The sequence below is a fragment of the Microcaecilia unicolor genome, chromosome 4, assembly GCF_901765095.1.
Source record: "Microcaecilia unicolor chromosome 4, aMicUni1.1, whole genome shotgun sequence".
Classification (NCBI taxonomy): domain Eukaryota; kingdom Metazoa; phylum Chordata; class Amphibia; order Gymnophiona; family Siphonopidae; genus Microcaecilia; species Microcaecilia unicolor.
In genome coordinates, this window is record NC_044034.1 from 155,336,518 (window position 1) to 155,480,696 (window position 144,179).

At 43.9% G+C, this 144,179-nt stretch overlaps 1 protein-coding gene and 1 long non-coding RNA gene across 4 annotated transcripts; one reads left to right on the forward strand and one right to left on the reverse strand.

The window, feature by feature from the left end:
* Positions 1-6,763: 6,763 nt before the first annotated feature.
* On the reverse strand, positions 6,764-95,023 carry PAMR1 (peptidase domain containing associated with muscle regeneration 1). 3 transcript variants are annotated; one of them, XM_030200794.1, is made up of 11 exons: positions 94,909-95,023; positions 79,916-80,092; positions 73,448-73,576; positions 70,611-70,725; positions 57,049-57,266; positions 55,452-55,559; positions 23,230-23,442; positions 19,509-19,575; positions 17,507-17,739; positions 13,542-13,834; positions 6,764-9,569 (listed from the first exon to the last, which is right to left on the reverse strand). In XM_030200794.1, exons 1-11 carry the CDS (start codon positions 95,006-95,008, stop codon positions 9,033-9,035), a joined length of 2,190 nt encoding a protein of 729 aa, XP_030056654.1. In that variant the 5' UTR covers positions 95,009-95,023; the 3' UTR covers positions 6,764-9,032. The 3 variants fall into 3 exon arrangements, with proteins under 3 accessions (XP_030056654.1, XP_030056655.1, XP_030056656.1); XM_030200795.1 differs by having other exon boundaries at positions 94,904-95,023; XM_030200796.1 differs by lacking the exon at positions 94,909-95,023 and adding an exon at positions 94,251-94,385.
* LOC115468796 lies at positions 68,672-83,228 on the forward strand. Its single transcript, XR_003941919.1, has 3 exons — positions 68,672-68,681; positions 72,836-72,841; positions 83,145-83,228. It is a non-coding gene; the product is annotated as an uncharacterized LOC115468796 (long non-coding RNA).
* Positions 95,024-144,179: the final 49,156 nt, after the last annotated feature.

Genomic DNA, 144,179 nt, shown 5'->3' on the forward strand with positions numbered 1-144,179 from the left:
TGGAAGGTGTAATTAGATAATGGTAGCCTTCTAGAAGAGCACGTGCCATTTTTTCTTAATTATAAGATTAGAAAGCTAAGATTTACGAGAGAGGGCTCTGAACAGGGGGGGGGGGGGGGGAAATGCAGCTGCTGAGTTCATTTGTAGGGGTGGGAGGATGGATCTTTCTCCAGCTCCTGCACAAGGGGGTCCAGCCCGTGGACCATGCCCACTGGTTACATCCCTAAGCAAGAAAAGAGTAATATAAGCTTCTATGAATGCCTGGATAATTCACCTTGCTTTAAATATTCATCTGTAGGCAATAGTCGTATGTTTTAATAACAAAGGACTTCGAAAATTAAGGTAGCTACTGCCCCAATTCCTCTTACCCTTATTACAAATGTGTCTCGTTCATATTGCCTCCCTCCTGCCTTCACCCCTCCCCCAGACACCCCGGGGGAAAAAGAAGGCTTCAGCTGGCGGAAACTAAGTGGGGTAAAGGCTTATGTCTTCCTTTTTCGTTTTCATTATTCGAATTAAAAATAGTCTTGGAAGACCTGATATTCTCCATCAAATTGTCCTGGGGAGAGGGGAGGGGGGAAGCTGGGACAGGAGGTGATGAACGAAATTACATTGTTGAATTCAAGGAACTAGAAATCGAACCACACGTGGAAATAGGCAGTTAATCTATGAGAGATACTGATTAAGGGAATGATATAGATTGGTGCTGTAAGGTACATGATAGATGCTCTAGGTGATCGGGAGCAGGAAAGATTTATTTTTAATGTGGTATTTTAAAATGAGTGATTGCTTACAGTAGATGAGCAGTGAAGTGAAGCTTTTGCATGCAGACAGCCCAAAAATGAGGTTTTGCTGACATCTGCTGGTGAGATGACTGCATAGTCTGTAGTTGAGCAGTCTGGAGGAACAAAGATGGATGTCCAGATGGAAGCTGTGTGGCTGCCTGAGCCAGGCCTCTGTGATCACTGTGGTTTTTCTTCAGTCTAGACCACGGGTTCTCAACCCAGTCCGGAGACACACCAAGCCAGTCTGGTTGACAGGATATCCACAATGAATATGCATGAGATAGGTTTTCATACAAAAGAGGAGATGCATGCAAATTTATTGCATGCATATTCATTGAGGGTTTTCTGAAAACCTGACTGGCTAGGTGTGTCCTGAGGAATGGGTTGAGAACCCTAGTCTAGACTATTGGATTCTTAGGTATACAGTCATAGTAGGGTTAAAAGTATAAGAGGAGAAAAAACAACAAAATAGCCTTGTTTCATTTTGTTTTGGCAACAGTGCGCACTATTCCACCTCCCCCCCCCCCCCCCCAATAAAAAAGAAATTAAAACCCTAAAATGAAAGAAATTAAACACAAAGAAATTAAACACAAATACATCCATGCAAATATATGCGTAAAAAGACTAATAAAATTGGCCCTCATGTAAGTGTATGAGGTATGATATGCTGGTATATGCACGCACACAGGGCAAGATTAACCCTTTGTTGAGCTCTTGGCAAACAAGTGTGTTGGACCCCCCATCATAATATAAATCCATCCAAATTTCCACAAAAGGGTCTCTATATGGTTCTTCTGACTGTACAGAAAAATTGACAGAGGAAGAAGCAGCAGGTAAACAGAACTGTTTCCTGACTACTCCTGCTGACTGGAGGACAGTGAACAGGTGGTGAGAAGAACAGAGAGATCTCTGAGGGGTAGATGCACTAACAAAAACGTTAAAGCCCTTCCCTTACCGATTCCTTAGCGAATCGGTAAGAAACGGGCATGCATCAAGGAAATCGCATGTAAATGAGCTGCTAGCACATTTGCATGCGATTTCCTTCCAAGCCAGTCGGCCAGCTGAGCATGCACAGAGCAGCCAAGCGTTATGCCGGCTGCTCTGCGCATGCCAAGGATGTCCTTTATGGACGTCCTTCACTCAAAAAACAACAACAACAAATAAAAGGATGTCCCTGACGAGCAGCCTGGGCTTTTCTTCAAACTCAAGGATGCCCGAAAGGTAGAGACAAAAAGAATCCAAAATGCTCACACTTCCGATGTTCTCACTGCTTATCTTCTGTTGTGGAGAGTGGGAAGCCCTCCTTAGGCACAGCTCCCTGCACCAATGCTGATATTGGCACTATCAGAGTAGAAAGCAGAGTCCTGCGAGCAGCACCTCGTGCAGCCCGCACAGGACCGGCACACGCTCCTCTCTCATGGCTTCCGCTGTTCTCTCCCTGCCGGCGACGCACAAAGCTCTAGCCGGCTGTAGGACCACCTGAGGGAAAGGAAAAGTGCTCTAGTGGGTCGTGTCTCTTCATCCTCCTGTCCTTGCTCCATTCGCTTCCCTGTTAATTGCCTTCTCTCACCGTACTTGCAGGGTTTCTCTTTCTCTCTTCCCCCCCCCCCCCCCCCTCAGTTAACCTCTTTTTTTTCATCTGATTCCCTTACAGCAGCCCCAACGAGAGGTGCAGACCTCCCGTTAGGTTTTCCACGGTAAGGGGATCGGAAAACGGTAGTGCATCTCATTATAATACTAATTATACACATTATAATACTAATTTGCTCATCTGCATTCCGTTTTCATTAGCTGTTACCGTAACAGGACAATGCCCTTTTGTGCATGTTCTGGTTTACTACTTACGCGTTAAACTGGCTAGAACCAGTTTAAAAACCATGTTGCTGGCTCGTTAAGTTTAGCGCATCTAGCCCTGAGGCCTGCACCCTTTCTAACCCCTTGCTCTTCTTTCTACCAGCAGCTGGCTGACCAAAGCAAACATCTACATTGGGAGTCATTGAATTAGCACATCTGAGAATTTTAAACAAATACTTCTCTTCGGTGTTCACGGAAGAAAATCCTGGAGAAGGACCATGGTCAGCTGCCAAGGGCACATCTGGGAATGGAGTGGATACTGCGCTGTTTATGGAAGAAAGAGTTTATAAACACCTTGAGAATCTGAAGGTGAACAAAGCTATGGGGCTAGATGGAATACATCCCAAGATACTGAGGGACCTCACAGAGGTCCTGGCGGGACCTCTTAAAGATTTATTTAATAGATCTTTAGAGATGGGAGAGGTTCTGCAAGATTGGAGACAAGCGGATGTTGTCCCTCTTCCCAAAAGAGGAGGAAGGAAAGAAGTGAGAAACTACAGACCAGTAAGTCTCACGTTGGTGGTAGAAAAAATAATGGAGTCACTGCTGAAAGAAAGGATAGTTAACTTTCTAGAAGCCAACAGGCTACAGGACCCGAGGCAACATGGCTTTACCAAAGGAAAATCCTGCCAAATGAATCTCATTGACTTCTTTAACTGGGTGACCAAAGAACTGGATGAAGGATGTGTGCTAGATGTAATCTACTTGGATTTCAGCAAAGCCTTTGATACGGTCCCCCACAGAACACTCATGAATAAGCTAAAAGGGCTGAACTTAGGACCAAAAGTGGTGAACTAGATAGGAAACTGGTTGACTGACAGGTGGCAGAGGGTGGTGGTAAATGGAATCCGCTCGGAGGAAAGGAAGGTGAGCAGTAGTCGGTGCTGAGGCTGATTTTGTTTAATATATTTGTGGGAGATATTGCTGAAGGGTTGGAAGAAAAGGTTTGTCTTTTTGCAGAGGACACGAAGATAGCCAATAGAGTGGATACCCTGGAGGGAGTAGACACAATGAGAAGGGATTTCCAAAAGATAGAATGGTCGAGGGTCTGGCAGGTAAAATCTAATCAAACAAGGAGTAGAGGCTGATTCAAAGACGTATCCACCACCGGAGATGCTTATGAAGAAAACACTTTATTGATGCACCTGGTAAAATCTAATGCCAAGAAATGCTGAGTGATGCACTTGGGGTGCGGAAACCCAAAAGAGAGATACCGAATAGAAGGGAAGAGATTAGTAAGCTCATCTCAGAAGAAAGACCTTGGGGTGTTGGTGTCCAAGGATCTGAAGGCGAAGAAACAATGTGACAAGGCGACGGCCATGGCCAGAAGGATGCTAGGCTGCATAGAGAGGGGTATAACCAGCAGAAAAAAGGAAGTGTTGATGCCCCTCTACAAGTCGTTGGTGAGGCCTCACTTGGAGTATTGTGTTCAGTTTTGGAGGCCGTATCTTGTTAAAGATGTAAAAAGACTGGAAGCAGTACAAAGAAAAGCTACAAAAATGGAATGGGATTTGCATACCCTACAAGGAGAGACTTGCCGACCTGAATATGTATACCTTGGAGGAAAGGAGAAACAGAGGTGACATGATACAGACATTCAAATATTTGAAAGGTATTTATCCGCAAACAAACCTTTTCCAGAAACAGGAAGGCGGTAGAACTAGAGGACATGAATTGAGGTTGAAGCAGACTCAGGACTAATGTCAGCAAGTATTTTTTCACGGAAAGGGTGGTGCAGTGGTGTAACCAAGGGTGAGCCTGGGTGGGCCCAGGTCCACCCATGTTGGGGTCAGGCCCATCCAGTAGCAGCACATCTATGATGTGGCTGGCAGGAATCCCCAAGCCCCACCAGCCAAAAACTCCCAACCACTGTCCCTCCTGCATACCTTGTAAATAGCAGATCTTTGCCTTCAGCGACTGATACATTTTCGCACTGGCCCCACAGCCTTCCCTCTGATGTATTCCCACCTATGCGGAAACAGGATGTTGCATCAGAAGGGAGGCTGTGGGACCAACATGAGCAGTGTGTATTAGTTGCTACTCGTTGCTGGTGAAAATCTGTTATTTAAAATGTATGCGGGGGAGGGGCATGTTTGAGAGACCATATGGCATGCAGGCAAGAGAGGGAGAGATCAAATCACTTGTGGGACAGGGCAGAGTTCTTCTGCCCACCCATCTTGGGCCCAGGCCCATCCAAAATTGGGTGTCTGGCTACGCCCCTGGGGTGGTGGATACATGGTGGAGATGAAAACGGTAATTGAATTCAAACATGTGTGGGATAAACACAAAGGAATCCTGTTTAGAATGAATGGATCCACAGAATCTTAGTGGAGATTGGGTGGCAACACCGGTAATTGGGAAGCAAAACCAGTGCTGGGCAGACCAGGCAGACTTCTACGGTCTATGCCCTGATCATGACTGAATAGATATGGATGAACTGGAGTGTAAATTTTAAGGGGCTTCAACATTAGCTTCAGAACTTTTAGTACAAGAACAGTGCTGGGCAGACTTCTATGGTCTGTGCCCTGAGAATGGCAAGGACAAATCAAACTCGGGTATACATATAAAGTATAACATACCATGAAAAATGAGTTTATCTTGTTAGGCAGACTAGATGGACCATACAGGTCTTTATCCTCTGTCATGTACTATATTACTATGCCCCTCCTAAATGTTTGGGCCCTAGGCATGTGCCTAGTGCACCTAAGCCTTAATCCTGCCCTGCTTTCACATAACCCAGTGTAGGCATGTTCCAGGGAGGAGGTGGCCCAGAAAACATCAAGGCAAACGATCCGGGGAGGAGGTGGGGCAGTGTCTAGGCAGGATTAGGAAATACAGAGCTACATGAATAGCACAGCCACCAAACGAATGCAAAGTTTCATTTTTTTATTGTTTAAATGGAGCCACATTGTAGTCACTATTTCAGCAGGGACTGTGCTGGTAATTTTGTTAAAATTTGTGGGTGATAAGATTCTGTATTAACTTAAATGTATCTTATAAAGGTACATAAGTATCTATGTGTCTTTATAAAATAACTCCACAATCGGCACCTACTTAGCCTCCGCACCTAGATGTCCTGGAATGTGGTAAAAGCAGTTAGCTTAACAGAGTTTTAAAAAGGTTTGGATAATTTCATAAAAGAAGAGTCCAAAAATGGAGGCGGTAAGTGCTCCCTCGTTAATTCTATACAGGTACCACACACTAATGACAACATTAGCACAAGACCTGCAATGAAATATTTTTTTTTTAAATCCCCCAAAATGTGCAGCATTAAATCTGGACTTAGCATGTGATTAAAAAAAAAAACATGTTACCACGTGGTACACCCAGATTCTAGTGCTTTTTAGTAAAAGGGTCCCCATAATTGTAAAAATAAAACGTTTTAAAAACTGGATCATCAGTGTTACTGGTCTATCACCCTCCATAAGTATCAACCTCTAGAGAAACAAATATAACCAGCCATTGCTCAGTCCATATTATGTTTAATCATTTATTGAAATGTACAAGGCATAAAAAGATGATAAATCCATTTGTTGGTAATATGAGGAAAACGCACCATGTATGTCCCTCCAGGTGCTTAAGGCATAATCCGTTCTGCATGTTGCTTGAAGCATGCTAATGGATCCATTGTTCATGTACCATGTTCAGTCCAGGCTCTGCTGTCACAGGCTGAAACCCATTATCCCACCAGGGGAGAACAGAGTTGACATATGGAGTACCCAGTACAGTAAAAGATCTGTTGACTCAGGGAGCTAGTCCTGCCACGTGCTGAGTTAGTCAGTTTTGGTTGATTGTCAGTCAGCTTTTAATCTCAATGAAAGGAGGAAGTTATCAAACTGCATTAGATCACTTATTACCTGTTAAAGGATTCTAACTCTGGTTGCAGTGCACTAACACAGTGATAATTAGGTCACCCTGCATTACATATTAATGAGATGCAAAACATGCAGATGCATGTAAAGCAGCAAATTATTATGTAAATACTATACTGTGGTTTGCGGTATGCACCGGGCAGGGTCGCTGACACAGCTGGGCCCGGGGCAGGACTGCTGCCTACCGCCACTGCTCCCCACCAACTGGGCCTCCGCACCATGCCCCCCCCCCCTCTCCCACTCAGGCTGCCTCCCTCCACACATATTTGGGCCCTCACCCATCCTCTTACCTTCCTGTGTCTGATTTCTCCTCCCTCAGTCTCTTTCTCTGCTCCTGGGAGCCAGGAGGTCCCTGATGGTTGCGTTAACGCTATAACCCAGGACACACAGGAGCAGAGAGGCAGACTCGGAAGCAAGCAGGCAGGAAGAGTTTTGCCTGCACCGGGGATCCCTTTGAAGGTTGGGCCTGGCAAATTTTGCCTCTCCTCCCTCCCCTTCGTGGCCCTGGCCCTGGCACTGGGTGCATGCCACATACCTCATTATAGTTGGTATAATAACTGCAGCTAAAAGCTGGGGGGGGGGGGGGGGTTCACTGCCCTGGAGCATCAGGCCACCAAGCCATGGCTCTATGCTTCCAGGCCAGCCCTTAAAGGGGTCAGTACCCTGCCTCAATAGCAATAGCCATGCCCGTCCCCCAAGGCTGAAATCCACTCTTGGGATCCCTCCAATTCAAGAACCCCTCTTGTGCTGCCCCAATCATATCTCTCCAACCCAATGAACCCCCTAGTGATCAACCCCCACCCATGTTTCCCCAAAATGAAGTCCCCCCAATACAGTAACCCCTTCCCTTGTCCCCCCCCCCAAATTCCCCCTCAGGCTTACCTTACTCTAAATCCAGGGTGTCTACTGCACCAGTGACCCTTAGTAATAGCCTTGCAGTACTACTGCTAGGGATCTTGTTTCTGTATAATGGCAATAGATATAGAAACATGATCCCTGGTGGTAGTACTGTGAAACTACCATTAGGGGTAACCCGCACCATTTTGGAAGAAAGCACCAGTAAGGGCAGGAGTGACTGGGGATTGCTCCTGTCCATATCACTAGATACCAGGGATTTAGAGTAAACTAGGCCTGGAGGGGACCTTTGAGTTGAGGGCCTAGGGGAAGATTTACCGCGAAGGAGGAACTTTGTTTGGAGGGAGGAGACACTTGGAAGTGGGGGGCTGACCAGTAGGAGATCCTTTGGGTTGGGGGAGTCTGATTGAGGTGATACCAGGTGAGCCCTTGATTTGGGGGGAACCCAAGAGAGACTTTCAGCCTGGAAGGGTGCCCTGGCCACTGCTATTGAGTAAAGGTGCCAGCCCCATTAAGAGATGGTTTGATGCTCCTGGGTGGTACTTCAAGGTGGCTCACAAGCAGTGTTATTCTTTTAACACGGGAGTCATCAACCTGCGGTACTGAGATACTGCAGGTTGGTGATTCTTGTGGTACAGCAAAGTGTGATAAAAGCCTGCCTTTTACCACTCCTTGATAACTTCTCTGTTTCTTGCAATTGATAGTTTAGTGACCCAAATCCACAGAATGAGCGTGACCACTAATTGACCCAATTTCTCTAGACCAGCAACACTCAACTAGTCACTCCAGAGCTGCACTTCACTCTGCAGGATGATTCACTCGTACAGAATTTTTAAGAAGAAACAGAACTCAAATGGAGCTAACAGCTGGATTAGATGGTTGAAAACATATTAGTATGATGATGGAAGCATCCAACAAAAAAATGCTACCAGTTATCTAAAATCTCTGTATTAACATTTGTTGTTTTGCAAATATATTGAGTAATGTTGGAAAGTATATTGTATGGCAAATTTCTGTATAGATAAGAAAGAAAACTACTGTTCTAAAAATAAGAAAGCACTGGAAAGTGCCCTATGAGATCCAGCTTACGGAGTGCTAGAGATTGTCTATCGCTGGTCTGCTGAGGTACAGAAAAACCATTGCAAAGGATGTGTGTAAGCACATTTTTTCACTTGAAATATTTCACAAGAGATACTTTCCAACATTATTCCATGGAGCTTAGTGAAGAAGTTTTCACATGCACGGTGAAACGTGCCAATTCCTTGTGAAACCAATGGCAGCTTTGAGCAAAAATTAAAAGATAGTAACATAGTAATATCATTAGTAAATAACAACAGAGAAGGGCCAAATTGACCCATCTAGTCCGCCTTTATGGATGTGACAAATGTAACACTTCTAGTTTGTAACTAATTCATAAAAGTGAAAAGACAAATGTTCTTTTCACAATTTCTCTTTAGGTGCAAACATTTTTGTTATCCATTTCTACTCCTGGAAACTATTGATGACTCTAGAGTGGCACACAAGAAACCCTATGTCCATCCAGAAGTCAGTAGGATGTTACCAGCCACAGAGAAATCTGGAGCAATGAAAGGGGAGAAGACCATTGGACAAGAAATAGGTCATGACTGAAAGCAAAAAACATGAAACCCTTCCAGCTAGGGTAGAGCTACTTCATATTCTTTTGAAGCCAGTCTGTAAAAAGAATTACTTTCGTGTAACCAGTATAGAGTTCTCTGCTGCACGTTTTATCATAGCCCCAGCTCACCAGTCCCATTAGATGCCATCTGAGCTCAGATGTCTCTTTCCCTGGCAGTGGGACCACTGCAATTCCACCAGTCTCTGCTGGGCAGATAGTGGATTTTACACTCGGGTTCTGCTTTGCACAGAACATGCTTTCAGTGACACTGACCGAGATCCCCTTCTCCTCATACTGTTGCTCACACAGAAGCGAGTCCGTCACCTCGATGGCACCTGCCCGCAGGCTGTCATTCTTGTAGCCAGAGTCCTTGGCATCAGTCAGTATTTTCCATCCGGTGATGATGATCCTGAAATCCTCTGTGGCTGTGTTCAAATCCTGTGCCGTGGCAAGGCAAACAGGCTGGACCCGGTTACTGATCTTGGCCTTGTCCAAGAGTTTAATGACAGCTATATCAGAGTCCAGCAAGATCGGGTCATAGTTAGGATGTGCAATGATAGCTGAAATCTAAAGAGAAAGAAAGGGAGAGAAACCAATTCAGCAATAGTAAGTTACAATCTATGAAAGTCATTTTAGAAGGGCTGAGCATTATTTGCATATGAAAATGACCAAACCTGTGTAAGACTTTATAGAAATATTACTGCAAAACAGTATTGGCGCATTAAGATATAGGTGTACCCAAGAAGGTCTGATGAACAGGAGACAGTGTGACATCACAAGCTGAAGCCAGTCTAACCGATTAGGTTTTCATTCTCCCCAGTGCAGCCGCCACCATCTTGGTACACCCAAAACAATGTAATTGATAGGGTGACAAGTTCCGCCCAGTGGCTTCAGCCCAGATAATGGCCCAAGCATGCTCCTGCCATCTCCTGTTCATCAAACCTCCTTGGGTGTACCCACTTTCGACAGGTCAATGGTTAGTGTAAACTGGTGCACCTTTGTGTGCTATGCAATGCACACAACTGATAGTATTCTATAAGTTGTGTACATTGCTGAGCAATACACTCATGGCTCACCCATGCTCCATGGACAAACACAGAAGAAAACAAACCTCCGCCATAGGCGTAGTTTGACTGTTTCATTTGGGGGGGCAAAGAATGGGCGGAGCATATTAGCATATCATTTGCATATATAAATATGCAAATGAATATGCTAATATGGAGGAAGGAAATGAAATTTACAGGCAAAATATCACAGATGCACATCTCAAAAAGCTGACACATTTCAATTAATAAATTATGAATAAAATACTTTTATTTACCTTTGTTGTCTGATCATTTAGTTTTTCTATTCGCTTTGATCCCAGTGTCTTCTGTTTTATGCAGTGTCTTCTTTCCAGTAGGCTTCCCTCTGCTCCCCACCCTCCCAGTCCCATCCATCTCTTGCTCCTTCCCTCTGCTCCCCAACCCTCCCAGTTCCATCCATCTTCTGTTCCTTCCCTCTGCTCACCATCCCTCCGTCCCATCCATCTTCTGCTCCTTCCCTCTGCTGTGCCTGACCTCTCCCAATCCCATCCATCTCCTGGTCCATCCCTCTGCTCACCACCCCTCGCAGTCCCATCCATCTCTTGCTCCTTCCCTCTGCTTCCCACCCCTCCCAGTCCCATTCATCTCCTGCTCCTTCCCTCTGCTTCCCACCCCTCCCAGTCCCATTCATCTCCTGCTCCTTTCCTCTGCTTCCCACCCCTCCCAGTCCCATTCATTTCCTGCTCCTTCCCTCTGCTTCCCACCCCTCCCAGTCCCATTCATCTCCTGCTCCTTTCCTCTGCTTCCCACCCCTCCCAGTCCCATTCATTTCCTGCTCCTTCCCTCTGCTTCCCACCCCTCCCAGTCCCATTCATCTCCTGCTCCTTCCCACCCCTCCCAGTCCCATCCATCTCCTGCTCTTCCCTCTGCTTCCCACCCCTCCCAGTCCCATCCATCTCTTGCTCCTTCCCTCTGCTTCCCACCCCTCCCAGTCCCATCCATCTCTTGCTCCTTCCCTCTGCTTCCCACCCCTCCCAGTCCCATCCCTCCCAGTCCCATTCATTTCTTGCTCCTTCCCTCTGCTTCCCACCCCTCCCAGTCCCATTCATCTCCTGCTCCTTCCCTCTGCTTCCCACCCCTCCGTCCCATTCATCTCCTGCTCCTTCCCTCTGCTTCCCACCCCTCCCAGTCCCATCCATCTCTTGCTCCTTCCCTCTGCTTCCCACCCCTCCCAGTCCCATTCATTTCCTGCTCCTTCCCTCTGCTTCCCACCCCTCCCAGTCCCATTCATCTCCTGCTCCTTTCCTCTGCTTCCCACCCCTCCCAGTCCCATTCATTTCCTGCTCCTTCCCTCTGCTTCCCACCCCTCCCAGTCCCATTCATTTCCTGCTCCTTCCCTCTGCTTCCCACCCCTCCCAGTCCCATTCATCTCCTGCTCCTTTCCTCTGCTTCCCACCCCTCCCAGTCCCATTCATCTCCTGCTCCTTTCCTCTGCTTCCCACCCCTCCCAGTCCCATTCATTTCCTGCTCCTTCCCTCTGCTTCCCACCCCTCCCAGTCCCATACATCTCCTGCTCCTTCCCACCCCTCCAGTCCCATCCATCTCCTGCTCCTTTCCTCTGCTTCCCACCCCTCCCAGTCCCATTCATTTCTTGCTCCTTCCCTCTGCTTCCCACCCCTCCCAGTCCCATCCATCTTCCCTCTGCTCCCCCCCCCCCCGAGGTCCAAGATGGTGACTCCGTTTACCCCCTCTCTTCCTCCCTCCCTCCGGTGCAGGCAACAGTCTTCAGCTTTTTCAGCGTTCCTGGCAGCGGTAGCGTTGTACACGCTGCCTTCGATCTGCCCCGGAAGCCTTCTCTTCAAGTTCCTGTTCCCACCTATGCGGGAACAGGAACTTGAAGAGAAGGCTTCGGGGCAGAGCCAAAGGCAGCGTGTACAATGCTACCGCTGCCAGGAAAGCTGGAAGACTGCTGCCTGCGCCGGAGGGAGGGAGGAAGAGAGAGAGGTAGACGGACACGCTCCTCTCGGTCCGCTTGGCTTCCCTGCCCTCTCTGTCTGCGTCCCGCCCGAAAGGAAATGACGTCAGAGGAAGGCGGGAGCAGACAGAGAGGGCAGGGAAGCCAAGCGGACCGAGAGGAGCGCGTGCCTGCATGTGGTTTTTTTTTTTTTTTTTTTTTAAACTAATGGCGCGGCGGCGCCTCGCGTCGTTTGGGGGGGCATTGCCCCCCCTCGCCCCCCCCAGTCTACGCCTATGACCTCCGCACTGGTAAAACCAAAGGAAAAGACACAGCGAAGGTGACAAGATGGATGATGTAAAAAAAAAAACTTCTACTGGACTCAAAAAAGTTCACAGCAAAAGTTTATTAATAAAACCTGGACTCGACACGAGTCGTGTTTCGGCCTCTCTGGCCTGCCTCAGTAGTCCCTGTATGTTATTGTTCTGATAATTCCTGGAAGAAGAAAGGATCTCAAAATGTAGAGCTGAAAAAAGCTATGAAAAAGCAGTCGCTTCGTCTTGAGGGTGCGTCGTCACGTTAAGACAAACATCATCCCACTAAGAGTGGCCTAGTGGTTAGGGTGGTGGACTTTGGTCCTGGGGAACTGAGTTCAATTCCCACTTCAGGCACAGGCAGCTCCTTGTGACTCTGGGCAAGTCACTCAGCCCTCCAAAGCCACATTGAGCCTGCCATGAGTGGGAAAGCATGGGGTACAAATGTAAAAAAAATAAAATATTCCATATACCATGCCTAAATCTAGGTGCCACTTATAGAATATGCTTAGCCTGAAATATTTACCATGTGATTTTTTAGGCACCTTATATAGAATCTGGCCCTAAGTGATAGAATTGCCCTTTTAAATTTTTCATACAGTAATTTGTGCTAATTCATATGGGATTTTTCCCCCTTTTTAGCTATTCTGGCTTTAATGTATTCCTGATACTTTTTGAGTATTATGGGCTATTTTTATTTGTGTCCCTTTGTTTTCATTAAGGTATTGGTGAATCTGTATCCCTGAGAAAGGTGTTTTCACTGAATTATATTTAATTGCTTTATATATTTTTTTTATTATTTGATTTTATTCATTTTATTTATAATTTATTATTCATTCTTATTTAATCCATTATGGGTTCTACACTTTTCCCTTTGCTCCTGTTTGTTGTATCCTGCTGTGTAGTAGAGATGCCTTTCCATGTTTTCTTCTTCCATTACTTAACCATGAATTGCCATCCCACTGCTTAAAAAAGCAGTGAGCTTTGGAATCTGGATACTTTCTTCCATATCCCTTCACCAATTTCCCTGCATGATCTTCAGCAAGTATCATGTGTTAAACATCTCCTGCTCCCGCCTTCATCTTGTTCCCCTCTGCTGATGCACATTTTGTTCCGTCTCTCATTCTCATTCCAAAGCATTTTCCCAGATAAGCATGCATTGCAAATCAGAGAGCATGACATTAAGGATCCTCACCCCAGCTGTTAGGAATGCAAAAGGGTGAGGGAGGGGGCAGCACTTACTTACCCGCAAGCTCTGAATGCTTTTGTCATCTCGGGTGTCATCCCTGTAGAATTTGCCAAGCACCACTTTCAGTTCTGCCGTTTTGATGACTGTCGTCCTTCCTAGGTCTGTCACACAGTGTGCAGCCACCACCACGGTGCGCTCATTGAGAAGAGCTCCACTACAAATCAGGAACCAGACCCCTTTCCTGAGGTTCTCATCCTTCACCCCATTTGCTTTGCGATAGATGGCAGCCTGCCAGGGCCACCTTGTCTCTGACAGATTAGCCAGAATGAAGTTTTCAATCTTTCCACAAACTATAGATGCACAAAAAGAATAAGAGATGACATTTTATTTAACTTGTATGTATAAGACCTAGATACCAACAGAGTAGAATGCAAAGACACAGAGAGGATTTCACAGAGCCCAAGAGTTTTTAAATGTGCAGAAGAGCATGATGACCCCAGCTTGAGATCCCTATCTGTCATTTTTAGTCTGAGACCTTGAGTAAATATCTAAAATTTAGAATTCTGGACAATTTTCAAAGCCATTTATGTGGGTAAATAGCAATTTAAATGGTAAGCAAACTCTCTGAAGACCCCTCCCACCTTCAATATATCTAAAGTTACCTATTCATTGTTGCACATTCTTTTAAAGAAGGTGGTCAATGGGCCATGTTCTGGATGGCGCTGGGAAATAACACTTGAGTTGGGCTGTTTGAAGTCTATAGAAAACAGCAAGGCAAACGATCTGCGAAATCCAACATGGAAAATGAGCAAACAGATCAGTATATTATCCAAAATATTTTATTGAAGATACCGTATTTAAGACAGTTGCCCGACACAGGCCGTGTTTCGCCCACAAAAGGGCTGCATCAGGGGCTATAATAAACAAACATAGAGGGGATAATTGAACGAAAACGTCTATCTCCATGGGCGTTTATCTCCGAGAACGGGTCCGTGAAGGGGCGGACCGAACCGTATTTTCGAAAAAAATAGACGTCCATGTTTTATTTGACAATTTGTGAGCTGGGCGTTTTTGTTTTTCAGTGATAATGGAAAATGAAAGCGCCCAGCTCAAAAACAAATAAATCCAAGGCATTTGTTCGTGGGAGGGGCCAGGATTCGTAGTGCACTGGTCCCCCTCACATGCCAGGACACCAACCGGGCACCCTAGGGGGCACTTTTACAAAAACAAAAAAAGAGGTAAAAGAGCTCCCAGGTGCATAGCACCCTTCCCTTGTGTGTTGAGTCCCCCAAATCCCCCTCAAAACCCACTGCCCACAAGTCTACACCATTACTATAGCCCTAAGGGGTGAAGGGGGGCACCTACATGTGGGTACAGTGGGTTTGGGGGGGTTGGACGACTAAGCATTAAGCAGCACAATTGTAACAGGTAGGGGGGGGTGGGCCTGGGTCCACCTGCCTGAAGTCCACTGCACCCCCTAACAATTGCTCCAGGGACCTGCATACTGCTGCCAGGGAGGTGGGTATGACATTTGAGGGTGAAAATAAAAAGTTGTGAAACATCATTTTTTGTGGTGGGAGGGGGTTAGTGACCACTGGGGGAGTCAGGGGAGGTCATCCCAGATTCCCTCTGGGGGTAATCTGGTCATTTAGGGCACTTTTTGGGGCCTTATTCGTGAAAAAATAGGGTCCAGGAAAAGTGCCCTAAATTCTAGCTACAAACGCATACTTTTTTTCCATTATCGGCGAAAGGCGCCCATCTCTCCTCGGCCGATAACCACGCCCCAGTTCCACCTTCGCCACGCCTCCGACATGCCCCCGTCAACTTTGTACGCTTCCGCGATGGAGTGCAGTTGAAAACGTCCAAAATCGGCTTTACATTATACCGATTTATTCGGTTTTTTTGAGATAAACATCTATCTCCCGATTTGGGTCGAAATCTAGGCGTTTTTCTCTTTCAATTATAAGCTGGATAGTAAACTATAGAATCTAAACATTATAGAAACAAATCAATGATATTTAATATTAAAAATTACAAATTAAAACAAACATAAAATATAAAATATGTAAAACCTGAATTATAAAATGTACACGTAAAACATAGACATGAATTGTTAACAATGAGAGTCACTTTCAATTTACAAAATGGATAAAAACTTATAAAATATTTATAAATATATAATTATAATAATCAAATGAATAAGACATTAACATAGGAAAATATAACATAAAATATAACATAAAATTCATGTCTATGTTTTACGTGTACATTTTATAATTCAGGTTTTACATATTTTATATTTTATGTTTGTTTTAATTTGTAATTTTTAATATTAAATATCATTGATTTGTTTCTACAATGTTTAGATTCTATAATTTAATATGTTTGTTTATTATAGCCCCTGATGCAGCCCTTTTGTGGGCGAAACATGGCCTGTGTCAGGCAACTGTCTTAAATACGGTATCTTCAATAAAATATTTTGGATAATATACTGATCTGTTTGCTCATTTTCCATGTTTGAAGTCTGTATACACTATTTTCCTATGAGAATCTACCTGCACAAAACTCATTCAAATTTTGCAAGTGAAAAGTACCCGCAGTCCTTGTCCCACTAGGGACAGTTTGAAAACTGACCCCATTAATGGACAAGGTATGCAGAGATCAGTGGCGTACTGAGGGCGGGGCGGTGGGGGTGGTCCGCCCTGGGTGCAGAAAGCAGCCGCGTGGCTGTCGGCTCCGCTGGTTCCCTGCTCCCTCTGCCCCGGAACAGGTTACTTCCTGTTCCAGGGCAGAGGGAGCAAGGAACCTGCGGAACCAACAGCCGCGCGGCTGCTCCCTGCAGGTAAGAATGCACCGGGGGGGGGGGGGGTGTTGATGCGCTGGGGGTGTCGTGCTGCACCGGGAGGGGGAATTCTGCTGCACCCGGTGGGCCATTCATACAACCTTCTCTCTGCTTTTGGCAAAAGCATAATGATCACTCCTGAACTAATAAGGTCATGTCCCTCTTAGGATACCATTTCAGCAGTGTGCTAATATGGGAAATGTGCTTCAGAAATAGACAGGTTGTTCTGGAGGCCGGGTAAAACAGAGTTAGGAAGAGGAGAAGGCATAAAGCAGTAACTCACCTATGTACAGGGGGTATATCAAGTACTCAAGAAACAGAAGCATACTTTTTGCCCCGCTATGCTGGTCTCTTTTTAATTATCTCCTCCAGATCAAAGATGTGAGGCATCCATAGGTGCCAACATTTCAAAATGATCATGGGTGCTAAACTGAAACACAAATTACCCTTCTCTGGACACAGTGAAGGAGTTTACTGAATACTGGGGGTGCTCCAGTGACCCACTGGAAAAGAGGCATCACTGTATAAAGGACAAACTAAATGCTTCACACAAGCACATGCTGGGTCTGACTCTTACTGTTCTGGATCTCCTCCCCATAATGTTCTAGAAGCAGGATTTTCACACTCTGGTATCCATCTGCATGTCACAAATTGTTCCCAATGTCATAGACAATCTGAACTGATTCCCCCACTGGCCCTTACTGTTAACACAGTGGTTCCAAAACCTGGTCCTGGAGGTACCCCAGCCAGTCAGGTTTTCAGGATATCCACAATGAATATTCATGAGAGAAATTTGCATACCAAGGAGGTAGTGCATGCAAATCTCTTTCATGAATATTCATTGTGGATATCCTGAAAACCTGACTGGCTGGGGTGCCTCCAGGACCAGGTTTGGGAACCACTGTGTTAACCTGACCTTTGCCATAGGATTTACCTGTGTTTTAACAGTCCAAAGTGTTTGTTAAATAGGAAATTAATATTATCAAGAGGCAGATGAGACAATATCAGCCTGTCTATTTCTACAAAGGATAAAAGGTAACAGAGGATATAACATTTATTATAGTCATTATGTCAGTCACCAGTGTTAACTAATTTGAGGACCTTAGGACCTGTAAAAAGCCATTACTCCTGCCAGTAAAACCAATACATAAAATAGTTCCTAAGAGAGTCACCAGCATACTTGGCATGCACGTGGGAGCCCGCCCACTCCATTTCCCTGTCTTCAAACAGGTCCTCCTGCTGCTTCCGAAGCGGCGGTAGAACGGAGAAATGCAGTCGTACTGAAGTTGGGTGTGCAGGTGTTGGTAGCCTGATGGAAGCTCCCCAAACGGCAGCAGTGGCCTCTTAGTAGGAAAGATTTCAGTCTCTTTCTTACCAATTGCAGCTGAGTAAAACTGGTGAAGAGGTGTCTCCCTGAAACACAGGAACAGAATAACAATTTATTCAGAATAGCCATTCTAAAGACAGAAGCGCTTTGTAAAGTGGCTGAATACACATAACTGCAAAGCCTAACCAACTCCCCCCCCCCCCCCCTCCAAATCACCATCCCTAGAGAAAACTGGAATCTACGTAGGTTCCACGTTAGGAGTTACGGACCAAGAAAGGGATCTGGGTGTCGTCACTGATAATACACTGAAACCTTCTGCTCAGTGTGCTGCTGCGGCTAGGAGAGCGAATAGAATGTTGGGTATTATTAGGAAAGTATGGAGAACAGATGTGAGGATGTTATAATGCCATTGTAGCGCTCCATGGTGCGACCGCACCTTGAGTATTGTGTTCAATTCTGGTCGCCGCATCTCAAGAAAGATATAGTGGAATTGGAAAGGGTGCAGCGAAGGGCAACGAAAATGATAGCGAGGATGGGACAACTTCCCTATGAAGAAAGACTAAGGAGGCTAGGGCTTTTCAGCTTGGAGAAGAGACGGCTGAGGGGAGACATGATAGAGGTATATAAAATAATGAGTGGAGTGGAACAGGTGGATGTGAAGAGTCTGCTCACGCTTTCCAAAAATAGTAGGACTAGGGGGCATGCGATGAATCTACAGTGTAGTATATTTAAAACAAATATCTTCACCCAACGCATAATTAAACTCTGGAATTCATTGCCGGAGAATGTGGTGAAGGCGGTTAGCTTGGCAGAGTTTAAAAAGGGTTTGGACTGTTTCCTAAAGGACAAGTCCATAGACCGCTACTAAATGGACTTGGAAAAATCCACAATTTGGGGAATAACATGTATAGAATGTTTGTACGTTTGGGAAGCTGCCAAGTGCCCTTGACCTGGATTGGCCGCTGTTGGGGACAGGATGCTGGGCTTGATGGGCCTTTGGTCTTTTCCCAGTATGGTATTACTTATGTACTTATGTACAAAGAACCAGCAAAAGAGATGCAGAGCTTGAGGTTCTGAGATCATACAACTATTTTCTTCAGGTGTAACTCAATCATGCTATTTTAGTATCCTTTCTTATTAAAATTATTTTGAGTAACCACCTTCTAGACTAACTACATCCTGTTTACATCTTTTTGAAGGTCTCCAGAATTGTACACAATATTCTAAATGAGGTCTTACCAGAGTCTTATACAGAGGCATCATCACTTCCTTTTTCCTGCTGGATAATGCTCTCCCTATGCACCTAAGCATCCTTCTAAGCTTTCGTCATCACCTTTTCTACCTGTTTGGGCACCTTGAGATTATCACATATGATCAAACCCAGCTCCTCTCTTGTTCTCAGAAGTAATTCACTTCCTAAAATGTACCGCTCACTCGGGTTCTTGCAGCCCAAATTCATAGCCTTGCATTTGTTTAACTGTCAAGGCTATGGTTCTTCAGCTGGCAGACTGCTCGGAGAGGTCAGGAATCAGGAGGTTCCTACTGCAGAATTAGTACTTGGGTGAAAAGTGAACGGTGGAGGTTGGAGATATGTAAATGGATTTCAGGGGAAAGTACTAGAGGAAGAGAGGTCAGGCAGGCTGGCCAAGAGAAGATGTGAGAAAGTGCAAAGCCCAGAAAATGAAGTCCCAGTGCTCTGCTTTGGAAATCAGGGAAGTTCCTCCTGAGAAAGAGGCCACAGTTGATTAGTGATGTGCTCCAAGCAGCTAACTTCACTGCCTGAAAACACTCCTAGAAGTATTTTACAAAAATCAAAACATCTTTTGAAATGACACTTTAGACATTCCATTCTCACCTCGACTGAACTTGCACAGGGAGAACTTTCTGTCGCACCAGGTCAGAGATCTTGGGTTCTTTGCAGGCTAGAAAATAAAACAATGTTATCCAACCTTGTTCCATATTCACACTCTTTATCAACAAGAACTGACTGGATTACAAGTCACAAAGGGGCCCTTTGACTAGGCCACAGTAAGCACTAAATGTGATTACTGCAGCAAAAGATAGCATCCTATGATAATTTTTGGATGTGAACACACTACCCACATGCTTAAAAATAACATTTATTTTTAGCACTGGGGTGGGTCTAGGGGTGGCGAGTGGGCGTGTTCTGTGCTAATCGGTTAACACAGCTACGTTGCAGCATGCTAAATCATTAGCACGTTTTACATGTGAGCCCTTATTGTCTACGTAATTCAGACCCTTGCTGAATTCTTTCACGACAAGGTTCAAAAGATAAACCTTGCATTCTCTACCTCGCCACCTCTCCCTCCACTAGTCCGTTCCCCTCTCTCTCCTTCCCCTCATTCCCTTTCCTCCTTTCCTGAAGTTACTATTGAGGAAACTACACTTCTCCTTTCTTCCTCAAAATGTACCACCTGTTCCTCTGATCCCATTCCCACCCACCTTCTTAATGCCATCTCTCCTGCTCTTATTCCTTTTATCTGTCACATTCTCAACCTCTCACTTTCCACTGCGACTGTCCCTGCTGCCTTTAAACATGCTGTGGTCACACCTCTCCTTAAGAAGCTTTCACTCAACCCTACTTGTCCCTCTAATTACCAACCCATCTCCCTCCTTCCCTTTCTCTCCAAATTACTTGAGCGTGCTGTTCACTGCCGCTGCCTTGATTTTCTCTCCTCACATGCTATTCTTGACCCACTACAATCTGGTTTTCGCCCTCTCCACTCAACCAAAACTGCGCTTACTAAAGTCTCCAATGACCTATTACTGGCTAAATCCAGAGGTCAATATTCCATCCTCATTCTTCTTGATCTTTCCGCTGCTTTTGACACTGTCGATCACAGCATACTTCTCGATATCCTGTCCTCACTTGGATTCCAGGGCTCTGTCCTTTCCTGGTTCTCTTCCTACCTCTCCCTCTGCACCTTTAGTGTTCACTCTGGTGGATCCTCTTCTACTATCCCTCTGCCTGTCGGCGTACCTCAGGATTCTGTTCTTGGTCCCCTCCTCTTTTCTATCTACACTTCTTCCCTTGGTTCATTAATCTCATCCCATGGCTTTTCCTACCATCTCTATGCTGATGACTCCCAAATCTACCTTTCTACCCCTAATATCTCACCTTGCATCCAAACCAAAGTTTCAGCGTGCTTGTCTGACATTGCTGTCTGGATGTCTCAACGCCACCTGAAATTAAATATGACCAAAACCAAGCTTCTCATTTTCCTCCCCAAACCCACCTCCCCGCTCCCCCATTTTCTATTTCTGTTGATGGCTCTCTCATTCTCCCTGTCTCCTCAGCTCGAAACCTTGGGGTTATCGTTGACTCTTCTCTCTCCTTCTCTGCTCATATCCAGCAGATCGCCAAGACCTGTTGTTTCTTTCTTTACAACATCCGTAAAATCCGCCCCTTTCTTTCTGAGCACTCTACCAAAACCCTCATCCACACCCTTGTCACCTCTCGTTTAGACTACTGCAATCTGCTTCTTGCTGGTCTCCCACTTAGTCACCTCTCCCCTCTCCAGTCAGTTCAAAACTCTGCTGCCCGTCTCGTCTTCCGCCAGGGTCGCTTTACTCATACTACCCCTCTCCTCAAGTCGCTTCACTGGCTCCCTATCCGTTTTTGCATCCTGTTCAAACTTCTTCTACTAACCTATAAATGTACTCATTCTGCTGCTCCCCAGTATCTCTCCACACTCGTCCTTCCCTATACCCCTTCCCGTGCACTCCGTTCCATGGATAAATCCTTCTTACCTGTTCCCTTCTCCGCTACTGCCAACTCCAGACTTCGCTCCTCCTGTCTTGCTGCGCCCTATGCCTGGAATAGACTTCCTGAGCCCCTACGTCTTGCCCCATCCTTGACAATCTTTAAATCTAGATTGAAAGCCCACCTCTTTAACATTGCTTTTGACTCGTAACCACTTGTAACCACTCGCCTCCACCTACCCTCCTCTCCTCTTTCCTCTACACATTAATTGATTTGTTTGCTTTATTTTTTGTCTACTAGATTGTAAGCTCTTTGAGCAGGGACTGTCTTTCTTCTATGTTTGTGCAGCGCTGCGTACGCTTTGTAGCGCTATAGAAATGCTAAATAGTAGTAGTAGTAGTAGTAATGGGTGGCATAATGGATTGAAAAAGGAATATAACGCTGAAGATTATGGCTTTTTGGAACAGGGCTGTTCTCCTGACGCAGCTATGGTGAAACATGGCCATGTTGACGCAGGTCCTGATGACAAAATTGTTATGTGAAATAAGCAAGATCTTCTACACAATTATTCAATCAATGAATTTGAATGATGGGACAGTGTACCTGTGATATATGTTGAAGATTTTGAGCGCTGGGATCGAGTTTATTTATATTGGAAGCCCCCACTGGTTTAAGAAATTAGACTTATTTGATATTTTGATACATAATGGGTGGCGGTAGGGGATCATATGCTAATGGCCACATGCTAATGGGAAAATTAGTGCATGGCCATTAATAGGGACAATGGAAAAAATCGGCCATTTTGCCCCAGTAGTAAAAATACCTTAGCACACAAGGATGACCCTAAGAACACTTTTTACTACAATTTGGTAAAAGGGCCCCCAAGTAACTAGAAATGTTCAGCATTCTTGTAAGACCACATCACCACAGATGCATCTTAAAGGTTACCCTCTCTAACTAGATTCTACAGTTAGGGTAGGACCGTTGGCATGGGGAGGTCACTGTTCTGAAAGGCTTTAAGTGTCCATCTATGGCAGTTAGTGATCTAAATTGTAGATTGAACCCTTGGAAAACTATTTTTGGAGTCAAACATCTAAGTTGCCTTTCCAAACATTATCTAAAAATTGTATACTTACTGCATGTGGAAGATAATAGATTAATATTCATGGATTGCTTCTGGGAAATATTTTTAATGTACAATATATATATAAGGATGGCATGACATGCATTCTAAGGATCAGAAAGTTGGAGACATGTTGTGAGGGTCGTCCTGGTAGGTCACTGACAGTGCTATGCCCTGCCATGCAGCAAGACTTGGGTCCCCTTCATTCCGAGCTGCGAATGCTGAAAAGGCAGTTCCTGGGGAGAGAGAGCCATGATCATTGTGCAACGCCTATATCTGTGGCTGCATTTAGGGTCCAAGATTGCAGGGCTTCAGAAAGGGCTATGCTGCATAGTTCCTGGCCAAGGACTGTCACTGCAGCAACTGGGCAAAGTAAGGGAAAATAATGTATATTTATTTGGGGGTAATAATAAATAGTGAATATTCAGCCAGCAGAGGTCAGTGTTTTGTTTTGTTTTTTTGTCTTTTTTGTTTTGGCCATACCCTTGCCCTGAAGATATTCTTCAGGGCAAGGGAATGGCACCCAGAGTTCTCCAACAATTCATGCAAAAATGAAAAATGGCAAAATATTCCTTGAAAAGAACTGACAAGTATTTCATTTTCACCAATTTCATCACATTTCTTTCTTAAAACTGAAAAAGAGACCATAAGAAAATTGATTTTGTTGTATCCTATAGACCATTGTGTCATAAGACACTGATAAAAAAAACACGAATAGATCAAATTTACCTTTAATGCAGATTGGCTGCTTCCCAGACCATGTTCCATCTGATAGACATGTTCTCTGCTTACTGCCACTGAGAACATACGAGTTGTTACAGTTGAAGGCTATGACAGTTCCAATATTGGCATACTGGCCATACTTAAGTCCAGGACCTTCCACAATTGTTCTGTGGCCATTCACTGGGCCCCCTGGATCTGTGCAGTTTTTTTCTTCTATAACTAATGCGAAAAGAAAAAGTAAGATTTTTACTAATACAATCAAAAAATGATACACATAGCCAGGACTGTCATTCTACTATATGTTAATAAACAGGAATCATGCTTGACTAGGGTTCTTTGAATAATCATTTCTGTAGGCATACAATTGCCAGCTTTGTTTGGCCTAACTGCCATTAAAATAATTCATGCCAGAGCAATGATTATTTTGTCCTTGATATAATAAACATTTCATAACAGCAGTAGCACAGGAGTGGCCTAATGGTTAGTGCAGCAGGTTGCGGTTCGATTCTCACTGCTGCTTAACAGTCAGCAGTGGGTTAAGATCCTGAGGAACCAGGTTCAATTCCCTCTGCAGCTCTGTGCAGCCCTGGGTAAGTCACTTAGCCCTCCATTGCCCCAGGTACAATATACTTTTTATTGTGAGCCCATCAGGGACAGTGCAAGTACCTGCCTTGATTTGTGCTTCGAAAGAGGCGGTATATGAAATTGATAAACTTAAACTTAATTCCCACTGCAGCTCCTTGTGACTTTGGTCAAGTCACTTAACTCCCCATTGCCCCAGGTACAAAATAAGTACCTGCATATAATATGTGAACTGCTTTGATGTAACCACAGAAAGACACTAAATCAAGTCCCATCCACCACATCTAAGGCAAGTCTATAACTTTGGTGCCTTAATTTAAATGCTACAATGGAGCACGCATACCACCAATTCCATGACAGCATCTTGGCACCAGTGACATAGCCATGGGGGGCCTGACCCCCCCACCTTGGGCTCGGACCGTCTCCAGACCTACAGCACCCCTTTAAATGACTAGCAGGAATGCTGAAGCCCCACTAGCTAAAGCAGTGGTTCCCAAACTGCACAGCGGCACCCTGGTGTGCCACAGTGAAATCTCAGGGGTGCCGTGGCATATCGCTCCCTACTTTCCCCTCTTGCAGGTCTGGCATCTGCCGCTTCACACTTCTTCCCCCACCGCCGCTGCAGTGTTTGCAGCTTACATTTTCGGGCCATCCGCGATTCACACTGGCACTCCAGGGACTTCCCTCTGCTGCGTCCGGCCCTTGCAACAAGTTGCATCATAGAGGGCTGATGCGGCAGACTGAGAAGGCCCCGGAGTGCCTGGGTGAATCGCGGACGGCCTGAAAATGTCAAGTGGAAGAACTGCAGTGGCAGCGAGGGAAGGAGAAAGAAGCGGCAGTGATCCTGGACCTGCAGGAAGGAAGGTAGCAAGCAATGCAGAATTTAGGGAAGGCAGAGTGTGCTGGTGTGAGAGGAGGGAGCTGCAGAGAGGCAGAGGTGTTCTGGTGTGAGAGGAGGGGGCTGCAGATAGGCAGAGGTGTGCTGATGTGAGGAGGGAGCTGCAGGGAGGAAGAGGTGTTCTGGTGTGAGAGAAGAGGGCTGCAGGGAAGCAGAGGTGGGCTGGTGTGAGAGAAGGGGGCTGCAGGTAGGCAGAGGTGTGCTGGTGTGAGATGAGGGGGCTGCAGGGAAAGGGAAACCCATGTGGGGAGGGGGTGCGGAGACCCATGTGACCAGGGGGTGGTGCGGAGATCCATGTGGCCAGGGTGGAGGGTGCCACGAACCGAAAAAGTTTGGGAATCCCTGAGCTAAAGAAAATAGTTCCTGAGACACTCCCTTCCTCCTTGCACTGCTTCTTTAACGCAGAAGTCGGCAACGTGCCTCTGACGCTGATGCCGGGACTTCTTGTGCATGCTACATAATGAATGACGAAATGGGTCACAGTCTAGGGGTGCTTAACATGGCAGGAGTTGTGATGAGTCCTCAGAGTTTGTCTGCTGAATTGCTGGGTGAGAAGCAATACCCTCTGAAGGCCAAGTTGTTAAATCTTATGAGCCCTAACTGACAAAGGAGAAGATCTGCTTTACAGGAGGTTTCTCATGACTCTGGTAGCCACTTGCATTAATCAGAGTAAATATTGTATATCGGTTAAAATGTTGATGCTGTTTCCTGAAAGTTTAGCAGGTGGCAGCATAACATACATATTCAGTGTGCACAGAATAGCAACATAACACATAATTATTTTAAGAATGAGACACATGGTTTTTCTTCTCTTCAATCCCCAAGAATTAGATTTAAGCAGGAACAAAACTGGAGCTACTGTAAATCATTTTAATTTCCATAAAACCATGGGTCTCTGCCAACTCAGTTCACCAAACGAAATTATCAGGAGGACAACGAGCCTCTTCAGGGAACTGACCCAAATTCTAATATCTCTCCTCTCCATGCCTTCCAACCCCATGGACCAACCCTTGGAAACATCTTTTCAGACTTTGGATCAGGTTAAAAGGCAACAGACTCTGCTTAGACCTGAGACCAAACTGAAAGAAATTCACCCAGCCCTGGCAAGTTCAGACCCAACTCAAACCAAATCCTGCTCCCTTGGGTGTAAGGTTTTGCATCTGAGGAAGAGCTGCATGGTATGCCCCAGTACATCACAGTCTCTGACTGCTTCTTGGCACTAACATTGGAGAAATAATGAGATGCCCTATTTTCTTCCTACATGTCAAGCCATCTGGATTCCATTTGTGTGCTTCTGAAAGGCTAGTTCGACACAGGGATCTCTGTTTGGAGTGCAACTCTGCAGTGCCTGCTTTTTGTAAACACACATTTGTCTCTTCAGCAGTAGAACCATAGAAACAATCTTATTTTTCTATAATATTGTACATCCCATGTCTCTTTCACCTCTGAATCTCCCTTTCCGAGTCTCGATCTCTGCTCTGTGCCTGACGTTCACAAGTCTAGGTAACCAAAGCATGTTTGTGATGTCTACCTTAAAACAAGTTCAGAGAGTTGAACTTTATCGTTTTAAGAGAGAATGAAAGAGCTAAAATGTAGAAACTATCCAAGGGCACAAAAAGGATTCTGAATAAGCACAAAGGAGCCTATCAAAAATCTATCATTCTATGCATTAGATGGAGACATGAACTTTCAGACATATGCAGCTTCCACAGGAGACAGGGCTTGCTTGGGGCAGGTGCTAGGGGATGAGAACTGAGAAGCAACTCAAAATGCATGAGAAGAAGGTACTTTGGTGTGTGAACATGAGAGCTGAGCCAAATCCTTGTGTCACACACCTAATGCATGTGACTTGGTATGTATGGAACGGAAGACACTGGGGAATGGCAGGCAGAGGCAGACAAAATGTAGGCTCAGGGCTGAGCTAGGCCAAGAACCAGAGCTTCAGGAAGAAAGTCTTCAATGAAGAAAACCAGCAGTAAGAAACTGGTTCCAGAAGTAGCTTCAGAGGACTGTTGTGCTAGCAAAAGTTAGGCTCCACTGTTTTCTACAGGGTCCACCACCACCACTACCACTTACTAAATCAATGGGCCCCCCATTAAGGTGTGTCTACCTTCTTAGCAACTGGAGGGTAAAAGTCCTCTGATTTCTCTTTCTCTATGCCTCCAGTCTCTCCTCTGAAATTTCCTGGCCTTTCTCTTTTAGTGTTGATACTTCAAAGCCCCATCAGCCCTAACATGCAATCTTCAGAATTTATTTTTCAGACAAATGTAACCACCCCATCAGTATAGTTCATTTTGCACTGCTTTGGAGAAACACTGAAAGATCTCCAGCCTCTTGCTTTAGAAGAGGTTTTGGACTCCATAAGATCACAAAGTTATGTAATCTGCATGTTCACAGTGTTCCCATTCATTAAACTCTATATAGACATCAAGACATAACTTGCACCTTGGCTTTAATAAGAATGTGGGGTCTTTTAGAAGCAGGGAAATCCTTGATTCTCTACAGGGGAAACTGTTCCAGCAGTTGGTAATGGAACCCACGTGGGATGGGGCCATACTGGACTTAGTATTTACTAATGGGGAGAGTGTTTCTGATGTTATAGTAGGTGATCATCTAGCATCCAGTGATCACAGATGGTGTGGTTTAATATTAAGATAGGTGTGGAAAGGCTTCATTCAAAAGTGAAGGTTCTAGACTTCAAAAAAACTAACTTTATTCAGATGGAGGATTACCTCAATGAGGCACACAGAAAGAATGTGCCTATTTCTATACAATCTGAACAAATGCATTCCTGTGGGCATACTTTTGGCAGAGCAGGGGCAAAACTGTGACGTACATGTGTATTTGATAACATTCACAGATTCACATTCATACCTTTAAGAATGACCCCGCGCAAAGTACACATGCATATGTATACCTGTACTCAGTATGCATAAATTGTTTTTCTTGAAAACTTACACACATTTTGGAAAATCAAAAGTTAGGTGCGTAGGTCCCAGTTCACCCCAGCTTCAGCCCTGGGAACTCCTCCCATCGTGGATACCAAATGTGCTTGAAATAGCATTACACACACCTTGTACCAGCTTAAACATCTGTTTTATGTGCTTTTAAAATCATCTCTAAAATAAGAGAAAGTTAGCGGCAAAATTTATTATGAGGCCCCTTAAATTCAGATTAAAGCTTGGATAAAATGCAGATACAGAACCAGGTTAAGTCAGAAACTGACCTGTCTATGTGAAGAGATCTTTGCTTAGCAGGATCATTTACAAACCTTGCATGGAAATTCTGGTATTTACATATGCAGATTGTGAACATGTAAATGCTGATTTTAGAATGGGACAATTTACTCGCTGAATTGCCACAAGCTGCACAGATTCAAAACGGGTATGATTTGGGCAGCCCAAAAAATAGAGGCATATTTACCATTTTATAATAGGAAAACATATGTACTTTTAAAAATTCCCTCATCAGCATTTTCACCTGCTCAGATATATGTATAACTGTCAGTTACTAACTCATTTGGACCTGGGGTCTCCAGCAGTGATTGAGGGGATACCTCTGTGGTGTCTAATATCACCTCAAAAATTCCAAAACTGTTCTTTCAAGTGAGAGAGAGAGAGAGAGAGAGAGAGAGAGAGAGAGAAGGCAGAAGGAAGGGAAGGGGAGAAAGTAAGACAGGGGGATAAGGGGAATAAGAGGAAAGAGAGGGGAAGGAGAGAGAAAAGAGAATAGAATGTATGACAACCTCTACTCCCCTAGGGGGCAGAGGCAGTAGTGGTGGGGGGGGGGGGGAGACCAGGGTATAGAGTAATCTACATCCCTGGGAATCCCTCTCCCCATCTCCCACTTCCTCAACATGTAAAATCACTGACAAAGCCAGACAGACATTGCCCCCTCAAACGACCATCCCACTCAGCAAACTCTTTTCTGATGGGTCTGATGGGGATCCCACCCCAGTCTGGCCTCTTGGTGCTTTGCAATGACTTCTGTGGCCCTTCTCATGAAAAGCTTGGGGATACTGGACCTACAGGAAATCAGAGAGTGGACTGCTGAAAACTACAGTTATTTAACATCACCTACAAATTTGCCCTTGAGAGCATATTTTTTACTATCACTAGTTCCTTGAGAAATATCTGATTGCTGTGATCTGGAAAGAGTGATTACATTGCAGTGTTGGGACAAGGTCTTCATTGGTACATGGTAATCTATATGGAATGAATTCTTCTGTAGCAAGATGGAAAACTGATAGGAATGATGAGGCCTTGGAAAACATGCGTAGAATCCATTAATTATTCTAGGGTGTTTTCTTGATGGAAACCTTTCTAAATTAATATGTGTGTATGTGCTTATCCATCAAAGTGTATGTCTAGCTGTTGCCATGTATCTGTTTTTTTTTTTTAAATTTAGTTTAGTTTCATTGTTTGATGTGGAGGGGCATTTTCGAAAGGGATGTCCAAGTTGCGATTTGGACAGCCTTGCAAAATAGCGAAATCCAGGGGCGGGGAAACCCGTATTTTCAAAACAAGATGGATGTCCATCATTCGTTTTGAAAATACCGTCAGGGACGTCCAAATCCTTAAATTTCACCATCCCTAGATTTGGACGTCCCTAGACATGGATGTTTCTGATTTTCGGCGATTTTCGAAACCAAAGACGTCCATGTCAAAAACGACCAAATGCAAGCCATTTGGTCGTGGGAGGAGCCAGCATTTATAGTGCACTGCCCCCCCCCCCCCGATATGCCAGGACACTGTTATGATTGGGGTCAGAACCCCTCTCAAACTTACCTCTTTCCTGGGGGTCAGCTTCTTAGCTGGCTTCTGTTTCTTTTCTCTGTCCTTTCTAAGCTGGCTCTGTCTCTCTGTGCTGGCAGCTTCCAGCAGCATGGGGTTAATTGTTTTACTTTACTACAGCTGTGTGGGTGGACTGAGTTAGCTCTACCTCTCTTTGGGTGTACTGGCTTCAAGTGCTTCACGGTGTTGCATTGGTGTGGGTTGGGCCTCTCTGGGTCAGTGTGCTTTTGCCTAGGTCTAGGGAGTGTGACATCATCAGGGAGGGCCTTGATAAGGAAGTGGGGTTGTTTCCTTCAGAGCCTTTGCAACAGTGGTGTTTGCTTTAGGTAGGGTGGTTCCGTGTGCACTTCTGACTTTGTGTCTAGTTTCCCTGCTTGCTTTTGCTAAGGGCCAGGTTAGTGTTAGTGCAGTGTGCACTGGTGTCTGTGTGTTTAGCTTTCCTGCTTTTCCCTTTGGTTCCCCTGCTTTTCCCTCTTGGTTTTGGAAACATTGCTGTGTGTAGGGCTTTGGAAGCTCTGTTGCTGACAGAAGTACTTCAGGGTTTGGTGTTGTTAGGAACACTGCAGAGTTTGCTGTTAGAAGTACTTCTGGTGTTTGTGCTATTGGGAGCATTGCAGTCTTTGCTGTTGGTGTTTGGTGCTTTAGAAGCATGTTTGGCTTATGTGTTTGCTTCCCTGCTTTTTCCTTGTGGCTCCCCTGTCTTCCCTTTTAGTGCTAGGAGCTCTTCTGGTTGCTTGCCAGAGTAGTGCTTAGGAAGCACCGTGTTAGTTTTGTTTCTAGCTTGCTAGAGCAGTGCTTAGGTAGCTTGTTAGTTTTGTGTTTAGCTTGTTAGTGTAGAGCTCTGCTTGTAGCTTGGTGCTTAGTAGCACCTGTGTTAGCTTTGTGTTTAGTTCCCTGCTCTGTTAGTTTAGGGCTTAGGAAGTCCCTTTCTTGAGCAGGGCTTAGGAGCTCCTGTTTAGTATAGGGCTTAGGAAGTCCTTTTGTCAGTTTACTGTTAGGAACACTCCTGCTGGTTTAGGGCTTGGGAGCACGTAGATCAGTTTAGGTTTAGGAACACTTCTGTTTCCAGTCCTGGTCCCTGTGTCATCCGGTATCCAGTAAGTCCTGCCGGCTACTCGAACCCAGGAGCTCAACTCCTGGGGGGCTTAGTAGCTAAGCGCAGGTGAAGCTGTGTGGACCAGTCCAGTGTGTTCCGGTCCGGTGTGTGTTCCAGTCCTGTGTCCTCCAGTCCGGGGGATTGCAGTCCAGTGTTCCACTTCTGTGTCCTCCAGTCCGGGGGATTCCAGTCCAAGTGTTCTGGTTCACTGGGCAGTGCCTGCAGTCCCTGCCGGTGTGCTTACCCAGTGTTGGTTGGTGGGTTTTGCCTGCTGCTGTCGCTCCTCGGCAGCAGCCCAAGGGCTCACGTTTGCTCCAGAGCCTGGCCCCGCGGGCTCTGAACCTGAGACCCTGACAGACACCAACCAGGCACCCTAGGGGGCACTGCAGTTTACTTCATAAATTGCTCCCAGGTACATAGCTCCCTTACCTTGTGTGCTGAGCCCCCCAAAACCCACTACCCACAACTGCACACCACTACCATAGCCCTTACGGGTGAAGGGGGGCACCTAGATATGGGTACAGTGGGTTTGTGGTGGGTTTTGGAGAGCTAGCTGTTTCCTCCACAAATGTAACAGGTGGGGAGGGATGGGGCTGGGTCCACCTGTCTGCAGTGTACTGCACCCACTAAAACTGCTCCTGGGACCTGCATACTGCTGTGACAGACCTGAGTATGACATCTGAGGCTGGCACAAAATATTTGTAAAAATGTTTTTTGAGGGTGGGAGGGGGTTGATGTCCAGTGGGGGAGTAACGGGAGGTCATCCCTGATTCCCTCCGGTGGTCACCTGGCCATTTCGGGCACCTTTTGTGCCTTAGTCATAAGAAAAACAGGTCTGGATGAAAACATCCAAGTGCTTGTCAGGGACGTCCTTGTTTTTTTGATTATGGGTCAAGGACGTCTAAGTGTTAGGCATGCCCAAGTCCCGCCTTCGCTATGCCTCTGACACACCCCCTTGAACTTTGGCCGTCCTTGCGACGGAGTGCAGTTGAAGACGTCCTAAATCGAGCTTTGATTGTACCGATTTGGACGTCCCTGGGAGAAGGACGTCCATCTTCCGATTTATGTCAAAAGATAGATGCCCTTCTCTTTTGAAAATGAGACCGATACTGTCTTTCAAGCTAAACAGGACAAAGAAAGGGATTTCCTCTAGTTTAGTCAATATATTGCAGCTTTTACAAAATAATGCTACTAGGTTGATTTTTTGAGCTGGAAGGTATGAGAGAGTGACCCCTTTGATGAAGAAATTGCATTGGTTATCAATCCAAGCTTGAGTTTCATTTAAGGTGGTCTGTATAATTTATAATAAGTTACCAAGCATTACCCCAGTATAGGTTTTGAATTCTTTTACGAGTGCTGGCTTCTAAAGAGCCTACTAGGGGACAGAATCACTGTATACTTGCATTCTCCTTAATCGGAAAAATAAGGTTGAAACAGGGCAGGCTTTTGTTTCATCTTTTAAGTTTCAGGTGACTAAACTGGAATGGTCTTCCTCTAGAAATTAGGTAGGTTCCTACATATTCAATTTTTTGACGTTAGTTATTTAGGGGCTATTTTACTAAGCTGCGTAAGCGCCTATATGCGCCCAATGCACGCCAGTTCCTAGTTACCACCCAGCTACCACATAGCCCTTGCAGGAATTTCATTTTTGGCGCGTGTCTGCTATGCGCGTCTAAAAAAATATTTTAAAAATTTCTGGCGGGTGTCAGCTACGCATGTAGGTCATCACCGCCCAGTTACCATGTGAGACTTACCGCTAGGTCAATGGCTGACGGTAAGGTCTCAGACCCAAAATAGACGCACAGTCATTTTCATTTTGCCGCACATCCATTTTCAGCAAAAATTTTAAAAAGGCATTTTTTACAGGTGTGCTAAAAAACTGATTCTGTGTGCGCCCAAAACACGTCTACACTACCACAGGTCATTTTTCAGCACACCTCAGTAAAAGGACCCCTCAGCTAGTTAGGTAGCCCAACACGGGCTTACCACTTGCTAAACCGGAAGTACCACCAAGCTACCGCAGCAGCCCTGTGGTAGTTCCCACCCCCAGCATGCACCATTTCCAGTGCTACAAAAATAATTTTTTAGTTAGTTAGTTATTGCACTTATTTACCACCTTGTCTCCAAAAATTTGAACCCAAAGTGGTTTACAAAAGAAAATAATCAGAGAAGAAAAAAAGATTTCAAGGTACCGACAAGCCTTTTAAGAAATAACATGTCTTCAAAAATTGGTGAAATATCATATAAGATTGGGACTGATGAATAGAAACAGGAAGAGAATTCCAGAGCACAGCAACCTGGTAAGAAAAGGACTACTCCCAGGGCCGTGCCTAGGGTCTCTGGCGCCCCCCTGCAGACTATCAGTTGGCGCCCCCCCCCCATGAAAATGATCACGCCCCCCCCCCCCCCCGGTGAAAATGATCGCTCACCACTTGCCACACTGACAGGAACTGTCAGCAATATTCTTAGAAACAAATTGCTATACATTGCAAAATAAGATAGCAGATGTAAATTCTCAAAGTGGACATATTCCAAACGCTAAAATGAAAATAAAATGATTTTTTTTTTACCTTTGTTGTCTGGTGACTTTCTTTTTCCGATCATGCTGGCCCAGTATCTGAGTCTGCTGCTATCTGTCCTCTTAACTCCATTTCCAGGGCTTCCTTTCCATTTATTTCTTTACTTTCCTCCTTTCTTCTTCATTTCTTGCTCTATATCCATTTCCAGCAATTTCTTCTCTCTCCCTGGGTCCTGCCCTCCCATCCATGTCCATTCTTGTCCCTCTCTGCCCTTCCCTCCTCCATCCATAGCCAGCAATCCTCCTCTCTCCCCTCCCCTCCATTTCCAGCAATTTGTCCTCTCCCTGGGCCCCCATGTCCATCCTTGTCCCTCTCTGCCCTTCCCTTCTCCATCCATAGCCAGCAATCCTCCTCTCTCCCCTCCCCTCCATTTCCAGCAATTTGTCCTCTCCCTGGTCCCCCATGTCCATCCTTGTCCCTCTCTGCGCTTCCCTCCTCCTCCATCCATAGCCAGCAATCCGTCCTCTCCCTGGGCCCCCATGTCCATCCTTGTCCCTCTCTGCCCTTCCCTCCTCCATCCATAGCCAGCAATCCTCCTCTCTCCCCTCCCCTCCATTTCCAGCAATTTGTCCTCTCCCTGGGCCCCCATGTCCATCCTTGTCCCTCTCTGCCCTTCCCTCCTCCATCCATAGCCAGCAATCCTCCTCTCTCCCCTCCCCTCCATTTCCAGCAATTTGTCCTCTCCCTGGGCCCCCATGTCCATCCTTGTCCCTCTCTGCGCTTCCCTCCTCCTCCATCCATAGCCAGCAATCCGTCCTCTCCCTGGGCCCCCATGTCCATCCTTGTCCCTCTCTGCCCTTCCCTCCTCCATCCATAGCCAGCAATCCTCCTCTCTCCCCTCCCCTCCATTTCCAGCAAATTGTCCTCTCCCTGGGCCCCCATGTCCATCCTTGTCCCTCTCTGCGCTTCCCTCCTCCTCCATCCATAGGCAGCAATCCTCCTCCCCTCCATTTCCAGCAATCTGTCCTCTCCCTGGGCCCCCATGTCCATCCTTGTCCCTCTCTGCCCTTCCCTCCTCCATCCATAACCAGCAATCCTCCTCTCTCCCCTCCCCTCCATGTCCAGCAATTTGTCCTCTCCCTGGGCCCCCATGTCCATCCTTGTCCCTCTCTGCCCTTCCCTGCTGCATCCATAGCTAGCAATCCTCCTCTCTCCCCTCCCCTTCCAGCAATTTGTCCTCTCCCTGGGCCCTGCTGCTGCCCTCCCATCCATGCCTCTCTGCCCTCCCATCCATGCCTCTCTGCCCTCCCATCCATGCCCTCCCATCCATGCCTCTCTGCCCTCCCATCCATGCCCTCCCATCCATGCCTGTCAGCAATTCTCTCCCCTGCTCTGCCCTCTCCCCTTCTGTCCAGTGATTTCTTCTCTCTCCCTGCCCTGCATCCATACATGGCCAACAATTCTCCTCTCCCCTGCCCTCCCCCCTACATGTGGCAGGCTGCAGCGTTTTTGCGAGGCAGCTCTGGCTCTCCCTCCTTCCTTCCTTAGTTCCCGCTCTGGCTCCCCGATCAGCAGCCCCCCCCCCCCCCCCCGCGTGTTTTAACCTTTACGCGATGTCAATCAATGAAGAACGCACACCAGACTCGTTTCCAGCTTCTCTCTTCACACAGTGTCCCGCCCTCGCGGGAACAGGAAATGCATCATCGCTGACGCTGAAGGCGGGACACTGTGTGAAGAGAGAAGCTGGAAACGAATCTGGTGTGCGTTCTTCATTGATTGACATCGCGTAAAGGTTAAAACACGCGGGGGGGGGCTGCTGATCGGGGAGCCAGAGCGGGAACTAAGGAAGGAAGGAGGGAGAGCCCGAGCTGCCTCGCAAAAGCGCTACGCTTGTGAGGGCAGCAGGGACATCCGAAGTCGACGATTGGGCTGGGGCGCCGGGGTGAGGGTAAGCACCGCGGCGGCGCCCTCCAGAGGTGGGCGCCCCCCTGCGGCGCTTACCTCGCTTACCGCATCGGCACGGCCCTGACTACTCCAATAGCTTTTTGAAGCAAATTGCCTTGAAGGAAGGGAAAACCAACATGTTGAAGGTGGAACTTCGTCGAGCCACAACACCAGAGGGAAAGCAGACTAATGAAAGGAACTTTTCTGGGATCAATCTGTTAAAAGTTTCAAAGCAAAACATCATATCTTACAAGTAATTCTCTCCCACACTGGAAGTCAGTGAAGATCGAAGAAGAGAGGACTTACATGATCAAATTTTGAATGTTTAAAAATTAAACGAGCCTCCATGTTCTGAATCAATTATAACCTTTTTAATAAACCTACTGCAATGCCATCTTAACAGCCATAATTTAAAAAAAACAGTTCTTCGTTAATTCACTCACTTGGAGACGGAATATTAGAATCAAATCTAGAATAATAACTACAATTTTGGAGGAGATATCTATCGAGAGAACAGTATCACTGTTAAAGGAAAAAAGTGTATTGCGGTCCTAGCCAGAGTACCTTGGTTTTAGCAGGGTTTAATTTCAAACAATTGCCAAGAGTCCAGCATTCTATTTTAGAAATACAATTAGACAATCTGGCAAAAGAAGCCTTAGTGTCAGGAAATATCTCCTGAAAGACAAAGATGTCAGCATAATAGCACTAGATGTAATGAGCACATAAAGATGTTAATAATAGGAGAAAGGGGTGAGCCCTGAGGGATCTGTTTTTGAAGGTCGAACGTACCTCCAAAGTATTGGGCTTTATCTTAGACACCAGTTAATCATATTGTTCAGACTGTGTTTTCTAAACTACATCAATTATGTAATTTTTGTCATTATTTTGATGAAAAACACTTTTAATTTTGGTTATGGTTTCTACTCATCTAGTACTAGGATACACACCAAGCTTCAGATCATTCAGAACACTGCTACTAAACTTATATTCCATTTTAAAAAGTTTGATAAAGTCACGCCTGTATTGATTTCTCTTCACTGGCTCCTTGTACAGGCCCACATTCTCTTTAAATTGGCCTGTATAGTATTTGTTTGATGAGTCTATTCCAGAATATCCTCCTGGACTGTTTTTATTTCCCTCTAATCACAGGACCTCCGGGGCTAGAGACCCATATCTTTTAATTTTTCCATCTTTTTCAGGTGTTAAGTATAAGAAAATCCTAGAAGATTATTTCCGTTATCAGGCAGTACATTGCTGATTTTCTTTACCTCCTGATCTACGAGCCTCTCCTTCTACTATTCTTTCCGTAAAACCTGAAAACGTATTTATTTAAAAAAAATTCTTGTTTAACCGCTTGTTGGAATTGCTTTTTTTCCTTTTTTTTTCTTTTTTTATTCCCAGCTTGTTGTTATCCACTTTGAACCACTGTTTTGTGGGAGTTAGTGGGATACAAGAACCATATTATATTACATTAATGTTAATGTCAGTGTCAATATGGTACTTTTAAACTGCTAATTTCCCAAAATTTGGGTTCAACACAGTATACAACAAAGAAAAAAAATGAATAAAAGTTACAAAATCAATACCAAACAGTAATTATACAGTATAAAATATCTTGAGTGGTCAGGTAAGTTGCTATCTTATTAACCACTGTTTCCCTGAAAACAAGGATTCAACAGGGTGTACAATATAAAAGTATCTCGTAGCTACAGTTAAGCACGTCATACACAAGATAACAACATATAAAGATACCTAACAGCATACAAAGAAAAAAGGTTTTCAGCAAGTTACAAAATTTTAAATAATTCCGCTCTAACCAAATAATTGCAGGGAGAGAATTCCAGGCAGGAATAACAATGACAGAAAAAACTGTGTTTATTATTCTCAGGAGGCACAAAGAATAAGTTGTTCACTTTACCTGGAAGAATAACCAAACAAGGTTTTAGAGATCATGTTTATTAATAATTGTGAACTAGAGCCATACAAGATTGGAAACAGTAAGCAATGTGCCTTAAAGATGATACATACAGTTACGGGGACCCAATATAACTTTACCATAAACTCCAAAACCCTCGTGAACTTATTCTTTGCTTCTATTATACATATTGCATCAGTGATAACCGGTGCTTCTCAACCCTGTCCTCAGGAGACACCCAGCCATTCTGGTTTTCAGAATGAAAGAGATTTGAATGTAATGACGGCAACGCATGCAAATCTCTCATGCATACTCATTGTGGGTATCCTGAAGACATGACTGGCTGGGTATGTCCCAAAGACTGGATTGAGAATCCTTGGTGTGCGCAGAAAGCATAGATCTGGGGTGTCCAAACTCAGTCCTCACCAGGTTGGGTTTTCAGGATTTCCCCAATGAATATGCATGAGATTTATTTGCATACAATGGAGACAGTGCATGCAAATGGATCTCATTCATATTCATTGGGGAAATCCTGAAAACACAACTGGATTGCGGCCCTTGAAGAGCGAGGTTAGACTACCCTGGCATAGATGAATGCAGTGATATTCTGGGGAAGGTTGTTTTACTGCACCTGTACATTTTATCTGTGAGCATAAAATCAGTACGTAATGTTATTAACATCCTTATTCTCTGCCTGTCCCATATAACCCCCTTCCCAACCAATGCTTTGACTTGGCTCTGCAGGTCCAACCCCTTCCAAAAATATATTTTCCACAGTCTGCCAAACCTTTTGTACTGACATGAGGGGAAACTCTGCAGGCTACATAAATATTTAAACTGATGTTGAAATTCAATGCTGTGTGGAGGGGAAAAAATGACTAATTAAACAAAAATAATTTTCTGGTTCTGATGAAAAATAATAAGCAAATCTGATGGCAAGCAGATCCTCTCCCAGTGCTGGCAGCAAAGAAAAGGCCAATATACAGCAAATACCCCAGAGGGGCCACCTCCCTCCTACGGTGTTCTAGGACTGTGCTTCTCAGCCATCTCATGGAGACGCACCAAGCCAGTCGAGTTTTCAAGATTCCTATAATGTATATGCATAAGATAGATTTGCATACAAGGATCTCCAACATATGCAAATCAATTTCTTTACATAGTAATCCTGAAAAGTAGACTGGCCTGGTGTTTGCAGAAGAGGATTGAGAAGCATTTCTCTCCTGGCAGTGGGGGTGCGCATCGGTTTTGAAATGAAACGAAAACCACAACAGAGCAAGCTTTTTTTTTTTTTTCATTTTCCTTCATTTCAAAAAGAACTGAAAAAGTGTACAAAATGTGTTGGTTTTTCATTTCAGTTTCATTATTGAATGTGTTATTTGCAAATACATTGTAGATGTTACCTGATGCTATGGTCCACCTTGGGGTTTAGCACCCAAGAGAAAGATCTAGGTGTCGTTGTAGATAATACGCTGAAATCTTCTCCTCAGTGTGCGGCAGTGACCAAAAAAGCAAACAGGATGCTAGGAATTATTAGGACAGGAATGGTAAATAAGACCGAAAACACTATAATGCCTCTTTATCACTCCATGGTGTGACCTCACCTTCAGCATTGTGTTCAGTTCTGGCTGCCGTATCTCAAAAAAGATATAGCGGAATTAGAAAGGGTTCAAAGAAGAGCGACCAAAATGATAAAGGGGATGGAACTCCTCTCATATGAGCAAAGGCTAAAGAGGTTAGGGTCCTTCAGCTTGAAAAAGAGATAGATGAGGGGAGATATGATTGAGGTCTACAAAATCCTGAGCGGGTGCAGAACAAATAGAAGTGAATCAATTTTGTACTCATTTTAAAAGTACAAAGACTATGGGACACTCAAAGAAGTTACATGAAAATACAGTGCACTCCATTTAAGTGCACGTCGGATAAGCGAATGCTCTGTTTAACTGCATGCTGTACTTCGGTCCCGTTTTTGGCGCCATCAATTTCTATGGGGACAAACTTCAGTTTAGCGCACCACTGATAAGTGCAAGATTCGCTTATATGCATGGTTTAAGACCGCTCCTCTGCAGGAAAGACTCCGCATAAGCACACGCACAGAATATGGAAGCCGATTGGCACGTGACAAAGGGGCAATAAATTTGAAATCTCATTGGTTAACTGCCACAGGAGGAATAAGCGAAAGAAAGTTGTTAGAGTGTACACTGGAGTCGCTGTCGTCATCGTGCAACTGTAAGACTTTAACACTGGCTGAACGAATAGAAGTTCTTAAAAAATTAGAAAACAAACAGTCAAGCATCTATTGCTAAAGAATATGGTGTCAATCCCAGTCAAATTTCACGTATCTTGAAGCAGAAAGATCAGCTTCTGGAAGACTGGCAAAACAATACAAATCCACACCGGAAACGTAAACAGACGGGAAAAGCTGAGGATGTAGAAGATGCTCTTCTTCGGTGGTTTTCTCAAGTCAGGAGCAGACAGTTTCCTGTCAGTGGTCCACTGCTTATGGAGAAAGCTAATCAGCTAGCTGAAAGTCTTGGACTAACTGAATTCAAAGCCACTGTTGGATGGTTGGAAAGATGGAAGGAGCAGAACAACATAAAATTCAAGAAACAGCATGGTGAAAAACAAGACGCAGATGACTTTGGTACTGAAAATTGGGTTGTTTCAGTTCTTCCTACCATCTTGAACGAGTTTGCACCTTGTGACATTTTCAATGCTGATGGAAACGGTCTCTACTGGCGAGTGATTCCTGATGGAACACTTGCATTCAAACAAGCCGAAACTACAGGAAGTAAAACGTCGAAGGACCGACTGACAATCCTCCTTTGCTGCAATATGGATGGGAGTGAGAAGTTGGAACCACTCGTTATTGGAAACAGCAAACAGCCCCGCTGCTTCAAGAATGTTAAGCGACTTCCTGTGTCATACAAGTCTAATGCAAATTCATGGATGACTGGTGAAATTTGAAAGCAGTGGCTAAAGAAGTTAGACACTAGAATGCAGGCACAAAAACATCAGATTTTGTTGCTTTGTGATAATTGTGCTGCACGCAGTGATGATGTCAGGCTGTCTCACGTCAAGGTGGTCTTCCTGCCACCAAACACTACCTCTCTGATCCAACCTATGGATCAGGGCATAATAGCCAATTTCAAAAAACATTATCGGGCTCTTGTGCTATGTCGTTTGATGAGCGTTATAGATGACCAGATTGGCAAGGATAAACGTGCTGTTGAACTGGCTCGTAATCTATCACTGTTGGATTCCCTACATATGCAGAAAGAAGCCTGGAATCATGTTGGCAACCATTGTGAACTGCTACAAGCGGGCAAGCTTTGTTAAGGATGTGGAGAGGGACGAAACAGATACAGCTGTTGCAAACGCGTCAGATGAACAGGCTATTGACATCCCACTCGGTGTTACTGAAGAGGAGTTTCCTCACTACGTAACTGTTGATTATGATCTACAAACAGTTGACGACAGCACTGATGTCGAGATATACGCCTACATGCAGCCAACAACTGATGATGAAATAGATGATGAAATGAGCAGCGAGGCACATGCTGACGAAATTCAACAACCTCCTGTCACTTTTGCAAGAGCGTTGGAGAGTCTCAACACCGTGCGGGCCCATCTGGAGGTCACTGGATGTCAGTGCTATGACAGTTTTTGTTGGATTATTTGTAGTAAATAATTAGCAGATTTTAGTACACACAGCTTCAGCTTTAGAAATGTTAATTTCTTTCTTCATCTCTCTCTCATTCACCCCTGAATAATTCACTGCTGAGTCACTTTAAAGTTGAAGTAACAAAACATCTGTTTACTCACAGTTTGTAGTTAGATTATAATCAGATAGGCTTATATATACATATTACTATACATTTGTATTATCAGCTCCTTCCATGTGCTTAGATGGTAATGGATGCTCACACCACCATAGATCCTCTCAGATTAGGAGAGATCATGAGCTCCATGTGCTCCATGTGCTGCATGTGCTGCATCTAACCCCCACAGGAAGTTGCATAGCAGTGTGACCTCTCTAAGTAATTCACATCAGAGGTCACAGAGTAATCACAGAGAAATAATAGGTGACAGGCAATGCATGTAAAATACAATACATTCCAACAAACCCCTTCTCATGCATAACTGTCATGCAATTATTTATTCATACAAAGTCCAAGCTTTATACGCAGATTCACAAAATGTTCTCTGGGTAACGGTTTGGTCATGATGTCAGCTGTCATCTCACTGGTGTGACAATAGTGTAGACTGATGACCCCTTCTTTTGCCAACTCTCGCACGTTGTGGTATTTCGTTGCGATGTGCTTGGTGCGTGACTGAACCTTGTCATTCTGTGACAGTCGGATGCAGCTCTGATTATCTTCCATTATCTGGATTGGTCTCTGTTCAGCTATTCCGAAATCCAGCAAAAGTTTTTCAATCCACATCAGTTCTCTGCACGCTTCCGATACGGCCACATATTCAGCTTCTGTAGAAGACAAACTCACAATACTTTGTTTATGACTGGCCCATGAAATTTGTACATTTCCATACATAAACACATATCCACTTGTGGATTTATAATCAGAATGATCCCCTGCCCAATCTGAATCACAGTAACATATTAGTTTTGGATTACTATTGGCTGAAACCTTTAATTTACAGTCAATGGTACCCTTTAAATACCTTACCATCCTTTTAACTGCAGTCCAATCTGATTTGGTAGGTGAGCTGACCCTTCTGCTCAAAATTCCTACTGCATTTGCTATATCAGCCCTGTATGTGGTAGCTAGATATAAAAGCTTACCTATGGCTGATCTATATTGGATGTTATCTGGTAAAGGTTCTCTTACTGTTTCATCCTTCAGAAAATCAGTGATCATGGGAGTGCTTACAACTTGGGCATCTTGCATACCTAAACTTTCAATAAGCTCATTTATTTTCTGCTTCTGGCTTAGAAGATAAGAACCATCATTTTGTTTCTCAATTTCTATCCCAAGATAGTATGACACATTACCAAGTTCTTTTATTTCAACATTGAGGTTTAAACACTTTACAATGTCCTTGTACTCTTGCTCACTTTTGCTTGCAATGAGCAGATCATCAACAAAAGCTAAAATGTATGCATATTGTCCATTTGTGCACCTAGTGTACAAGCATTTATCTGCTTCACCTTGCTTCAATCCTAAATTTGTCAATATTTCATGCAATTTTTCATTCCAACATTTTGCACTTTGCTTTAATCCATAAAGACCTTTGTTTAATTTACACACTAGCTGTCTTTGTTTTGTATTTATGAAACCTGTTGGTTGTTCCATGTACAAGTCTTCAGTTATATCTCCGTGAAGAAATGCTGTTTTCACATCAATGTGGTTGACTTGCATGCCTTTTGAGACTGCAATGCTCAGAAGTGTTCTTATTGTCGTGTGTTTCACTACAGGTGCAAACACTTCATCAAAATCTTCTCCATATTTTTGAAGATATCCCTTTGCAACTAATCTGGCTTTATACCTTTCCACTTTTCCTTGTGCATTCCTTTTTAACTTGAATACCCATTTGCATCCTATAGCTTTCTTGCCAGGAGGTAATTTTGTAAGAATCCAAGTATTATTTTTATCCAATGCATCAATTTCTTCTTGTGCAGCTTTATGCCATTCAGCAGCTTCTTCTGCTGGCATTTTCTCAATCTCATCCCATGTTAAGGGCTCTTGAGCTTCTGCTGACTTTGTTAGGTAAGACAGTCTTGGGGGTGGAACACCTTTGTTTTCCCTGGATGAGCGTCTGACAACAGGTTGGTCCGACCTTTCTGCATCCTCTATATCTGAGAGTCCTTCTCCAATTGATTCCCCTTCTCCAACTGTACTGTCTTCTTCAATGATCCTTTCTGTGTCTGCTTCCTCTGCCTGTTCCTCGTTAGATACAGATGAGTTGCTTTCAGACATCTGCCTTGGTATGGCATTTATATACACTGGCATGTCTATTATGGTTCTAGTTTCATATTCTGGATGATAAGGCTCATCTGGGATAATCCAGCCTTTATCAACCCTTTTGTTTTCATCAAAATATGTAACATGTCTTATGCCAACAATGCCAGTTTTCAGATTTAAAATTCTATATCCTTTGTGTCCTGGAGCATAGCCAACTAAAATGCCCCTTTCTGTTGTGGAATCCAGTTTATGCCTTCTTTGCTTTGGTACATGAGCATATGCTGTACTTCCAAATGTTCTTATGTGTGACAGGTTTGGCTTCCTACCATGCCATGTCTCATGTGGTGTGCGCTCAGCGCCTTTAGTTGGCATTCTGTTTTGTAGGTACACTGCTGTGAGAATGGCTTCCCCCCATAGTCTTTTAGGGAGATTGCTATCTGACAGCATACATCTGGTCATTTCCACAAGTGACCTAAATTTTCTCTCTGCAACAGAATTTTGCTCTGGTGTATAAGCTACTGTTGTGATATGCTGAATGCCTTCTTGTTCTAGACATGTGCGCATGCTTTGTGAAGTGAACTCACCACCATTGTCGGTCTGAAGAACCTTTGGTTTTCTTTCAAATTTATTGCTCACCATGGCTACGTATTTCTTCAGCATGTCTGTGACTTGATTTTTTTCTTTCAGCAAATAGGCCACACAATATCTAGAGAAATCATCCAAGAATATTAGCACAAATCTGTTATTTCCCAATGATGGGATATTAAACGGTCCACATAAGTCACTGTGTATTAAGTCCAGCACTTTATTACTCCTATTTCCTGTGTATGCAGGAAATGAGGGTCTCACACCTTTTTGAGTAACACAGTCTATGCATTTCTCCATTTTACCAGCATCTGCACTTATCTGAATGCCGGTGGCTAGTTGCTTACTGTAAAGATCCTGGATCACCTTAGAATCACGATGTCCCAGGCGGCGGTGCCAGATTTCCAGACTACATTTTCCATCATTCTTCCTTACTTGCGCCAGATGTGAGGCTTCACCTGAAATGTTCAGCTTATAAACATCATTATGCATAAAAGCTTCAGCATACACTTCATCATTTTTAGAGATTGTGCACTTACTGTTTTCAAAATGAATCGCAAATCCCTTCTTATCTAATGTAGATACACTAAGCATATTGCAAACTGCTTGGGGAATATACAAGACATCACTTACAGGAATTTCTTTAACTTCATTAGACACTTTGCATTTTAAGAATCCAATACCTTTTGCTTGGATCTTAGCAGTCCCTGCGTTTGCAGTTTTAAGAATACCTTCCTCTGGACACATTTCCTGAAAGAAATCCTTACAATTGGTTAAATGGCATGTGCTCCCTGAATCCAAAATCCAAGTACTTTCATTTGAATTATTATTTACCATAGTCAAAGATTTTTCTGCCATTAGAAAGCCCTTGTGTTTATCTTTGTCCTTCATACATTTCCTGGTTTGAAAATTCTTTAGTTCCATTGGCTTAGGTGAGCTAGAGGGAGTGTTTTGTGTTTCCTTACACCATTTAGATACATGTCCCTCCTTTCCACATGAGTAGCAAATCAGCTTGCCCTTGGGTGGAGTTTTCCCATAGCTCCGCCTTCCTCTGTTCTTTGCCAAGAAATTTGTTTCATTTCTCTCTGACTGACTTTGAGAACACATCTCCTCAGAATCATTTATTATGCATTCCTGCCTTAGTTTTGATGTTGTCTGTTCAAAAGATTGCCCTTCAATGGCCTCATTTACAGACCTAAAAACATCAAACTTCTTTGATAGTGAGGTAAAAAGAAATGCTCTTTTCAATGCATCACACATGGGAATTCCAGAAAGTTCTAGCTTTTGAAATGAAGACATAAGATACATAATGTGATCATTACATTTACTTTTATCCCTTAATTTGGTTTCATTCAACTCTGCCAACCAAATTGGTTGCTGCTTTGCATATGTAGTTGCATACATAGTTCTCAGTTTATATAAAATGTCCTTTGGTGTATCTTTTCCCTCCACTAATATGGCTTGTTTCTCTGAGAGAGCTTCCAAAAGCATGCACTTCACATAATAGTTTGCATTGTCCCATTCAGCCATATTTTCAGCTGTTCTGTCTTGGTCTAAGCATATATCTAATCTTTTTGCTCGAAGGAGACATATGAATCTTAATTCCCACTGCTGATAATTAAACTCAGTTAATTTAGGCACCTTGAGAGAATAGAACAATGGTGAATTTCTTCCCTCAGCCATTTTCTTAGCCTTCTGTCTGCTGTGTGGGGGGAGAGAGAGACAGACTGAATCTTTCCTTTAAAACTTAAGAGAAAAATGTGGCCTTTTTTTTTCTGCCTGGTAATATTTCTCTTCTTTTTCAATTCCTGGCCCTGGGCCCATAACCCTTTTGTTGGATTATTTGTAGTAAATAATTAGCAGATTTTAGTACACACAGCTTCAGCTTTAGAAATGTTAATTTCTTTCTTCATCTCTCTCTCATTCACCCCTGAATAATTCACTGCTGAGTCACTTTAAAGTTGAAGTAACAAAACATCTGTTTACTCACAGTTTGTAGTTAGATTATAATCAGATAGGCTTATATATACATATTACTATACATTTGTATTATCAGCTCCTTCCATGTGCTTAGATGGTAATGGATGCTCACACCACCATAGATCCTCTCAGATTAGGAGAGATCATGAGCTCCATGTGCTCCATGTGCTGCATGTGCTGCATCTAACCCCCACAGGAAGTTGCATAGCAGTGTGACCTCTCTAAGTAATTCACATCAGAGGTCACAGAGTAATCACAGAGAAATAATAGGTGACAGGCAATGCATGTAAAATACAATACATTCCAACAGTTTTTACCATCTGGCAGACGTAATCTATGGAACTCACAGACACAATAGTATACAGAGGACTATGACTGATTACTTCAAGTAAGCCTAACATCAGTTAACGGAGACTGTATAATGTCAGTTAATGGAGACTGTATACTGTATGTATAATAAACAGTACTGTACATATGTTTATCAGTTGTCAAGCTTCTTTGGGTCACAACTGTTAAGTGCATGCTCCAGTTAACTGCATATATTTCTTTGATCCCAGACCCTTGCACTTAAGCGGATTGCACTGTACTTTTAAAATAAATAGGAGGAAATATTTTTTCACTCATCAAATAGTTAAGCTCTGGAACTCTTTGCCAAAGGATGTGGTAACAGCGGTTATTATATCTAGGTTTAAAAAAGGTTTGGACAAGTTCCTGGAGGAAAAGTCCATAGTCTGCCATTGAGACAGATATGGAGAAGCCACTGCTTGCCCTGGGATTGGTAGCATGGAATGTTGCTACTATTTGGATTTCTGCCAGGTACTTGTGACCTGGATTGGCCACTGTTGGAAGAAGGATACTGGGCTAGATGGCCCATTGGTCTTACCTAGTATGGCTATTCTTATGTTCTTGGATTCCCTATAGGGATAATTCTATTAGGACCAACCTAAATGACCATATTCCAGCTATGTGCTATTCAGTAAAATAGCACCTAAATGCAATGGTGCATAATTTCAAAGTGGGCATTCTGACGGGCAGACCGCGGGTGGACTCACATTTGCGTGTGCAGACGATAAAGTGTTATAATATACATGCATTGTGTAGCAATCTGGGAGTGAGCATTTACACCAGCTCTATGACTAGAATTGGTCACACCTAAAATATAGCTGCATATTTAGCCTACTTTTGTTTATAGAATAGGTTGCAAGTAGGCACAATGGACTAGATTCAGTAAATGACACCCAAATTTGGTTGCTGAAAAAATGTGTACTGAGCACTATTCTATAAATGGCGCTCTGAGTTGGGCACTGTTTATAGAATAGCGTGTAGTGCCGGAATTCACACTCAACTTTTGAGCACAAGGATTTATACCAACTGAAGCCTGGTGTAAATCCTCGCACATAAGTTAGGTGCAGATTCCCCAAATTCTATAATACTGCACACATCTTTGGTGAACACCCCTGACCCGTCCGTGTCCCTCCCATGGCCATGCCCCTTTTTCAATTATGGACTAAAAAATCTGCATGTGCATCTTTATAGAATAGCGCTTAGCAAGATGTGCATGCAAATCCAAATTGTTGCCAATTAATGCCAATAATTGATTGTTAGCAGTGGCATGCCTAGCTTGCTTGCCACCCAGGCTGGGTTGCCACTCGCTCCCCCCCCCCCCACCCAAGGCATGTCACCTTCATCCCAGGCACATCACACCCCACCAAGATGTGTCACATCCCTCCCCCCACCCCCCCGCCTCCTGAGGTGCATCACACACACCCTCAAGGCACAACTCCCTTCCAAAGCGCATCACTCCTACCACCTTGCCCCAGAACAGAAAGTAACATCAGAGGAGGAAGGACTGGCAGAGCTGCCAGCCATGCAACTGCCCCATGCACCCCCTTACTGCCTGCACCTGGGGCAGACCGCCCCACCCTTGGTACGCTACTGATTGTTAACACCTCATTTTTGACACTAATTAGCTATTTACTCAATTAAATTGTATGTGCACCCAAATTATTAGGTGATGTGAAGATATCACAGTTAAGTGCTTTTGTTGGGCTGTAAGTAATCCTCTTCCTGGCCTCTCTGGCTTCTGCAGAAGCTGTCTACCCTACCCTACCCCTTCCTACCCTACACCACCCCACACCCACCCCGTCCAAGTGTCTTGATTTCTCTTACAGACTGGTTGTGGAGCAGTGTCCTAATTTTTTCCTCCAAGTACATCAAATGATTCTTATCTTCTAGTGAATTCAAGAATTTCACCAGTCCACTAACAGTTTTATACAGTTTTCATAAGAGACTTCATTCCTGACAATTTAATTGCAATTTAAGTTGGCCCTACTTTGATTAATCCCTGTCTCTTATTTATTCTTGTCTGTAATTCTTGTCAGTCTGTCCTCATTAGACTGTAGGCTTCAAGTAACGAGAGTTCTTATATGTCTGCAGTGAGCTGTGCACACCTCATATCACTACACAAATAATATTAATATATAGTAATATTCTGATGGAGCTCCATAAATAATACATGGTTAAAATCAAACTTCAGTGAGCATGGGGTGGCCAGATGTTTGGACAACAGCTTAGCTAGCTTTGATGTATATGTGGATTATTAAAAACGAACTTGGCAATAAACCATTGAAGGGGATCTGGCTGTTGGAGTTATTGTTGGTCATGCAATATTCATTGTGAAAAATGACAAGACTTGAAATAGTCTACCAGTGCAGATGATGGAAATGAGCACATAAGCAGATCCTGGGTATGAAATGGACTGACAATGCAACTTCATTGGCTCTCCATAGAATTCAGAAATATGTATGTATAAAGTATCGTTTAAGATTTTGAAAACTGCCCATAATTTATCATCCCATCACTTGATTTTTCTGCTGTAGCCTTACATATCTTACTGCTTGATTAGATCATGCTTACAGAACACATATGTTATCCTTTCATGGACGATGTGTAAAATTCAGATTCTATGTACAAGAGCTTCTTCACTTTATGCCCCCTACACTGTGGGGTATATTGCTACTGAGTTAATTGTGAGACTTTCAAAAAAGATTGAAAACTTACCTGTTTACAGAGCCTTAGGACTAGATTCAGTAAATGGTGCCCAAATTTGGGTGCCAAAAAAATGCACACTGACGCTAGTCTATAAATGGTGCTCCAAGTTGGGCACAATTTATAGAATAGGACAGGAGCACAGCCAGACCTCGCGGTGGGAGGGGGACAGAGCCAGAGGTGGGGGGACATATTTTAGTCTGTCGCCCCCCGCTTCCCCTGCCACCCTGCCACTTCCCACCCACTATCTCAGCAAATACCTTGGCTGGCAGAGGTCCACAACCCTTGCCAGCTGAAGCGTTGTCCAGCGCTGGTCTCTGGCACCGCTGCATTGCCTGCCCTGCTCTGTCTTCCTCCTCATGTCCTGCACACTCCTTTAAGTGAAATTGAGCATGCTCAGTTTCACTAAAAGGAGCATTCCGGACATGAGGGGAAGACAGAGCAGGGCAGGCAATGCGGCAGAACCAGAGACCAGCGCAGGACAACGCTTCAGCTGGCAGGGTCACAGGAAATGTGGGAGGGCCCAGGCCCCTGTGGTCCCACGTAGCTACGCCACTGGAATAGGGTGTAGTGCCAGGATCTGTGCCCAACTTTTGTCACAGGGATTTACACTAACTGAAACCTGGTGTAAATCCTTGCATGTAAGATAGACGCAGATCCCCTAAATTCTATAAGACTCCTTCAGACGCCATCTTCTCCTGGCACTGATGGAGGTTCATTCTGATTATGCAGTTTGTAAGAGGAAAAAAAATTTATCAGTTGAACCCCTGACGACGCTTAGCAAAACGCAGTGACTGTGACTGTGTCAGGTTTCACAAAGAAGGGAATGTCTGCAAAACAAGAAAATCGGAGTAGATGTAGTTGTATAAGATTGTTGTGAATTTATCAACATATATGGGAGGCGACTTGGTTTGCCCGTGGATGAAACAGTAGCAGCAAGTATAATGCTCTCATCTGCTGGAGTTTACAAAGCAAAGCTGCAAGAACATTCTGATTTGATATTTCTGGTGACGTATGTTAAAGGAGGAGCCTTGCACTATTGATATAACTTCTTAGACAACAAGACTGAAGATTTTGAACTTTAATAGAAAGCCTCATAAATATGTGTTTATTCATTATAATAGCTGGCTTGTAAAACTTTAGCGATAGAGGGATTTTATTATTCTATATATTTTGCTTTTTAGGAGCAGGGGCGTAGCCAGACAACAGATTTTGGGTGGGCCTAGATAAGAAGTGGGTGGGCACCCAATGTTCTCCCCCCACCACCAAAATAATATTTCAGCTGGCAGGAAAATGCTTCTTTCCACCTTGGCAGTCTGCAGCAGGCATGCATTGAAAACTGAGCATGCGCAGGTGCCAGTATTGTGGAGAGTAGAATTTTGTTATTATCAGGGGAAAGTCTTCAGCTGACAGAGATTGGGATCTCCACCAGCTACTGCGAAACATATGCTACTGTTGGGTGGGCCTGAGCCATAAGTGGGTGGGCCCTGGCCCACCCAGGCCCACCTGTGGCTACGCCACTGTTTAGGAGTGCTTGGGAGGAGTGTATGATTTAGATTGTGGGAAGGTATTTTTATGTATATTTGAGATTTTGAATAAAAAGATTGTGATACACTAAGCAGATAGTATATGCATATTCATTGGAGATATCCTGAAAACCTGACTGGATTGCGGCCCTCGAGGATCGAGGTTGGCCAACCCTTCTATAAAAGCATCTAAATGCCCAGATTCTGTTACAGAATATTAGTATATACCTCGCCTTGCTTTTATGCATCCACCAGCCACAGACCTGACATAACTTCAGCCACCTAAATGCGGCAAAGTCACAAGTAACTTACAGTATTCGATAAGTTACACAAGGAAGTGGGAGCCCCGCCCATGCCCCACCATGCTTTGCCCATGTGTACACCCCCCTTGCATTTATGTACTTTTTTCACTTACAGGCACTCTTACACAACAGTGCACAGGTGCCCATGTAAGTGTAGCACTTACCCATGGACGTGCTAGTAGTCCGTAAATTTACATAAACGTGGGCATCTACGTCATTATGTTGTGAAAAGTAATGGTGTCAATGGACCGCCTTTAAAATACAGAATTATATGATCTTTACTGTGCTAGACACCATGGGGAATAAACTGAAGACACCAATACAGCAAAGAGAGCAGAGCTTTCTGGACTTGAGAAAGCGAGGGATCCTAGGCACACAGCTAGCTGAATCTACATACAATCAAAAAGCTTCTGATAATAGATATGTGTGTTATTGATATGTCCAGTTGATAAACAGATACAGAGATGTGGATAAACAAATATATAAAAATGAACACATTTAGGACCAGATTAAGTTACGGAACAATTTCTGCTGTGGGTGTGACCTTTGCTACTTCATAAGATGCTCTGAATGCTTCGGCTCCAATGAAAACTATGCACACAAGACCCAATGCTGGGAAAATAGGGAGAGGGGAGACCAGTGAATCACTAATAGCAACTGATACATTTCCGGTTTAACGATTCCACCCAGAAAATCAAGCTGTTACTTCCCTGTTCCTTTCCCAGTAGACATTTAATAGACATTTGGCAACATGGTGGGAAAAATTGAAAACACATCACACTACAGCCAGTTTGGAAACAGAGTTCCCCACTGAAATGCTTGGAATTTCTATTTTGACAGTTGGAAGGAGATAGCTGGAAACACACAGAAGGAGATAATGGTTCCAATTTCCCCTAATTAATTGAGGGAACAGCAGAATGCAATACATTTATTTATATAAATTTAATTAACTGCACGCCTTCTGGGTATGAGAAAAGCAGAACAGTTTTGTTCATTTGAAATAAAATATCAATGGTATTCTCAAGAGACTGAACTGTTATGATACCCGTAATAGAAGGAAGTGAAGACATCAAAGCATCCTAACACTGAAATGTCTCCACAACGACTGGTTTTGTCACTCTTACAGTTGCAATAAAATAATCTTCTTGTTATTTTTGAGCACTTGGATGCACAGAAAGATTTTGGTCTGAGGAAGGAGAATGTTAGCTCCTGAAAGTTGGCAAAGAAAAGGATAACATTACTCTAATAAAAAGGTATCATTTTTTTTTTGTTTTTGTTGTTTTTCTTGTTGTTGTTTTGTTTTGGGGTTTTTTTTTCTTTTTAACCTTTTTTCTGAGCATAGAAGATGGAATTGGCATCTTTTTGAAGCTGAAAACAATCACCACCACACAGCGCCGCCGTTCTAAGAAGCACAAATAAGGAGGGGTGGAAAATTTCTCCCAGCCCACTATCTCCTCTCATTGGCAGTCCTGAAGTGAGAGGGATGGGGGGCACCAGTGGGAGACTCACACAGGACGCACTATAGATTGGTATGTTCTGCCACCACACCCTCACTGGAAGACTACCTGTGATTTAAGTAGTGTCAACCCTAGATCTTTCTGCACTAGCCTGATCTCAAATGGTGGTAACTAGAGAATGACACTGGGACAAACTGTCCCCGACCTCATCCCATCCCCATGGGTTGTCTCTGTACCCACCCCATCCCCGCAGGTTCTGTCCCCGTCCTCGCCCCCATGGGCTCTGTCCTCATCTACAGAAGCCTTGAACACTTATAATTTTATATTTAAATATTTTTATTAAAGTATAAAAAGGAACAATATGCTGTGCAACTGTTGTGTATAAATTACAAATAGAAAACAATAATAACAATGAGCAGCTATAATAGCCCTTCTTCCCACCACCACCCTCTACCCTTCCAACTAGAAAATGACATGGGGACAAAGTTTGTCCCCATCCCCGTGGGCTCTGTTCCCATCCCTGCCCCATCCCCATAGGATCTCTCCCCGTCCCCACCCCATCCCCGTGGGATATGTCCCCACCCCGTCCCTGCGAGCTCTATCTCCGTCCCCATCCCCGCGGTTACTGCAGTTCCCCGTCCCCGTGCCATTCTCTAGTGGTAACTAAAGTACTAAGTCAGTTCCATACAAAGGTCTTGCCTGTAGTCTGAGTCCTTATTTCTGCTTGGAGAGTTGGCTTAGGTTCCATCTCAGCAGAAGTACCAGAACCTTCAGCACTCTTCTGACCTTTTTCTAACCCCAACAGTTTCCAAAACAGGGGGCTGTGTCTTCCTTCCTTACTGACAGAGTAGGAGGATCCATCCCTTGGAAAACAAGATCCCTATAAATACCCAGCCCAGGGGATGGTGTTTGGCTTATAGCACTGGGTCACTACACCAGATCCATGCTAGAGGACTATCATATTAACCTCCAAGCTACAGCAGCCTCTTTACTGCCGAAACACTGGACTAGGACAAGCACAGTTGTTGATCTGAAGAAGACAGGAGTGGGAATCCAGCCTCAGAGCCTACCGAGCTGCTGAACTGCCTCCACGGAGCACATGTACAGGGATCCCATCCTCTAACACTGCCCAAGAGGTGCAGAAGGAAAGGAGAGAGATGACAGAGGCTAAATAATCCAGTTGGAGAAGAAGAAATGTACTACTACTACTTATCATATCTATAGTGCTACTAGATGTACGCAGCGCTGATGAAGGTACAGACATCTCTATCCTTCAGTTTTACCTCTGAAAGAACCCATCAATACCTTCAAAACTGTAAATATATAAGGGTAATAAGGTTACACAGAAACTGTGTTACCGATACCTAGAACTGCATTTGCTGGAATATTCAAGGGACTGTACATAGTTGCCAGATACTTCACTGTCTGATGCAACCTATACTGGGTGCACTGCTCTACTGCGTGAGAGACAGAAAGTGAGTGAATGGCTGCTGTGTCAGCCAACCTTCTAGCTATACTAGCCTGGCTCTGTCCTCAACCACTTCAATATAAATCTATTTGTGTGGCCCACCAATGTTCTACCCCTAAAAAGGGAACAAACTGTTACAAAGAACTCTATCATCACATTAGAAAGGAAGGATAGAAGGAAGGGGGAGGGCAGTAACAGGTAGCTGACATATAAATCTCCTGCTGTTCTCCAAGAGGCCTTCTTGTACATGGTGTTTTCACAGCCATTAATGTCAGACTCATTTACTGATGATATATATAGACACATAGGTACATAAGTATTGCCATACTGGGGAAGACCAAAGGTCCATCAAGCCCAGCATCCTGTTTCCAACAGTGGCCAATCCAGGTCACAAATACCTGGCAAGATCCCAAAAAAGTACAAAACATTTTATACTGCTTATCCCAGAAATAGTGGATTTTCCCCCAAGTCCATTTAATAATAATCTATGGACTTTTCCTTTAGGAAGCCGTCCAAACCTTTTTTAAACTCCGCTAAACTAACCGCCTTTACCACATTCTCTGGCAAGGAATTCCAGAGTTTAATTACACGTTGAGTGAAGAAACATTTTCTCCGATTCGTTTTAAATTTACTACATTGTAGCTTAATCGCATGCCCCCTAGTCCTAGTATTTTTGGAAAGCGTGAACAGACGCTTCACATCTACCCGTTCAACTCCACTCATTATTTTATAGACCTCTATCATATCTCCCCCCAAGGGGGGCCCAGTGCCGGGGTCAGGCCACCAGCGCTGCAGTCCCCGGTCTCACCTGCCTGCCTCCTTGGCTCCGGGCCCCCTGCATTCAAAGTGGCAGTCGCAGATCGCCTCCCTTTGGGCCTTCTCTCCCTGTGTCCCGCCCTCACGGAAACCAGAAGTTACATCAGATGAGGGCGGGACACAGGGAGGGAAGGCCAGAAGACAGGCGATCTGCGACTGCCACTTTGAATGCAGGGGGCCCGGAGCCGTGGAGGCAGGCAGGTGAGACCAAGGACTGCAGTGGCGGTGGGAGCGACAAGGGGCGGCAGGGGGAGGTGGAGCGACGGGGGGCTGGATGCTGGGCAGCCTTGCCCCGGGCCCAGCCTAGTCTTTCGGCAGCCCTGCCTTCTATACAGGTGAAAGCAGAAGCTTCTGCCTTCACTTGGAGATTTTCTCTAGGATAAGAAGAAGATCTTGAAGGCTAATAGCCAATTGGGGTGATTCTATAAGCGGGCAATTCCTTTTAGATGCCTCAATGTCACATGGTAAGGGTCCATTCTATAATGGCACCCAGATTACATTATAGAATACTAGTGTTACCTGGATTTATACACCCCCAGTAACAGCAGCCATAGATCTGGCATAACTGTGAGCACCTAAATGTGGCAACAGCATGTGTAACATACAGTATTGAGTTGAGTGCATAAATGGTAGCATTGCTCATGCCCCCCCCCCCCCATACTCTACCAAGGTGAACGCCGCCTTGCATTTATACACTATCCCCCAGACTCTTTATATGGCGCCCAGATTTGTGCATCCAAATTTAAGCACACTCCCAACAAACTCATAACCATCAATAACTGGGTGCCAACAACCAATTATTGGTGTTAATTGGCACCTATTAAAATTTGTGTGTGCATCTGGCTGCACACTATTCTATAAGGCAGGGCACCCAACTCCAATAGCACGTGACTCAAAAGGGGGCATGGGTATGTCATGGGCATTCCAAAAACTTACGCACATAGTTGTAGAATACTACGTCAGCGCACCTAACTTGGATGCCAGTATTTACATCAGATTTCAGCAGGCGTAAGTCTGGCACCTACAGAATTGATGCTAAGTGAGATTCTCTAAAGTGTGTGCACCTTTTACAAAATTCCCCTTATGCAACTTACAAGTGCACTAACAGCATAGCACTTCATCAGATTACTGCCACTTCTGTGCGTAAGTGTACACTTACTCAGAAAAAGGGCTGGTATTTGATTCACTTATACATGCAAGTGAGACATCAATATTCCCCTTCACATGCCTACAGCTAGTAACTCACATGCACTAGTTTAATCAAAGACTCGGCGTCTTTCTGAGCTTCGATTTGTCCCAATTTGTGAACCTGTCGTCAACAGCCAAAGAGAAGGACTCAATGATAATCACATTCTGCTAACATGGAGTACATACTCACAGTTTTCACAGCGCCTCCCTGTGTATCCAGCCAAGCAGGCGCACCTGAAGGAAGCCGTCTTGTCCAGAATGCATGTCCCATCATGCAGACAAGGGGATGATGAACAAGCTGCAAAAGGAGGCCAAAGACTGTCAGCCACACTCAAAACCTGATTGCCACCTGCTCCCACAGCCCATCTTCTTCAGTGCTGCATTCAGGAATCTTTTTTAGGAACTTGATCACTTTCAGTCAAGTCAATAGAATGTACTGAGATATTGGACAAGGTCATTTCTAAAAGTACATAAAGATAGATGCCTCAGATCCACCACCAACATAACAACCAGTGGTGTGCTGGAGCCGGTGCTTAAACTTTTTAACATTTTGTGAGCTGGTTGTTCTGGCAGGGTGAGCCGGTTTGTCTCTCCTCCCCCCCCCCCCCCCCCCCCAAGCTGCAGGGTCCCAGCACATACCTGAAGGCAGCTACCCTGGTGGTCTACTGAATTCTTCGGGGCAGGAAAGATCCCCAGTCTTTCCCGCCCGCGGCCGGCACTGACTCTCCAGCAGCCGCATCGCTCTTTAAAACTGGCTGCCGAGATTTCCAGGGGCAGCCTCGCGAGACTTCAGCGGCTGCCCTTGTAAGCCTTGGCAGCCATATTTAAAGAGAGATGCAGTTGCAGGAGGGTCAGTGCTGGCAGCAGGCAGGAAAAACTGAGAATCTCAGCAGCCATCTGGGAAGGGGAAAGCAGCAGAGATCATAGGGAATTGACCAGAGAAGTTCAACAAGGTAATTAAATGGTGTATAGTTAATGAAATAGCAATTTGTGTGAATAAAGAAATGCTGTTAATGATATTTCATTACTACTAGGTCATATCATTCCACCAACCGATCATGTGATCAGAGTGACAAAATCAGCAACAAATAGTCTTCTCCTCTGTAGTGAGGTCTTCAGAGCAGGCTGATGAGATCTCAGTGTACTTCAAGAGATGGGGGGGTGGGTTACACATCTCACATATGGTGCAATATAACAACTTTTCACCTAAAACAACAACACAATGCCTCAACTGCCATGGGCAGTGTTGTCACCCTGGTTGGCAGCAGACGCTAACAGGCGTTATCTGATACTAGCATGTGTGTTCCATAATGAGGTCTGGGCAGATCAGCAATAAACAAATGGTGTACATGCTAACCCCAGATCAACCAAATAGCTTATCCAATCCTATTTCTGCCTCACTGCATGCATATAGATGTAACTCGGATTTGGGTTACATCTCATGCATTCAAGATGCTAAAGCCTATCTGGGTTGTCCTGGGTGAGCCAGCAACATTATTACCTACTATAGCACATTCATTAAATTTTTGTTGGGAGAGATAAAAACCTTGATATCTTTACTAAGTTACACCTTCTCTTGTCTTCCACTTTTTATATACTTCTGACTTGCAGGATTATTGGGGACACCTACTGCCATTCTGCTTTGGTTTCGCCATAACAGAGCCTCCTAGTCTTGAGGGGTTCAATAAATGCATTTTGCTGCCTTTTTTGATCTTATGAGTCAAGGTTATTTTTGCTTTGAACTCTACTTTCAAACTTCAAGATACTAGTAAAATGATGAAACAAACCTGTAACTTCCTCAAAGGTTGCATAAAATCCATCGAAGTTCTTGGATCCATCAGACTCAAACAACAGATGCAGAGAATTCCCGTTGCTTCGGATGGGAAGTGGGCGTTCATTGCCACAGAAGCGTTTAATAACTCGAGCATCAACGTTATCCCCATCTCGAACTTCTACATAATCATACTGACACATGTAGTCAAACTCCAGACTCAGCATAGCAAACCTACAGCCAAAAGAGATAGAGTTTACTATTCAAAATCTTCTACCTGATCGGCACTTGGTATAAAAGCTACAAGACTTTGACTCCCATGCACTGCCATGTAAAAAAACTAGGTTTGGTTCCTGAGTTCATCTTCTGTTCCTCAGGCTGATTGAAGACAGGGATGCCTCAAAGGAAACCCTCGCAACCCCTGTAGTATGGTTAAGGGTTCAGGGAGTTTGAACCATTGCTCAGCAGTGACACCTAGTGCCACCATAGGCCCAGTAGAAGCTGTTTCTCATTGATCTCAAACCATCTTCCCCTTTTCTTAGGTCCTACCTATCAGAAAGCAGCAGTTGAAGGTCAAGGGGTCATGGCTTGATTTACCAGAATTTTAAAAATGAGAGGGAAGCAAAATGTGAAATATTCAGACAAAGGAATCAGGCACCATCAATAAAGAAGGTCATAGGAACATAAACATTGCCATACTGGGACAGACCAAAGGTCCATCAAGCCCAGTATTCTGTTTCCAACAGTGGCCAATTCAGGTCACAAGTACCTGGCAAGATCCCAAAACAGCAAATTGATCCCAAAACAGCACAATACATTTTATGCTGCTTATCCTAGAAATAAGCAGTAGAATTTCTCCAAGTCCATCATAATAATGACTTATGGACTTTTCTTTTAGGAAGCTAGCCAAACTTTTTTTTTAAACCCCGCTAAGCTAACTGCTTTTACTACATTTTCTGGCAATGCATTCCAGAGTTTAATTACATGTTAAGTGAAGAAATATTTTCACTGATTTGTTTTAAATTTACTACTTTGTAGCTTCATTGCATGCCCCCTAGTTCTAGTATTTTGGGGAAGAGTAAACAAGCGATTCATGTCTACCCATTCCACTCCATTCATTATTTTATAGACCTCTATCATATCTCCCCTCAGCCGTTTTTTCTCCAAGCTGAAGAGCCACAGCCGCTTTAACCTTTTCTCACAGGGAAGTCGTCCCATTCCCTTTATCATTTTCATTGTCCTTCTCTGTACCGTTTCTAATTCCACTATATCTTTTTGAGATGCAGTGACCAGAATTGCACATAGTATTTGAGGTGCAGTTGCACTATGGTGAAATACAAAGGCATTATAATATTTTCATTTTTGTCTTCCATTCCTTTCCTAATAATTCCTAACATTCTATTTGCTTTCTTAGCCGCCACTGCATGCTGAGCAGAGGGTTTCAACATATCATCAACGATAACACCTAGATCCTTTTCCTGGTCGCTGATTCCTACATAAGTATTGCCATACTGGGAAAGACCAAAGGTCCATCGAGCCCAGCATCCTGTTTCCAACAGTGGCCAATCCAGGTCACAAAGGACACAAATACCAGGCAAGATCCCAAAAATGTACAAAACATTTTATACTGCTTATACCAGAAATAGTGGATTTTCCCCAAGTCCATTTAATAACGGTCTATGGCCTTTTCCTTTAGGAAGCTGTCCAAACCTTTTTTAAACTCCGCTAAGCTAACCGCCTTTACCACATTCTCTGGCAATGAATTCCAGAGTTTAATGACACGTTGAGTGAAGAAAAATTTTCTCCAATTCGTTTTAAATTTACTACATTGTAGCTTCATCGCAAGCACCCTAGTCCTAGTATTTTTGGAAAGCGTAAACAGATGCTCCTCTCATTATTTTATAGACCTCTATCATATCTCCCCTCAGCCGCCTTTTCTCCAAGCTGAAGAGCCCTAGCCGCTTTAGCGTTTCCTCATAGGGAAGTTGTCCCATCCCCTTTATCATTTTTGTCGCCCTTCTCTGCACCTTTTCTAATTCCACTATATCTTTTTTGAGATGCGGTGACCAGAATTGAATACAATATTCGAGGTGCAGAACCTTGCATCACATAGCTATAGCTTGGGTTTCTCTTTCCCACAAGCATCACTTTGCACTTGCTCACATTAAACATCATCTGCCACTTGGAAGTTTCCTTGTCTTGTAAGGTCCTCTTGCAATTTTTCACAATCCTCTTGTGATCTAACAACTTTAAATAACTTTTTGTATCATCAGCAAATTTAATTATCTCACTAGTTATTCCCATCTCTAGATCATTTATAAATATGATGATCCTGTAGCAGCTCAGTGTTGGGCCCTTTAACCCCCGTCTTAAAAAGTATGTGCAGTTTGAAGAGGTCTGGTGCACTCTTTCAGAGACTGGCCTATGTGTATTCAATTTCCAGAGATAAACCAGGATCTTCCTTATTAGGTATTATTTCCGTGAAAATGACTGTCTCTGATAAAGCTTGTCCAGCAGGAGGTGGTTTATTAGCACAGACAGCTCTTAAATATTTGATGGCTTTCACTATGACTGGTATGTGAACTCTTTTGCCTTAAGTTCGTTTAGGAGATGCAAAATCAATATCTGAGAGGGGACATTCAGGGCAGTAATGTGGCCCCCTGGACTTTCGGCCTTTCATGACCCCTGCAATTCTCTATCATTTATCAATACACTGGATAGTGTTTCAGCAGATGCGTTCCTTTTTAGCACATCCTTTCATCTATGCAGGGAGTAAGAATATCCCAAACAGAGAAAGCTGGTGATAATGTAGGAGAAAGAGATGAAAGATCAACGAAAGGAGAGCAGATAGGAAGAGAAGAAAGAAGGAAAACATCAGAAAGAGTGTCAGGGAATGGAAGACAAAGTATTAAAATATTCACTGTTGAAGAAAAGAGATAAGGAAAGAAGAGATGAAACTGAAAATGAAAAGGACATAAAAAAGAGGAAGAAAACAAAAATCTAGCCAGAGAATGAGAGAAAAGATGCTGAGCCTCAAAATCAAGCCAGTAACACCAAAGATAAGAATCTACTTTATTATCTGACGCAGAATATCAATTAAGTAGAAAGTAGTTCCCCTGGGGGTGAAGGGGAGACGGTCAGAGAGAAAGTCTGTTCAGCTAAGCCTGAGCTCACCTTCCTTCAGCCCTCTTCCTTTTCCTTTCCCCTAAACAAGTTAGTTATCAGCTACCTGTGCATTCTGGGAGGCATGTATTAGACTGCATGAGTAGCTTGCATTTTTTTTTAAAACACTCACAGGTGGCATGCCGTTAAAACATCTAAATTTACATCCAGTTTTATTTCACCTAAATGAATGCACATACATTTACCCACGCAAGAATCAGATTTTCATATTCAGTGCAGGCAGATACCTTGCAATTAAATTCATCTTACTCTACGCAGGCTTTCATTATTTTGCAGTTAGGCACATTACGGAAAATGTAGCCAAAAATTAGGAAACCACCTTAATAAAATTGTACATCCGGCCCTAAATTCTTCTCTCGTGCCATTTTGAAGCACTGCTGGGAGTGAGAGGTCTGTGGCAGTGCCAGGCACAAAAGAGGGGTCTCTTTCCTGCCCCAAAGAGGCCACTAGACCACCAGGGCACGATGATAACTAAGTACAGGAGGGGAGGGGAAGAGAGGGGATTTGAATGGAGGCATGTGGGTGGAGGAAGGGAGGGAGAGAGCTGTAAAATAAGGTTGGTAGAGGGAGGCTAGAGAAAAGATTGGGGAGGGGACATACATGGGGGAGAGGGAGAGAATCTGGCTTTCTTGGGGGGTTCAAGGTGACACTGGGGTGCAGGGGTGTGACAGGGTGCAGGGCGGGGTTGTGACAGGGGACGGGGCTGAATTATAACTTGTGTCCTCTTTTTTGTCATGGCAAATATGGTAACCCTAGCAAAAGGACCACAGTAGCTCAGTATACCGTATTTCCCTCTGTTACTTTCCTGCTAATGAGTTTGAAATGCATTCTGTTTGAGATTCAAAGGCCATTGAAAACACCTGTGATGCTAGAACCTTTCACAATCTTCCATCCAGCCATAACAGTTTTCCTCAGTATAGACATGTGTATGGCAAGCGGCATGGGACAAAATAAGTAATAAGCTACATGTGCACCTTCCCTGTGAGCTTCAGTTACTGAGTCCATAACCTGGCTACGTCCATCCTGTCAGTGTATATTCTAGGGATAGGATGCAGAGTTTAGGCAATAAGACACTGAAAGGGAGTTGGATGAAAAAGGAGTGCAGTGTCACGGGAAATGAATTACAGGAAGGAAAATTAAGACACAGGCAAACATAGTAGATCTCACTAATGAATGGGTTTAATCACAGCTTCTGTCATGTTAAGTATTCCCTAGAGAAGTCATTCAGAAGCATCAATATTACGGAGGCAAAGGATCATGGGACCTCACAGATTGCTAATGAAAATAATTAAACAGACCTAAAATTATTGAAAAATTTCTGCAAGCATAATACCAGCAAAACATGAGTGTTAGATTAAAGGTGCTATGAAACTGATAGAGCGAGACTTGATATCGCAAGACAAACCCAAACTTCCAGTGCCATGTGAGTCAAGCTCACAGTTAGAGGAGTTGCAGCAGGGAAGCAGGGATCTTGCTGGAGGACTTTACAGGTGAAACCAGGTGAGGCATGATGAGTCCAACTAAAACAAAAGAGATCTTTTTTTCTTTTTTCCAGCTTTTTCTTCCTCTGCTACTTTTGTTATGCTGTATAACTAGACAGTTCTGTAATCTAGCCTGCTTTAAAAAAGAATCTGCTTTAGCTCAGTAAACCAAAGATCTTCATACATCCCAGTAATTTAGGGAAGAAGAAACAATGGACTCCCCTGTTCACCTAGAGGACAAAAGTCAAGAGTCAAAACACCTATCTAACTATACCCATATGAATACCTGCTTACCACCATCAAGTAACCCCTACAACTAATGGAAACTTGGGCCTAGAAAATGCTAGATCAGCCAATAAAAAATCTCCCTATGATTCATGATGTCATAGCATTCTAACTTGAAGCACATGGGTGGGCCATCTGGTGTGTCTGTTAACCTGGGGTCACCAAAAGTGCTCCGGGGTGTCAGAATGCCTTCTTTATTCACTCTTATTTTATAGATATAGACTGAATTAAAACATGCTTATTGTATTATATTACACATACATATCAATCAGTCTTATTTTTAAGAGTCATCTCTATGCATTCTAGGACATGTAGTCTTGTACATTTCACTGACATAAAAAAGACATAAGAATGCTTCGGAAGAATAGCTCAAAACCCAGTCCTAGTGTTCAGGCCTCAGGACTCCCAATTCTCCTTCTTTTTCTTGTAGCCAAAACAACATTCCTTTTTTTTCTACTGTCTCCCTCTGAAAATCCTCTGACTGCGGCATTTCAGCAGACGAACTGAAATATCACCACCATCTGTTGCAGTGGATCTGTTCTATTCTAATAGCTGAAGAAATGCGGAGCTCAGCTGTCCTCCACACATGCTCACCCTGAGCTGATAGGCAGTGCGTACATTTCCCTCTGTTTATTGCCTGAGCTTTGCAGATTCCAAGTTCTTTATTTTATTTATTTATTTATTTATTTATAACCCACTCAATCCCATTTGTTTTGGATGGCTTACAAAAAAACATTCATAATAATAAAAACAATGACAAAGACAGAATAAACATAATACAAATAGCATTATCACCTCAATTCAAAATATCATTCATACTCAGCTCTTCCATGAAAATAATCAAAGTGTGCTCCAAAATAATTGATTTGATAACCATCCAGTGGTGACTCAGTCTCTATACGCTTGTTTCCAATTTGTGCTTGAACTGGTCTACAGGTGTTATGGATCTCATGGCCAAAGGCAACTCATTCCATAATTTAGCTCCCCAAACTTTGAAATTTGACATACAATACTCCTCTAATCTAATGGTATATCTAAAAGATTTGAGTTAGAGGACTTCAAGGCCCTTGCAAGTTGGTTGATAGATCCATAAAGCTGATAGAATAAGGGGAGAGACTAGATTATTCTGTACCTTAAAAATTAACAGTAGAATTTTAAAAATAATTCTCTGTTCGATGGGAAGCAGTGAAAAGGTTTCAAAATTTGGGAAATGTGTGCATGATATGGGTAACTAGAAAGGACCCGAGCAGAAGCATATTGAGCAACCTGTAGTGCCTTTAATAGTCCTCTATGCAAACCTATTAAAAGATCATTGCAAAAGTCAAAGCATGGACTGACTATATTCTGAATAATCGTTCTAAAATTGGAAAAGGTAAGAAGATCCCATAATATTCTAATTAATTTCAATCTGAAAAACACTTGCTTAATTATTTTCTGCGCTTGAAATTTCATGGTATGCTTGGAGTTCAACATGACACCCAAATTACAGATCGTATTAACAATTGGAGTCGACACATTGTTGATGATAAAATCAGAGAAATGTCCCCAAGAGAACAACGAGATAGAACCAAAGTCTGTGTTTTTTCCATGTTAAGTTGTAAATGATTACCTCACAACTATTGATTTATTGTATTCATCTTAGAAGTTTCATCTACTGAGTTGTCAGTTTCTAGCAGAAACTGAATATCATCTGCATACAATCTAAATTTTAATTGAAACAATTCAGCAGTCTACAGAGAGATAGTAGAAAAATGTTAAACAGCATAGCTGACAGTGCTGAACCCTGAGGAACCCCTGTGGAACATTCTAATTCAATAGATAAAACAGAATTTGATAGAAGCAGTATTTCCTACCCATCAAAAATGATTTAAACCAATCTGGCACTAGACCATTTAACCCTATAGATCTAAGTCGATTGATAATGATAGTATGATCTATTGTATCAAAGGCTGCAGATATCTAGACTCAAGAAAATAACATCTTCATTTGTCAAAACCCTCTCCTACTGTGCCAAGTATAGAAATGAGTAATGTTATTTAAAGACCTAAAACTGAACTGGTTAGCATCCAGGATTTCATGCTTTTTCTGGAAAATCTAACCCCCCCCCCCCCCCCCCCGTTTACTATGTTACGCTAGCAGCTGCCACACGGCGATGCCGACACAGCCCATTCACTTTGAATGGGCTGTGTCAGCATTAATGCACAGCAGACGCTAGGATGGCTTAGTGAACAGGGGAGTAAGAGTTATTCATAAACTAATTTTCAATTATCTTCCCAAGAAAAGGAAGTGATGAAATAGGTCTATAATTCACGACTACATCACGATCTATAGATTTTTTTGTTAGAAGTGGTCTAAGCACCGCCTTTTTCAATAAGTCAGGCGTACATCCTCCAGCTTCTCTCGCAACATCTTAATTTCTGTTTGTGTTGTTTAAGCTCTCCCTTATACCAAGGCGCTTTATGCCACCGAAACATCTGACGTTCCTGCAGAGGGGCAATGGAATCAAGCAAACTCAACAGCACAGAGTTCCAGGACTCAACAGCTAAAGTAACAATAGAACCATCAAATTTTACTAAATTTATAGCTACTGTGGCTTTAAGACTAGTCAATTCAAAAGGAGCGTGAAAATAGTTTCTACTATTGGAGGCAATAGCTATATTTTCAGATTTCATTAAAAAAATAATTTAACCATAAAACGATCAGAACAAGGAACTTCTAAAACATCCATGATTCCCGCTGCCTGGGCCGATAGCCTTTTATCAATGAAAATTAAGTCGAAGGTATGTACATCTATATGGGTAGGGACATCGATGATTTGTTCGAACCTAAAGGGTCCTTTTACAAAGGCACGGTAGCATTTTTAGCGGGTGCTAACTGCTAGAGATGCCCATAGGAATATATGGGCATCTCTAGTGTTTAGTGCACGCTTATTTTTAGTGTGCACTAAAAACGCTAGTGCATCTTTGTAAAAGGACCCCTTAAGCATCTAATATCTGAAGAAAACTAGACACATAAGCATCACTGCTACTCTGAGCAACAATACTAACTGCCACTTAGAATATCTGTCAATAGTGAGGTCAGGACCTAGCGCTTTATGAAATAAACACTGTTGCATTTCATGTGACAGAATGATTTCCAGTAATTATCCTAGTAGGTTATGGAGATACTAATAACTTCTTGTGTTTCTATATGGTACATTGAATTCTCTGCATTGTGTGATAGTCACAGAAGGCAGAGTTGTAACTACTGTACTTAAGTAAAGGTTTTGTTGCTTTTACTTGTAAAGAAGTACACCAAAAAATTGTACTTTAATGTTCCCTTATCTCTTGTTTGTCCTGTTTGTCCTAATTAGATTGTAAGCTCTGTCGAGCAGGGACTGTCTCTTCATGTTCAAGTGTACAGCCCTGCATACGTCTAGTAGCGCTTTAGAAATTATAAATAGTAGTAGTAGTAGTACTTTTACTTTTACCGAAGTAATAATTTTACCAATTTTTACTACATTTACCTAGTTACTTCTGATGCTTTTAAAAGTAAAAAGTAAAAGTGGCAAAGAGACCTAAATGATGATTCCTCAGTAAACCAAATGAAACAGCAAAACCTGGAACAAGATTTTACAATTGCAAACCTCATCACACAAACAGTCAATCATCTCATCTTAAATTTTGGTGTTCAGGGAATACAGCCTATGAGAACAGTAAGAGTTGTCTGTGCTTGTTGAACTGGTTACTAGTCTCCAGCCAAAGAGAACAGTGATGAGTTTGGTTACTTTGATGCAGAGATGAAGCTGAAGCTGGTTGCAATTCTTGGTGAACAGTCATATGTCTCTATCACAACAGACTGCTGGACATCCCATTGAACGTTTTACATTGGCATGATAGTTTGCTTCTCTGGCCTTAAGACTGAAGAGTTTATGGCATTCTCGAATCAGTTCTTGAAGATATTCAGGGTTTGCCATCAGATGAAAAATAGGACAACAACAGATAATGATTTCAACTTTGTGCAAGCCTTCTCTGTCATTGGACAGCATGACAATGATAACAAAGATGAAGATGTAAGTGATGAATTAGCACTAGTAATGCAGATAATAACGACAATGATGATGACAAAGCATTCTTTGCTATAAGAGAGTCAAGTGCTTCAGACAGAGATTCCCTTGATCAATACCTGCAGACCCAGTTAAAAGGCATCAGTAATATTGCGGCCTGGCCTGATTTGAAGGAACTTTTTATCAGACTGAACAATCCACTTCCTGATAGTGCAGTTGTTGTACACCTTTTCAGCTGTGGTGGATTAAAAACTCATAAGAGCACTCACATGAGTGACAGTCGTTCTCAAAATTTAGTTTTACTAAAAGCGAAGTAGATTGAATTGTACAACAATAAAATTGTTGGGATAAAAATGTTAACAATACTTGCATTCACTGTAGTTACGGTACTTTTACCTTTTACTCAAAAAGTGTTATATTAGGCAGTTAGGGGCACTTTTACAAAGGCGTGCCAAAAACTGGCCTGCGGCAGTGTGGGCGTGTGTTTTCGGCAAGCGCTGGACCCTTATTGTACCGCGTCTAGGAAAAAGGGATTATTTTAGTGGGCCGCAAAATGGATGTGCAGCAAAATGAAAACCAGCCATGTGTCCATTTTCGGCCTGAGACTTTACCGCCACCCATTGACTTAGCGGTAAGGTCTCATGCGCTACCTGGGCGGTAAGCATGCAGCGCGTGCCAACTGCTGTTTACTGCCGGGTAGGCGCCCTGCTGCAGAAAATAGAAAATATTTTCTACAGCGTGTTTTTGGCACATGCCAAATTCAGAATTACCACCCAGGCCATGTGGTAGACAGCCAGTAATGCTATTGGCATGCGCTGGATGCCCTTACACGCCTTTGTAGAAGGGCCCCTAACTTTTTTTCTTTTATTTAAGTAAATTTTTTAATGTGTTCTTCATTGTACTTTTATTTAAGTATTAAAACATACATTTATTTTTACTTTTACTTAAGTACTTTGATCTAATACTTTGAACTACACTGACAGAAGGGAGCAGCACCAGCACCAGCCCCCTAATTCTATAACAGTCACCTAACTTTAAGGGCCTTTTGCATATATACTGGTCAATATTCAAAATAATTTAACTGTTCTCAATTCTACTAAAACCATAACATGTTGGCTCTCTGGTCCTTTTAACTTAGTTCCAGTTTGTTTTCTCAACAATCCTTTTCCCACTGTCGATTCTTTTCAATATCTTGGTGTCATTCTTGATTCTAAACTCTCGTTTGATGGTCACGTCTCTCTTGTTCTTCAAAGTGCTTTTCTTTCTGTCCACCATGAAATGAGATTGAAGGGGGGCAGACTCAAGAAAAATGTCAGGAAGTATTTTTTCATGGGGAGAGTAGTGGATGCTTGGAATGCCCTCCCGCGGGAGGTGGTGGAAATGAAAACGGTAACAGAATTCAAACACGCGTGGGATAAACATAAAGGAATCCTGTTCAGAAGGAATGGATCCTAAGGAGCTTAGCCGTGATTGGGTGGCAGAGCCGGTGGTTGGGAGGCGGGGATAGTGCTGGGCAGACTTACACGGTCTGTGCCCTGAAAAGGACAGGTACAAATCAAGGTAAGGTATACACAAAAAGTAGCACATATGAGTTTATCTTGTTGGGCAGACTGGATGGACCATGCAGGTCTTTTTCTGCCATCATTTACTATGTTACTATGTTACTATATTCATGCAGTTTCAAAGTTTTCCAGTTTCTCATTATTACACATACTGAACCACACTTTTGTTATCTGCAATGCAGTTGTTTCTGGGTTGCCAGCCTATCAAATCTGGCAGCTACAAACTCTTCAAAATGCCACTGCACCTTTTCTATGTAAGGCTTGCTTTAATAATTCAATTACACTGGTTCCTGGTGAAACTCTGTATTTGGTTTAAAATACTTTGCATCATCCACAAAGACTCTTTATTCTTGTTCCCCTTCCTAATTGCATCAATGGTTATCCCTTATACTCCCTCCGTTCACTAGATTTTTCTGTTCTTCTCTCTCGTAAACAGGCCCATTATGAATCCACACAACCCGCTGCTTTCTTTTTTAGTCTACCTAAACTCTGGAATGATCTTCCCTCTTTTTTGAGATCTGAACTTTCTCTTTCATGGTTTTAAGTCCCAATTTAAAACCCATTTTTTACATTGGCTTTTGGTATCTCGCACCATGAGACCTAGTGGCGCCTGCTTGAGACACTGTCAGACTGGAGTTAGGAGGGTTTAGTGTGATTGACTGATTGCTGTCTTGACTGATTGACTCTTTCCTATCTAACTTTGGAATTCCTTGTAATTGATTTTTATTTTTTCCTTTGCAAACCACTTTGACTTTGATTAGAAATGGCAGCTTATCAAATGCAGTAATAAGCATAAACATTCACTTGGCACATCTGACATGGAAGAGGAGATGCATAAGCCATTTAAAATAAATAGTCTTCTAAAACCCCCTCTGAGGAGCGGACAAAGTTGCAAACATATCAACACATTACGGACTAGATTCTATATATGGCGCCAAAAAATCAGCACTGAAAAAATATACCTATGCGTATTCTATAAACTATGCCTAAAGTTAGGTGCAGTTTATGGAATTCACCTAGCGCCCATCCATGTGACTATTTTAGACACAAGTATTTACACTAAGTGAAATTTGGTGTAAATGTCGGCAATTAAGTTAGGCACGGAGAGGATGTATTCTGTATCAGCGCACATAGATTTTAGAAATGCTCATGACCTGCCCATGGTCACGCCCCCTTTTTGGTTCTGTACCTTAGAAATTACGCACAGAACTTTACACTTAGCAAGTTCTGAGCATAAATTCTAATTAATGCCAATTAGTACCAATAATGGCCTGTGAAGGTGCAATTATCAGCACTGATTGACTTGTTACGATAATTAAATTGCTAGTGCAAATCAGATTTGCACAAGCAAGTCCAGATGCACTATATAGAATCCTGGGGTATATGTGTAAGAAAGTGCCAGCATTGGGTTTTGGCAGCTCTCTCACTCCATTATCAAACCTAAGCTCCAATGAGCCAGCTAGATCCTGATTGTTATAAAATTATTAATAAAGAGCCTTGAGAAGGCAGGAGTACCTGTTAAACCATCAACCACTACAATAAGGCTGCAGAACATTCGTTCTCAAGTGTGCCCTTATTTCTGTGAACACAAACTTAAAAGGATTGAAGGTTCAGAACCAATCAGTGATAATAAAATGCACATTCCTCTTAGAAAAGAACAACAATGCAGTGTCTGAAAATAATCCAGCAGAGTACAAACTGCTTATTTTAATTCCATCGCCTCAACCAGTGAGTCCCGATTTTCAGAATTACAGCAAATATGCACGAGATGGATTTGCATACAAGGTGTGTCCAATATATGCGAATGTATCTCATGCACATTCATTGCGGTAATCCTAGTGTACCTGCATGTAAATCAGCTTGAGCTACTACTGAAAAAGGTGTGATCAAGATCTAATAAAACATGAAAATCTGACTGGCTTGGTGGGCCTCTAGGAGAGGGTTCAGAAGCCTTGCCGTAGACTATGATGAGGGGTGCCTGACTCTGCCTGGCATCAAACATCTTACCACTCTTTATCATAACCATCAAGCAGATCTCCTCAGTCATCTAACAAGCCGATGGTTCCCAAACCTATTCTAGGAGACCCCCAGCCAGTCAGATTTTCAGGATATCCACAATGAATATGCATGAGAGAAATTTGCATACAAATCTATCTCATGAATATTCATTGCAGATATATAAAGGGGATCACTTTTTAGTAAGATGCCCTCTGTTTAATTACCAAAGCAATTCATATATTCACAATTTATTTTATTTTCACAAAGCTAATCAAATACAGACATGTTCTCCAGTAATGGGAGAGTGTTATTAGGTATTATTTTCTTCTTATGGACAGGTACTAGAATGATTTTTTTTATATATATGAATCATTTTTAATTTTCTATCATAAGTTTTGTCTGATAATGTTTTAAATTCTGAAATGTATTCTTATCAATATAATTTGTATGTTTTTATAGTTCATACCATACCCCTGATGCAGGAGCCCACTAAAACATGGCCGCATCAGTCACTGGTGTCTATGAGGTTTGACATACTGGGATCTGCATGTTTGTTTCTACTTTCTTGGTTTCTCCTGACCTTGACTGTTTGTTGGTTATTCATTGCAGGTATTCTAAAGTCCTGTGGGCCCCCCAGGACTGGCTTTGGAACCACCGATCTAAGCTATTTTGTATCCAGCACATTGCCCATTTGGGCTTCCAGGTTTACTGGAACCAAGGTTGGGATCATGGTGCTATGAGCCTTCATTTATAACTATCTGATGATTTTTCCCCAATTTTTTTTATCTCTTTCATCCCCTTTATTCTCCCCTCTCCCAACATAACAAGTGATTTCCTGGACCCAGAGCTATGAACCTTGGCTCCTGCTGGAACCCTGCAATCACAGGCCGGGAATCCAGCCACTAGGTGTCACCCCTGAGCAATGATGTCAATACTCAGCTGTTGAATTTTTCTGTTTTTTACTGTTGAGAATTTCATCTCCCTGATATGTTTAATAATTTGTAGGAATCCCTCCTAAGGGTACCTTAATTCAATGATAAATCCAGGCTTCCCATGAATGGTCCATTCACAATGAGCATCTACGGGATAACTCTCCAGCAAGATCTCGCCTCGTGATGCATGAATGTCCTCACCACATCCTGAAAGAAAGCAGAAAAAGCCATGATGACTGCACCAAACACTTCAAACACCATGAACACACAACCATGCTCACAAGCCTTGTGCAAACTGTAGATTTTATATGTGAAAATGAAGTGAGAAATGTGACATTCAACACCTAAAGTATAAGAAGCAACCCCTAAAATGTGTCTCTCTTTGTCCCAAAACGTGAGCTAAGAACCCAGAACATGAGTTCCTGGTTCCCAACGTACAACAAAGTCTGGAAAAATACCTCACTCAGACCCCTCAAAAATATGAGACCTGTAGTGTATTCCCAAAACAATGCTAAAACTAAACTGTTGTGTGTTATACTGTGAATGACGTGGAGGGGCATTTTCGATATGATGTCTAAGTCCAACTTTGGACGTTTTGCACAAAATGTCCAAAATTCTAATAGGAAAGAAGGTAATTTTCGAAAAAGAAAAACAAATTGTTTTTTGAAAATACTGTTTCGAACAAGGTTTTGTGCTTTGGATGTTTTGGTTTTTGATCCAATTTCAAAATAAAAAATGAGTACGTGCAAAATGCAGAGATTCATGCCATTGGGATGTAGGAGGAGCCAGCATTTTTAGTAGACTAGTCCCCTAGACATCCCAGGAGAGCAATGGGGGCACCATAGAGGGCACTTCTGTACGCTTCATTAAAATGCTCCCAGGTACACATCTCACTTTTGCTCCCTTATCTTGTCCTCTGAGTTCTCCAAAACCCATTCAAAACCCACTACCTCCCACTGTACACCACTACAGTAGACCTTATGGGTGAAGGGGGCACCTATATGTGGGTACAGTAGGGTTTTGGTGACTTTCAGAGGGGTCCAGAATCGCCCACTCCCTAGTGCACTGCACCAGCTACTACACTACTCCAGGGACCTGCATGCTGCTCTAATAGACCTGACTTTAACATCTGAGGCTGTCAGATAGCCTGGTAAGTCATATCTCTATTCACATTTCTAGGGGGTGGGAGGGGTCAGTGACCACTGAAGGGTATTGGGGGGTCAACCTGATTCCCTCCAGTGGTCATCTGCTCATTTAGGGCACCTTTTTGTGCCTTATTTATTATAAAAACAGGTCCAACTTAGAACATCTTAGTTTTAATCCTGGATGGTTTTGTTTTGTTCCATTATGGCTGAAAAATGTCTAAGTCTTAGGAAGGCCCAAATCCCGCTCTTAACATGTCTCCGATATACCCCCTTGAGATTTGGACGCACTGCAAAAGAACAGCATAGAAAAACATCTGAAAATAGGTTTCAAAAACACTGATTTTGACGTTTTTTGCGAGAATAAAATGCTACTTTATGCCACTTTTTAGACGTTTATCTCTTTCAAAAATAAGCCCCACAGTCTCCTTGCATCCCATTTTCAGAACAATTTTACATCTCATGGACATATATCTTCATCTTATTTTTATGACAAGCAGGTAAACCAAAAAGGTACAACACTGCAATATCTTCAAATAACGTAAATGAAACCTCCAGAACAGCCACACTCAATTTCTTTTTTGAGGGGGGGTGGTATAGTTGCAAAATCAAATCAAAATGTCCCAGAGAGGAATGTGAGCTTATAGCAATTTAGGAGAGGCTGGGAGAAAGGTTTAGTTACTCAGGGAGTTTTGGGCTCATGTAGAGTTTCAGTGTATACTGACACTGTGACTTTATGCAGTGTGGAAATGGAGGGAGAAGGGGGGGGGGTAGCTCAGTGTTATTAATGAGCAATATGCACCTGTAGAGACTCTCTGGCATGAGATGATCTTCTTGTACCTATTGTGTGTGAAGTTATGGCTTGGTCTTACTTGCTGAATAACAATACAGTTCTAAAAAGAAAGCACCACAGCTGAAGAAGTAGTCAAAGAGATAGACACACACATACATTTCTGTTGGAAAAGATTTGGCTGTGTTCTTGTGACTAGGATGTGATGCTTTTCATACACTCTTCTCATCTGAAAAAAAATTCCTAAGTTCAGTAAACGGTGGTTTAAATTTTTGGTGCGGAAGAAATCTTAAAATTAAATGGCCTTTCCAGCAGGTGCAAGCTATGCAGGTCCTTTTCATTCTAATCTGTAAATGGTAAAGCAGCCAGGGTCAGCTCTGGAAAGTAGTAAGTCACATTAAACCATAGCAGAGCCCTGATGCATATCCAACCTGAGAAAGTAAGCATCAAGAGCAAACAGCACATCCCAAATCGCACACTTGTCTACGTTATCATAAACTTCACTGGCCCCATCACATTCAGTCTATCAGATCACTCAGTCACTGGTACAGACGAGTCACCAGTACAGTTCCTGCAGCAGCACAAGCTTCAGTTACCAGTACTTTTCCTGCAGGCTTGGTCTTCCTTGAGTTGAAGCAGAAAGAAAAAGAGTGGAAATGACCAGGATGACAAATAAGAAGTTTATTCACAAACATATAATCTCAAAAAGATATCAGTGCATGCAGTAATCCAATGAAAGCATAGTCTTGGTTTACAAACCATATGCTATATAGATGGACCCTACACGGGCCGTGTTTCAGCAAACCAGCTTTCCTCAGGAGTCCTTTCCACATATAGCATAAAATGCAGTTGAAAAGATTTTATTGCTGCAATGAGACCAATAAACTGCACGGTGCAGTGCCTTGTTCCGACAAATTGTAATGCATAAATATGGCACGATCTGTTCTAAGAAAACCAGAGCTCAGCTTGAAGAACTGGAGGTCATCACGGTACTTACTCATACAGTCGCCTCCGTACCAGCCCCCTCGGCACTCGGCACAGTACCTCCCCTTAATGTAGAAGTCATCGAGCGTTCCACCCCATGAGCCATTGTGGCACGTTTTACAGTTCTCGAAAATGGTACAGCCTGGGATGGATGAGACAGAAGAACAAACATTGTAGCAGATATCTTGCAAGCTCCATCTCTGACCGTCTTCAAATCTAAGCTAAAAGCCTACCTTTTTGATGCTGCTTTTAACTCCTAACCCTTGTTCACTTGTTCAGAACCCTTATTTTATCATCCTCACTTTTAATATTCCCTTATCTATTGTTTGTCCTGTTTGTCTGTCCTAATTAGATTGTAAGCTCTGTTGAGCAGGAACTGTCTCTTCATGTTCAAGTGTACAGCGCTGTGTACGACTAGTAGCGCTATAGAAATGATAAGTAGTAGTAGTAGCCTTTGGCTTCTCCTGCTCAAAAGAGAGAAACAGTACTAAGGGCTTCCTGATTTACTAAAGCTTTTTCCCATTGACACAGGAATAGATCAGGCCTTTACAGACTGCCACAGTTTTTCAAACACTGCTATAGCTGGGCTGCAGCCTGGTCTCCTGTTATTGGAAGAGAATCTCACAGAACTTGCACTGATAGACGTGGAGGGGTATAATCGAACGCGAACGCCCATCTCCATGGGCGTCTATCTCCAAGAACGGGTACATGAAGGGGCGGGGCAAACCGTATTTTGGGAAAAAATGGGTATCCATCTTTTTTCCGATAATACAGTTTGTGCCAGCCAAATGCATCAGATTTGTGCGGATTTGAGCTGGGTGGTTTCATTTTTCAGCGATAATGGAAACCGAAGGCACCCAGCTCAAAAACGAACAAATCCAAGGCATTGGGTCATGGGAGGGGCCAGGATTCGTAGTGCACTGGTCCCCCTCACATGCCAGGACACCAACCGGGCACCCTAGGGGGCACTTGTAACAATTAAAAAAAAACAGTTAACTACCTCTGAAGTCCATAGCTCCCTTCCCTTGGATGCTGAGCCCCCCAAACCCCCCCCAAAAAAAAAACCCCACTGCCCACAGCTCTACACCACTACCATAGCACTTATGGCTGAAGGGGGGCACCTAGATGTGGGTACAGTGGGTTTTGGGGGTGGTTTGGAGGGCTCCCATTTACCACCACAAGTGTAACAGGTAGGGGGGGATGGGCCTGGGTCCACCTGGCTGAAGTCCACTGCACCCACTAACAACTACTCCAGGGACCTGCATAATGTTGTGATGGAGCTGGGTATGATATTTGAGGCTGGCATACAGGCTGGAAAAAAAAAAGTTTTTAATGTTTTTTTTGGGTGGGAGGGGGTTAGTGACCACTGGGGGAGTCAGGGGTGGTCATCCCCGATTCCCTCCGGTGGTCATCTGGTCATTTAGGGCACTTTTTTGGGACTTGTTTGTGAAAACAAAAGTCCAAAAAAAGTGACCCAAATTTGCTCTAAAAATGCCTTTCTTTTTTCAATTATCAGCCGAGGACGCCCATCTCTCCTTGGCCGATAAACACGCTCTGGTCCCGCCTTCACCACACCTCCGACACGCCCCTGTCAACTTTGCCCGTTTCCATGACAGATTGCAGTTGAAGACATCCAAAATCGGCTTTCGATTATACCGATTTGGGCGCCCTCGAGAGAAAGACGCCCATCTCCCGATTTGGGTCGAAATATGGGCATCTTTCTCTTTCGAAAATAAGGCGGTTAGGGAGTCATTTTAGAAAGGCATTTCCATGGGAAATACAACATTTTACAAGCAGCCGTGATTTAAAGGTATGTGCTTACACATGTAAGCAAGCTTAAAGGAGAAAGGTTCCTCACAGGTGTAGACCACACAGCAAGCACACAAGTAAGGAACAAACAAGTCTAAGGAAATAAGCCCTTAAAGTCCATTGCATTTGCTCAAAATACATCAAAGGGTTTAGAGAGCGTCTCTTTTGGGTAACTCCAAACCAGTGGTTTTTTATGCATTTATGGTTTCTCTTATACTATTTTGAGCAAATGCAATGGACTTTAAGGACTGATTTCCTTATACTTACGAACACATATACGTTTATCCATCTCGGGTAAAGGCATTACCGGGAGTGAAGTTGAGGCAGGGTTTGGACTTACATGTGAATTAATGAAATATGCATGCATACTTGCAAAATCAAATGGGAAACTTGTGCATGCAAAGAGCAGATACAAATGTGTATGTACTTTCCATGGGGTCATTTTCAAAAGAAAAGGAGGCATATCCTTTCCCTTTGAAAAAGGTGTAACTTGTGCTCATACCTGTAGCACATTAGGCAGCCTGTTTTAAAATGATCCTCCCTGCATACAATAGACGTATTAAATTATGACTTAAAGTCTACTGCAGTGACGTGGTGTGGTATAATTTCCATACCAAAAACAGTCTCTCAGGTTCCAGTCTGACCTCATTCCTTTTTCCACTTGATAAACCGCCTTGTTGTAGATACAATCAAAGCGGTTTACATATACTACTTTTGCAGGTACTTTATTCATATCTGAAAGCCTCTGCTTTTCTATACCCCAGCACATGTCCCATTTTCAAAGTCAGACAAAGGTCCTACAGCAGCCTCCAGTGACACAGAGCTGATGTACTGAAGCGTTGATTATGTGCCGTTAACGTGCGCCAATGGCTCATGTTAAATGACATGCAAATCAGTTTCAAGGTGAATTCCAGCCGTTAGATTTAGATCGTTAATGCTGATGTTATCTCAAAGAGCTTAATTCTGCCTCCTCAAGGTGTAGTTATGTTTCTGGTGATGTGTCTATGTAAATGTTTGCATGTATTAATGTATGTTATTGTACTTTGTGCTATGAGTTGAAGAGTTTATTAGCATAATTACACAACTCATTACCGACGGTGCCCCGGTTTGCCTTGATGATCAAATTAATTTAAAAATGCATGTTAAAAAATGTGCTAATGTGCATAATTTATTTGTTTGTTTGTTTATGGCATTTCTATCCCACATCAGCCCAAGTGGAACTCAGGTTTAATGTGGCTTATAATATAAATATAAAAGAAAAGAAATAAAATAGAGTTACATTTAAAGAATACATTATAAAAATATTTATTTGTTGCATTTGTACCCCACATTTTCCCACCTATTTGCAGGCTCAATGTGGCTATTATAAATAAATATTATATAAGAAGTGATGGGGCAAATTCAGTGGGACGTTAGGAAGAAGTGAAATATAAGGAACTAAATAACATTCAGCCTCCCAACCACCAGCCCCGCCTCTCAACCACCGGCTCTGGCACAGACCGTACAAGTCTATCCAGCACTATCCCCACCTCCCAACCACCAGCCCCGCCTCCCGATCTTGACTAAGCTCCTGAGGATCCATTCCTTCGGCACAGGATTCCTTTATGCTTATCCCACGCATGTTTGAATTCCGTTACCGTTTTCATTTCCACCACCTCCCGCGGGAGGGCATTCCAAGCATCCACTACTCTCTCCGTGAAAAAATACTTCCTGACATTTTTCTTGAGTCTGCTCCCCTTCAACCTCATTTCATGCCCTCTCGTTCTACCATCTTCCCATCTCCGGAAAAGGTTCATTTGCGGATTAATACCTTTCAAATATTTGAACGTCTGTATCATATCACCCCTGTTTCTCCTTTCCTCCAGAGTATACATGTTTAGTTCAGCAAGTCTCTCCTCATACGTCTTGTAACGCAAATCCCATACCATTCTCGTAGCTTTTCTTTGCAACGCTTCAATTCTTTTTACATCCTTAACAAGATACGGCCTCCAAAACTGAACACAATACTCCAGGTGGGGCCTCACCAATGACTTATATAGGGGCATCAACACCCCCTTTCTTCTGCTGGTCACACCTCTCTCTATACAGCCTAACAACCTTCTAGCTACGGTCACCGCCTTGTCACACTGTTTCGTCGCCTTCAAATCCTCAGATACTATCACCTCAAGATCCCTCTCTCCGCCCGTACCTATCAGACTATCCCCGCCTAACACATACCTCTCCTGTGGATTTCTATTCCCTAAGTGCATCACTTTGCATTTCTTCGCATTGAATTTTAATTGCCAAACCTTAGACCATTCTTCTAGCTTCCTCAGATCCTTTTTCATGTTTTCCACTCCCTCCCGGGTGTCCACTCTGTTACAGATCTTAGTATCATCCGCAAATAGGCAAACTTTACCTTCTAACCCTTCGGCAATGTCACGCACAAATATATTGAACAGAATCGGCCCCAGCATCGATCCCTGAGGCACTCCACTACTCACCTTTCCCTCCTCCGAGCGAATTCCATTCACCACCACCCTCTGGCATCTGTCCGTCAACCAGTTCCTCATCCAGTTCACCACTTTGGGTCCTATCTTCAGCCCATCCAGTTTATTTAAGAGCCTCCTGTGGGGAACCGTGTCAAAAGATTTGCTGAAATCTAAGTAGATTACGTCCATAGCTCGTCCCTGATTCAATTCTCCTGTCACCCAATCAAAGAACTCAATGAGATTTGTTTGGCACGATTTCCCTTTCGTAAAACCATGTTGTCTCGGATCTTGCAACTTATTGGCTTCCAGGAAATTCACTATCCTTTCCTTCAGCATCGCTTCCATTACTTTTCCAATAACCGAATTGAGGCTTACCGGCCTGTAGTTTCCAGCTTCTTCCCTATCACCACTTTTGTGAAGAGGGACCACCTCTGCCGTTCTCCAATCCCTCGGATCCTTTCCTGTCTGCAAGGATATATTAAACAAATCTTTAAGAGGACCCGCCAAAACCTCTCTGAGCTCCCTCAATATCCTGGGGTGGATCCCGTCCGGTCCCATGGCTTTGTCCACCTTTAGCTTTTCAAGTTGTTGATACACACTTTGTTCCGTGAACGGTGCTCTATCCACTTCATTCTCAATTGTACTATTTCCAGTCCATCGCCGTCCTTCTCCAGGATTTTCTTCTGTGAAAACAGAACAAAAGTATCTATTTAGCAAATTTGCTTTCTCTTCATCATTTTCCACATAGCGGTTCGCAGTATCTTTTAGTCTCACAATTCCCTTTTTAGTCATTCTCCTTTCACTAATATACCTGAAGAAATTTTTGTCACCCCTCCTTACATTTCTAGCCATTTGTTCTTCCGCTTGCGCTTTTGCCAGTCGTATCTCTCTCTTGGCTTCTTTCAGTTTCATCCGGTATTCCTCCATGTGTTCCTTTTCTTGAGTTTTTCTGTATTTCTGGAATGCCAACTCTTTAGCATTTATTTTCTCAACCACTTGCTTAGAGAACCATATCGGTTTCCTTTTTCTCTTGCTTTTATTTACTTTCCTTACATAAAGGTTCGTGGCCCTATTTATAGCTTCTTTCAGCCTGGACCACTGTCCTTCCACTTCTCATACTTCCTCCCAGTCCATCATCTCCTTCCTCAGGTATTCCCCCATTTTACTAAAGTCAGCACGCTTGAAATCCAGGACTTTGAGTTTTGAGTGGCCGCTCTTCACTTTAGCTGATATATCAAACCAAACCGTTTGATGGTCACTGCTGCTCAGGTGGGCACCCAAACGTTCCATGCTATGAAACCCAGGGCAAGCAGTGGCTCCCCCATGCCTATCTCAATAGCAGACTATGGTCTTTTCCTCCAAGAACTTGTCCAAAACCTTTTTAAACCCAGATGCATTAACCATATCCTCCAGCAGCGAGTTCCAGAGCTTAACTATTCTTTGCTTGAAAAAATATTTCTTCCTACAAGTTTTAAAAGAATTTCCATGTAATTTCATTGAGTGTCCCCTGGTCTTTGTACTTTTTGAATGAGTGAAAAATCGATTCACCTCCACCCGGGCCACACCGCTCAGGATTTTGTAGACCTCAATCATATCCATCCCCCTCAGCCATCTCATTTCCAAGCTGTCCCTAACCTCTTTAGCTTTCTCTCATATGAGAGGAGTTCCATACTCTTTATCATTTTGGCTGCTCTTCTTTGAACCTTTCTAATTCCACTATATCTTTTGGAGATACGGTGCCCAGAACTGAAGGCAATACTCAAGGTGAGGTCACACCATGCAGATATTTACAAAATATCACTTAGGTGGAATTTTGGAATTTATGTGCACACATGTGCATATATGCCATTATTTGAATCATTTCTGCGCACAATAGATGCATAAACATTAGCGCCCATTTTATAGAATTATCCCCAGATGCCCCCATAAGAGTAGGCCCTGAGCATTCTCATCTTGTGGTTAATATCACCTGTATATCTTCATCTACTCTGCTATATTCTTAAAGACTAGAAATGCTTCCTAAGCAAAACTCCCAATTCCAGTCAGCCCAACAGGGACGGTATTTCAGGTGGGAAGAACAAGAGCCAGGTTTCTCTTCTGCGCACACTACACCTGCTCTTGAAAGCGTGGGACAGCTCCGTCTTACACTATTTAGGTTCTCTTGGGTTTCTTACGTGTTGTTGTTAGTTCAGTGATGTTACCTGGATGGATTAAGCAGGAATCACACTCATTCTCTTCATTTCTGCAGCAGGGAATGGTGTACCCAACTTTCTGTTTTCCCCCTGGACAGATGCATTGAATCTGATCATATTCACAGCATTCACGACACATAATGTTCCACTCGGCACCAGGACAGTTCTCATTGATGACGGTGTACTCTGAAACAAGAACAAAGAAAGATGGATGGGGGTGCATAAACGAAGGGAGAGAGGGGGGCAAGGATCAGGGCCTGTTGGCTTTTGGTCCTAACTGGTGTTCTTTGAGTACAGGATGGTTCTTGCAAATGCGCACCTCATACAGTTTATTTGAAATGTTCAGTTCATGCAGTTCAAATATGTTATTCTGTAAACCCATAATAATCACTTCACATGGTGTATTTGTCTATGGTAAACACAAGAATGAAAATCCCTGCTATGAGAGCCCAATACGTAATAACAGATGTCAGCAGCTGAGGAGCATTTCTCCGAGCCACTCTGCCTAGTTACCTCTGGCCTACACAACTCCATCCAAAAATGTCTTCAACATCTCTACTGCTCAAGCAGCAACCAGACAAGTTGAGAACATGAGCACAATTATTCAACCTACAGAGTAGCTGAGAACCAGAAGCATCCAAAAATGGACCAAACCAGTGCCCCAGAGGGAATGACACACGGCCTTCTATGATAGCACTTGTGTTCACTGATCCCAGGTTGAAGTTTGCAGACAAGGACTTAGCTATACAAGCATCTGTCAGTCTTGCTAAAATGTGGTTCCTAATGCAAGAAAGGGCTTCGTTTTTAATTTGTCTGCCAAGGAAAATGATATGTAAGGTAGAAACACGTAGCAGGGAATGTGGTTTAGTAGAGTCCTAAAGGTGCCCATGTTACCTAGGATACACGTATATCAAGTGAACTAGAAAGCAGGAATCTCAGAGATGTAGAGCCTGTGCAAGATAAACATTCAGCCTCATGCCCCTCATCAAGAAACTTTCAGACCCCGAGATTTGATAATTAAACTCATCAATCATGATCACCCCAACCCCAGCCCTATAAAAATGCACCACTGAACATCTTGCTATATACTTTTTTTTAGCTGCACATAACTGGATGCCCGCATTTATGTGCTCACTACCACTGTTCTCTCTAAGCTGAGTGGGAGTCCTCCACCTATGCTCCTGCCAGTAGGGGGTGCTGTTTTACTATTATGTTTTCAATAGCGCTGTGGCAGCCGACCAAGGTTCGCCACTGTATAATAATAAAAGCTACAAGGGGGAGGAGAGAGTTCAGTGGGGGTAGAGTAAGCAAGAGTGAAAAGATAAATTTTCTAGGCAGATTTAAATGCACAGTAGGAAGATTTTAAGCGTAGTACAGAAGGTAGTACGTTCCAGAACCTTGGGCCAATATAGCTAATTGCAGAGGTTTGGGTTGACTCTAGTCAAATAACAGAAGGAGGATATAATTGTAATAATTCAGTGTTGTTATATGTTTGTGAGTGCACGGGTGGGGGGGGGGGGTTGTAGGGTATCAAGAAATGGAAAGATAGTCTGGAACCATAGAGAGGCGTGATTTAAACACCAATACACAAATCTTAAACTGGATCTGCGCCAACAGAGGCAACCAGTATTCTTGAGAAAACAAGGGGTGATATGATCGAAAGGTTTAGCACAATAAAGAAGATGACCTGCTGTAGATTGCACTAGTTGAAGTCTCTTTGGGGACTGAAGTGGAAGTCTGATATAGAGTGAGTTGCAGTAGTCTAGATGTATGATTACTATGGACAGTAAAAGAGAACAAATTGCTGCCAGGGCCCACCCACTTAGGATTCAGGCCCACCCAACAGTAGCACATGTTTAGCAGTAGCTGGTGGGGATCCCAAGCTCTGCCAGCTGAAGACGTCCCCCTGATGGTAATAAAAACGCTACTCTCCATGATACCGGCATCTGCACATGCTCAGTTTTCAGCGCATGCCTGCTGCAGACTGCCAAGGAGGAAAGAAGCTGAGATATTTTTTGGGTGGGGGAGAACACTTGGTGCCCACCCACTTCTTGCCTAGGCCCACCCAAAATCTGTTGTCTGGCTACACCCCTGGTCCCCATATAGTATAATGTTCAAATATATGTTTTTATAATATTATTATTGGAGGCATGATAATACATATATGTAGATAGATATAGATATTATATACTAGAAAAATAGATATAGTTATTATACATTATAGATATAGATAGATAGATAGATAGATAGATAGATAGATAGATAGATAGATAGAGGGAGTGATTTAATAAAGGATTTTCCACATAAAAAACCTATTTAATATATGGAAAAACTGTATCACTGCAGACACATGTAAAAATATACACAGTGAGAAAGTCGTTTGGCAGTATGGAGGTGGCGTTGTGATGTATATAGATATTTTCTACTCTTCACGGGTACTGCACATGTAGCTGGTGTAAACGTGCATGTGAGGTAGTTCTGGGAGTCTATTAGACAAAGGCTTTCAGGAACCTCTGCTGCCTTTATACAATAGGTATCTTTTTGGACTTTTATAGCACAGACGCCCCATGAAGGCAAATTTCAAAAGCCATTTCCCCAGATAAATGACCTCGTACCCAGGCAGTAAGTCTGGAAACTCCCCCCAACCCCCCCTCCCCCCCCCCCACCCCCACCCCCACCCCCACCCCCGTGGGTAGAAGCATGTGGTTGGCAGGAGGTTACCCACAGGAATCAGGGCTGTAATGAGGAGCCCCTAACACACATAACTGTGTTTCAGGTGGGGGCTGCCCCAGGTAGCAATTAAGGTATTGACCTTCAGAGGCAGCAGCACATAACAGCCTCACTCACTCCACTCTAAATACAGTCCACAGTCCATATTTTGTTCTGAGCAAATAATAAAACAGCAGACAACATAAGAAAAAATTCAAAGAATAAAAAATCACCTAAATCCACAATTCCACTTTTCATAACTCTTCATCACTGAGGGGTCCTTTTACAAAGGCACGCTGAAAAATGGCTTGCGGTAGTGTAGGAGCGGGTTTTGGGCGTGTGCCGATCCATAATTTTTAGCGCGTGTCACGCCGGTGAGGAAAAGTGAGCCCTTGGGCCACTGCCGAGGAGCGGCAGTGGCAGGCAAATCACTCAAACAGGAGGCAAGGCAGACCACAGACAGACGGGCACAGGCCGGACTGGAGCAGCTGGACTGGAACAGAAGCACTAAGCAGCAGCAGGAAAATAGTCCATGAATCGAGCAGAGTCTTACCAGCAGGCAGCAAAGCAGCAGGGAAACCAGGAACCACACAGAGTCTGTAGGCTGGTGGCAATCAATAGTAAACCAGGAATCAAGCAGGGTCTTGGGCAGGCAGCAATCAGTAGAATAAACCAGGAAACAAGCAGAGTCTTGGGCAGGCAGCAGACAGTAGAATTAACAAGGAAACCAGCAGGGTCAAATGCAGGCAAAGCAAGCTTTCAGGACAGGAACCGCAACAGACCAACAAGGACAAGAACACAACTGAAGACCTCTGCTGCCAAGGCAAAGCCTGAAAGTTCCTAGGTGCTTAATAAAGGCAACATACAAAGGAGTTCACCAGGTAAGGGTGCTGCTAAGTTCCAAAAATCCCAAGACAGTCTGGAAGGCTGGAAGATCCGGACTGGACCGGCATGACTTCTGGAACATGGGAAACAGCAAACAGACAGTCCATCACAGCCACCAGGTCTGACCACCAGGTGGCGAGATGAGCGAGAGCATGAAACAGGGGCACCACCGGGACAGCGCGCCTGTAAAAAAAGGCCTTTTTAAAATTTCTGCCAAAAATGGACATGCAGCAAAATGAAAATTGCTGTGCGTCCATTTTGGGTCTGAAACTTTACCGTCAGCCTTTCACCTAGTGGTAAAGAATCACATGGTAACCGGGCGGTAATTACCTACATGAGCCAAATGCCACTTTATTTATTTATTTATTTATTGCATTTCATTTTAAAAGTCTGTTGGAAGCAGGATACTGGACTAGATGGACCATTGATCTGATACAGTATGGCTATTCTTATGATCTAACTTCATTGAGTGTCCCCTAGTCTTTGTAAGAACATAAGAACATAAGCATAGTGTAAGGAGGAGGTAGAAGGAAGGCAGAGAAGAGCTGATAGGGACAATAAGCGGGGAAAGGAGAAAAACCCTCAGAGGGGAAAAGGGAGGAGGAGATTGATGAAAAGGAAAGAGAACTACAGAGCCCAGCAACACTTGCAAGGAAGGAGGGAACAAGAGAAACAGTACCACAAATCCCAGCAGGTAGTAGAATCAGGGGGTGATTGGGAGATGGAGGATAATCAGGGGGAGGAGCAGCACCTGGGAGAGCGGGTGGGGGAAGACTCCATGGAGTGGGAGGAGATGGAACTAGGAGAAGGAAGTGAAAGGAAAGAGGTGGGTGAGGAGCAAATGGAGTTCTTTTGCTCAGGACAAAGGGCGGTGGAAAAGGAAGAGACTGCAGAGAGAGAGAAGCCAGAGATTTGAGGCCGCTAAGGGACCATGCCTAGATGCGGTCTGGCTTCATGGACCAGTGGGAATTAATTACCTGAAGGAGGTCAGTCTGAACATTTGTGGGAGGTTGTCAGAGTGTTGGTGTCTGGCAAATGAGGGTGGTGAAAATGCCTCTAACTCCTAGGCAGTAGCAGAGAGGAGCGGAGGAATAGACTGAACCACAGGTTTTCCCAAGTCTTTAGCTAATTCTAAGACTGAACTGTTGTTTGTTTGGTGTGTTTGAAAAGTGAAGCAAAGTGCACGAAGACCAGCAGCTGTGGTACAGTGAACATACTGTTTTTCCCACTGGTACCGTGGTGTAAGAAAGTACTCTGCAGGATAAATTTGGTACTGTGAATAATTACTTTTTTGCAAGTGAACAGAAGCAGTGCCTCTTAGTAGGTGGATTAGCCCCAATTGTGTGGGTGAAGACAGACAGCACAGAGAGGTGCAGGTCAAGAGCGGACAGCACGGAGAGGTGCTTGCTGACAATAGCCATACTGGGTCAGACCAATGGTTCATCTAACCCCTGCTTCCAAAAGTGGTCAATCCAGGTCACAAGAAACTGGTAGAAACCCAAATAGTAGCAAATTCCATGCTACCAATCCCAGGGCAAGCAGTGGCTTCCCCTATGTCTATCTCTAAAGCAGGCTATGGACCTTTCCTCCAGGAACTTGTCCAAACCTTTTTAGCCTATCCGGGTTTTAAAAAATGTTGAGACAAGTTCCTGGAGAACAAATCCATAGTATTCTATTGAGATAGACATGGGGGAAGCCACTGCTTGCCCTGGGATTGGTAGCATGGAATTTGCTACTATTTGGGTTTCTGCCAGGTACTTGTGATCTGGATTGGCCACTGTTGGAAACAAGATAATGGGCTAGATGGACCATTGGTCTGACCCAGTACAGCTATTCTTAAGTTCTCCCATTCTTTACCACAGCAAAGTGCAAGAAATCCTCTCATCAGCTGAACTAAGTTTTAATGTAAGAGAGACTGGGACATTGCTCCAGTTCCTTTGAATTCATGCCACTGTCACTAGCTACTCTCTTAAATTCTTTCACATCAGTGTGGAGAGAACGCCTTCTCTCCAACTGAAAGAAAGGGTTCTCCCTTTTCCCTCCTGAGGAAAACAGGAATCTCCACCCCCCACCTCCACCCACACTGCCCCTCTCCCTCAGGACAGATGTGAGGAAGAAATGTCTATATAGATAACAGAGAGAGAGAGAGAGAAACATAAAAAGTATTCCAATGACAATCTCCAGGGAGAGGGAGGAAAGAAATGACAAGGAGAAACAGAGAGAAGTGTATGAGTAACCACAAGGTGACAAGGCCTCTCTCCTCCTGGTCAGTGGCATCAAAGGATCACTGAACCCACACTGCTTTTTTAATCTTGTCCCTTTAGGGGATGCCAACCCCTCTGTTCACCTTTCCCTACCCTTTTTGAACCCTTTTATGCCTGAAAGAGTCTAGTTTTCACACATAGACTGTTAAATAGGACCCCAGGGTTTCCCCCACACAATAAGATACTGGCAATTGTATGTTTCCAGGGTGATGAAATTATCACGTGCCTTATGCCTTTGTTGCTTAATTCCTAATTCCTGGAAATGTGCATTCCTGGGGGTCTTTCATTGCTATTGTGAAATGGTGAAAGTAAAATAAACAATGAATGAAAACCTCCTGCTCAATGCCCTAAATTTAGTAAGCAGAGTTAGTGGCCCTTCAAGTTGCAGTGCCTCTAATGTTATGCAGAGATGGAATGAAAGTCTCTTCTCAAAACTGAGACCTTCAGACCAAGACTCTATGGGGAGATATGATCTATAAAATAATGAGTGGAGTTGAACAGGTAGATGTGAAGCATCTGTTTAAACTTTCCAAAAATACTAGGACTAGGAGGCATGCGATGAAGCTACGATGTAGTAAATTTAAAACGAATCTGAGAAACCTTTTCTTCACTCAACGTGTAATTAAACTCTGGAATTTGTTGCCAGAGAATGTGGTAAAGGTGGTTAGCTTAGCGGAGTTTAAAAAAGGTTTGGACGGCTTCCTAAAGGAAAAGTCCATAGACCATTATTAAATGGACTTGGGGAAAATCTACTGTTTCTGGGATAAGCAGTATAAAATGTTTTATACTTTTTTTGGATCTTGCCAGGTCTTTGTGACCTGGATTGGCCACTGTTGGAAACAGGATGCTGGGCTTGATGCACCTTTGGTCTTTCCCAGTATGGCAATACTTATATACTTATGTAATGTTGTTGCTTAGGAATCATTTGTAAACAGACCCTTTGATTTTTTTTTTCTGATTCAGAAAGTGGGCTGCAAAGCATCACAATTTCTCCAGTATGGAGATGGGACAAGAGAGAGTAGGGAAGATCAGAAGCTGATAAAATCATGTGAGGTGTGGGAACAGTTATTTACCCTCAGATACAACTAACTTAAGAAAATGCTTTTTTAGATAAATGGTGATCAATAGAAATAGAATAAAATAAAACACACAGAATGTAAGGAAAGTAAATAAAAGCAAGAGAAAAAGGAAACCGCTATGGTTCTCCAAGCAAGTGGCTGAGAAAATAAAGGCTAAAGAGTTCACATTCCAGAAATACAAAAAAACTCAAGACGAGGAACACGGGGAGGAATACCGGAGGAAACTGAAAGAAGCCAAGAGAGAGGTACGTCTGGCGAAAGCGGAAGAACAAATGGCTAGAAAGGTAAGGAGGGGTGACAAAAATTTCTTCAGGTATACATAGCAAACCGCTATGTAGATAATGATGAAAAAAAAGGCAAATTTGCTAAATAGATACTTTTGTTCTGTTTTTACTGATGAAAATCCGGGAGAAGGACCACAATGGACTGGCAAAAGTTCATTTGAGAATGGAGTGGATAGCACCGTTCACGGAAGAGAGTGTGTATCAACAACTAGAAAAACTAAAGGTGGACAAAGCCATGGGACTGGATGGGATCCACCCCAGGATATTGAGGGAGCTCAGAGAGGTTCTGGCGGGTCCTCTTAAAGATTTGTTTAATAAATCCTTAGAAATGGGAGAGGTTCCGAGGGATTGGAGAATGGTGGAGGTGGTCCCTCTTCACAAAAGTGGTGATAGGGAAGAAGCTGGAAACTACAGGCCGGTAAGCCTCACTTGGATTATTGGAAAAGTAATGGAAGCGATGCTGAAGGAAAGGATAGTGGATTTCCTGGAAGAAAATGAGTTGCAAGATCCGAGACAACATGGTTTTACCAAAGGGAAATCGTGCCAAATGAATCTCATTGAATTCTTTGATTGGGTGACCAGAGAATTGAACCATGGACGTGCTATAGACGTAATCCACTTAGATTTCAGCAAGGCTTTTGACACGGTTTCCCACAGGAGGCTCTTAAATAAACTGGATGATACTAAGATTTGTAACACAGTGGACACCCCGGAGGGAGTGGAAAACATGAAAAAGGATCTGAAAAAACTAGAAGAATGGTCTAAGGTTTGGCAATTAAAATTCAATGTGAAGAAATGCAAAGTGATGCACTTAGGGAGTAGAAATCCAAGAGAGGCGTATGTGTTAGGCGGTGAGAGTCTGCTAGGTACGGATGGGGAGAGGGATCTTGGGGTGATAGTATCTGAGGATCTGAAGGCGATGAAACAGTGTGACAAGGCTGTGGCCGTAGCTAGAAAGTTACTAGGCTGTATAGAGAGAGGTGTGACCAGCAGAAGAAAAGAGATGTTGATGCCCCTGTACAAGTCGTTGGTGAGGCCCCACCTGGAGTATTGTGTTCAGTTTTGGAGGCCATATCTTGCTAAGGATGTAAAAGAATTGAAGCGGTGCAAAGAAAAGCTACGAGGATGGTATGGGATTTGCGTTACAAGACGTATGAGGAGAGACTTGCGGATCTGAACATGTATACCCTGGAGGAAAGGAGGAACAGGGGTGATATGATACAGACGTTCAAATATTTGAAAGGTATTAATCCGCAAACAAACCTTTTCCGGAGATGGGAAGGCGGTAGAACGAGAGGGCATGAAATGAGATTGAAGGGGGGCAGACTCAAGAAGAATGTCAGGAAGTATTTTTTCACGGAGAGGGTGGTGGATGCTTGGAATGCCCTCCCGCGGGAGGTAGTGGAGATGAAAACGGTAACGGAATTCAAACATGCGTGGGATAAACATAAAGGAATCCTGTGCAGAAGGAAGGGATTTTCAGGAGCTTAGCCTAGAATGGGTGGCAGAGCTGGTGATTGGGAGGCGGGGCTAGTGCTGAGCAGACATACACGGTCTGTGCCAAAGCTGGTGGTGGGAGGCGGGACTAGTGCTGGGCAGACTTATACGGTCTGTGCCGGGGCTGGTGGTTGGGCGGCGGGGATAGTGCTGGGCAGACTTATTCGGTCTGTGCCAGAGCCGGTGGTGGGAGGCAGGGATAGTGCTGGACAGACTTATAGGGTCTGTGCCAGAGCTGGTGGTTGGGAGGTGGGGTTGGTGGTTGGGAGGCGGGGATAGGGCTGGCCGAGATTGGGTGGCAGAGCCGGTGGTGGGAGGCGGAGATAGTGCTGGGCAGACTTATACGGTCTGTGCCCTGAAGAGGACAGGTACAAATCAAAGTAGGGTATACACAAAAAGTAGCACATATGAATTTATCTTCTTGGGCAGAGTGGATGGACTGTGCAGGTCTTTTTCTGCCGTCATCTACTATGTTACTTTGTTACAATGATACCTTTTTTATTGGACTAACTTAATACATTATTTGATTAGCTTTCGAAGGTAGCCCTTCTTCGTCAGAATACTTAGATAAATGGTGGAATTTGTTACCTAAGGACTTGGTCTAGATTAGTAGATTCAGGGCTGATGTTAGGAGGGTGCAAACAAGGAAACTGCCCAGGCCCTCATACTACAGGGGGCCCCAAGTCCACCTGAAGCTGAAGAAGGCACAGCCTGCTAGAGGGCTTTGGGATACCCTGCCAAATTTCTGCCCTGGACCCCAGTTTGCTTAACACCCGCCCTGAATAGGAAAAGTGGTTTGAAAAAAGGTTGGGCCAGATTTCTGGAGAACAAGTTTTGAACGATGTAGGCCTGTCAGCATAGGATTAAAGCATAGGCAAACTAGGCATGTATCTAGGATCCAAAGGCATATGGGGCCCTGTCAGATACACTTTAATATGGACTTGCAGGAAACAGATGATGTCATCAGTCATGGCTGCTTCATTAGCTCACATTGCATAAAAAGTGGCATTATTAGCCACCTGTGTTATCAAGCAGTGTCCTCATGGGCCTAGCCCCCAGAGTCATTTGATGAGTGCCAAGAAGAGATGGCATCATTGTGCATTGGAAACCCGCCAATGTTTTCAGGTCACCCCCTTTCCCCTTTGAAAGTGCAAGAAGCACTAAACAGCCAAATAAGTATTGGTGGTTTTAGAGGTTGGGGGGGGAGTGCTTGCTAAAGTCCAGGGCTTAATTAGATGTAGAGGCTAAGGTGCTAGTGTTCACATATTTATGGGATTTTAGAAGTGTCTGTATATTATGATTAGGGACCCATCACACTTACATAGTAACATAGTAAATGAAGGCAGATAAAGTTACCTGAACAGTCCATCCAGTCTGCCCAACAAGATAAACTCATTTTACATGGTATGTGATACTTTATATGTATACCCAAGTTTGATTTGTCCTTGCCTTTATCAGGGCACAGACTGTAAAAGTCTGCCCAGCACTGTTCTTGTACTAAACATTCTGAAGCTAATGTAATGGTATCAGTTTATTACTGAAATATGTAGCATATTTGCTGGATTATATATACACCAATATATTTGTGTATCTTTTAAAAATATATATTTGACACTGCAGCAGAGAAAATAGTCTCATTCCAAAAGCCCTCTTCCCTCTCCCTTTGGGGCCTCACCTTGCCTTTTCTCATTCCTTAAACAAAAGACTTAAGACTGCTTTAAAGTTTTAAATTGACTCTATTCCTCTGATCAACACAACAATTGGACCTAACCAGAGGATGCAAGGAGACAGAGAGTCTGGAGAACCCATTGAAGACAAAGACTTCAGAGGGGAGACCATAAACAGGACATTTGCTTGTCAAAGGTATACCTGCCCCTCCCATCAGCTTTCAGACATGTGCAGAAAGGAAGGACTTATAATGTGGTCATGTGAACAGACTACATTAACCATAATGCCTTGCAAAATATCCAAGACATGCACACACCATGCTTCTCTGCTAACATTATAAAAGGCCTGGAAACAGCCCAGCTCCCCCCTCTTGGAACCTGCCTCCTCTTGGGACCTGCTGCTCTCTTTGGGGTCTGCTGATGCCTTGCTCCTGAAACATGTACTCATCAATCAGTTGGACCACAGCATGCTTGTAACAAGGACTTGTAAGTTAACCTATCTGCTACTTTGTTCTATTTTATGCACAGATTACCTGTAAAGATCTCTTAAAACCTACCTCTCGTGTGCAATTGTAAATTAAATCAATCTTTTTGAAGCTAAAAATACGGTCTCTTTGTGTTCTGAGTATATTGAAGCTATATATACTTAATTTATTTAATTTATTGCAATTATCACCTTTGGTGATTGGTTGAGAAATTAATATCCTAAAACTTATAAATACAGCGCTTGCTCTTAAATTATAAACAGTAGCGAGTGCTCTCGAGCTCTTTCCCCAAAATAAATAATTTCTTGCAACACTAACACCGAAGCCCCTTAAAATTACACTCCAGCCCATCCGTATCTATTCAGTTACGATCAAGGCATAGACCATAGAAGTCTGCCCAGCACCGGTTTTGCTTCCCAATTACCGGCATTGCCACTTGTTTGCCTAGAGCCCACCAAAGGGTTAATTCTGCTCTGAGGTTGGGGATCACATCTTCCTACTACCAGGAGCTGAGAGTGAACAACATGGAATGGATTGACTGACCCAACTGGAACATATCTCTGACAAGATGCTGGACCTGATGGACCAACCTTGGTCTGACCCAGCACGACACTTTTTATTCTCATGGGTTCCAGTGAACTGTGATGCGAGCCACACAACAGTATAGCTCACATGTCACCATCCATGAATGCAGACAGAAGTGCATTTGAGGTGAAACATGCTTGGAAGGAAAACATTTGAAGATGGAAAGTGTATGTGTTACATTGGTAATAGAATTTATGTTGCACATTAACACTATGTCCTGATTTGAAAGGCTCCAACAATAGGGTTTCAGTTTTACTCTGCAAGTCTGGGATCATCATCCTAGCAAGGGCTCTGCGAGTGGTTTGACCGCACAGGGCGCAAATATGAAAAAGTAGAAAAAGTGTTCACAGACCACCTTCTCTCTCATTGGTGGTGAAGCAGGCAGGGCGGAGGGGGCACAGTGGGTAAGTCAAAGGGTCCTGATTGGGATGAGCCAGGAGTTGCATTCCCTGAACAGAACATGGTGCTGATAGTTTAACTTGAAATGTACATTTCTATTCTTTTGATGATGTTTTTGTACAGTTTGATGTGGTTGTAGTCTTTCCTTTTTCTCTCCGTCAGAAGCTGGCGGGGTGTCTAGTATGAAGAAGTTTGTATCTGTAGTAGCAGTTGAGGCTGCCTGAGTGCTGGATACACTGATGACAGAACATCCACTCCCAGCTCCCTGGAGACCCCTCCTGAAGACATGTGACTATCCCATTTCGCAAAGAAAAGACCAAAATCAAATAAATAAACAACTTGGCATAGCTCTAAGATAAACAAGTAGTCATAGGAGGAGAATCTCTGGAATGTTCTTGTTTACAAGATTCAGGCCAGTGTTGACATCACCTCAAAGAAGCCAAGGCCCAGGCACAATGAGTCCTGAAGGTCAAAATCAGGGCACACTTCAAAGTGCCACAAAGACCCCCCCCCCCCCCCAAAGTCATTCCCTACTGCCCTACTCACTGCATGGAGAAGCTAGTGAGAGGTAGAAAGGGAGACAATGAGTGAACCAATGAAAGTGATAGAGAGAGAGAGAGACACCAGGGAGACGGCAAGTGAGAGACAGCATGAAAGACATAAGATGAGAGCAAGAGAAAGAAGGCGAGAGGCAGCATGAGTTGCACAGGAAGAGCAACAGAAAGAGAGAGATGGAGAAAAACTAAGTGTGATAGACAAGGTGAGAGAAGAGAAAGACAGAGAGAGATATGATGAGAGACACAGGGAGAGTGACAGCAAGAGTATATGAGAGACACAAGGTGAAAATAAAAGACAGAGAGAAAGAAGGTGAAAAATGTAATGCAAGTGAAACACAGGGAAACTGCAAGAGAAAGAGTCAGAGAGAGGGTCACCAGAGACACAGACAAAAGTAAATAGGCCCAGTGATAACAGGAGTTCAGGGTGAGACATCAAGACAGGGGAAAAAGATGGAGTGATAAACTAGAAAAGAATCAAGAAGAAGTAACAAGTAAGGCGGTAAAAGTAGGGGAAGCCAGGAAATCTGAAAAGGAGATACATACACACCATGAGTAACACCAAGGGGCAATACATAAACATAAAGACCATCAGCAGTGGTGTTCCTTGGTGTTAGAATAATGTCCTCATGTGGTGCTTCCCAGGATGCACTGTATGGAGTCAGGTGCCACCATTTTTAAGATGGCGACATGACACAATGGCAGGAACAAATGGCATTGCTCCTGCCTCCCAACTTAAAGATATATAGGGAAGTGGCTGGGGGCTTACGAGGGGGAACTACCTGGTCCTTGACAAGGCATTTAACAATTCAGCAGTGGAGGAGTAGCCTAGTACTACTACTACTACTATTTAGCATTTCTATAGCGCTACAAGGCATACGCAGCGCTGCACAAACATAGAAGAAAGACAGTCCCTGCTCAAAGAGCTTACAATCTAATAGACAAGAAATAAAGTAAGCAAATCAAATCAATTATTATGTACAGGAAGGAGGAGGGTAGATGGAGGCAGGTGGTTACAAGTGGTTACGAGTCAAAAGCAATGTTAAAGAGGTGGGCTTTCAGTCTAGATTTAAAGGTGGCCAAGGAAGGGGCAAGACTTAGGGGCTCAGGAAGTTTATTCCAGGCGTAGGGTGCAGCGAGACAGAAGGTGCGAAGTCTGGAGTTGGCAGTAGTGGAGAAGGGAACAGATAAGAAGGATTTATCCATGGAGCGGAGTGCAAGGGGAGGGGTGTAGGGAAGGACGAGTGTGGAGAGATACTGGGGAGCAGCAGAGTGGTTAGTGCAGCAGACTTTGATCCTGGGGAACTGGGTTCTTCAGTTCCCACTACAGCTCCTTGTGACTCTGGGCAAGTCGCTTAACCCTCCATTGCCCCAGGTACAAATAAGTACCTGTATATACTATGTAAACCGCTTTGAATGTAGTTGCAAAAACCACAGAGAAAGGCAGTATATCAAGGCATGCACAGAAAAGGAACAAAACAACCCCTTCCTACTGCATTTGTTTCTCTCCAGTCATTTTAACATACACTGAAGCAACTTTGCATGGGCTAAAACAGCGGAAACTGAAAGGGAAGGATACTCTAATGTCTTCTTTCACATGGAAAACAATAGAAATTCAAACAAAAAATTTTCTCTTATTTTCTTGTCATTTTAAAATGGCAGCACCTTTCTGGCGCAAAACTCAAAGAAATTACACAGGAAAGATACCTGGTGTACTTTTGAGAAGCTCGCAGGCATCTTCAGAAAAGCCCCCCCCCCCCCCCCCCCCCCCCCCCCGTGTATGTACTGTGTTTTAGGGAGAGAGAACACAGCACAGGCTGTCTTGGATAATCTACCTACATCACACTGCATGTAATACACATATTACACACTGCTCTCTATATATTACATATTATATATTATTCATATGTCACACTGTGCCCTCTTTTGTACTTACCAGAATTGATTCTTGTCTACAGAGGTAAGTAACCACAGAGTGCCAGGCTGCATAAGGTGAGGGAGGATGATAACAGCACAGAGGAGGTAATGTAATAAACAGCACAGAGGCTCTAGCGTTCTCCACTTCCTTCTTGCCAGTGGTGAAGTAACTGCTTTACAGTATGTTGAGTTAGTGGACCAGGGAGTCCCACTTTGCCTAAGCTCAGCGATTTAGGCTGAGGAGACGCCGAGGGAAGGCAGGAAGGAAGGCATGGGCACAGCTGGAAAATCCTGTGCTATGTTTTCTTTCCCCCTTCTCGTCACTCTCTGGTGGCTCAAATACTTCTGCTTTTGAATACAGTGTTTCCTCTGACTCTAGCAAAATCTCCCTCAGCAGAACAGGGACTGTTTAAAAGCCAGTGTCCTCAAAGACATCCTTTGTTCCTTTCCCAGGATGACCCATTCAGTAAAAATGCAAATTATATGGGCAGAAAGAAAAAAGGTTCTGCTGTTTTGTTTTATTTTATGACTCAGAAAAGAAATATCACTCAGCACACCTCTTCACAGAAATGATTATGGTTTTATTTGACAGTCCTTTGCCTTAGCATCTAGTGATTGTAGCTTGTTTCTCAAGGCACACGTGTGGAATCAGTAAAGAAAAGCTCTACTTACAGTACCTCTGGGGTAAGAGTTGACGTGGTGTTGGTGGAGGAGCTGCAGCAGAGGGAGCAGGAGGGAGAACAGCGGTGCTGGCTGCATCCTGCCCAGCAGAGACATTTGTGAGGGTGCTAGGACGGAGGCAACAGCCCCCCACTCCCTCCTCCCCCTTCTGGAGTCGGTCTCAAACTCACCACCAGCCCCGAGCTCGAGTTACACAAGCATCACACTCCAGTGTCAGGAAGCCTGGTGACTACCTAGCCAGGACTTCATCTGGTGAACACTACGTCACCCCCAAACATTTGAGCCACTCTGCAGACCTCCCTTAACCCTTTGCAGGCTAAGAAGGGAAAGTAAGTCCACAGTGCAAGGCAGTCCACGCAGAAGAAACAAGGAAACCTAGGTATGATGAAGAGCACATCATAAAAACAAAATAAACAAAAACAGAGACATTATTGCAAAGAAAAACCGGAAGGATCCCTGTAGTGATTTACTGTTATCAGTAGCAAAGTGAGTGGTTCAGGAGGTGTCATCTCCTCTCCCCAGAGATAGTAACAAATAAGCCTCCAGTTTTAATTCTCCAAGATTAGTTTAAGGAGATATTAAGATGGGAGGGTTCTGTATGTTCCTGTTTTTGGTTGGTTGGTTTGTTTGCTTGCTTGCTTGTTTGTTTTTTTAAGGTTTGAAAAACAGTATAAGGCAGAGATGCATTTCGAAATTCAAAGATCAACAATTTGTAGAACCACTCCTTTTTATTGGACTAACTCGACACATTTGTGATCAGCTTTTATTAGTTTTAGGAATCCATTTGGGCAACCCCACTTGAACACTCAAAGGGCAATGAATTTCCCATGTGTGAGAAGTTAAATTAATGTTGTGTTAAGTGTGTAATACATGTGTTTGTAATACCACACATTCTTAAACAGTGATGAAATAATAAAGCCTAATTAAAGATCCAAAAATTTATATCAGCTTGCAAACATGGAAACGATTGTGTTAAACACTCCCTTTTCTAGATAGTGTGGTTACTTACCTCTAACAGTGGTTCTCTGTGGACAGCAGGATAAGTCAGTCACACCATGGGTGACGACATCCGACAGCTCCATGAATGGTTAGCTCTCCTAAAGCTCAGAAGAGCCTTTTCAAGCCCTTCTGAGCATGTGCAGGTCCCCCTCCAACCACTGTCCCACCCCGTTTCCTCTCCAGTTCTTTCTCTAGCTATAAGCATATTCATCCAAAAGGGGAGGTAGGTGGGTTTGTGTGGCTGACATCCTGCTGTCCACGGAGAACCTCTGTTACAGGTAAGTAACCACACTTTCTCCATGGACAAGCAGGATGAGTCAGCCACACATGGGTGACTCCCAAGCTGAGGGCTGTCATGTAAATTAGCGGTGTCCACCCTTTCCGGCCCATGGAGTGTGCTGTGGTAGGATGAAGCTGCATAGAGAGAACACAACAAATGTAAGCCAGGGATAACAAGGGAGCCTTCTGTGAACCACTATAGGCCCCAGGGTCTACAGAGAAATTTTATGTGGCTTATCTAGACCATGCGTTAAACTTGAACAATCCAGAAGATTGAGATGGCCCATGTGGTTTTGTCGAAATGGGTTGTTGCTTCCAAGATCCCTCTTTTTGTTTTTGTGTGCATGAGAGTTGAGTAGTGGAGGTCTGTAGACTTGCAATAGTTTGTCTATCCTCAGCAAACCTGTTTAAATGTGAACAAGAATGCGGGGTGAAACCTGCCATGGGTAGAATCACTGAGGATGAGTCTTGAGGCTCATCCTGGCTCACTAGAGGTGTGTGTTAAAAGCCATGTGAAAGATTTTTTGTTTGTTTATTTTTTTCTTTTTTTTCGCATATCACATGGGGAGATCAATATGATCAACAGAGTTTAGAGGTTTTTCTGGCCATTGATGAGGAAGTCCAACCCCGAGTGACCTTTACGTTGTGTCATGGGGTTTCTTGAGGCCCTTTCCTCTAAAAATCTTTAATAGTTACTGGAAGTACCTGTATCATAACAGTCACACGTTTCTCATTGAAGACCTAAATAATATTATTTACCGAGATCAATATGATGCACATCCATGTTTGACCTGTACTGCCTGGGTTTAAGAGCAGTAGTGTTCCAGTTTTCTTTTGAGCGACTAGGTTTCCCAGGCACCTAATACAGTAGTGTAAAGTCATAATGCAGGAAATACAGTGGTGTAAAGTCATGATGCAGTATAGCGTAAGGGGTTGGTTGCTCTGGATGAAGGTGGAGAAGTTGAGCTCTCCATGTCTCCTTTTGTTGGGTAGGCTATTCTCTACTGAGCTGGGTGTATAGGACATTGGAAGTCATTTTGTGAGGGTCCAGAAAGTTGGGACGTGACATTCAACCTCTTGTATGAGCCTGGTGGGGGGAAGGTGACAGGCTGTTGCAAGGGGTGCAGGGTATGACTCATAGTATGATTGGCCCGGATAGGCTATAATTAAGGCTGGGTATGAAGGGCTGGGAACCTTGGTTTCCTACTGCTAAGTAATGGTTGAAGACAATACACCAAGATAATGTGGAGAAGGCTTGATAGAGAACCAGGGGAATAGGAGCAACTGGGTGTTACTCCTATGCTTTCCACCCATGATACTAGATCTGTTGATCTGTATAGGAAGGTATGGATGACATTATGTGCCTAATGCTCATGTTTAACCACTCCAACCCTAGCTAAGATGATATTTAACCATCTCTCTGACCTCATGTGCACCTCTCTTTAAATTAGTCACCTTATTTTCTAATTCCTCTTACTCTCTTACCTATCTATATGTTAACCATCTCTCTGACCTCATGCAGGGCCGCCGAGAGACTGAGCTGGGCCTGGAGCAGGGCTGCTGCTGCTGGAACTAGGGCAGGGCTGCCACCCTCCCAGGATCGCTGCTGCCCTGCCCACTGGAACTGATTATACCTTGGCTGGCGGGGATCCCGATGTCCCACCAGCAGAAGAGGTCTTCCTCCAAAGCTGCTCTTTCCTCTACTACATTGTCTGTCCCTGCGGCTTCTTTTTCTCTCAAGTTGCACATGCTCAGTTTCAAAACCAAGCATGCCCGGCCTGAGGGGAACAGCAGCCGCTTGGCAGGCAATGCAGCAGAGTGAAGAGCAGCACTGGAGGAAGATCCCTTCTGCTAGCCTGGCTTTCTCTGTATGTACTCATGCTTAGGAGGCAGCAATGGTAGGCAGCAATTTTGGTTCCAAAGAGCCAGCAACAGTAGGTAACAATATTGGTTCCAAGGACCCAGCAGTGGTAGGTAGCAATGCCAGTTTTAAGCATTTGTGTGTGTGTGCCTTAAAATGTGGAAGGTCAATAGGGAGTAGAAAAGCCTGGAGAAGAGTGATGCTGCTCCCTCAATAAGACACAAGGTAAACTGCACTTAAAGCCATCCTCATGCTGGCTATAGCATATGTGGTACAGGAGCAGAATGTAAGGTAAGGTGCAATGATCATTCCTGAGATCTCTGGGTTGTTGGACCTTGTCTGATACCAGGGGGCCGCTAAGAGATGAAGGCCCGTCTTGGTGTAAGGAGCTTCAGACAGGTCCTGGTGGGCTGGAAAAGGACTTATGAAGTCTGTATGGAATATGGTGAATGGGTATGGATGGGCAGACCCTCAACTTGTAATTAAACTCTGGAATTCATTGCCAGAGAATGTGGTTAAAGCAGTTAGCTTAGCGGGGTTTAAAAAAAAGGTTTGGCTACTTTCCTATAAGAAAAGTTCATAAGCCATTATTAAGATGGATTTGAGAAAATCCACTGCTTATTTCTAGGGTAAGCAACATAAAAATGTATTGTACTGTTTTGGGATCTTGCCAGGTATTTGTAACCTGGATTGACCACTGTTGGAAACAGGATGCTGGCTTGTCCCAGTATGGCAACACTTACATACTTATATACTTAATATCCCTGGAGATATACATGGTGTCTGGAAAAAATGGGACCCCTTCCATAGTTTCAAAATACTTTGCAAATTGTTTAAACATTTAGTATGACCTTTAAAAATACTTTAGTGTAATGAAGTTTTGGGGGTTTTTTTTCTTAGTTAATTCACAACTTGTGTTCAAAGTGTCCTCCTTCAACCTTGACACATTCACAAAGTCTTCGATGACACTGAGCTGTTGGCTCAATGAATTCTGGAGTTTCATTAATTAAGAGCTCAACTGTTTTGCGAGCTTGATGCGCTGGAGCTCTAGCCTGATGAAAAATAAAGCACTCAGAAATTTCAGGCCGATGTTTCTGCTGCAGTAGGACGTTTTTGGGTTATTTGGAAAAATGTTGGGGGGTCTCGTTTTTCCCGGACACCATGTAAATATGTAGAGAGGCACACACATTCATTTTCATCTTTAAAATATATAGACACCTAGTTCTTAAAATGTTTGAAAGCCTCAATAAGCACATTCACTAAGAAAAACTAAGTATGGCTGTCCAGTCTTAGAAGATAAAGTGATAACTTTCTGAAATCTACAGCAGGACAAACAAACCCCTTAGAATTCTAGGCAAGGATGTGCTGTGAGATCCTGCTAAGATCTTTTTGATTTTTTTCTTCACAATTTTAAGTTACTTCCTCTGTTTAACTTCCTTTCTTTTCTTACCAGATACCCCCCTCCCCGTTTACTAAGCCGCATTGGTGGCTGCCATGTGCTAATGCCGACACAGCCCATTTGGCATTGCTGCATGGCTTAATAAACAGGGGGAAAAGTGATTGAGGTTGTCTGGTTATAAAGATGTTTTTTTGTGTGATGTTTCCAAGTTTGCACATGCCATGAGCAGAATAAACCACACTTTGGTGCCAGGGTATATTGGAGATGATCATCCATCTCTAAAGATGGACTGCTAATGAGTATCTCAATAGCTGACAGAGTAATATTACACACGATATCCATTATTAAATATTAAATGTCTACTGCACTGAAAGTCTACAGGCCTGGTTGAACTCTAAAATCTGAAGGAACATTTAATTTAACTTTTTCATCCAGTCTGCTCATTTTTTGCCAACACTTTGGAGTTTGCAGATTGATTGCCCTGACGTTTCCTGAGACCCTATTCATAATGAATATTCATGAGATAAATTAGCATGCACTATCTCATGCATATTTATTTTGGATATCCTGAAAACCTGATTGGTTGAGTGTGTTCCAAGGAGTGGGATGAGAATTGGTTCTCAACCCAGTCCTTGGGACACAGCTATCCAGTCAGGTTTTCAGGATATCCACAATGAATATGCATGACATAGATTTAAATACAAAGGATGTGGTGCATGCAAATCTATCTCATGCATATTCATTGTGGATATCCTGAAGTCCTGACTGGTTGGGTGTGTCCTGAAGACTGGGTTGAGAACCCCTGCTCTAGACAGCAATAACCTTTCGTGGAAACCCCAAGTTCCATTTCAGCTGTATATTAGAGCATACTAGGATAGTCTGTTGTTAGATGTCACCAGGGAACTAAATCATTTTTGAAAGAAAGTTGACACCAGAGCACTCAGATGCCTTTTCTTAGAAAACAACACCTGGAACTGAGATGCTGTTCCTTTAATCCTCTGGGGAGGAGACGCCGCCTCAGCCATCGCTTATTGGCGACATCTATTGGCCAGACATAGGAAGCTGGTGAACTGGGTTCCTGGCAAACGACTGTCACACTAGTTGTGGATTGTAAAGGAAAGCCCAAATAGTTTCATATGAAAGCTCAGGGCTTTGCATCCCAGTAGAGACCAGGTCTGAATGAGTTAAAAGCACAAAGGAGCAGGAAGAAACTTCCGGGTACAGAAAGATATTTCCCTCCTGCACTATAATAGAGTTAAAATTTGAAAAATGGAAAACAGTTATAAGACCTTACTGAAAGATTCTTTTTCTAGAAGTGCATAGTAGGCAAAAAAAACCCTTATGAATATTTCATATTATAAACTGCATTATACTAGCACTGGTAATAAAAGCAATTGGGCTATTCATTGCCCAGGAGTTTACGGTGCAGGCTGAGAAGATACACAACTTTTTTATTGTTTACTGATAAATATTTTTTTAGGCAGAAGACGATACTGTGGCACATGAGCTTTCCATACCACAGCAGGTCCATTAGTGGTCTTCGAAAGATAAGGACCCACAAGATCTGTGGAGAGATCTAACCTTGCTTCAAAATAAGGTGCCACGGCCTGCAAAGAGTTCAGGTCTAGGAGAGCTGAAAACTATTTAGCAAGATTAGCAGACAGCCTGGAGAGCTGTATGGAACAGAATATGTCTAAGACATCCAGTTAGTGCCACCTCTGTGGGACGTCCTTTAAAAAAGACAAATTGGCTATTTGGTGTCACATGACAGACCCAAACAGACTAATTTAATGCAATAATTGTTTATGTAAAAATTGTTTTTAAGCCTACTGCTGCTCTGTTGCTTCCCTTATCAGCCTCCCACTGAGGAAGACCTGGAGGGGGGTTTCCGACTCATATGAAAATCATCTGAAAGAAACACCAAGTCTAAATATGAGGAGTTTCAGCATCACATGGGGCTCCTGTGGTCAGCACTAAGAACAGGGTAGGGGCCCTGATCCAATATCTTCAATATATCAAAGAGTTATTCAGACAGGGGACCACTAGTTACACAATGTCTTCTCCCCAAAACCCACAACAGATATTTATCTGTATTCCTCCTCAGTACATTGTTTTCATAAACAGTGCAATAACACTGTTTTTAACCTCCCATCAGTCTCATAGTAATTTTGGTAATCTTGCTCCCCCTACTGAAGAGAATACTTTTATCTACTTCTGGTTATCTCTGTGTTTATTATCATAACATCAAACAGCTGTCACTGATTTTGATGTCATAGGAAAGAGAGGATTAAAGTCAGTGAGTGATTTCTTGGTCTTTTTATGTCCAGGAGGGTTCAGACATTTTTTTTTACTAGAGATTTGACAGTAGGTGGTAGGCATGGAGCCAAAGCTACACTTTACAGTAGGCAATAGAAAGGGAAGGGGAAATGGGACTTGATATACTGCCTTTCTGAGGTTTTTGCGACTACATTTCAAAGTGGTTTACATATATTCAGGTACTTATTTTGTACCTGGAGCAATGGAGAGTTAAGTGACTTGCCCAGAGTCACAAGGAGATGCAGTGGGAATTAAACTCATAATATAGGCAGCCGAGACCCCTCGGGCATATAGGTTATCTGATATTTACAATATTGACACAATAATAATCACCCGACACATGGTATTTTCTTAAATAAGGCACAACTTGGCCGCAGCTTTATTTAGATACAACACATCTTAAAACCTTAGGTATACCCAAGCCGGATTCAGCCTTCGGCTCGCTATCCAACATTCAGCCTTTGGCTCTTTATCCCACATTCAGCCTTTGGCTCATTAACCAACATTCAGCCTTTGGCTCATTAACCAACCGAGTCTGCCGCATTAGCAAGACTGACCAATCTTACACATTGCTCCCCGCCGCACAGCAAGGGAGCTCAACCGTAAGCGCAGCTATCCTAGCTGCCTAGCTTATACCATCAGGCTTGGGTACCCCGCCACTAGCCCGGGGTAGCCAAGCTTGCCCCGCCCCCCCCCCCCCCTAGATTCCTGGTGCTGGTTGCAGAGTGTGACCATCTGCAAGTTATTCTGCTTACCCTGTCTAGCCAGAAAACTCTGTGATAATCCAAATAGCTAGCAATATTAGTGAGGTCATTGAACATCCAGCCGCCTAAGTCCTCTGCGTAATTTGGCACGAATGAACGAATACCGATGCGTGCTGATAGCCGGACATGGTGGCTCCACAGCAAGGAATCCCTCCTCGCTGCACTCCCATACTCACTGTGAAGAATCGGAAGGGCCCGAGCACAGCTATGATGCGCCTTTGATCCGATCGCAACAGGAAGCCGGCCGAGGATAAAATGAGACGCCGAGGACTCCACGTGGCCCCTCAGTGAGCCGTGCGCGGTACAGATCCGAACGATCGGGACTCCACGAGGGATGATGCCTCCTCCCGCACGTTCGGGAACGGCGAGGACTGTGTGCTGGTGCCCAGACACCTGAAGAGGCCGTCCGGGCTCCACCCAGGGGCTTTTAAACCCCTTTGTAGCTCTTCCCCCTTTTCAGCGGGGTGCCCTTTGGACGGCGGGAATGTGCCCATCACGCCTCACTTGCACCCCGCTGGCCCGGTGCGCATGCCCATTGGGGCACGGCGCCATATTATAGGTGGCTCTGTGCTCCCGTGGGGGCACTGCGCCTTGCTTGTTCCCCAGGATCAAGGTCCACTGCACTAACCACTAGGCTACTCCTCTACTCTGGGAAGGGGTGCTGGATTTAGCTCACACCTTTGTTCAGTTGTAGCTCAGATACAGTAGGGATTTGGAGTCTGCAAATACTAAAGAGTTGTGTTGCGTTCCAAACTCAGCACTGTGCCAAAATATATTATAGCACGTCCATAGAACTGTACCATGTAATATCTAACATATGCAAACAATAGCCCCCATGCCACTGTGCATATTAACAAACTAAATGATGGCAGAGAAATCACCAGCTCATTCTGTGTGGTCCCCAGTTATTTTCTCAGCAATACTGAGGATAGATTCCTGGTGCTGGTTGCAGAGTGTGACCATCTGCAAGTTATTCTGCTTACCCTGTCTATCCAGAAAACTCTGTGATAATCCAAATAGCTAGCAATATTAGTGAGGTCATTGAACATCCAGCCGCCTAAGTCCTCTGCGTAATTTGCCAGACAGACCTGACCATGTGTGTGCCTGACTTTACATTAGAACTCCCGCTGTTATGGTTCTGACAGCCTACCAGCCAGATCTCACTGAGGCCCAGATGCACTAAACCTAACAAGCCAGCAACATGGCTTTTACACCAGTTGTAGCCGGTTTAGCGAGCAAGTAGTAAAACGAGACATGCACAAAAGGGTTCTCTGAGCTATTTTCCTGTCACGGTAGAAGCTAATGAAAACGGAATGCAAAGCTATTATAATAAGCTAATAGCTATTATAATGAGCTAATTAATATTCTAATGTGCATGCAAGGCAATGCGGAGCCATTTTCTGACCCCATGCACAGAAGCAGTCCCTACCTTTACCATGGAAAATCTGACGGAAGATCTGCAGGGACCAGCTGGCTTCCCCCCCTAGGAAGGTAATTGCATGCAAATGAGCTAACAGCGAGCAGCTCATTTGCATGCAATTTCCTTCATGCATGCCCCGTTTTTTCAAAATCGCTAAGCAGCAACTAGGATTAGTAATGGAAGGGCTTTTTTAAAATTCTTTATTTATTCAATTTTTCAATTATATTCCAAAGATAAACTTTGTCAAGAAATAAAAAAAAGAATTCCAAAGCAATATATATGGTCATTATGCTAATCCATATGACAAAATCAGTTCCTTTATATATAGTCCTCAAATAGAGAGGCTGATTGACGTAAATCTTATATAGAGGATTAAGATACATTTAAGAAACCTATATTAGAAAGGAAAGCGTTGAGCTATTTTATTGTTACATCTTCATAATTCAAAGTCCTAAATTAGATATCTATGGAGGTTTTGGAACCCTTGCATTTAAAAAGGATCTTAGTTGTATAGGTTCAAAGAAATGGTATGTCTTATTTTCAAAAAATATCACACATTTACATGGGAATCTCTATTGGAATTTCGCCCCCATCTGTATTGTCTCTTGTCTCAAGAGTAAGAATTTCTTTCTCCTTTCTTGCGTGGTTCTGGATACATCAGGAAATATCTGGATTTTCTCCCCCATAAAAATTACTGATGAGATCTATCTTAAATACTGTCTCAATAACGCCTCTTTATCCATAAGGAAAACAAAAGATACCAATAGCGTAGATCTAAATTCAATGTCCTCCTGTGACTGTTCCAGTAAAGCAGAAACATCCAGATTTTCAGAAGCTTGAATTATAGGCGCTTGGTCTTTTGCTTTTAAACCACGATTGGGCAACAAATAAAGCTTTTGTATTGGGGGAAGATTATCTTCAGGATATTTAAAAACTTCCTTAAGGAACTTATTAAACAAATCTCTTAATGGGGTATATTTGAGAAAAGGAAAATTCAAGAGTCTCAAATTTAAATTAAGGGAAGGGCTTTTAGTGTGCAGTTTAATGCATCTGGGCCTGAGTTAACTTGTAGCCTACCAGATCAGTCTGGTCACATGGCTGTCTGAATTTTTGTTAGGATTTCCAAAATTTTCACTTTGCCATTCATTCCAGAGCCCTAACACTCATTGTTGAATCTGTTGAGTATGGCACTTTAATCATTGGCACAGGTGTGGATAGGTTATGCTGTCTCCTTTCTGTTTACTAATCATGTGATATTTATAAAGATGGCTATAAAGAAGGGGTTCTCAACCTCTATGCCAGCCTCAAATGTCATACTCAGGTCCATCACAGCAGTATGCAGGTCCCTGGAGCAGTTTTAGTGGGTGCAGTGCACTTCAGGCAGGCGGACCCAGGCCTATCCCCTCCCTATCTGTTACACTTGTGGTGGTAAATGTGAGCCCTCCAAAACCCACCACAAACCCACTATACCCACATCTAGGTGCCCCCCTTCACCCATAAGGGCTATGGTAGTGGTGTGCAGTTGTGGGTAGTGGGTTTGGGGGGGCTCAGCACATAAGGTAAGGGAGCTATGTACCTGATAGCAATTTCTGAAGTCCACTGTAGTGCTCTCTAAGGTGCCCGGTTGGTGTCCTGGCATGTCAGGGGGACCAGTGCACTACGAATGCTGGCTACTCCCACGACCAAAGGGCTTGCATTTGGTCGTTTCTGAGATGGGCGTCTTTGGTTTCCATTATTGCCAAAAATCAGAAATGACCAAGTCTAGGGACAACCATCTCTAAGGATGACCTAAATGTCAAGATTTGGCTGCCCCGACCATATTATCGAAACGAAAGATGGACATCCATTTTGTTTCCCCACCCCTCCACCGGGACATTTTGCAAGGATGTCCTCAGCAAAACTTGGGCGTCCCTTTCGATTATGCCCCTCTATGTGTATCCCAAGGACTGGGTTGAGAAACCTGGCTTTAGAGGGAGGTGAGCAGTGCAGTTACCCAGGATTCCCTTGGCAAAGCTGAGTGATGTCACTGAAGCAAATGTCCAGCACTGGCCAAGATCATTCCTCATTTTTGCTTTGGGCCCCAGCCCCAGGTATTTAATTCGTATCACTGCAATCTCCCCTAACACTGATCACAGAATATTTAATGCAGGCTTTCTCAACCCAGTCCTCGGGGAACCCCAAACCTGTATGATTTTCAAGATATCCACAATGAATATGCATGAGATACATTTGAAGCACTGCTTCCTTTGCATAAAAATGTATCTCATGCATATTCATTGCGGGTAACCTGAAAACCTGACTTGCTCGGGGTTCCTCAAGGACTTGGTTGAAAAACCTTGAATATGTATCCCTGCAACATCCACCATCACTGTATCATAGAGTATCTAGTGTATGTCAGAGAAAATCCTGTGAGATGAAATATAATTATTGCAAGTAAAAGAGTGGAATTTGTTCTAATTAAAACTGTATTCATTTTCAGTTCAGCTAATGAATATCAACGCAATCTCGTGAGCTCGTGCAGTCAGATCTTTCTTAGCTGTCAGCTTGCAATCATCCAGGGGTGACTGGGCTATCTTGAGCTCCCCACCAGCAAATCTCCTTTTAATATTCATTTCTTCCAGGAAAATAATTACATTATACAAGGAATTTTGGACTACAACCACTGAGCTTAAGTACTCAACCTATCTCTACAACTACCTAATTACTTAATGCTACACCAGATCAGTCATGTTCAATTTTATATAAAAGAGCAAAGAGATTTCTAGGACATATCCAAATCAATGAGTGGACTGAAGCCACCAAACCAGCTTAGAGCCTTAGTTTCAGATTGCCCCCCCCCCCCCCCCACTTCTCTCACCCACCCTTATAGGAGGCAACTTTTCAAAATGATTGGGGGTACTGAATTTTTTTTTTTTACAGGTGGTGCATTCCCCCCCTCCCCCACCGGTACCTTAACATCCTGTCTGCTGCAGTCTTCACCTGGGCAATGGCAGCGCCACTCAAAGGCTGCCTACAACCTGCACCAGGACTTCTTTCCTGAACAGTCCCGTCCTTCAGTCCCTCTGTACTATGCAAATATAAGGAGATGCAAATTTCAAAAACTGACATATTTCAATCACTATACTATAGGTTAACAAATACAAATAAAACAAAATATGGAAAATATGATTTTATTGGACTAAATACATTTTTCAATTAGCTTTCAGAGGCCAAAACCTCTTTCCCCAGGTCAGGACAGTATACTGCTGTTACGGTATTCTGTTCTGACATGGGAAAGGAGGGTTTGGTCTCCAAACATTAGTCAACAATGTATTAAAATTAGTCCAATAAAGGTATTACTTTATTTCCATTTTCTGTATTTATCAACACAGCTACCACACTACTTTATACTAAACTAAAAATAACTCATTTTTTCCTACCTTTGTTGTCTGGCCATTTACTATTTCTAATTGTGTTGGTCTCAGTCTCTTGTTTCTTCTTTCCTCGATCTTAACTCTCCCCCTTTCCATCCAGCATCTACCCCCTCTCTCTCCCCTTTCCATCCAGCATCTGCCCCCTCTCTTCCCCCTTTCCATCCAGCATCTGCCCTCTCCCCCCTTTCCATCCAGCGTCTATTTTCTCCATCCATGTGTAGTTTTTCTCCTCTTTTCCCTTTCCCTCATCTGTCAGTATGTATCTCCTTCCTCTTTCTTCCCTCCCCTTCATCCATTTGCATCTCCTTCCTCTCTCTTCCCTCTCCTCCATCCATATCCAGCATTTTTCCTCTACCCCCTCTATCCATGTCCAGCATTTCTCCTCTCTCTCCGCCCCTCCATCCATGTTCATCTCCTTCCTGTCTTCCTTCTCCTCCATACATGTCCAGCATTTCTCCTGCCCTCCCCTCCATCCATGTACAGCAACTATCCTCTCTCCCCTGCCCTTCCCTCCATATCCAGCAATTTCTTCTCTCTCCCCTCCCATCCATGTCCAGTGATTTCTCCTCTCTCCCCTGCCCTCCCCTCCATCGATCCATGCCCAGCAAGTTTCCTCTCTCCCCTGCCCTCTCCTCCATCCATATCCAGCAATTTTCCTCTCTCCTCTACCCTCCCCTCTCATTCATTTCCAGCGAATTCTCCTCTCTCCCCTGCCCTCCCCTCCATCCATCCATGTACAGCAAGTCTCCTCTCTCCCCTGCCCTCTCCTCCATCCATATCCAGCAATTCTCCTCTATCCCCTACCCTCCCCTCTCATTCATTTCCAGCGAATTCTCCTCTCTCCCCTGTCCTCCCCTCCATCCATCCATGTCCAGCAAGTCTCCTCTCTCCCCTGCCCTCTCCTCCATCCATATCCAGCAATTCTCCTCTCTCCCCTGCACGCCCCTCCATGTCCAGCGATTTCTCCCCTCTCATCCATATCCAGCGATTTCTCCTCTCTCCCCTGCCCTCCCCTTCCTCCATCCATGTCCAACAAGTCTCATCTCTCCCCTGCCCTCTCTTCCATGTCCAGAGATTTCTCCTCTCTCCCCTCCATGTCCAGCAATTTCCCCTCCCATCCCCTCCCCTCCATGTCCAGTAACTCACCCCAAACACTACCTGCCCCTTTTCAGCCCCCACCCCCAAGTTCCAGTTCCAACCCCAGTCCGACCTCTTCTCCCACAACAGTCCTCCATCCTCGCTTTCCTGCCACCCAGAATTTAAAACTTATTTTACCTCAGGTAGCAGCGGCAGTGAAAGGCAAGCAGGCTTGGTTTCAGCCTTCCCTTCTCTCTCAGCTCTGGTCCCACCCTCGCTGAAACAGGAAATGAGGACAGGACCAGAGCTGAGAGAGGAGGGAAGGCTGAAACCAAGTCTGCTTGCCTTTCACTGTCGCCGCGACCTGAGGTAAAATGAGTTTTAAATTCTGGGAGGCAGGGAAGCGAGGACAGAGTTTCTCATAACAGGAGGACAGTTGAGGGAGAAGAGGGCGGGCAGGTCGGGCTGGGGTTGGAACCGGAACTTCCGACGGCTCGTTCTGGTTGGGTAACTGCGGCTTAGGGAATATTGGGGGTGCTCAAGCACCCACAGCACCCATGGAGTCGGCACCTATGCTCACCCTTAATTTACTGTTTGTAATCTTCCTGCTGTACCAGGAATTAGATGTGTAAGGATCCTTGCAGCACCCTCACTAGACCTGTATGTTCCTCTCCCAGGACCATAGCAAGTTAGAGAAGGGGCATCTCATCTGGTTACAGTGTCTCCCTTCCAGGGATGGCTGTGATGGTACTGCCTGCCCATTTGTAGGTCAGATACCCTAGTGAGCATCTTGGTTTGTTCTGTGTGAAAACTCCCTTGACGTTTACAGTTTGTGTCCAGTGTGAAGTGAATGTGATAAGCCAGAGGTTTTACCAACCCCTCTGCCTGTTGTTTGAAGAGTGGACTGGCATACTGGCCCTAAATCCAACAGGAACAACCCCATGAATCTCCACTCAGGAGATGGAATACAAAGGAGGCACAGGGCGTAAGATTGTTCCTAATTGTGTGGAGTGGAGGAATAGCCTACTAGGTTCAAATCCCACTGCTTCTCCTTATAATCCTGGGCAAATCACTTAACTCTCCATTGCCTCAAGCTTAGATTATGAGCCCTTCATGGACAGGGAAATACCTGAGCTACTACTGAAAAAGTGGTGGATCAAGAAGGGAGTATGTTAACCTCAGACCCAGAGAGGCCTAAAGACGATGTTCCAGATAGAGTCAGTATACCTCAGCTCCTGGTGTCACAGAGACACTGTGAAGCTTACAGTGGAACCCAATGCTGTATGGTCTCAGCACTGAAAGACTACCTCAGAACTGTACAGTAACCATTTTGCACTTGAGTTTAGTAGAGTTGGGACACCCCACTTCAGTCTCTGAGTTATCTTTTGGAGGTACTTCCGTGTCAGGGCCTGAAGGGAAATCCCTTCGCCCATGGAGTGCCTGTATATTATACGTAAACTGCTCTATTAGAAAGAGAGAGAGAGAGAGAGAGAGAGAGAGTGTGTGTGTGTATGTGTGTGTGTTAAGAGCATGGACCACCCTGGGGTCGGGACACCCCTTTACAGATACTTTATGTTTTTATTCACTTACAAGATAATGATTTCAGGATGCTCTAAGACTCATTCTGCACCAGGCAAAGTCACCACGCCTCTAGTTCTTTCTTTGGAGAATCAGAGCAGTCCTTTAAGACATGTTTTGCTTCGGTTGTCATGGTTTTTAGTATTGTTTCCATGCTGCCGGCTTTTTCTTTTCCAGACATCCTAACACCAACGCATATCCCAGACTTGGGATTCCAGCAGAAAACAGCCAAGAGGAAGTACTTTGAAATTCCTGAGGCGTAATCTAACTGTAGTCAACCAGCCTCAGAATCCCACAGCATCATCGGTAAAATGGTGCAGCGGTGAGCAGGACCTAAGGGTTTCAGAATGAGTCTAGGAGCAGGACCTACAGGTTTTGATCTAAAGGGTCTGGAGTGAGTGTATAAACATGAATTAAAAGGCCTCTGGGTGAGTTCCAGAATGGCTCTGGTCTCATGGACCTACATCACGCTTTTCGCTCCATGTGGCAATGGAACAATTTGTCATTTCTATCCAACCATTACTGAATCACAAATGGTTAGAGGCAGTGCAGTATGTATTGTTTACTCAAAAGAAAACCTTTCCGTATTGCAGGGAGAAACAAAGATTATTCTGGGCGAAAAGTAGAAATTGGTGTTGGACCTAAATGTGACATACGCACTTCAGAGTGGCCCCACTGGCAAATTGTATTTTTTTATATGCTCTTCAATTTGGAATTTTAGACAATTTCCAAAGATATCAATCAAATGACTGAGATAATGACATAAGTCAGCCAGTCGTAAGAGCGTGTTTTTCTCCTTTCTGATGAGTTCAGGGGTTTATAAAGGTCCCAAGTCCATCAGTTACACCCAGAGCTCCAGCCCAGGGCTGTCTCCTGACCCGGACACGTGTGCCTTTCTCTTAAACCCTCTGGGTACAGGCTTCTCGCCTTTCCCTGACCTCTCCCTCCAGTGCAGGGATGTAGCCACAGCCTCTCCCAAGCCCCAGCAGCTGAAGAACTCAAGAGAGGAGTTAGCTGAACACTGAATAAACAGAGCAGTCAGCCACCACACTTTGAGCCTCTGATGCCCACACCACAAGCGTGATCAGTTCTCAGGGGAGCACTGCGTGATGCTGGTCTCACAGGTTCAGCACTGGGTGGTGTTAGCCCGCCATCTTTAAAATCAAGCATGATACTTGAAGATTGGAGGGTGGCCAATGTAACACTGATTTTTAAAAAGGGTTCCAGTGGTGACCTGGGAAATTATAGACTGGTGAGCCTGACGTCAGTGCTGGGCAAAATGGTAGAGTCTATTATAAAGAAATAGAGAACATATACACAAGCATGGATTAATGAGACAGAACCAACATGGATTTAGTGAAGGAAAATCTTGCCTCACCAATCTACTACATTTCTTTGAAGGGGTAAATAAGCATGTGGATAAAGGTGAACCAGTCGATATTGTGATTTTCAAAAGGCATTTGGCAAAGTACCTCATGAAAGACTCCTGAGAAAATTAGAAAGTCATAGGATAGGAGGCAATGTCCTATTGTGGATTAAAAACTGGTTAAAAGATAGAAAACCAGAGACTAGGGTTAAGTGGTCAGTATTCCCAATGGAGAAGGGTAGATAGCAATGCCGTAGCGAGGGCGGCTGCCACCCAGGGCGGTTCGCCGCTGCGCACCCCCCCCCCCCCCGGGTGCAGCACAGCACACCCCCCCCACCTCGGCGCGCATACCCCCCCCCCCCCACGAGTGCATTCTTACCAGTCGCGCGCGTAGGAAAGGGAGCGGGTGGGAGGGCCGGTCCGCCCCGAGTGTACGTTGCTGGGAGCTGCGTCGGCTCTGCTGGTTCCCCGCTCTCTCTGCCCCAGAACAGGAAGTAACCTGTTCCGGGGCAGAAGGAGCGGGGAACCAGCGGAGCCGACACCCCCCAGCGGTGTGCACCCGGGGCGGACCGCCCCTCCCGCCCCCCCTCCTACACCACTGGTAGATAGTGGGGTTCCACGGGGGTCTGTTCAGGGACCACTGCTTTTAAACATATTTATAAATGATCTAGAGATGGGAATAATTAGTGAGGTAATTAAATTTGCTGATGAAAAAAAGTTATTCAAAGCTGTTAAATCACAAGAGGATTGTGAAAAATTGCATGATGACCATACAAGACTGGGAGACTGGGCATTCAAATGGCAGATGACTTTTAATGTGAGCAAGTGCAAAGTGATGCATGTGGGAAAGAGAAACCCAAACCATAGTTATGTGATGCAAGGTTCCACATTAGGAGTCAACGCCCAGGAAAAGGACTTGGTGTCTTTGCTGATGATACGTTGAAACCCTCCGCTCAGTGTGCAGTGGCAGCTAAGAAAGCAAATAGAATGTTAGGAATTATTAGGAAAAGAATGGAAAACAAAACTGAGAATGTTATAATGCCTTTGTATCGCCCCATGGTGCAACCATACGTCGAATACTGTGTGCAATTCTGGTTACTGCATCTCAAAAAAGATATAGTGGAATTAGAAAAGGTACAGAGAAGGGTAATGAACAGGGGCGTAGCCACGGGCGGGCCCGGGTGGGCCTGGGCCCACCCAGTTTGGGGTCAGGCCCGCCCATAAGTACATAAGTACATAAGCACTGCCACGCTGGGAAAAGACCAAAGGTCCATCAAGGCTAGCACTCTGTCTCCCACAGCGGCCAATCCAGGCCCCAAGAACCTGGCAAAAACCCAGAATTTAATAACGATCAATGGACTTTTCCTTCAGGAATCTGTCCAGACCCCCTTTAAACTCAGCAAGGCCAGCTGCCATCACTACCTTCTCCGGCAATGAGTTCCAGAGTCTAACCACACGCTGAGTAAAGAAAAACTTTCTCCAATTTGTTTTAAACCTACCACATTCTAATTTCATCTTGTGTCCCCTAGTTCTATTATTGTTAGAAAGCGTAAACAAACGCTTCACATCTGTCCGCTCTACCCCACTCATTATTTTGTAGACCTCTATCATATCACCCCTCAGCCGCCTTTTCTCCAGGCTAAAGAGTCCTAGCCGTCTTAACCTCTCCTCATAAGGTAGTCATCCCATCCCTTTTATTATTTTCGTCGCCCTTCTCTGCACCTTCTCCAATTCCTTTATATCTTTTTTGAGATGAGGCGACCAGAACTGAACACAATACTCCAGGTGCGGTCGCACCATGGAGCGATATAACGGCATTATAACATCCTCATGCTTGTTTTCCATCCCTTTTCTAATAATACTCAACATTCTATTCTCCTTCTTAGCCGCCGCAGCACATTGAGCGGAAGATTTCAACGTTCTATCCACGATGACTCCCAGATCCTTTTCTCAGTCCGTAACTCCTAAAGCGGAACCTTGCATGACATAGCCGTAATTCGGGTTCCTTCCTGCCCAGCAGCAGTATTCCTTCCTGCACAGCGATTCCGGTCGCAGGCTCGGCTCACAGCGATTCCCCCAAGCTGCCTTCTGGCTGCCGCTCAACAATCTCCTTGCAGCTACTAAGCACTAACCCGGAAGCCTCTCCTCTGGGTAAAAAGGACCCTGACGCGTGGGAGAAATCAAATGACCCCCGCCACTTGCACGGGGCCCTTTTTCCCCACAGCTTGTTTAAAGGATTCCTGTATAAGGTAATTGCTGTGGCTTGGATAGCTTGCTGTGTGCCACAAAGAGGGTCACAAAGGCAGGTTACCTTGATAATACTATAGCATCATGGTAAGAAAAGCAGACAGCTAAAGCACTGAAGTAGTAGCAAATCCAGGGAAATCCAGGGACCTCATCATCAACTAATCACAGTTTCCTGGTGGAATAGAGTTAAGGTTGGATCTGTAGAGAAGCAGTGAGAATGATTAATTGGCAGTGAAGTTTGGGAGAGAGAAACATTTCATTGTTTTCCTTTCAGAACTGAATTAGGACACAGATAGGAAAACAGCCAAGGAAGGCAACTGCCACATTCTTGAAATGGATGTTGTTTAATGGAGCACATCAGGGCTTGCATTCCATTTCTCTTTCAAGGCACAATTGAGTAGATATATTTGAAGCGTAAATGGAGCGCTCATTGCATTCATTATATGGGAAGTTAAACATACACTGAACTATACAGCGGAACATGCCTCTTCTGAGGCAGAAAGTCGATCACCAATTATATTGCCTGTATTGCTAGACTGAAGCACGAGCCAATAAACTTACAGAGAGATGGAAGCCAGAGATCAAATCAAGCGGGGCAAAAGCAGCAAGTGTAGGAATAAGAAAGCAAAAATAGTCCAAGTATTATTTAGCCCCACACCTGTCGGACATCAGGGAGGAAATTCTATATATGGTGCCAAATGATAAGACACTATTTCTGTGCTGAGTTTTCAGTGTGGAAAAGCGTTCTAATGAATGCATGATGCCGAAACGGAGCAGAAATGTGATAGTAAAACAGCATTCCCCATTGGCAGGGACAGCTTAGAGGGAACAGTGCTGGAAGGGGATCATAGACCCAAATAGAAGACTAGTAAAGAATGTTACAGCGTAACCTCAGGACAGAAAGCCTACCACAACACAGTATTTGTCTTGAACTTAAGTTCAGTTAAGAGAGTTTACTGAAGCTTTTCCTACACGAGCACGCAGCTATGGAATGCACTACCAACTAGCTCGAGAACAACTAACGAGATAACTAACTTTCGCAAATCTCTGAAAACATACCTCTTCAACAAAGCCTACCCCGAAAATCCATAGCGTAATTATAACACTTCACCACTCCAACCTTCCCCGAAACTCTTCTTATATAACTGCTTGATTAGCTCTCTTTGTTATCCTTGATCTTTTGGAATACCAACTGTATCTTTATCCTTGATCTTTGTAACACCAAATGTATTTTTACCCTGGAATGGCAATGCCATATTGAGCCTGCAAATAGGTGGGAAAATGTGGGATACAAGTGCAATAAAATAAATAAATAAATAAATAGACTTGAAGTACCCTGTGCCTGTCTTTGAGTTATCTTTTGGAAGGAATTCTATGATAGGGCCTTGAAAGAAAATATCCACAGACTGGGTAGCTGGGTGGCTGGGTTCACATGAGGCTCTGCAAATAATACACGTTTTGCTTATTTTTGCTTATTTACAACCCAAATTTTTAGTGACTTCTGCACAGTCTATATTGAGGCACCAGTCTTCAATTTTACTTTCTTTTATTTTGGTTGGAGAAAAGAACTTTTATTTCATATTGCAAATAACTCTCCTCATGCCCTATGACTGGTACTGGATCTATATTTACATCTAACCCTCCTCCTGGACAACAAAGAAAAAGCCTACAGCAACCTGCTTCAATTGGACCTTCCAAGGATCTCAGAACCAGAAACTATTGTTTTCTATTGTCGGAAGTCTTTGATCTTTGACTCTCTTTGCTTGTGAAATAAGCTGGATTTACAACTGAAAAACCTCCAGAGATCCTCATCAATTGGAACAAAAGACATCAGGATCAGAAACTGCTAACTAACCCCCCACTACAACTTTTGAGATAATGTTCATATCTATAACTTATACTACCTCTAAAGCTCTGTTATCTTGCTGAAGCTTCCTCAGCATTAAAACTTCCAAATAATTCACAGGAGTGAAACACATCCATCTACTGCATGTCTTTGATGAACAGAAGTGCATGTTAAATATTAGATACTGGACTTTAAAAACCAAATCACCAAGCATTTCCCCTGGCTACATTCTAAGGTATGGTTATGGTCAATGATGCCTCTTTGTCTTACAAATTCCTGAACCTCTCAGATAATCTTCTCTTCCTCTCTCCACTGCCTGCAGTAATTCCAAGCCTGCACTTACCATCTAAGCAATTGCATAAAGTTAAGCAAAACAGCTGCCCTAACTTGTGCTGAGTTAATCGGGCACCAGTCTGAATTGCCCCCCATGGTGGACTGCACAAGGCAGCAGATGGCGCTCAGGGAGCCCATGCAGGTCCGGCAAATAGCACTGCTGTCACCCTCGGAGCAGGGAGAGGCATCCAAACCTCTCCCCACGGGGACCGCACGAGGCTCACGGGACAGCGACCTTGCGCCCAACTCTGCCTCCTCACCCACCTTCCCACCCAGAGCAGGGAGAGCTGATCGAGCCTCTCCCACGGGGGACTGCACGGGCTGTGTGGAAGCGGTCGTGCGCCCGGCTCTGCCTCCTCGCCCGCCCGCCCGCCTGCCGGTTCCTCAGACAGCAGCAGGAAAGGGGAACACTGTCCGGTGGAGCTGCCCCAGGAGCATGGAGTTATGGAGGCGTGAGGGAACCGCCGAGGCTGCCGAGGGCTCAGTCGACAGCACCGAGACCAGAGCACAGCAGCAGCGACAAGAGGAGAAGGGGCAACGCGGCGGAGGCTCCCGAGACAGGGTCCGAAGGGCTCAGAGCAAAGCAGTAGTGGCAGCCTGAGGCTGTTGCCCCCTCTGGTGTCTACCTCCAACATAGACACAGCTCCCAGGGTTGCAGAGTCTCTGTGCCCTGGGCAACACGTCCAATCACCAGACAGTGAGTAAAGTGCGTATTATATTTCAAGATATTGAGACTTTACAACTGACAAGGCTTGAAAGGCCTGACAGTAAAAACCAAAATAAAAACTGAATAATTGCTAGAGAACTGAAGACACCTTCGGCAGGACAGGCGTGCCTGAGAAGGAGCCTTTTGCACTGCATTTGATCAACCGGAGAAGGCAGGCTTGTGAGGAGAGCAGATTGGGGCAACACGGTCTTAATAGAAACCACGGGAAATATATACCATAATGAATAACCTTAAACTATTCCTAATAATCTACTCCCTAACACTGATCCACTTAACACTAACCACCCCACTTGCAGAAAACAACATCATACCCATACTACACAATCATCATAGACTGATCAAATACACCACACCTCACCAAACTGTTAACAACCTAAACAAAGGAAGAACACTTACATGCGAACAACCACAACAGAAGGGAAAGAAGGGCCCCAAACAAACTAACCTCAACAAAGAAACAACTAACAAAAGTCCACTTAACATCAAATACAGAAGACCCATTCCAAACAATCCAAGTGGGCTACGTCAACACCAGATCCGCTGTAAATAAAACAGCAATACTAACAGACTGGATCATGTCAGAAAACCTCGACCTACTCTTCCTCACTGAAACTTGGACTCATGACCAAAAGGACCCTATAATCCTAGACCTGTGCCCTCCAGGATACAAAATCACACACTTGATCAGAAAAAAAGAGAGGCGGAGGCTTAGCACTAATCTATCCGTCCCACTTTACCACCAAAACCACTTGAAATTGCCTCAATCAGAATCCTCAACAAAACCCTATGCAATCATGTGAATTGTGTCTTGTTTTACAGACCTCCAGGGAATTGGAACGAAGGCCAGACCAACTTCATGGACTTCATTTCAAACACTTGTGTAACCAACTCCAATATACTAGTATTAGGAGGCATTAACCTCCACCTAGAAGACCCAAACTCTACCAGCGCACGAGAATGCAAGGAATTCCTCCACTCATGGGATCTTAAATGGCCACACATGCAAGCAACCCATGTCAAAGGGCACACACTCGACCTCATCTCACACAATCTGTCCACAGACCAGAACCTAATAATAACAGAAATTAAATGGACAGAAACACCATGGACCGACCACTACAAACTAAACCTATCCCTAAAATGGCGGAAAAAGGGTTCACACCGTATACAAGAACATACAACCTACAGCACAAGAGGCCAAATAGACTCAGAAACATTCTGGCAACAAATTTACAAAAACAAATGGACAGCACAAACGGACTCTATATACTACCTCTCAGAATGGGATAAAAGATGCAGCAGCATACTGGACAAAATAGCACCCTTACGAACAAGAACCTCACGTAGGCATAACTCGATACCGTGGCTCAACGAAGAACTGAAAAAATTAAAAACACAATTCAGGAAACTCGAACGAGCTTGGAGAAAAATAAAAGACGAACACACACTCAACGCATGGAAACAAATACAAAGAAAATACAAATACACAATAAGACAGACCAAAAGGTCATACTATAAAACTAAAATAGGACCAGATTACAAAGACACGAAGAAATTATACCAACTCATGAACAAACTACTAGACATCACCTTGGTCACCACAACCAACACAGACATCCCATCTGCAGACAACCTTGCTAAATACTTCAATGAAAAAATTGCAAACCTACGTAACACGCTACCTCAGGACAACACCAATATCGAAAATTTCATCACTGGCTTGGACCCAACTCCTGGTGAATACCCAGCGGACCAAACCTGGTCAAACTTCGCTCTCCTCACCACGGAAACAGTCACCCAGGCGATTAATAGGTTCTCCAACTCTCATTGTAAACTGGATACCTGCCCCAGCTACCTAATAAAATCCCCCCCCCCCCCACCACTTCACAGCAGACCTTACATCCCACTTAAACTACATGCTTCAACAAAGACTCTTCCCTAAGGCAAATGGCAACATCCTACTCACCCCAATACCAAAAGATTCCCCCCAAAAATCAAACAAAATCACTAACTACCGCCCAGTAGCATCAATCCCACTGGTGGTCAAACTGATGGAAAGCATGGTAACCAAACAACTTACTGATTATATAAACAAATTCACAATATTACATGAATCACAATTAGGATTTTGCCCCCTCCATAGCACTGAAACAGTACTAATTACCCTCCTAGCCAAATTCAAGCAGGAAATAGCAACAGGCAAAAGCATACTTCTCCAATTCGACATGTCCAGTGTGTTCAACATGGTAAACCATAAAATATACTAAGACTCCTAGATTACTTCAGGATTGACGGACACATACTTAGTTGGATCAAGGGTTTCCTAACCACTAGAACATATCAAGTGAAATCAAGCTCAAACATATCACCACCGTGGAAAGCAGAATGCGGAGTACCTCAAGGATCACCACTATTACTGATCCTTTTCAACCTAATGATGACCCCACTAGCCAAATCCTTATCCAACCAAGGCCTTAACACTTTCATCTATGCAGACGATGTCACACTATATTTTCCTTACAAACGTGATCTGACAGAAATCACCAACAAAATCAAGCTCAGCTTGAATATCATGGACTCATAGGCAAACACAATTCAACTAAAACTCAACATAGAAAAAACACACTGTCTCATCCTCTCATCCCAATACAATACGAACAAACCCACAAACATAAACACCCCAGATTATACCCTCCCTATCTCAGACAGCCTGAAAATTCTCGGTGTCATAGGCGCCGACTCCGTGGGTGCTGTGGGTGCTCAAGCACCCCCCAATAATTAGGCAGTGGCACATGGGCATAAAGTTCCTCCCACCCGGTCCCGCTCCCTGCACCATCCCGACTCCCTGCCCTGCACCGCTGTGCTGTCCGTCCGCTCCTACCTTCTTCAATGTTCCGGACCGCCGTCAGTGACTCTCCATGTCAGTGCAGTAAGCACACTGCCTTCGGCGGTCGAAAGCTTTCCCTCTGGCTCTGTTACAGTTTAATGTCCCGCATAGGCGGGATGATCATGCTGTAACAGAGGAGCTTCCGGAGCCGCCATCGCTGAAGGTAGTGTGTGCTTACTTCAGTCAGTGTTTGCAAGTTGCTTAGTTACCGCCCAATTGAGGCAGTGGTGGGCCGGTGGCGTCGCATGTAGGCATAGAGTGCCTGTCCTCCTGTCCCTCCCGGCTCCCGCACCAGTCCCTGCTGCACCGTTCAGCTCCCTGCCCTGCACAGCTGTCCTTCATTGTTCCAGGCCCTCCGGCAGTTTCTCAGACAGTGCAATAGAAATCAAACAAAATAAAACATGGAAAAGAAAATAAGATGATACCTTTTTTATTGGACATAACTTAATACATTTCTTGATAAACTTTCGAAGGTTGCCCTTCTTCCTCAGATCGGAAATAAGCAAACTTATTTCCGATCTGAGGAAGAAGGGCAACCTTCGAAAGCTAATCAAGAAATGTATTAAGTTATGTCCAATAAAAAAGGTATCATCTTATTTTCTTTTCCATGTTTTATTTTGTTTGATTTCTATTGATAACCTTAAGAGTGGACTAACACGGCAACCACACTCCTCAGATAGTGCAGTAAGCACACTGCCTTCGGCAGCCCGGAAGCTTTCCCTCTCTGTTGCAGTTTCCTGTCCCGCATAGGCGGGATGCTGCAACAGAGGGACAGCTTCCGGAGCGCCGAAGGTGTGTGCTTACCGGCGTGTTGACGCTGCCAGTGGCCCAGAACATTCAAGAAGAGCAGAGAGCGAGCCAGAGAAGTACAGGGAAAGGTGCCAGCCCAGACGTTAAAAAGCTGAAGTCAAAAAGCAAGATAACTTTTACTTTTTCCTCCTCCGCACTGCTGTCGGGTGGGGTCAAGGTGGTTTGTTTTCAGGCCAAAAAGCACTTGTTGACTGTTTATAACTTTATTTATTTTAAAGTAAGCTTTTAAATTCCAAAGTCTTATTCTGTCTGTCCGCGACTGCCACTAAACTTAGTCTTGGTCTCAAAACATCTGGCAGCTACTACTGCAGTGTTCATAGGGGGGGGAGGGGGAAAGAGGGAGGGGAGACGGGGGAGGGGGAGGGGGGGTGGGGAGGGGGACGAGGGGGAGGGAGGGAGGGGGGACGAGGGACAAGGGGGAGGGGGGAATGCACCACCTGTAAAAAAAAAAAATTTCAGCACCCCCAATCATTTTGAAAAGTTGGCTCCTATGCTCGGTGTTACAATCGACCGTAACCTCACACTAGAGAACCAAGTGAAATCCACAACAAAGAAAATGTTCAACTCAATGTGGAAACTCAAATGCGTGAAACCATTCTTCCCAAGAGAAACATTTCGCAACTTGATACAATCAATGGTACTAAGTCATGTAGACTACTGCAACGGAATTTATGCGGGATGCAAAGAACAAATCATAAAGAAACTTCAAACCACTCAAAACATGGCAGCCAGGCTTATATTTGGAAAAACGCGATTTGAAAGCGCCAAACCCCTTCGAGAAAAACTGCACTGGCTCCCAATCAAAGAACGTATTGCTTTCAAAATCTGCACCCTGGTTCATAAAATTATCTACGGCAAAGCCCTGGGATACATGACAGACCTCATAGACCTACCAATCAGAAACACAACATGATGAACACAAACATACTTAAATCTCCACTACCCAAGCTGCAAAGGACTCAAATACAAATCAACCTATGCATCCAGCTTTTCCTACATAAGCACACAACTATGGAAAGCATTACCAAAAGCCATGAAAACAACTTATGATCACCTAAACTTCTGGAAATCATTAAAAACTAACCTGTTCAAAAAGGCATACCTTACCGACCCTACTTAAATGCCTGTACCCTGCAACACAACGAAACCAAAGCTCATAATGGACATATAATAACTCTTCCTCTCTACACACAAACCTTATTCTACCACAACATTACTGTATTTGTTCATACCAGAATTAGCGAATGCCTTTACGGTACTATGTAAGCCACATTGAGCCTGCAAACAGGTGGGAAAATGTGGGATACAAATGAAACAAATAAATAAATAAATAAATAAATATGCACACGCACACGCACACATGCATGCACACACACATTTGGAAAGTGAAAGGAAGACCAGGAATAAATAAGTATTCCCTGGGGGCCCTAGGATGAGACTCCAGCGATGGACCATCCTGACACCAGGAAACCCCCCTCACACATCAGGATACATGGATACCCCACTTGCATGTCAAGACACATATATAGGACAAATGAGAAGCTTTGAGAATTTATGTACAGTCAACCCTCAATTTAATGGTTTTCTGATATAGCAGACAAGATTTGTTTTAAGCGTAAATTGCCGGCGGTTATGTGTGTGTTATAACAACAGTGCTGACATTAGTTAGATGATTACAGTCGAGATTTCAGAACTCAGAAGCAGGAGAATTTCAAAACAAAACAATTAAAATTTATTTATATGCATGTAAGAGCATATGAATAAAAGAACAAGGCAGACCTTGTAAAAAATAAGTACATTTCAATTTAACAGATAACTCCTCCCCCTCCCCCTCCAATTAGTCTGTTAAATCAAGGGTTGACTGTATTATAAAAAAAAAAAATTATTAAAAGCAACAAGGCTTTGACTGAGAGAATATAAGTACATAAGCATCACCACACTGGGACAGACTCTGCACTTTCAACATGAAACAACAATTATTTGTAGGCTAAAAATCCAAAATATAAATTACTGCTTATTGTTCAATAGGAAGGGACAGATTTTTGGTGATATTTCATACAGAAAAAATGACACACTTTAGCCCTTCTTTGGTCTTGGATGTAATAATGTTTTCAGGAATTTTCTTGTCTGCAGATCTGCAGAGTGTCATAGGAGTGCCGCACCGTAAAACCTTGCTGGTATTGTCATTCTTAATCGCAGGTTCCACCAACATAAGTACACAAGCAGTGAACCCTGAGAAAAAAATAACACAGAAAAAGGTCAGTCTTTCTTCATCAACTTATTGTCTTAACCAGTTAGTTTATAAGACATCATCACAAATGATGTCTTATAAACTAACTGGTTAAGACAATAAGTTGATTCTCAGCTGAATTTCACAGAAAGTATTGTACTAAATGTGGTCAAATTTAGGGAGTAATATTTGGCCCACAGTAGTCAGTAGTTTTTAAGCTGCTGACAGCCATTGGATAAATTTAACATGGATATTCAATGTCAGGCCATGTCCAGGCTCCAGCATTGAATATTTAGATGTATGAGGTCACCCAAAAGTTAACTGGGCACTGGCCAATATTCAGACAAGTGCCCAGTTAACCCAGCAGATTAACCCTCGCCCCCTCCTACTTACTAAGCCACGCTAGTGGCTGGTGGTGCGCAAATGCCGAATGACCTGTGTCAGCATTGCCGCATGGCAGTTGCTAGCATGGCTTAGTAAATTGGGGGTAAGTTAGGACACGTGGAGGGGCATAATCGAACGTGAACACCTATCTCCATGGGCGTCTATGTCCGAAAACGGGTACGTGAAGAGGCGGGACAGACCGTATGTTCGAAAAAATGGACGTTTTTCAGCTGGGCGTTTGTTTTTTTTAGCGATAATGGAAACTAAAAACGCCCAGCTCAAAAACGTCCTAATCTGAGCCATTTAGTCGTGGGAGGGGCCATGATTCATAGTACACTCGCCCCCCTGACATGCCAGGACACCAACTGGGCACCCTAGAGGTCAGTGCGGTGGACTTCAGACAACGCTCCCACAGGCATAGCTCCCTTACCATGGGTGCTGAGCTCCCAACCCCCCTCCCCCAAAACCCACTACCCACAAATGTACAACACTACCATAGCTCTTAGGGGTGAAGGGGGCACCTACATGTGGGTACAGTGGGTTTTAGAAGCCTCCCATTTACCATCACAAGTGTTACAGGTAAGGGGGGTGGGCCTGGGTCCACCTGGCTGAAGTGCACTGCGGTACCCACTAAAAGTGCTCCAGGGACCTGCATACACGCAGGCCTGTAGGACTTGTTGCTGCTATATAACATTGGCACACCAGTTGACACCTGAAGACTAATATCTCCGAAAACATCCTTTATTGGAATAAGCACAGTTAACTGCAGATCAGAGGTTGTGCCCCACTGGCAACGAGTCTCCCTGGTACTGAGATTAGCAGTAGGTCAGAGCTGGCAGAATGGTGTACAATGCCCTCTTTCAGCCACATTCAAGGTAAGAACTAAGTTCTGTAACGTGGCTAACACTAAAAGGGATCTAAAACTGGCTTACAAAAATGTCCACTACCTCATGGACTACCGGAAACAAAACAGGGCACACTCTGACCCAGTAAGCAGGGGGAAAAGCACCATGGGAGTAGAGCCTACCAACTACCAACATCGTGAGCATTTGCCACAAGCTAGTGGAATCACGGAGCCCAATACCCTACACCCACCACAATACATTGCTGATGTGACTCTGCAGTGCGCATAACAGAAAAGGTGTCATACTCACCCAAGAGCCACATCAGAACCAGGGAAAGGCTGTCACAGGATAGAAAACATTCTGCTGTCATGGAGGTGGGTACAGCATTTGAGGCTGGCATAGAGGCTGGAAAAATAATTTTTAAAGTGGGGTTTTTTTGGTGGGAGGGGGTTAGTGACCACTGGGGGAGTCCGGGGAGGTCATATCCAATTCCTTCCAGTGGTCATCTGGTCAGATGGGGCACTTTTTTGGGACTTGTTCGTGAAAAAAAAGGGTCCACAAAAAGTGACCCAAAATCGTGGTAAAAACGCCTTTTTTTTCAATTATCAGCTAAAGACGCCCATTTCTCCTCAGCTGATAACCACACCCCAGTTCCGCCTTCACCACACCTCCGACACGCCCCCGTTAACTTTACCCGTTTCCGCGACGGATTGCAGTTGGAAACGCCCAAAATCGGCTTTCGATTATACCGATGTGGGTGCCCACGGGAGAAAGATGCCCATCTCCCAATTTGGGTCACAATATAGGCGTTTTTCTCTTTCGATTATAAGCAGGCTAACCAGTTAAGTGTTGTCTCCATCCCCAGACTGCCCTGGCATTAACTGGACAGTGGTCAGAGGCAATTTTCAGCAGCACCACTGAATATTGTCAGATGGCCAGCTCTGCAGGATTGAACCAGGTAGGATCCTCTCCTGCTCTGTTAAACCCTTTTGAGTTATCAGGCCCTTAGCAATTAATCCTGAATAGGAATTGATTATGTAGAGTAATACTCCTTTCTGACCAGCAGGTGTCACTGTAGGGCAGTAATGTGAAAAGCAACCCAGAGGATGAGAGATGCTTTTAGATAATCTTACTCATGAAAGATATGGCCAACCTCCAATAGGCAGGACCCATCTGAAGGTAGGTCAGCTGTCCTGCCTCCAAAAAATGTTTTGCTATGATTACCATGCATTGAGGGGTCCTTTTACTAAGCCACGATAAACATTGGCCTGCGGTAGTGTCGGTGTGTGTTCTGCGAGTGCACTGGCCCATTTTTTACCACGGCTGGGGAAAAGGGCTTTTTTTAATGGGCTGGGAAATGGGTGTGCACTGAAATTAAAAGTAGCACACGCCTATTTATGGCCTGAGCCCTTAATGCCCCCCTTTGACTAAGCGGTAAGGGCTCGCGCGATACCTGCACGGTAACCATGCTGTACACTCCCAGTGCTGATTACCACTGGGAACGCCCCCCCCCCCCCCCCCCCCCAGGATTTGGTACACGCCAAATTCAGAATTAGTGCCTTAAAGGGCCCTTTTAAATGCGTGCTTGTTTGTTCAAAAAATCACATCCTTACCTAGCTGCCAGTCAGCACCGCATGACAGTGCTAAAAACGACTTCTACAGTACATCAGCTTGTGTTAGGAATCTAACTGTCCAGCTGCACTGAAACCCTGGCTGCCTGCTGCGGTTATTCCCTTTCAACCCAGTGTTGGGTTTAATAATGTACGGATGAACTCTTTGAAGCTCAGTTCGGCTCCCTGCGGAACTGGAGTTCTTTTCTCCTTGCTTGGAGGGTTTCAGTCCAAACCACAAAGGGATCATTTGAGAAGCCTCCACAGGAGTCTCTGACTTTGAGCCTGGTGGCTAGGCAAATGTAGAGTAACACATAATCTTGTCTGATGGGGATTTTCAGGATCTCTGTAATTGTACTGGGAAAAGTGCTCACAGATGTCTTGGGCACCTGAAAACCATACATTTAAAACAATGGTTGAATTAGCACATGTTTGAAGGTAGTGAGAAATTGCACTGGTTGTCAAGGTTTCAACCCTGGTTACTGTCCATTCATGCAACATTCGTAAACATTCAGAATTCAATGACCTTAAAAATCAAAAACAAAATCTGTTGGCTCAGGAAATAAGGCGCAGGAGGTCAAAAGTAAAGGCGGGAGCTAGAGGCCATTAGCACCGTACTAGCGCCTGTATTTACCAGCGCAGAATGATCAGAGGAGTCTAGAGCAGCAAACAACGAGTGTGCCAGGCCTTAGCGCAGATAGCATGTAAATGTAGTCAAACTCATTTAAACGAGGTCATTTTGTATTCCTTCGCAATGATCAGAAAAGAGCGCCAAAAACAAAGATGCCTTACCACTGTAAAAAATAATGCCAGGTCGGAGCTGGTGTTTGAGTGTTGAAAGAGAGGATTTTTCATGATTCTCATGCTTCTCTCATGATTCTTTCTGCAAAATCTACCGGTTTTGATTGCTTTTGGAAGCAGAAAAAAACCCCGTGCAAGCCCTTGAGCACTGGTTGTGAGAAACAGCAGACCCGAATGTGAAGCACACATTGGCGTTCTTGTCCTGCGTCTAAATTTAAAGCGGCCATGCTTAAAATAAAGCCAAAGCAAATATTGGCATCTGTTACTTGCATCTAAATATAAGTTTCCAGAAAATATTTTAAAACACTTATATTTAGGTTCAGAAAACAGACGCCAATGAGCGCTTCACGTTCGGGTTTTACCAGGCACATGCGCACAGGAGCTGAGCTTACCACTGAATTCTTCTGCACATGCGCCAAGCACAATTCTTCCACTGAACTCCCTAATGCTCAAAGCTATGAGCACGCCTATATTTGCATCTCATTAGCTTTGAGCATCAGGAACAGTTCTGCACCATTCCAACCGTATTTTTATGGCGCTATTCAGAATAGCGCCGGAGTTTTGATCTTCGGCCCCTGCAAATAGGTGGGAAAATGTGGAATACAAATGCAGCAAATAAATAAAATAAATAAATAAGTGTTGCTTTGCTATGTGCCAGGGGCTTAGCCAGACACCCAATTTTGGGTGGGCCTGGGCCCAAGATGGGTGGACAGAAGAACTCTGCCCTGCCCCACAAGTGGTTTGGTCTCTCCCTTTCTCACCTGCATGCCACATAGAGGGGCATAATCAAACGGGGGCGCCCATCTATAAGGGCGGCCATTTCTAGGGACGGCCCCAGAAAGCGGCGTACCCGACTGTATTATCAAAACAAGATGGCTGGCCATCTTTCGTTTCGATAATACGGTCAGGGCCGGCCAAATCTCAACATTTGGGCCACCCTTAGAGATCGCCGGCATTAGAGATGGCCACCATTGGTTTTCGCCGATAATGGAAACTAATGGCGACCATCTCAAACCCAGCCAAATCCAAGCCATTTGGTCATGGGAGGAGCCAACATTTGTAGTGCACTAGTCCCCCTCACATGCCAGGACACCAACCAGACACCCTAGGGGTCACTGTAGTGGACTTCACAAATTGATCCCAGGTGCATAGCTCCCTTACCTTGGGTGCTGAGCCCCCCCAACCCCCCCCCCCCCAAACCCACTCCCCACAACTGTACAACACTACCATAGCCCTTAAAGGATAATGGGGGGCACCTAGATGTGGGTACAGTGGGTTTCGGGTGGGTTTTGGAGGGCTCACATTTACCACCACAAGTGTAACAGGTGGGGGGGGATGGGCCTGGGTCCGCCTGCCTGAAGTGCACTGCAGTACCCACTAAAAACTGCTCCAGGGACCTGCATGGAGCTGGGTATGACATTTGAGGCTGGCATAGAGGCTGGCAAAAAAATGTGTTTTAATTTTTTTTTGGGGTGGGAGGGGGTTGGTGACCACTGGGCAAAAATGATCTCCAGTCACTGTGTCTCATCAGTGCATTCATAAAATAGTACCAGCTGATCTGAGGCCAGCACCATTTTGAATATCTATCGTATAGCAAAATGGCACTGGGTGGCTAAGAGGCAGACTGGATTGACCAACTGGTCTTTATCTACCATCATGTACTATGCAACTGTGTTACTATTTCTCCACTTCTCAGCTGTTCATCCAGTATTCAGACTTTGCATCTATCAGTGTGATGCCTTGAAGGGATTGTGAGTAATACCTGCTCTTCAGCTGTCTATATTCATGATCACATACTGTTGTGCCTGCATGAGGCTCTGAGGGCGATCTGCTTTTCAGCTGTCCATGCTGTATTCCTGTGTTTCCTGCATGGAGTTCTGATGAAGATCTGCTATTCAGCTGTCAGTGCTATATTCATGCTTTTCATGTGCCAGTGTGACACCTTCACGGGGGTCTAATAGGAATCAGCATAGCATCTCCATTAATGAAGGGAGCAGATGAGTATGAAGTGCTTTTAGAATCTTGAAATGCCAAAATCCCCCAGGAGTTAATTAGAAAGCAGTGTGAAAGGGGGGATCTTAATGATTCTGGCCATTTTAACTAACTTGTGTACAATTCTGCCTTAACCTTTCAGACCCTGCTTCCCAAAAGATACTTATGTAGGCACAAAATGGGTGAAAATGACTCTGAATCACAGCTGTTTTCTGAGGGTCATTCCTGAGGACATAACTATTTCTCAGCAAGGGGTACAGCTACTGACACCCTCAGCACGGAAAGAAAACAGGCAAAGCAATGGCTATTGTGAATGTGCAGTCTTCATGTCACGGGGCATGTAGGAGAGGAAATGTTCCCCCAAATATAACAGAGGAACCTGGGTGGCTGGAAGACTGAACCCTCTCTCTTTTCTTTCTCTGATGAGTCCCCCACCCACAACACAACTCTTCCGTTGTACGATTCCCTAGTGTGGCTGTGCCACATGAACTTTATCTTACCACAACATCACTTTGTATTTGTTTACACCGGAATCTGTAACGCCTCTCCGGTACAATGTAAGCCACATTGAGCCTACAAATAGGTGGGAAAATGTGGGATATAAATGTAACAAATCTCTCTTTGCACTGGATGTTCCTCCCTGTCCTCCTTGCCAACCCAATTCTTTTCACTGGGTGAAGGTGCCTACTGAATGAGGACCACTGCTCCTTCCTATCTCGTGTACCTCTCTAGTTTAAATGTCATCTCTGTGGACCAGGCAGGACTCCATAGATACAAAGCACCATGTGGTTCAAACAGCTGATGGGCCACAGAGATAAGCAGTGACACTAGTAAAGAAGGCACCTTCACCAGTTTAAAACACCAGCACCAGATGGCAAAACCAGTGCAATGGTGGTGGACACCCTTGGCGAATCTTCAGGCTTTCACCCCCAATTAACTTTCAGGCCCCTAGTCAGCATCCCATGTATACTCAGTTTTCTTGCACACGAACTGCACATGCGCAAGGCACCGGCATCGGCAACCGCCAACTACCACAGTGTTCTGGCAGCATGGAGGTTCTATAGAGGATGTCTTCAGTTGGCAGGATATGGGGAACCCTGCCAGCTACACCAATGATGCATGTTGCTGCTGGATGGACCTGAGACGAAAGTGGATGGCCAGGCCTACCCAAAGCTATGCCCCTAGGGAGAATAGGAGAACATAAGATTGACATAGTGGCTTAGACCAAAGTTCCCATCTAGCCTAGTATCCTGCTTCCAACAGTGGTCAATCTAGGTCCCACGTACCTGGCAGAATCCCAATACTACTTAAACTCAAGGTCCTCAATCCCAGTAAGACTGTGACTTGCTGGATTACTAGTGAACCCAACTACGCATCCTCTGATCTTCTTTTTGGGACACCCATCACACCTGTTCCCTCCTTCCATTACGTAGGAGTTTTAATCGATTCACAGTTATCCTTCTCATCTTCTTTGGTTAAGTCTTGTTTTTTCACTCTTCAGCAATTATGTTCTGTGCATAGATTCTTTACTCATCACGCTTTTCATAATCTTATTCTCTCACTCATTACATCTAAACTTGATTATTGTAATATAGACTTCACTGGAGTTATACAAGCTGTTAATAAAAAGCTCCAATCCATGCGAAACACCTCTATAAGAATTCTTTGCCATACCAGCAAATATGATCAAGTATCTCCCCTTTTCAAAGAAAATCACTGGCTACCTGTTACTTTTCGGGTACAATACAAGGTAGAAACTCCCTTATATGGCATGAGGCCCCGCCCAGCGCATCCCAGGAAGTACTGGGCAGGGCTGGGCGCCGCCATTTTGCAGGCAGCACCGATGGAAGAGGAAGGAGGACACCTCCTTCCTCCAACTTAAAGTAGGGGGAGTGGGAGAATTGACAACGGGCCACTGGGCCACCAGGGACATCTCAGGAATGCTGGGGGAGGGGTTAGGGGGGGACTGGATACCCCAGATCTCGAGCCCCCCTGAACTTGTGTCGGGAGGATCGGGGGAACCAGAGGTCTGCAGGACCTCCAGCCCCCTGTCGCGCGGTGGGGGGGGTCGGTTGGGTCGGGTCAGTTTGGCTCAGGGTTCCTGCGGGGACTGCTGCATTGGGGGGAATGGGGGGGACTGCTAGCATGCGAATGCATAATGGACAGGGCTCACCATTCCTCCCCAATGGTCTTCAAATCCTAATGCCAGCTCCATTGGGGATGAATATGTTTACTACTACTACTACTATTTATCATTTCTATAGTGCTACAAGGCATACGCAGCGCTGTACACCATACAGCCCTGTTTTGCATGCATATGCATGCTAGCTGCATTCAGAGCCCATGAGCATATTGTTTCATGCGCTCAGGGGCTCTGATCATGGGGCGGTAGCAAACGCAGGCGCTGGTATGGCGCTAACAGCCTCTAGCGCTGGCGTTTGCTTCTGATCATTGGCCCATCAGTACTCATTTCACATTTCTAGGTGATCCAGGAGACAGAGAAGGCCATACCCGCGTGCCAGTGGAAATCATATCATCATGCTAATCTTAATGTAAATGAGGCAAGGAATAAGATTTGTTTAATATACATGCAAAGCAAAAGAAGAGTGATTGAAGAATTTGTGACTTGCCATACAAAGGATTGCTCTGTTTGGATGTGACAAAGGGGAAGAGAATGGGGGGTGCTGGAAAAGGGACCAGCAGCTGCAACTGTGAGACACAAGAATTTATGCAGAGTCATCACACTGTTTATTCTAATGCAGGAAGGGGGAACTGTGAGGGTTAAATATGGACAAAGAGCAGACACCTCAGGCTCCTGAAGGCTGTCTTGCATAATTAGAGCTGTTTTAAATAAAGAAACAGCTTGGCAATAAAACAGGGCTCTATTTTTATTACTGAGCTTTAGCCCTACTAAATTCCTCTTTTTTTTTCTATTTGGATTATTATTTTAAGGTTCTTTTTGGGACTTCCCAGCAGAAATGACATTTATATTATACTTCACATCTGTAAAAACTTGCTTAAGCCGCCTTCTATCAAGAGTTTTCCCTACAGATGCCAAATTAAAGACTCTGGTATTGAACCATATCCATGCTCAGCTGGATATGAGGTAAAGTAAATGAAGGAGGTGACTTTAAGTATTTCATTGAAAGGGTTAACATCCACCTTATTTACTAAGGCTTCCTTGTAGCAGTACATTGCAAGGGGAGCTTCTAAGTTCAAGATGCCTAATTCCTCAGTTCAAAGTATAAAAGCACATTGAGTTTCTTGGAAGCCTTCCTGGTGGTTTTTAACACTCTCTGATAGAGCACACGCTTGCAGAGATTATTTATATCCACAAAATAAGATGCATTTGGCCATAATATTCAGAGTATTGTGTGTGTCAGAAATTCTTGGTTCATTCCCCAGGGGTACTGTGAGCAGCATCTGGATCCTTTCAAGGGAACCAAGCAGCTCTCTGACAGGCCACAGCAGGAGGTTAGAGGTCAGCCAGCAGCACAGGACCTGGAAAAAGTCATCATCTATAGGACCTAAAGACATGCTCCTGGATTCTACAAAGTCAGGGCCTATATTTCCAACTAGCCCACAAATTTGGGTGAACAAGTTATAGTTAATATAAATCGTTGGACATGGCCACAATATTTGAGATAAATAATATTTAATAACACGAAAGTGGCCAGATATGATGTGGCTGTTATTGCTTGTGTTATTGGAGGAAAAAGCCTCTGTATTCCCGATTCAGAACATATCTTATGTTTAAATCTGTTTATTGAAATTTTTCCAAATATTTAACAATGAACATCCGCGGAGTCAATAAAGGTTCATTAATAAACATACAAGTTTTCAAGATATGCTGCTGGGAACCTTGTTTCTTATAGCTCCCAGCTAACATTTGACACCTCTACCATGAACAATTTTGATGTAGGTTACAATGCACTCCTAATACGCCATCAATTGTAGCATAAAAGTGATACATACTAATATAGTAAGGTATATGGCACCGGGACCAAGTGATTGACTGAAACTCCGCCTGTCTAGCAGGCGAGTACAACCTGTTGCACAAAAAATTATGTCACTTCATCCACACTATCACCCTACGGTGAAGTCAGTGATACCTTATTCAGACTCTGTATTAATGCTATCCCCAAACCAGACGCAGACTCCAGTGACCAAATAACATAGTATAATTCATATAAACTTATGAACAGTCAAACAACCATCCTGTCAAAACAGATTAAAATATGTTCTGAATCGGGAATACAGAGGCTTTTTCTTCCAATAACACAAGCAATAACAGCCACATCATATCTGGCCACTTTCGTGTTATTGAACAAGTTATAGAACAGTGCCAGTTCCGCACCTAACTTAGGGACCCTTTTACTAAAGGGTTGGTGTGTGCTAATCCAGAACTACCGCTGGGCTACTGCAGGAGCCTGGTGGTAGTTCCCACCCCCACCCCCAGCATGCGCCATTTCCGGCGCTACAAACATGTTTTCCTATTTTTGTAGCGCTGATGCTTACCCAGTGGAAATCAACGCTGCCCTGTTACCACCAGGTTAGCCTGAGAGCCCTTACGGCCACCTCAATGGGTGACGGTAAGTGCTCCCCACTCCCCCCTCCCCCCCAAATGGCCATGCAGCAAGTGGTTGATTTACTACACGGCCGTTTCTTTTCCAGAAAAAAGACAGCCTTTTACCCACTGCGGTAAAAGGGGGCCTCAGAGCATGTCAAAAACAAGCGCTGATGCTAGCACAGGCCCGCTTTACTGCAGCTTAGTAAAAGGACCCCCTCAATCATTAAAATAGGAGCCTACTGGCATTAAGTACCAATATTAGCCCTTAAGTGGTGCTAATCGGCACTAATTTGTAATTACGCATAACTGCACTTAGGTGATATTCTATAAACATAAGAAACTAAAATGACGACTTGCTCTAATGAACTATTAGAATTATTTGTGCTGTTTTCAAAAGGTATATCATAATTGATTTAAATAAAAGGCCTCAGTAGCCAAGGATACCAACTCAGTGGACACACCTGTATAGGCTTCAATCATGAGCCAGCCACCACCTCCGAAAAACCTACAGAGTGGGATAACTAAACCAATCTGTGGTAAAAAACAGAGTAGGGCTAATTAATAATTAAACAACTGTAGGCACAGATAATATCAAAATAGGCCTAGAAAAATATATAATGTCATATGTCGGAAGAATGAAAAATACAATTCACAAGGGAAAATGAAATGTAAACAAACCATATGGCTGAAAAGAGTACTTAGCTTCAAACCCAGGGAGGAAAAAATCCACATCCGAAGGGTGCCTCCGTCAGTTCTCTAGCAAAATGGTATTACATATATAGTCGAAAGGGAAGATTCTTAGGGATTTGAAAAGACTATATATGTAATACCATTTTGCTAGAGAACTGACGGAGGCACCCTTCGGATGTGGATTTTTTCTCCCTGGGTTTGAAGCTAAGTACTCTTTTCAGCCATATGGTTTGTTTACATTTCATTTTCCCTTGTGAATTGTATTTTTCATTCTTCCGACATATGACATTATATATTTTTCTAGGCCTATTTTGATATTATCTGTGCCTACAGTTGTTTAATTATTAATTAGCCCTACTCTGTTTTTTACCACAGATTGGTTTAGTTATCCCACTCTGTAGGTTTTTCGGAGGTGGTGGCTGGCCCATGATTGAAGCCTATACAGGTGTGTCCACTGAGTTGGTACCCTTGGCTACTGAGGCCTTTTATTTAAATCAATTATGATTTACCTTTTGAAAACAGCACAGATAATTCTAATAGTCAATTAAAGCAAGTTGTCGTTTTAGTTTCTTATTTTTATTGCTCTAAGCAGATTCATTAATTTTCTTTATAATTCTATAAACATACCATGGGATTCTATTTAGCACGACTTAAGTTGCATGTGCAAATCCAGTCTTATTCTGGATTTGAGCAGTAGCTTAATTAACAAGCCAATCAGCACCGATAATTGTCACTTAACAAGCAATTATTGACACTAATTGGAATTATTAGAATTTATGCACAGAACTGTATGCGTATTCTATAATGTGATACACATAGTTGAAAAGGGGATGTGGCCATTGGCGTGGAATAGGCAGGTCATGGGCTTTTCTAAAATCTATGTGCATGGTTATAGAATACACCGGGTCCGAGCCTAAATTAGGCAATGACATTTACACCAAGTTTTACTTGGTGTAACTGCCCACAACTAAATTTAGTCACACGCACAGGCGCATGGCATATTCTGTAAAACACATGGAAAGTTAGGCTTATTCTACAAAGTATGCCTAAATTTAGACATACTTTATAGAATACACCTAGGTATATTTTTTACGCACAGATTTTTTACGCCTCATATATAGAATCTGGTCCATAGCACCTAAATACTGTAGTGCACAAGTACAAAGGGGGCGTGCCCACGGGCAGGTCAGAGGCATGTCTTACAGTTGCACACATAAGTTACAGAATATTATCACTTATGTGCACAGCTGCATCTTTAAGTGCCAACATTAACACCAGCCTTCGACATGGCATAAGTGCTCGCGTCTAAAGTTAGGTATGCACATGCTGATTTAAGCCCTATTCTATCATGGCAAGAATGAAAATGAAGTCACTGTCTCTGGTTGTATTACCTGGATAGGACAAAGGTACATCTTAAATATCGTACCTTCTGACGGCTGTGTGGTGTGCATTAATGAACCCCTTCCCCATCATCACTTTCTTTCCAAATTTTAACTTTCAGATATTTATAATAATTCAACCCACTTAACTGAACCAGGGCATACTCACGAGTCTTGGTTTGAGTGCTTTTGCCTAGCTCCTTTTCAGAAACTGCACTGCAAAGTGCTTTTCAATGTTTTGCAAAATGCAGCTTAAGTGGAATTTAAGGGAAATTAAGGGAAACCATCTCATTCCCACCAGGTGGCGCCAGTGACCCATGAAGAGGGATCAGCAGCAGCTCTTCCAAAGCCTGTTATTTATATTTTTATAGGATGTACCAAAAGTTCAGACTAACTTTCAAATGATATGCTACTTCCACCAGGTCTACGACAACTGCTTAGTTTGCAATGGCTGTGACTAAATAGAAAATGTAGCAGGCAATTCCTTCCCTATGTTGAAGGCCAACTGAATTCTCTCTCTCCACTGCAAACTGTTCAAAGTTCAGCAGCATGAACTGGTACCTCTGACACCAATAATCCCTCTGAGAAACCATAGCTCCTACTTTTTGCATTATACATGTAGATGTTCCCAGGATCACAGAACAGACAGAACAAGAGATGGTCTGCACTTATGCAAGTGTCCTTTAAAGTACACACATATATTGTGCAAGATGCATGTGCAAATTAATTGAACATAAGAATAGCCATACTGGGTCACACCAATGATCCATCTAGCCCAGTATCCTGCTTCCAACCGTGGCCAATTCAGGTCACAAGTACCTGGCAGAAATCTAAAGAGTAGCAACATTCCATGATACCAATTCCAGGGCAAGCAGTGGCTTCCCCCATGTCCATCTCAATAACAGACTGTAGACTTTTCTTCCAGGAACTTGTCCAAACCTTTTTTAAACCCAGATACACTAACCACCGTTACCATATCCTCCAGCAGCGAATTCCAGAGCATAACTATTCTTTGAGTAAAAAAAATATTTCCTCCTATTTGTTTTATAATTTCATTGACTGTCCCTGGTCTTTGTACTTTTTGAAAGAGTGAAAAATTGATTCACTTCTACACATTCTATACCACTCAGGATTTTAGTGACCTCAGTCATCATATCCTCCTTCAGCTATCTGTTTTCCAAGCATAAGAGCCCTAATCACTTTAGCCTTTCCTCATAGGGGGAGAAATTCCATCCCCTTTATCATTCTGGTCACTCTTCTTTGAACTCTTTCTAATTCCACTACATCTTTCTTGAGACACGGTGACCAGAACTGAATACAATACTCAAGGTGAGGTCACACCGTGGACTGATACAGAAGTATTATAATATTCTTGGTCTTGTTTTGCATCACTTTCTTAATAATTCCTTGCATCCTGTTTGCTTTTTGGGCCACTGCTGCACATTGGGCAGAAGATTTCAGCATATTGTCTACAATGACACCTAGATCCTTTTCTTGAGTGCTGACTCCTAAGGTGGACCCTAGCATCAGGTTACTATGATTTGGATTATTCTTCCCAATGTGCTTCACTTTGCAGTTGTCCACATTAAATTTCATCTGCCATTTGGATGCCCAGTCTTCCAATTTCCTACAGTATTTCTGGAATTTTTCACAATCTGCATATGTTTTGGCAACTTTGAATAGTTTTGTGTCATTTGCAAATTTAATCGCCTCACTGGTCATTCCATTTTACAGATCATTTATAAATGTGTTAAATAGCACCAGTCACAGTACAGATCCCTGCAGCACTCCACTGTTAACCCTCCTCCATTGAGAAAAATGATCATTTAACCCTGTCCTTTGATTTCTGTCCAATAGCCAATTCCTAATCCACAGAAGGACATTCCAGCTTATTTTCGACAGAGAAAAACGCCTATAGTGCAACCTAAATCGGGAGATAGACGTTTGTCTCACAAAGACACCCAAATCGGTATAATCGAAAGCCGATTTTGGGCGTTTCCAACTGCACTCCATCGCGGAAACGAATAAAGTTGACAGGGGCGTGTTGGAGGCATGTCAGAGGCGTGGTGGAGGTGGAACTGGGGCGTGGTTATCAGCCGAGGAGAGATGGGCATCTTTAGCTGATAATCGAAAAAAAAAAGGCGTTTTTACCGTGATTTTGGGTCACTTTTTTTTGGACCCTTTTTTTTCACAAACAAGTCCCAAAAAAGTGCCCCAACTGCCCAGTTGACCACTGGAGGGAATCGGGGATGACCTCCCCAGACTCCCCCAGTGGTCACTAACCCCCTCCCACCAAAGAAAATCCATTTAAAAAACTTTTTTCCCAGCCTGTATGCCAGCCTCAAATGCCGTACCCACCTCCATGACAGCAGAATGTGTTCGATCCTGTCACATAGTAACATAGTAGATGACGGCAGAAAATGACCTGCATGGTCCATCCAGTCTGCCCAAGATAAACTCATATGTGTATACCTTACCTTGAATTTGTACCTTACCTTGAATTTGTACCTGTCTTTTTCAGGGCACAGACCGTATAAGTCTGCCCAGCAGTATTTCCCACCTCCCAACCACCAGTCCCGCCTCCCATCACCGGCTCTGGTACAGACCGTATAAGTCTGCCCTCCCCTATCCTAGCCTCCCAACCACCAACCCCTCTTCCCCCCACCTGCTCCGCCACCCAATTTCAGGTAAGCTTCTGAGGATCCACCTGACGTAGGGTGCCCAGTTGGTGTCCTGGCATATCACAGCCTGTCCCTGTGTCAGATGTGGCTCTCGGGTGCAGTACAGGGTCACATCAGCATTGCATTGTGGTGGGTGTAGGGTATTGGGCTCCGTGATTTCATTAGCTTGTGTTACAGTCTCACAATGTTGGTAGTTGGTAGGCTCTTCTCCCATGGTGCTTTTCCCGCTGCCTACTAGGTCAGAGTGTGCCCTGTTGTGTTTCCTGTTGTAGTCCATGCGGTAGTGGCCATTTTTGTAAGCCAGTTTTAGTTCCCTTTCCTGTGTTAGCCACGTTAGACAACTTAGTTCTTCCCTTGAATGTGGCTGAATGAGGGTATTGTACAGCATTCTGCCAGCTCTGACCTACTGCTCAACTCAGTACCAGGGAGACTCGTTGCCAGTGGGGCACAACCTCTGATCTGCAGTTAACTGTGAGTAAAGGTGGTTATTCCAATAAAGGACGTTTTCGGAGAGATTAGTCTTCAGGTGTCAACTGGTGTGCCAATGTTATATAGCAGCAACCAGTCCTAGAGGCCTGCGTGTATGCAGGTCCCTAGAGCACTTTTAGTGGGTACCGCAGTGCACTTCAGCCAGGTGGCCCCAGGCCCATCCCCCCCCCACCTGTAACACTTGTGCTGGTAAATGGGAGGCCTCCAAAACCCACTGTACCCACATGTAGGTGCCCCCTTCACCCCTAAGAGCTATGGTAGTGTTGTACATTTGTGGATTTGGGGGGGAGGGGGTTGGGTGTTCAGCACCCTTGGTAAGGGAGCTATGCATGTGGGAGCTTTTTCTGAAGTCCACCGCACTGACGTAGGGTGCCCAGTTGGTGTCCTGGCATATCAGGGGGGTGAGTGTACTACGAATCGTGGCCCCTCCCACGACCAAATGGCTTGGATTAGGACGTTTTTGAGCTGGGCGTTTTTAGTTTCCATTATCGCTAAAAAAAACAAACGCCCAGCTCAAAAACGTCCATTTTTTTGAAAATTCGGTTCGGCCCGCCCCTTCACGGACCCGTTCTCGGAGATAAACGCCCATGGAGATAGGCGTTTCCGTTCGATTATGCCCCTCCACGTCTCCTATCCTATAACTTTTTAATTTTCTCAGGAGTCTCTCGTGGCTAACAAACCATCAATAATTGGATGTTAACATCCAATTATTAACATCAATTGGGACCAATTAGCATTTGGCTACACATTATTCTATAACACTGGGGGGGCTGATGCTCAAAAGTTGCCATTAAAAACCGCATTTGTTTAGATCCACAGTTGAAGTCACCAATTTCAAAACAGCGTGCGATCTTTTCCGTTGCTCATTTTTGAGCACCATTTACAGAATCCCCCTTTAAGTACCTATTCTTAGTGGCACTCACATGTACAAAGTAACGTGCCTCAGTGCAGGGGTAACTTTTTGTGGAAGCTTTCGGGAGGGCTATTTTATACCGGCATACGTGCAAAAGTGCCAACAGTGCAAAATGTTCCCTTACTGGGTCAGACCAAGAGACCATCTAGCCCAATATCCTGTTTCCAACCATAGCCAATCTAGGTTACAAGCACCTGGCAGAGTCCCAAAAAGTCCAAAAGAGTAAAAGGGGAAACAACATTCCACAAGCAAGCAACTGACAGAATACAGGAGTGCATAAAACATGGCAAAAATATCTTGAAAACACAATTCTTATGCAAAGAGGTATCATCCATTTGGATACAGAAAGTGAAAGTGCCTTGGTGCTTTGTAGCTTTTACTATATGAGACGTGGGGTAAGGAATAATATATTGTAGAGGAATATATTCGAGTTATTCCCCAAGTTTTCCATGTCATCACTGTGACCCCTGACGCAGGTGCTAGTCACCGAAACACGGCCCGTGTCAGGTCTTTTTGTCAAGGCTCATTCATTAAAGAACTGTGTTCCATTTTTAAAGGCCCATGGTGCTGTTTTTTTTGTTTGGACTTTAGTTTGTACTTCGTTCCCTCTCTTTTGTTATATCCAAGATACAAATCAAGGTCAGGTATACACAAAAAGTACCACATATTAGTTTATACTGTTGGGCAGACTAAATGGACCGTGCAGGTCTTTCTCTGCCGTCATCTACTATGTTACCACGTAATGTAGAAGATTATTTCATATGCCCACAAATATCAGAATGACATTTCGGTTTAAACAATCTGCTTCTGGGGTAGTGTTATATAGGATCGCTGCAGTAAATACACGAATGTTAACAGCACAGCATTATCTTGTTAGCACATCTTGTTATTTAGTGCAGCGATCCTGTATAAGAGTCGCAAAAAGTGGCAAGATTCCAAGCTACCGATCCAGGGATAAATCACATTAAACAGACAGAAAATATTACTTAAACATGAGCGGGAGCCACATATATACTGGATGTCTCAAACACTCAACATCAGAAATGGCTACAATTCTTTCACTGACCTCAGCAGCGACTCGTTTCACATGAGCTCACAGCCCATGGCTCGCCTGCCTCCTCATCGGTCACGCTGAACCTCCCTCTATCTTTACTTGAAATACTTTTTACTTTAATAATTCAATGAAGCTTAAAATAAGTAAAAGTTCAACTTAGCTTTTAACTTCAGCTTTTGTTCTTGATCCACTGCCAGGAACAATCCAGGGATATGGAATTTGCCCATTTTTTTAAAACCCAGCTACATTAACTGCTTTAATCACTTGCTCCAGCAGAGCTTAACTATACATTATGTGAAAAAATATGTTCTCCTGATTTAAATGTGCTACTATGTAACTTCATGGTATGTCCCCTAGTCTCTGTCATTTTTGAAAAAGTAAGCAATCAATTCGCTTTTACCCATTCACTCTTTTCAGGATTTTGTAGACCTCTGTCATATCTCTCCTTAACTGTCTCTTCTCCAAGCTGAAGAGCCCTAACCTCTTTAGCCTTTCCTCATATGCAACTCCTTCTATCCCCTTCATCATTTTGATTGCTCTTCTCTGTACTTTTTCCAGTTCCACTACATCTTTGTTGAGAGGCAGTGACCAGAATTTTACACCATACTTGATGCGATCTCAGCACGGAGTGATACAGAGGCATTATGATATTCTTTGTTTTATTCACTACTTCTTTCCTAATCGTGTCTAACATTCTGCCTAGACACACTGCCACATAATATGACCCTGCCTCCCATTTCTGTGGGAATAGCGATGTTTTTATACATAGAAATAGCTTTTTGTAAGTGCAGGCAGCCAGTGTACACATAAGTCCTCTGATCTGAGCAAAGGCATTCCCAGTACAGGATGGGAAAGGGTTTGTGTACTATAAAATATGGGTATATAAGCTGGGAGATAAATAGCAGCTGTAAATGTGTGCCTGCACTTTCCATGGGGTAATCTGTAAAAAGAAAAATATGTGCCAACTTTCCCTTAGAAAATCTGAGTAAATTCTGTGCCTATTATAATACAACCCTCATGGAGATGATTTTCAAAGGTATTTACTCAGGGAAAGCAGTGTCCTACCTGCAAAACTGCCCACTGATATGTGGGTGTACTAGGGGCGTAGCCAGACTTCGGTGGGAGGGGGGGTCCAGAGCCCGAGGTCAGGGGGCACATGTTAGCCCCCCTGGCGCCGCTGAACCCCCCCCCCCCCCGCCATTTTTTACCTCCCCGCCAACACCACCACCTTTGGGCCCCCCCCCAGCGCCAACCCTTTCGACCCCCTCTTCCCCTGCTGCCCCTTTCGACCCCCTCTTCCCTCCGTCGCCAACCCTCACCCGCCGCTGCCGTCAGGTACCTTTGATGGTGGGGGTCCCCAACCCCCGCCAGCCAAAGTCCTCTTCTCTGGCGCAGCCGCATTGCTGATCTGCAAGGGCAGGCTTCTGTTTCTGTGAGTCTGACGTCAATGTGCAGGACGTCAGACTCACAGAAACAGAAGCCTGCCCTTGCAGATCAAATGCGGCCACGCTGGAGATCAGCAACGCAGCCGCGCCGGAGGACTTTGGCTGGCGGGGGTTGGGGACCACCGCCAGTAAAGGTACCCGACGGCGGTGGGGGAGGGTTGGTGGCGGGAGGGGGGTCGAAGGGGTTGGTGGCAGGGGGGGCCAGGGCCAAATCTACGGGGGCCCATGCCCCCACATAGCTACTCCCCTGGGATGTACTCTTGTACGGCCCTCTATATGCATGTTAAATGTAGTCACTGGAGAATGTTTTTTACATCTATGTAGACTGTATAAGTGTAGGCGAGTGTTTTGGGCGCGCACAGATCCATTTTTCAGCGTGCCTGTAAAAAAGGCCTTTTTTTTGCCAAAAATGGACGTGCGGCAAAATAAAAATTGACGCGCGTCCATTTTGGGTCTGAGACCTTACCGCCAGTCATTGACTTACTAGTAAGGTCTCATATGGTAACTGTGCAGTAATCATCTATGCATGTAGAATGATGATTACCACCCATTTTTGCCATGCACCAGAAAATAAGAATTATTTACTGGTGCATGTAGCAGACACACATCAGATGTGAAATTACCACAAGGGCCACACGGTAGCCAGGCAGTAACTCAAAATTGGCACTTGTTGGGTGTGCATAGATGCCTATGTGGCTTAGTAAAAGGACCCCTAAGGTAAAATTAACCTTAATGCATAAAAGATATTCAGAATACCTGTACATTTGATAACAAATGCAATTCACAATTTATAGTGAAGCCATAACATCGGAAGCATAAAATTCAAACTTCTTATGCTTCCCAAATTTTGTTCATCAAGCAACTTGCTCTCAGCTGTGCCCTCCTTCTCTGTCATCAGATCTCAACTCCTTGTGTTCTACCTTGGAGCACTGAAAAAGTTGTAGGGAGAAGTGAAGGCTCTGGACTGGATCCCAAGGGCAACAGCCAGATATAGTCAGGGGCTAATGTGCACAACTCAAGCTCTGAATTCCCACTCTGTACCTTGTTAACAAGCACTTAAAAATATTGGCTGTACTAGCTTTCTCCATGGATAGCTTCAATTCTCAGCCACACTGCTGGTGACCTCATCTCAGGATGCAAATCAGAAATGTCTACCATGTAGCTTATAATTCAAATGGTCTACAGACTGTTGAAATTGCCAGTCTTATTTCATCTGTGGTTCAGTACAGTTGGGTCCTGGCTCTAATATTTTTATTTCAGATTCTGCAACGATCCAAGACAAGCCCAAACATTCTCCTTTCAGCAGTTTTCCCTTTTGCTCTTTCAGTTTCATTTCTTATTTCTGCAAATGCTTCTAACAACACTTATGATTCCACAGTATTATATGGAATGACCTGTACTTTGCACATGGGACATTTATCTATTTAGACCCCTCTCTGGCCAGAAAGATTAATAAATCATACAAACTCTTTGTGGCATATGATTCCGTTGACAGCTGGCTTCAATCCTCGACCATCTCTGCCTCAAGCTCAACATGTAAATCCTTCTTCACTGTGGATGGGGCAAGCTGTAGTCACAGCCAGTGAGACATAAAGAAATAAAGTCTAGTCTGCAGCAGGCTTGGAAATTGGGCTAGTAGGCCTGGGTCAGTTGTCTGTACTGACTTAAGCAAGTCAGTTGTTAGAGAGCAATGCTACAAAAACTTGCAAAGAAAGCAGCAAGCAAAGTGGAAATGCCTAGAGTCCACATACAGACCAGAAGTCCATACAGTGTTGAATAACGGCATCCATTGGATCTTTTAGTAGGGTTACCATATGGCTCCAAAAAAAGGAGAATGGATTGAGCCAGCCGGGTTTTACTTCCATAAAGCAATGAAAGTAAAACCCAGCTAGCTCAATCTGTCCTCCTTTTTCTGGAGCCATATGCTAACCCTAGTCTGGTGGGCTCTGGTTTCCTTTGGTGCAATCCAATCCCTTTCACATGGATGCTCCAACAAAACTTTTGGCTGTTGCTACTGATCATGTGTCCCCAGGTTGCCCATCCAATGGGCAGCCAGGGTGGTTCCTGCTTAGCTTTCTATCAGTTTCCTTGGGTCTATGCTCCTGTGCCATGCATCTGCCTCCAGATAGGGAGTGCTTAGCTTGCCTCTTGACTCCTCTGGGGTACACACTTCCACCACATGTGCCTCCAGATATGGGGGGAGAGAGAGAGACTGCCCTCCAACACGACAAGATAATATCTTCATGCTTGCACTTTCCAGGATATGAGGAGATTTATTATTGTCCCAAAATACCAAAGTTTGCACAGGTTCAATATAAAGATTTGCACCAGTCCCTCCTGAACAGGTTTATCTAAAGGTGAGTTCAAATTTCAAACCTTCTGTCCTTCACAGTTTCAACATGATATTCAACAGGTCCTTGAACAAATCCAATAAGGATTACTGCTGGGCCTGGGAGGCAGCAAGAGACTCCTCCTCTCGTTGTTTCTTTAATTGATGAGTCATGAATGAGAACAGATTCTTGGGGTCCATGCTGTGATCTCCCCTTGATGTTTGCTAGAAAAGCAAACAACAGAGAATGTGCCAAGTGTGGCCCTTGGGTGGTTCTTCTTCTCTCTGTGTGTGGTGGGCCTTTCTGTCTGGTCAAGTACCAACTCTGAAACTGACTGGGAGCACACTGACTCAACACCACCCCTCTCAAAATAGACTTTATTAAGCTACTTTTATATATACTGCATATGGTTAGAGCAGCAGGTTAAGAACCAGGGAAGCTGGGATTGAAATCCCACTGCAGTGGCGTAGCCAGACCTGACATTTTGGGTGGGCCCAGAGCTAATATGGGTGGGCACTATGTATTTATAGGT

Coding starts and splice junctions, on each gene's coding strand:
- PAMR1 (XM_030200794.1), bottom strand. CDS start 95,008: ATGTCTCTGCTGGGCAGGATGCAGCCAGCACCGCTGTTCTCCCTCCTG. Junction 57,267..70,610: donor GGATTTATCATTGAATTAAG/GTACCCTTAGGA, acceptor TTTTGGCTGTAG/GTTTGCTATGCTGAGTCTGG. Junction 19,576..23,229: donor GCAGCCAATCTGCATTAAAG/GTAAATTTGATC, acceptor TTTATTTTCTAG/CCTGCAAAGAACCCAAGATC.